We start from the raw sequence: 144,179 nt of genomic DNA, 5'->3' as shown, positions 1-144,179 counted from the left end.
TTGCTTTCACGGAGGGAGGGATGTGGGGAAGGAGGGGGGCCTGACGACATGTACCCAAAACCACCCGCACTGGGAGTTTAACCCAGAATTCCAATGGGCAGCGGAGATTGCATGAACTGTGGGATAGCTACCCACAATGCACCGCTCTGTAAATCGATGCTAGCCTCGGTAGGAGGACGCACTCCGCCGACTTAATGCGCTTTGTGTGGACATACGCAATCGACTATATAAAATCGACTTCTATAAAATTGACCTAATTTCATAGTGTAGACATACCCTGAGATTGTAGGCTCTTTGGGACAGGACCCATCTTTCATTCTCTGTTGTAGAGTGACTAGCACAAAGGGGTCCAAGTCTATGACTAGGGCTACTGAGTGTTACAGTAATACAAAATAATACACAATTATTACACATCAATTATACACTCTAAAAAAGGGGGGCTGGGGACAAGACACATTAAATACCAAAACATTATATTAAATCAGAATTGAGGTTGAGATTTTAAGCAACAAAAAATAAGACATTTAAACTTTGTTCCCCCTAGTAACTTTACTCAAGCAATTCGCGCCAGAAAGGAAATGTCTTATTTAAAAAGATACACAATTTTTAACCTGAGAGCATCCTCATAACCCGGTAAGCTGTTTGGGGAGACCATTTATATAAAGTACAAGAGGTAAAGAATTGATAAAGAAAAAGTAGTTTGTTTCACAGTCAACCATATTAACATGGAAAGTCATAACATTTGCACCTGTAAATAGAACCCTGAAACTAGGTCTTCCCTTTGTAAGTGAAATTGTGAGAGCTACAGTTTGTAAATTACCCTAGGTGGTAGTTACCCATCAGAATTTCAGATCCTGAGTCGTCCTTCACTGCCCCAACACACAGTGGAGAGCTACAGCTTAACTCCTTGTACTTTAGCAAGCTAGAACAAATACTGAAAACAAAATGCTCTCTTTTTAAACTCAGAAGGATACACTAATTCCTAGACTACAGGCAGAAATACTGCATGAATACGTATCTCTCTCTTGGGGAAAGGCACCATTATTTAGAACTTCACTCATCAAAATATGATACACATCAATTATAGTTTCAAAGGCCATTTATTGAATTGCAAAAGAAATTCACTCCTAGTCCAATCCTTTGTTTCTTTACCATAAAAATGCTTATCGTGGCACATACAAACTCAAGCCACCCAGAACACCCAAATTACAATGTGTTGGGGTGTTTTTTTTGCGCTACAGATAATTGAACAACAGAAATATTCCATAGTTTTATAAACTGACTACTACTCTAACAGGTTAGTTAAAGGTCAAACCTTAATTCAAGTGCCATTACTCACATTTAAAAATGTTTTATAGGAGCATCTGGAAATTTGTCAGTTTTCAGAAGTTCCCCATCAACATGTTCATCTTTTTGTTGTGAAGCTACAATATAAGTCAGAGCCTGGAAGTCAATTATTTTGTGTCAAGGTCCAAATTTCTTGGTCAAAATATAGTCAAGGTCCAAACTCCAGAGAAAATAAAAATGATTTCAGGTTCCATTCAAAAGCATCTGGCAGTCCAGATTTGGCCTGTGGTTTATCTATTGACTATCCGTGATATAAGTGAATCGGAAGGATGAGTGGAAAAAACAGAATCAGACTAAGTGTAACTGATGTTTCAAATAGCAATAGGCATTTTTTAAAATATGTCTAATTTACAGTTTTAATTTCACTCTCTAAAGAGAAAGATATTCAAGAAATGTGATCCTACTACAGTTACTGGATTAACTAGTAGCCCGTCTGGCCTACTTTTGAATGCAAATTATTTAAAATAAGTGGTATGCATCTTTATAAAGTAACAATTTTTTTAAAAAATCATTCGTAAGTCCAGAATTGCACAGCTTACATGTTTGTTTATTTTTCTGTAGAGGCAAATGTTTCGAGAATTTGAACAGACTACTGAACACACGGTTTCCAAATAGTTAGTCCTTTAAAAATTTAACAAGTACTGAGATTATATAGATAAAATAGAATATCACAATGAAATGTCCATAGTTTCTACTGCTTACCAAACTCAAACTTACTAAAATCCAAATCAAACACAAATCTGGCACTTAACCACAATGTTTTTGTTCATAGTAAATATTGCTGGATATATATGTTGAAAGCAAAAGTATAAAAATTGTCTTTTTCGGTGCACAGCACCACTGAATAAAGAATAGGCACAGAAATTTTAAGTTGTTCACTAGTGTGACTTTGTACTGATGCACTTATCTGGTAGAAAGGCAATACCTTGAAATAGATCTCAGCATGCAAGATAAATTCAGTCGGGTACTGCAAATTTTACAATCTATTTATCATTGCTCAGGACAGGTTTGGCATTGTACAGAGATTTGTCCAATTTAAGGAATGGCAAAAGCATTAAAGTTTATCCATTATATCAGAAGAGCCTAGCACAGGGAATCCTTCATTGAACCTGGATGGAGATAAGAGAACAATGATGTTGAGAGGGGCGGCTGAGGCTAAATTATATCAAGGAACTTGTGTACTACTTGAACTTTTGACCCCAAGTGCTAAAATAAAGATCATGAACTGCTGATTAAAACAAGGGAATATAACTGATTTGCATAGTTATTAAAAACACAGTTGAAAAATGTATAAACTTGAGGGGAAACTAAGTAGAAAAAGAACGGGTCAACAACAAAGAGAACCGTGGGCTAGCTTAATATCAACCTCACTCACAATTCAGGATCAGCCCCATTCCAGCTGCCTTTCCTCGCACGTACTGAGTCTCACATTTCCCACACACAAATTTTGGCCTTATCTACACTGGGATTGTTGACCCAGAATTTCCTACCCTTGCTACTCGTAGTGAGCGTCACTGGCAGGAGAAACAACGAGTGTACCTGGAGGAAAGAAAGAGCCACCAAAGACTGCCAGCTTTTCAAGAACCACGTCATGCAGACCTGCTCCGTGTAGGGCTTGACGACGCCGTGTTCAAAACACCAGTGGTGCCTGCTTGGAGACTCGGCTATTTTAGTGCCCCGAGCGTATGGAGAGGGGAGCTTGCAGAGTCTGGCAAGCGGGAGCCAAGGCACCAGGCACCTGCCCCGAGCGCGGGTGGGGGGCCGGTTAGGGGGCTGCCCCGACGCCGGCGAGCCCCGCAGCACTTACCCAGGCACTTGATGCGGAAGCCGGCGGGCGGCTTGAGGGAGCGGCGCGTCCAGCCCTCCCGCAGCACCTCCAGGTGCTCCTCCTTGCCCTGGATCAGCAGCACCTGCTCGTCCAGCCAGCCCAGGAAGAAGGTCTCGGCCACGGCCGCCGTCACGCGCGGGTTCCAGAAGTGCTGCATGTTCTCCTGCTTGAAGTCCGCGAAGATCTCGTAGCCGATGCGGTGGCGCCCGAGCTGGGGCGGCTCCTCGCCCGGCGGCGGCGGCGGCGGCCGCTCTCCGTCCTGCCGCCCCTCCTCCGCCTCCAGCGCGGCCCCAGGGCTCAGGACGATGGCCAGGGAGTGCGGGGCGATCTGCAGAAACTTCTCCGCCTTCCGAGGCATCGCTGCGGCGGCTACGGGGCGCCGCAGCCTCTGCACGAAAGAGACACCCCCGAGCCCCCATCAAGGCAGGGCGGAGCTGGGCGCAGCTTCCCCCCACACGCACACCCACCGGGCGGGCTGCCCCTCTCCCCAGCACAGGCCTAGGCTGCCTCCTGTTCCCCCCCAGCTGCACGCGTGCGCCCAGCCCGCCTGCCGCCCCGGGAGGTGCAAAGCGGTGCTGGGCGCCGGCTCCTCCTGCACAACCTGCCGCCCCCTCCCCACCTAGCCTCGTGCTCTGCAGCCAGCCAGCTCCCGGGGGGCGGGTTGGGCTGCGGAGCTCTGCAGACGCACGTTACCTCCTGTTCCCGGCTCCTCTCCCGGCTCGGGGCATGCTCTACCCTGTCTCCAGACAGGGCATCTCGGGGCGCCGAGCTCCCTGCTCCGGTATCCCGGTGAGGGGCAGGTAGCGGGGTCCCGGCTGGGGGAGGAGCTGCAAAGCGGCTGGAGCTAACCCGGGGAAATTAACCCTCCCTAGGAGGAGACACCAAGGGGCGGGGGATCGTGCCTGAACTAAACGGCGACCGCTTGGGCAGGGCTGCCCTGAGGTTTGCTAAGGGAGGAGGGATAAAAGTGCAGCCACCAGAGCCTGCCTCCCTGGGCGTCTCTGTTCCTGATCTCTGCTCCTCCTCCCTCCCCTTAGCTCTGCTTCTCCTCCTGTGCCCAAGGGCCCATGAAACTCTGCTCTCTCTTTCTTGGTATGACAAGCTGTACAAGTGTTCCCAAAGCTACAAAGGCGGTGTTAAAAACTAAACTCCTTACCTCAGGGGTGGGCAAACTTGGGGGGAGGGGCGCACATCCCGCCCTTGAGCTCCCGCCGGGGAGCAGGGTCCCCGGCTTGCCCCACTCCACGCGACTCCCGGAAGCAGCGGCATGTCCCTCTCTGGCTCCTACACTTCGGGGCAGCCAGGGAGCTCCGCACACTGCCCGCGCCGCCCCCGCAGCTCCCATTAGCTGGGAACCTCATTTCTGGCCTCACCCCCTCCCGCACCAATTTCATGAGCATTAATGGCCAGCCAAACAATTTCCATACCCAGATATGGTCCTTGGGCCAAAAAGTTTGCCCACCCCTGCCTTACCTCCCTTGGAAGTGGCACCTCAGATTATTACAAAGGAAAAACTTGTGTTTGTTTTCATACCCAGCCAGCCGCAACCCCATGGCACTTTATGGACAGGTGAAAGACATTGCTCCTGGTCCAAAAAGTTTGCATAAAACTCTCATTGACTTTTTACCATTTATTCTATTTTTGTACTTTTGCATTTCTTTCAGCTTGGACAATAAAAACCCAATGAGTTAGTTTCACTTAGGTTCTCATGCACTATTATATTTCGCATTTCTCTATCACCTTCCATTTGGGGATCTCAAATCACTTTACAAACATTAATGAATCAATCCTCACCATCCTCACAAGTGTTGTATTCCCCTTTTCAAAGATGGAGAAACTGAGGCACAGAAAAATTAAAGGCCTGATATTCAGAGTGCTCAGCACCCTCAATCCCTACTAAATTCAATGCACAGCACCTCTGAAGATCAGGCCCTAACTGACTTGCCACAGGTTGCCCATTGGAGAGCTCAAATTTCCTAACTTTGGGTATGTCTGCAGTGGCATAGGTATGGCACTGCAGCTGTGCCACTGTAGTGTCATAGTGTAGACATTTGCTACAGTGACAGAAAAGGGTTTCTTGTCAATGTAGTTCATCCACCTCTCCGAGAGGTGGTAGTGTTGGTTGGTGGAAAAATTCTTCTATTGACAGAGCCACCTCTACACCAGGGGTTTGGTCAACCTAGCTGTGGCGCTCAGTGCATGAAGTTTTTCACAGCCCTGAGTGATGTAGCTAGGTGGATTTAATTTTTGAGCGTAGACCAGGCCTTCTAATTGAGAGCTTTTATCACAAAGCCATCTTTCCTACAAGTTCTTCATTACCCTAACACTGTAGTTGAAAACGCTACAAGGGGAAGTTTGTTTTGTTAAAAAAATTCCATTTAAAAAAAGAATTATGAAAACATTAGTTTCCTATCGCTCTTCAGATCTGTAACAGCATATTGTCACCTTCCCAGATGAAAGAGGGAGAAGGTTGTGCCCAAATCCAAGGCCCACCAAATTCATCCTAATGCGTCTAAAATTAATTGTAAGCATCCTTTTTCAAATAGTTATATCAGGTCTACACTGGCCAAGTGTATTTAAACTACATTAGTATGAACTGGGTTGAAGCCTGTCCAGCTATCATGTCTTCTGAATCCTGAATTAATTTGTGTCCATGGGTTTTGGAGATGGCTCCATAAGAATTTGTTGTCATCTATTTAATTTCCATCAATTAAAGTGCAAACTTCTTTTCTATTTGCAGTAGCTCTTTCCCAATGGCTTAATATTTTATCTGATATCAGTGTTTCCAAGTTGAAGGGGCTCCCTCAGGGGTGCCAAACTATTTCAGGGGGGATAGGCAACAGAAGAGACCATCAATATGCTTACATAAACGGAAGGACCCAGATCTATCCCTGCATATGCTGCTAGGCAGATGCGCTAGATAGCTCCTTAAAAGTCACCCACTTCCCTTGTTCACCTAATAAGACTGCAAGCAAAATTTTCAAATGTGCAAAGTGACTTAGTAGCCTTTGTGAAAATACCTTTGAGGTTCTGGGCCTTAGGAGCTTAAATCCTATTGACTTTCAATGAGACAAATAGTCTCCAAAGTGCCTAACTCACTTTTGAAAACAGCACTTTAACTCCTAGGTCAGTTAGGTGCTTTTGAAATTTTTATCCTACATCTTGCCCCCATTGTGGCCCCAGTGTTGATGTCTGAGAGAGCAACTAACATAATACAAGGTGGGGGCCAGGTATCAATTTACCAGCCCACCCAAGATTCACATCTCTGCTCCCATGGCACTCAGGTTATCCTTGGGTGCAACAAATGGATGGCCCCTACCCCAGCAGCCCATAGCCTTTTGGAGAACAGGGGAATGAAGTGTGTGGGTGGGGGGGGGGGACACTGGAGCTATTATCAAGTGATCTATCCCTTGTCACCCATTCTGAGCTTCTGGCAAACAGAGGCTAGGGACCCTTCAAAGCATGGTTTTGCATTCCTGCCCATCCTTGCTAATAACCATTGAGGGACCTATCCTCCATGAACTTATCTAGATCTTTTTTGAACCCGCTTATAGTCTTGGTATTCACAACATCCTCTGGCAAAGAGATCCACAGGTTGACTGTGCAGTGTGTGAAGAAATACTTCCTTTTGTTTGTTTTAAACCTGTTGCCTATTAATTTCATTTGGGGACCTCTAGTTCTTGTTTTATAAGGAGTAAATAACACTACCTCATTTACTTTCTCCACACCAGTCATGATTTTATACCTCTGACATATAGTCACTTAGTCATCTCTTTTCCAAGCTGAAAAGTCCCAGTCTTATTAATCTTTCCTCATATGGAAGCTGTTCCATACCCCTAATCATTTAACTTTTTCCAATTCCAGTACATCTTTTTTGAGATGGGGCAACCAAATCTGCATGCAGCATTCAAGGTGTGGGCCTACCATGGATTTATATAGAGGCAATATAATATTTTCTGTCTTGTCTCTCTTTTCTAATGATTCCCAACATTTTGTTAGCTTTGACTGCTGCTGCACATTGGGTGAATGTTTTCAGAGAAACATCCACAATGACTCCAAGGTCTTTCTTGAGTGGTAACAGCTAATTTACACCCCATCATTTTATATGTATAGTTGGGATTATGTTTTCCAATGTGCATTAATCAACATTGAATTTCATCTGCCATTTTGTTGCCCTGTCACCCAGTTTTGTGAGATCCCTTTGTAACAGTTTGCTGTCTGCTTTGGACTGAACTATCTTGAGTAGTTTTGTATCATCTGCAAATTTTGCCACCTCACTGTTTACCCCTTCTTCCAGATCATTTATGAATATGTTTAACAGTACTGATCCCAGTACAGAATGCTGGGGGATACCTCTATTTACCTCTCTCCATTCTGAAAACTGACCATTTATTCCTAACCTTTGTTTCCTATCTTTTAACCAGTTACTAATCCACGAGAGGCCCTTTCCTGTTATCCCATGAAAGCTTACTGTCCTTCTAACTCTTCTCAGGAAGGGTTGGTGTCCTGCTTGAACAGAAGGTCCTGTTCATTTGCTAGATCAAAAAGGCAGCCCTGAATCAGTTTAAACTCAGACTATTGTCAATTGGTCTCTGGAGAATCCAATCTGAACTAGTTTATGCAAGTCCCTCCAGGTGGTGGCACTTCTCTGGAGGTGTTACAACCTGAGGAAGTTGGCTTTTATCACCACTCACTTTTCTCAATTAGCTGTGGTCACCCTCCCTGTGAAATTACAAACAGTCCCTGGACCACAATGATACAAATTTAATACAGTAAGATTTCCCACTGATATTGCAGAAAATTGCCAGACCTGTCACAGCAGGCAATAACACTGGGATGTTACACTCCATATTCTTTATGAAAATATGCTTATGATATGGATATGACATAACTGAGATATGTTTTATGCAAGATGGGTCATATGAAATATCATTGAAAAGGTTATGATTTACTGAATGTGATTATCCAATTTGTATGCATGTATCATTTCTGTATCTAAAGTTAAGAATATGGACTATGTAACAATTACAACTGGGTGTATATTTGGAAGACACCCACCAGACAACAGGCCATCAGATTTGCTGGGCCATTAGGAAGAAACAACAAGACTGTGAAGATACTAATTTGTCTACTTCCTGGGAGGCATCCTGAGAGGGAACTGTGACACTGCTAGATCAGGTGGTCTTGTCACCTGATACTAAACATTATCTTGGACTTCTTGTAACTTTCCACTAAAAGGAGGGGGCGGGGTCAAGTTTGGGAAACAAAAGATTCCCACCTTATGTAAATCTTATTTAAGAGTGGGGAGGAAGGCAAACAGGACACTCCTTCATTGCCTACCCAAGAAAAGGACTGCTGAAAGAACCTGAAGGGACAAAGGAACTCACCTGAAGGGAAAGGCAGGGGTGAGTCAAGACTGAGACAAGGGTCCAGTCTGTAAGAAGAAATAACTGGAACTCTGAGCTACGTAAACTCTGCATCCTGCCTAATTCAGTATTTAGGGTGAGATATTACATTTTGTAACCTGTTTCTTTAGTGAATCAAGCTTAGTTTGCATGTTTTGTTTTATTTGCTTAGTAATCTGCTTTGTTCTGTTTGCTATCTTTTTAACCCACTTAAAATCTGCCTTTTATAGTTAATACAATTTTTTTGTTTTCTATTAAACCCAGTTTATGTAATTTCTAACAGGGGGGAGAGTAAGAAGTCGTGCATCTCTCTCTTCACATTGAGGAAGAGGGCGAAATTTTATGAGTTTGCACTGTGCAGATTTTTCTATACAGTGCAAAACAATATGCCTTTGGGTCTGCACTCCCAGGCAGGTGGGCACCTGAGTGCTGGGGCAAGTCCCTTAAGCTGAGTCTTCCCAGAGCTGATCTCAATATCTGTGTCTTTGTGCAGCTGGGTGTGGCCCTGCCTCTGTGTGTGCTAGAGGAGACTTAAGAACCTGGCTCAGCAAGACAGGGTAAAAGGAAGCCCAGGCTGGCAGAACAGGCAGGCTCAGCAGTATCCCCGTATATCAGGTGGCATCTTAAAGGGGCAACCTGTCACAAACACCTGTTATTCCGTGTTGTACAGCACGATGAGTACTATGTTTATGGTAATAAATAGTATTCAGAATGGTGACACAAAAGTTAGATACTTTGCACAATCAGACCTTGTTTTTTATCCATACAACATATTTGAAAAAAAAACAAACCCCACTTTCTGTATTTACAGTCCCCTCTGTATCTGTTTATTGCTCACTAATGGGATAGAAAAGATATGATAGGTACTGATGATTACTAAGACCTGTTTAAACTGGTTTAATGCATTTATACACATACGTAAGAGAAAAATGTAACAAGGCAAATGAAAAGATAATTGTTTGTAATTGGTGTAAAGGGATAATCTGGTTGAGTGTAGTAACTCTGGCATGGGTTGAAGTATATCATCCTTTCAGGATCAGATCCAATTCACATTAAAGTCATCTCAAAGACTCACATTTACCTCACTGTGAATTGAATTAGACTCTTTGGTCCTGATTCAGAGCATATTAAAGTCACTTGAAAAATTCCAGTTGACTTCAAGAACTTTTGATCAGGACCTTGGAATTTTAAATTAAATACATTGTTTATCATTTGGTCCCTTCTTTTTTTCCTCCTCTTATCACGGATTGATTCCCCCCTCCCTTGCTCATTTTGTTTTATTTTCACTTTATTGTTCTCTTCTGCTAGTAAAAACAGTATCTCCTTTCCTCACCTTCACCATTTAACTCACTTCAGTGGACTGCTATCAAATGCACAAGATCTGTAGAAATTTAAGTGAAATTTCTAAATATCTCTGAAGTATTTAGGAGGAGTGAAGGTTTTCCTTGCTACTGGGGTGAAACCGCTCAAGATTTAGACACGTCTCTTTGAAATGAGCCTGCAGCATATTGTATTTATTTCTTGTAGCTCAGAGCAGAAACCCAAACAAACCCAATAGAGCTTTATTCATATGCTGTTCCTGTTTGATCCAGAGCTTAGGTGTGTCAGGTCTGTCTGGGGACAAACAACTTAATTAGTTTTAAGAGTGAATTCATCTGATGGGGTTGCTTGTGATGGTAAGGGGCAGGATTCAGCAGCCCTGGGGTTCACTTCCAGTTTATATTTTATGTTCTTAAAAGCTCATGCTTCAGGGTTTCAGCCAGCCACCTGCAGGGGAGGGAGGAGGTAGGGGACTGGTCTCCTTATTCTGAAGCTTCAGAGATGCCCAGATGGGACACGGGACAGGGCTCTGAGGTCACACTGAGCATCCTCTCACTGAGATGCATGGCTGGCTGGTTCTTGCTCATATATTCAGGGTCTAACTGATCACCATATATGGTGTCAGGAAGGAATTTTCCAACAGGCCAGATTTGGTAGTTACCTTGTAGGTTTTTGCCTTCCTCTGCAGCATGGAGTGCAGTCACTTGCCAGGGTTATCTCATTTAATCAACTCCTGCCAACTGCATGGGCTCTGGGCACTGGTGTACCTTGGTTCCTCCCATCTTTCACTGTTGCACACAATAGTCTAGTCTCCTGTGGGCTGTAATACTTTGGTCTCATTTTTATTGTTGGGTTAAGTGTGCAAGTACTGGGTGGTGTTGCTGGGCTCTGATATCCAGGAGGTCAGACTAGATGATCCAGTGGGCTTTTTTTCCTGGGCTTTAATTCTGTGATATAAATGTATTTTTCCTTTTAATGGACTGGCTGGAATGGATTATCCCACTAAAATCAAGCACTGCCTCATGATGGCAAATAAGGACTGAAGAGAATTTTTTTTTAAAAAACACATGCATCCTTTATTGGGCAAATATTCAAGTATATTTGTACATGGTGAGGCAGGTCAGCTGCATTAGCAACCAAAAAAGCCAGTCAATAAGTAACTTAAGAGTTTATTCCTGAAGCTTTTTAAAAGTCTATTTCTTAGAAGATTTTTTAAAAAACTTAAAACAGTTGTATGCAAGCAGAAACAAAGCCAGAGTCCCCCATCCAGACAGGGTTACCATTACACTTGTGTACCAATCAACAAAGGAGTTTGGCTTCCTCTTGTCTAGCAGGTAGCTGGTTTTATAGAGTTAAATGGAGTCTCTGGGTTTCTGAGGGCAGTGACAGCGATAAGGTAGCCAGAGATGGAACTGGTCAAGAGAAGGATTCTGGAGACATCTTTTTCTAGCTATTTTCAACATTAATCCAGTTTCAGTTGAGAGACAGCTTTGAACAGGAGACATTCTGATGGGGTTCACTCACCACAGCAGTGCCTCCTGCTCTCTGTCATAGGGATTAGCTCCATCCATCAGCGCACCCTCTCCAGGTGATGCCTCTCCCATCACTGTTTCCATCTACAGACCAGCCTCAGTCCAAAACTGCAGTATTCTCTTTGCGACTCAGCCCTCCAGAAACTGCTCTGTCCAAAGTGCTACCCTTCCTACAGCCCACTAGGAACACAATGCACACTCCTGGGGCTCCCTGCCCTAACTGAATGGCTCTGGCCCTACAGCTCCTTTTATGTGAACCCACCAGGTCCTGATTGGCTGCTCTGTGTAGCCTCTCTCTGATTGGCTCCCCCTGCACAGCCTCTGGAGGCTGCTTTTAACCCCTTCCTTGCTGGTGTGAGGTGAACACCCCATCACAGAAGTGTATAGCTGAGGGTTCTCCGTAATTTGTGCTACTCAAACAGCCATTTCAGAGTTAAACCCAGCAGCCAATACAACAACAACAACCAGAATTGCTGAAGCTTGGAGAACTTTGGGACCTTAATCAGGTCCCACCACCCTTAGACAGATACCCTTGGCAAATCATTCTCATTTCAATTTAATAGAAGAAATAAAAATAAATATTGGGCAAAGTTTTCCCGTCCAACACCCCAACGACATATAGGGGTCCATTACAGGCTGGGACAGAATTCCCCTGATGCAGGAATACTGTAGGGTCACTGTAAATGGATTTATGCTGTATCTTACCTTGCAGACCCCAATGCAGTGGACATGTTGAGAGAAGGTCCAGGAGGGGCATACTGGTAGCACTCAGTGCTACAGAGATTCTGAGCTGTATGGTAGCACATAAGCAGCTGACACAAGGCTGCCATCAGTTAGAGGTTCCACTGGGACTGCTCTAATTTATGATGGAGGCCATTCCAGCCCCGACAGCTGACCAAAATCCAAGTGGTGCAAAGATTGTGTAAGACTACCCTTCCCCGCACCTCTAACTCAGGGGTGATGCCTTCTAAGCTGCATTTCTCAGGAGAGATGACAGAGAATCTAACCCATTGTCTTCTTCATTTGATCTCAACGGGCAGGGGCAGACTTCTGGCCTGGGCAGGGGCCTTTCACATCCAGTGAGAACATTTTAATGCACAGACATACAAATTTAATGTTGGAAACATCAAGTGGCAGCACTGGCATGAACATGCTATAAGAAGTAGATCCATATTATGTAGTATACAGCCAATTAGTTGCTGTGCATTGCCTCACTCTTGGAGGCTTCTATTTGGGTGCTGAATTTCTGTGTAGAATGTGTGTAAACACTTAAGATGTGGTTCTCTTCTCACTTACAATGGTATAAATCAGAAACAACATCACCAAAGTCCATGGAGTTCCATTGATGTAAAAATAGTGTAAATGACCAACAGAAACAGACCCATATACTCTTTATCTAAGAGGACTAAGGTCAGGAAGGAGAAATTCCAGTGCCTATTCTCTAAATCCATTTCTCAGATTTGTAGTGGGTTGCATGGCTAGATGTCACTGCATGTTTCCATAGTTTGGCTTTTCTCTTTTTTGCATATAGTGCAAACAGAGCATTGGTTTAAAGGATACATCAACATTTACCAAATGCATAAAACAGTTCTTCAGATGCAGCTAGTTTTCTTTCCTCCCTTTGTTTTGGGGACATGTTTGCCATTTGACAACCAGTAGATTATATTAGGAGTCAGGTATTGCTGGATTCAGTCCTAGACTCATAGAATATCCGGGTTGGAGGGGACCTCGGGAGGTCATCTAGTCCAACCCCCTGCTCAAAGCAGGACCGATCCCCAATTAAATCATCCCAGCCAGGGCTTTGTCAAGCCTGACCTTAAAAACTTCTAAGGAAGGAGCTTCCACCACCTCCCTAGGTAACGCATTCCAGTGTTTCACCACCCTCCTTGTGAAAGTTTTTCCTAATATCCAGCCTAAATCTCCCTCACTGCAACTTGAGACCATTACTCCTTGTCCTGTCATCTGCTACCACGGAGAACAGTCTAGAGCCATCCTCTTTGGAACCCCCTTTCAGGTAGTTGAAAGCAGCTATCAAATCCCCCCTCATTCTTCTCTTCCGTAGACTAAACATCCCCAGTTCCCTCAGCCTCTCCTCATAAGTCATGTGTTCCAGCCCCCTAATCATTTCTGTTGCCCTCCGCTGGACTCTTTCCAATTTTTCCACATCCTTCTTGAAGTGTGGGGCCCCAAACTGGACACAGTACTCCAGATGTGGCCCCACCCAATGTCGAATAGAGGGGAACGACCACGTCCCTTGATCTGCTAGCAATGCCCCTACTTATACAGTGCAAAATGCCATTGGCGTTCTTGGCAACAAGGGCACACTGTTGACTCATATCTAGCTTCTCGTCCACTGTAACCCCAGGTCCTTTTCTGCAGAACTGCTGCTGAGCCATTTGGTCCCTAGTCTGTAGCGGTGCATGGGATTCTTCCGTCCTAAGTGCAGGACTCTGCATTTGTCCTTGTTGAACCTCATCAGATTTCTTTCGGCCCAGTCCTCCAATTTATCTAGGTCCCTCTGTATCCTATCCCTACCCTCCAGCGTATCTATCTCTCCTCCCAGTTTAGTGTCATCTGCAAACTTGCTGAGGGTGCAATCCACACCATCCTCCAGATCATTGATGAAGATATTGAACAAAACCGGCCCCAGGACCGACCCTTGGGGCACTCCACTTGATGCCGCTGCCAACTAGACATGGAGCCATTGATCACTACCCTTTCAGCCCAACAATCTAGCCAGCCTTCTATCCACCTTACAGTCCATTCATCCAGCCCATACTTCTTTAACTTGCTGGCAAGAATACTGTGGGAGACAATGTCAAAAGCTTTGCTAAAGTCAAGGAACAACACATCCACTTCTTTCCCTTCATCCACAGAACCAGTACCTGCCTGGGCTTCTTCAAAGAGACCTGATCAGAACTCTTAACTCAGGTACAGCCCCCAATTAAATCAGTGGGAGTTTTCCCTGAGTAAGAAGCAATGAAGTGGTTCCAAATTAAATAACAAAGTAATAAAGAGCCCAAGCACAGGGAATAGCTGACTCTGCACTTTCACCTGACTCATACTTCCTGGCATCAGGAAGAATCCTGGCGGCAAGGAATAAAGCAGGACACACCAAAGAGGAGGGAGGTTACTTGTTACAGTGGGTGTGCCTGTGTTCCTTTGGAGACAAAACATTGGCACCACAATACTGAGTTTTTGCAATGAGATTAATTCTGTTTAGATGGCTTGGAGTTTGGAGTCATACAGCTGTCTTAATGCCTGAGGCACTTTAGAATTAGTTGGAAACTGGTACACCACTGACTAAGGAAATGTGACATCCACAATAAACTCAGCAACAGCCCACGTGCAAGATTGGCCATAAGAACCTGTTTCATTGGGCGAGGGCGTGTTGTCTCGAACATCAGAGTTATCCGTTACTGACAGTCCTGGAGAGTGATGTTTTCTGTTCGCTGAACAGGTATATGAGACGTGAGACCATTATATTCAAACTTGGGTGCCTGCATTTACACACATAAATCAATGGCACTCACATCCCTGACTTGGAGGGCCCTTTATTTACGTATGAAATTCCAAGAAGGACATGGAAGAAAGGGTAGAGACATGAAAAGGTCTTGAAGCTGTAGGGTGATGTAAACTGAGCATAATATTTTTAAATTATAATGCAAACAGCTGAGGCTACAAATGGATTCACTGGCTGGGTAGTTACTGACTGTTTAGAGTCAGCAAAAAAGATGGTTTAGAATTTCCCTATCTTTCCACCATAGAAATAATTTGTGAGGACAAAAAAATGTCCATGTCCATTCAAACCATGTCCTATCTTCTAAAGATGCCAACTAGCATGCCACTGTGTGCCTAGTGTAATGGTTGTTTTTGAACTGTCCGCTAGGAACTGGGCTGAGACCAGCAATTCCTTTCACATAGGCTATGTCTACACCTGGAGCTGGGGTGTGATTCCCAGCTCAAGCAGACATACTTGTGCTAGCTCTCATTGAGCTAGTGCACCAAAAATAGTAGTGTAGACATGGTAACACAGGCAGTGGCATCACCGGGTAGCTGTCCTGAGTACAAACCTGCCCAGATCTCCATGGCCCCAGTTCCAAGTGTAGATGTAGCCATAGATAGGATTTTGTTTTAAACTATGCAGCTCTATTCCATTAAAAAGGACTCTATACTTGAGTACTGTATTATTTTAAAATAAACATACTGAATTATGTAAGTGACACACCAATTCGCCTAAAGTATGTGCTTGTTACAATTCGCTTGCAAGAGCCTTTGAACACACCTTGAAGCAGATCATGTGCTGATCATGTGCCGAAATCAACTGTATTTTTTATGAAAGCACCACTAGCAATGACAAGACATTGTAAACGAAATGGGGGTATTCTGGCCATTAATTTTTACGATCACAAGCAAAGAAAGAGCAATAAAATCTTCTCTTCTTTATCTCCTTATTTCCTTTTGTGGCTTGTGGGCCAGAGGCATTAGCATGTGGGCTTCTCTCATCTATCGGCTCAGCCAAGCAAGGGCATGTGCCCTATACCTGAGGGCACTCACATGGTTGAGCTGAAGACTCAGAAGTACACGTAGGTGAGATCAGAGGTTCTTTCAGGAACTTTGTCATTTAAGCTGGATTTTTTTTTCTTTTCCTTTAGATTCTCTTTCCGTCTGCTGCCCCACCTCAACCATTGCAGCAGCTGCTGCACCACAGCCGAGGGGCTCTGCCTCCTACTGAACTGCAGAGACATTCTGTCTCTGCTAGGGCTTTGAAGGGGAAGTCCTGAAAATAAATGCTGTGTGCAATGGTAGCATTATCGTCAACTCATTGCCCCAACCAGGAAAATTAAATCACAGTAAAATCCAAGTATCTTCTTTAGATTCACTTTCCCACTGCTGCCCATTCACATGATTATTTATGATCTGGATTACAGCAGTACCTCACGCGCTGCCATATTCCAAACCATAAATACTAATATTAGTGGTACACAGAATGGCCAGCAATGGAGTTACGCCAGTGTAAACTGGGAACAACATAGTGATGAATCAGGCCTACAATGTGGTAAGTGCTTTCTAAATATAAGAGAGTCCCAGGCCCAACCAGTTCACAATTTAAGAAATCAAGCACAACTATCAATTTCCCCCACTAGCGCTAAATCTAACCAATAATTGTTGGGAATTTCTTGTAGACATCAAAGTAGAAATGAGTCTTGAGGAGGGATTTGAAGGAGGAGAGGGTCATGGCCTTACAGATTAGTTCAGGGAGGATGTTCCATACATAAGGGAAGACATGGAAGAAAGGGCAGAGCTGTACCTGAGCAGCAATTCTATCTTTCAGCTGAAGGATCCAAGCAGTGGCTGCCATTGCACTGCCTTGGACTTAAGAACATATTCCTGCAAAGTAACTGCAGAAGGATTCAAGAACGGACATCCACCTTTTACAGAATGATGTAGTAGCTTCAGCAGAGATCGGCTCTATATTTGAAAACAATGCTGTTAATTCATGAGTGCAGGAGCACTGCACAACTAAGAAAAGCTATGGTGCTTCTCCGAAAAGGTTAACCAAGAGCTACAATGACTTTGTGCAGAGCTGGACAAATGCTGCAAAAGTACCTGTTTGTTTGACTCAAAACCATAAATTCACTGCTGTGGTATTTGTGACCTACTCCACTCCCTTTCCACTAACATTTACATGAGCCCGTTTGTTTGCAAGAATGTTCGCAGTAAATGAATGTGTCACACAAGTATTTGTGCAGCTGTTTTGCAAGTTACTTGTGCAATTGGGCATCATCCAATCACAGGATGTAAAAAAAAATACCATGTGACTTAGCTGATTTTTCATGAATAGCAAATACTCAGAAGTGGGTTTAGTGCACGGATGCTGGGTGGTGTTTGTAGCCTGTGATATATAGGAGGTCACAGTAGATGCTCTACTGGCTTCTTCTGGCCTTAATCTCTATGACTGTAGCAGCAACAGAGTATATTTTGCAAGAAATCCATAGGTTAGCGTATAAAGAAAAGGAGTACTTGTGGCACCTTAGAGACTAACCAATTTATTTGAGCACAAGCTTTCATGAGCTACAGCTCACTTCATCGGATGCATACTGTGGAAAGTATAGAAGATCTTTTTATACACACAAAGCATGAAAAAAATGGGTGTTTACCACTACAAAAGGTTTTCTCTCCCCCCACCCCACTCTCCTGCTGGTAATAGCTTATCTAAAGTGACCACTCTCCTTACAATGTGTATGATAATCAAGGTGGGCCATTTCCAGCACAAATCCAGGTTTTCTCCCCCCCAACCTCCGCCACCACTATTACCAGCAGGAGAGTGGGGTGGGGGGAGAGAAAACCTTTTGTAGTGGTAAACACCCATTTTTTCGTGCTTTGTGTGTATAGAAAGATCTTCTATACTTTCCACAGTATGCATCCGATGAAGTGAGCTGTAGCTCATGAAAGCTTGTGCTCAAATAAATGGGTTAGTTTTTAAGGTGCCACAAGTACTCCTTTTCTTTTTGCAAATACAGACTAACACGGCTGTTACTCTGAAACCTGCCATAGGTTAGAGTATGTTTGCATTTGCCATTCATTTGAACAACATATTTATGAGTTTCTAAGCATGTTTGTCAGTAAAGTACAGACAGGATGGGGGCTAAATTCAATGAGGGTGAAATGCACCCTTGTGCAGCAGGCCAGCACTAGGCCTATCCACCACTTAAGGCCCACTCATCTTCTATCCTGAGGACTTAAATTGTTTGCTGTGGATAATTCACTGCACTCTAGCTATTGTATATGCATCTGCCTTTGGAACCTGAAGGCCCAGTTTCCAAAGGAAGATGCACATATGGACCAACAGCTTCCTGAGGAAGGCGGGCAGGGGGACCTGCTAAGTCTTCTCCACACCAGCTGAGGCTAAACAGGACTCAGTTGGAGTTGAGGGTGCTCACCATCTCCCAGGCGGTACTGACACTTGGAAGATCAGACCCTAAAAGTGTCAAAGATCTCACTTTCTGTCGAGAAACCAAGGTAATACGTGCCTTAGAAATACCTACGAGAGAGCCAGATGTTGAAAATCCCTTAAAAGATAATTACACTGTTTTTAAAAAATCCCAATACTGGTTGCAACATGATACTACCCATCTCCCATTGTCACACTTTTAAAATGGTGATTGACGCTGGAATATCTAAGTGAATACTCATTTGCTCAATTTCAGAAATAATTTGCTGGCTTCACAAAGCAATGTTGATTGAAGTTATTCCAGTATTGTTTTTTTACATGTTGGGTGACTTCCAAGTATTCACTAACATTAGGATTACCTTGTTTGCCAGAAATTCTTTAATTTTCACACTCCTATGTTATCTGGTCACTCAAAACAAAGCATCAAGTGTAAAAAAAAAAAAAGGGGGGGGTGTCTGATTCTTCTTTACAAGTTCCCTTTGCACCATTGTGGTAGTATAGAAGGGTGTTAAAATGGGTATACATATAATTTAGTCCCACTTTAATACCCTTTTTGTACTGCCAGAGCCAATAAAGGGAGCTTAGTGTAAATGAGAATCGGGTCCCTTGTCTTCTCTACACTGTCTTGCTGCACTAGGATTTATAATATTAATCATTTTAGATTTAATTACACTTTTATTTTATGGAGTGAGGCTATAATTAGATGGCATGAATGGTTCTCATGAATGGCAGCAAAGGATTTAATTCACTTTATTTAAAAGGCTACTTTTAAAGACTGAATATGATGTGGGACTCATTGCAAGGATCCACACATTATTTAGCTGGCTTCTTTTTTAGCAGTAACTGAGCTCCATCTTGGTTATCTTCACCAGTGATCCTGCTTCTTTCTTATCTTCTTCCTTTGCCTCAGCTTGCCAGGATTATATAGTTATGCTGATGACCCTGGTTGTCATCACTCCCAATATTGAATCAGCTGAGATAATACAGACAATTCCACACTATGTGGTGACAGCCCATTTAAGAAGTGTTTATGAAACCTGGAGACTGACAAGCCTATTCTCCACCTAATATTCCCTGGCAGGTATGGACACACCCAATGATAACTTTCTTGTCATCATGACAAGAAGGTCAGGCGTCTACATTTGACAGAGAACTGTCTTTAGCACTTTGACATTAAAATGAAAATGGAGTATCGAAAATTAAAATCTCTGCAAACCAGCTCTGCCAGATCTATGTTTTCCCAGATTTAATTATCATTGCACTTAAAGAAGAATCAGGAAGGCAAATGTTGCTTTTGGAAGACTCAAAAACATCTGGCAACTCAAAAACATCTCTCTCAAGACAAAACTGAACATGTACAAAGCAATTGTTTTCTCCATCACAACATATAGCAGTGAGACATGGCAACTTACTAAGAAAGATATGCAAAAGCTGGATGCATTTCATCACAAATGTCTGAGAAGAATATTGGGAATAACATATAAAGATAGGAAGATGAATGAAGAAGTCAGAAAAATAACTAGACAAGGCACCCTCTCACAAATAATCAACAAAAGAAGACATCAGTGGCTGGGTCATGCACTTTGAATGGAAAAAGAACACTTACCAAATACCACCCTTGAATGGAAGCCAGAAAACGCAAAAAGAAAGAGGAAGATGCGAATAACATGGAAACGAACAGTTCTGAACGACATCAAGCACCTCAACATGAAATGGGAAGATTTGGAGAGAAGAGCAGTTGACAGGCAAGGATGGCAAATGTGGGTAGCCCAATGTGCAGCAAAGCACGGGATGGACTAAGGTCTAAGGTTTGTAGCTTCTCTAAAGATTAGCCATAGACCAAACACTGTGCTACACCAGAAAGTTCAGCTTTTGTTCTTTGAACAAACATTAACATATTGTTGTTTTACAAATTTCAGATATGGGAAGTCGTTGCTATTAATGATGTGTCAAATGCCATAACGAAGATAGTGCTTTACAGAGTTTCCCCTTCAGAGAGCTTACTGCTTGAGGGGTAATGAGGACAGTCATCCTTTGGTGGTATTTCCCTAGAGGATGAGCCCTTGCTCAAAGCAGTTTATGTATCTTCTTGAAACACTGTATGTTTAGTACAACCTCTCAAACATGCTTCCAGTGTTTCCTATTGGTCACCATGACAAATCTATAGGATCACATGAATATAGTATATACATCACAAAGAAATGATAACATTAAATACATGCCCTGCTTTTACATGAAGACCATTAATATTATTGACTGGGGTATTTTCCAAATGTTTTTCATGGTTGGTCTTCTAGCATTTATCTCTTACGTGCACTCAGTTGTATACCTAAGCTAAAGAAGAATAACATTTTGACTCGAGTGTCCTAATAGAGACATTGTGCTACTTATACATATAAACATTTATTCATCTAAAACAAAAAGTGTAACCAATTTGTTGAATAAGATCTGGCGAATAAAAATCTTTACAGGACTAGTTCTGTAACAAGGCAAATTATTGTAACAGAATGTAGCATTTCTCAGTTTATTCCTTTAAGGGTTATTTGCTTTGGCATAGTTTATTCCATTTTGGCATAGTTTCATCATAATGAAACATAGTCTTCCGGTTTCCTACAGAGGTAATTTAATCTTTCAACAGATTTAGTTCTTTATCAAGTATCAAAGAATATTCTGTTTTTGCTTTACAGTAATCAAATTCTTTCCTCCAGATGAAAAGAGGTATGACTATTTTATCTGATCTCCAGTTCAAAGCTACTCTATAAATTACTCAGATTTAAGACCAAGATCCTCTGATATCCTTATCACAGAGCACAACAATTTCCTCACATAATTCCCATGAAAATATGCCTATTTGGCATAAATCAGTTCTATTTCTTTATCACAGGAACTTTTCACCTCTTTTAAAGCCCTAGACTTTCTTGCTGTCATAACTGGGCTCAAACAACAATTACCAAGCATAGAGCTTTATAACTGGTGTAGTTAATATTTCTTACCCAACCATGACCCTGCATTATAAAATAGTATTTCCTAAAGAATCATTCCTTGGAGAAGGATCATGGAATTGAACAGAAAAACAAGACACTAATTAATTTGTCTGGAATACTGGTTTAAATGGCAGAAGCAACTAGCCAAGTTTGACTGGAATGGACAGTTTAACAAAAGCTGTTTTAGGAGATAAAACAAATGGATGTAAAATGAGATGTCAATGATTGTGAAACTGAGCTGTAAAATGCCCTTCAAGAATCCCATCTGATTGGTTAGAGTCTTCATTTTGCAGCCCACACAGAAATAATCCCCTTGGCAGTCTACTGACTTCAATGGGACACCTCACACGAGTAAGAGAGCTGCAGGCCTGGGCCTAGCATTTCACCTTTCAGCCCTTGATGAAATCCTGGCATAACCCTATAGCTAGAAAACTATTGTACAGTAGTTGTTATGGCAGTGAGCAAATGCCTAGTAGTTTATCAAATTACTGGCCTGGGCACAGTCTCATTTAGTTCACATGCTAAATTTCCTAATTTTTTTTTACTCAGATTGAGGCTTGAAAGCCACAAGTGGCTCTTTAATGTCTCCCCTGTGGCTCTTTGCAGCACATAGTATTAAAACTAGGACTGTCGATTCATCGCAGTTAGCTCACGCAATTAACTCAAAAAAAATTAATCACAATTAATTGCACTGTTAAACAATAACAATTGAAATTTATTAAATTGTGGATGTTTTTCTACATTTTCAAATATATCGATTTTAATTATAACACAGAATACAAAATGTACAGTGCTCACTTTATACTATTTTTGATTACAAATAAACAAGATATTTGCACAAATAAACAAAAGAAATAGTATTTTTCAATTCACCTCATACAAGTAAGTGCAATCTCTTTATCATGAAAGTGCAACTTACATATGTTGTTTTTTTGTTACAAAACTGCACTCCAAAACAGAACAACGTAAAACTTTAGAGCTTACAAGTCCACTCAGTCCTACTTCTTGTTCAGCCAATCATGTTTGTTTATATTTATGGGAGATAATGCTGCCCACTTCTTAATTACAATGTCACCTGAAAGTAAGTGTGTTCGCATGGCACTGTTGTACCTGGCGGCACAAGATATTTGTGCCAGATGCGCTAAAGATTCATATGCATCTTCATGCTTTGGCCATTATTCCAGAGGACGTGCTTCCATGCTGATGACACTTGTTAAAAAATATAATGCATTAATTAAATTTGAGACTGAACTCCTTGGGGGAGAATTGTATATCTCCTGTTCTGTTTTACTCACATTTTGCCATATATTTCATGTTATAGCAGTCTCGGATGATGACTCAGCACATGCTGTTCATTTTAAGAACACTTTCACTGCAAATCTGACAACATGCAAAGAAAATACCAATGTGAAATTTCTAAAGACAGCTACAGCGCTCGACACAAGATTTAAGAATCTGAAGTGCCTTCCAAAATCTGACAGGGATGAGGTGTGGAACATGCTTTCAGAAATCTTAAAAGAGCAACACTGATGTGGAAACTACAGAACACGAACCACCAAAAAAACCAAACAAAAACACAACCTTCTGCTGGTGGTATCTGACTCAGATGATGAAAATGAACATGTGTCGGTACACACTGCTTTGGATCGATATCGAGCAAAACCTGTCATCAGCATGGATGCATGTCCTTTGGAATGGTGGTTCAAGCATCAAGGGATATATGGAGTCTTTAGCGCATCTGGCATGTAAATATCTTGCAACGCCGGCTACAATAGTGTCATGAAAATGCCTGTTCTCACTTTCAGGTGACATTGTAAACAAGAAGCAGGCAGCATTATCTTCTGCAAATGTAAGCAAACTTGTTTGTCTGAGCAATTGGCTGAACAAGAAGTAGGACTGAGTGGACTTGTAGGCACTAAAGTTTTACATTGTTTTGTTTTTGAATGCAGGTTTTTTGGTACACAATTCTGCATTTGTAAGTTCAGCTTTCATGATAAAGAAATTGCACTACAGTATTTGTATTAGGTGAATTGAAAAATACTATTTCTTTTGTTTTTTACAGTGCAAATATTCGTAATAAAAAATATAGCGAGCACTGTACACTTTGTATTCTGTGTTGTAATTGAAATCAATATATTTGAAAATATAGAACACATCCCCAAATATTTAAATAAATGGTATTCTATAGTTGTTTAAAAGCGTGATTAATTGTGCTAATTTTTTTAGATCACTTGACAGCCCTAATTAAAACACTGATTTAATTATTAACCTTTGTCACCTAAAAAGAATGGCTTGGGTATTGGTATCTCCCTCACATTCTCTGTAGAGAAGACCAATTAGCTTCTCTACAATGGCCCTGTCTTACTTGAACATCAGATATCACTGAGATGGTTCTCTGGATACCTAGGACTGTTTGTACCCTACTACCCTCCTGCCTCCAGAGTGAGGGAGACTTGCTTGTGCTTAATGGAGAGTCAGCTCCCTGACACCACCAGCCTGTTAGTCACTCAAGCACTCTCTTCTGGGGTATGGCAGCCTTTACCTTGCCTCACAGATGAATAGGTCAACCCCAGTCCCCAAGACTCTTTGAAACACTCCCCCTGTAGTGTCCAGCCCCTTCACCACTAAAAACTCACAGAAATACCAGGTCTGCTGTCCCTAAGGGAACAATATACGCACCAGCTTGCATCATTCACCTCAGGATCACCTCCTATCTTAACACATCATTGAGATATTTATATATTTAACGGGCTCAAGAGAAGCCAGTTGAAACAGTAGGGATTTTGTAGGACTAGACTGGTAATTGTTGGTGGTTCTGTCTGAGAAAGCTTGCACAGATCCTATCTACACTACACTGTTATTCCCTCACTTTCACGAGCACTACATTTTACTCACTATTTATTTTTAAAGTTTAAAAACATGAGGCATAGATGGTTATGCAGACTTTGCAAGTAAAGTGTTAGGACTGGCACTATCTGAGTTGGTGAGATATAAAGATGTATTCAGAACAAGATCTCTGGATAAAATTATTTTTTTTAAATTTAAAATTTGGGATCTGTGAAGAGAACCCAGAGCCAGAATGGTTATTGCCTCAGATACCCTTAGAAGATAGAAAGAAGGAAACAAGTCCCAAGATGAAAAACAAACTAAATGCCTCCCACTTCACTCTAAAGTATACTAGAACAGTGTTTCTCAAACTGGGAATTGTTTAAAATCAATTTTTATCTATTTAAATTTTAAGTTGCAGGGAATTATGGTGGGGAGGTCAGATAATTATTTAATGGCAGTAGATACTGAGATTCAAAAATCTAAAGCTCTATAACTGTTAAAATATCAACTGTCAACATATGTCAAAATATATAAATTAAGTATCCGTAAATCTAACTCTTAAGTTCTCAAGCAGCATTTTCTTACTTTGCTTAAATGAAATTTTGATTGATGGAAATATTTTTGGTTGGTGTGTGTGAGTACAGTGAAATGGATATTCACTGATAAAAATCTAATCCTTCCAAGCTTCCAGTCTGAATCCACCTAAGCATGTGAGTAGCCTCATAGGGCTTCAATGGATTAGTGATTGCCAGAACATGAGGAGCTTCTGCCACTACTTTTTCTACTGCTGCCAATTGCCAGCATGTTTTTTTATGTTGCCAGGGTCAGGTGCAGGTAGGATAGAACCAGATACATTGACTATACACCACAAGAAAATCCTAGAACTGGAAGGGACCTCGAGAGGTCTTCTGATCCAGTCCCCTGCACTCAAGGCAGGACAAAGTATTATCGAGATCATCCCTGACAGGTGTTTGCCTAATCTGCTCTTAAATGTCTCCAATGGTGGAGATTCCACAACCTCCCCAGGCAGTTTTTCAGTGCTTTACCACCCTCACAGTTAGGAAGTTGTGATGGATTCCCAAGGGTGGAGCCTGGGACTGAACTCTCTCCAGCCTGGGCTGTCTCTCACAATGCCTTGCTAGAGACCAGCAGCAAACCCTTCCAGGTGCTGTTATCACACAGCAAAATGGCATGTGGAGCCCCACACCCAGCTATATTGCATGAATGCTTCTAGAGGCACTTTTGAAACGCACAGGGAAAGGCACCAGCCCAATCCCTCCAGCTTCCAGCCTTGCATCTCAAGAATATACTATCTTGCACTGCTCAAGGTGAGCAATGCTGATTTATTAATTGGTTCACCACTTCATCAATGGAAAGTGGATATACACCAGCATTTGCAAAACCTAAGCAGATTTGCCACACACTTCATACAAACTCATTGGTAAGGATAAACAGTAACACAAATTTATTGACTACAAAAGATAGATTAAGTGACTATAAGTGTTATGCAAAAAGTCAGAGTGGTTACCAAAAGAAATAAAATGTAAGCACGCAGTCTAGACTCTCAACCCTATTAGATTGGGCAACAACTAGACTAAGCAGTTTTTCTCGCCCCATTGGATATTGCAGTTCATAGTACACAGATTTCACCCTTGAAATTGGGGCCAGTCCCCTCAGTTGGAGTCTTCAGAGTGTCCTTGTTGGTTTCAGTGTAGGTGGGTGAAGGAGAAAGGCCAAGCATGGGCCCCCTGTGTTTGGTTTTATACCCTCAGTCCATGTGCTTGGAAAACACAAGTCCAAGCGTGTCTGGTTGGGCATTGCCGAGTCTCCTGGCAAGGTCGAGCAATTCCCCTGATCTGGCCTCATGTAGGTGAGTCATTGCATTGTAGCTCCCTTGCTTGACAATGGTTGTTAATGGGTTGTTTGACACCCTGTTTGGGTGTTGATTACTTTCCTTGCTGTTGCTTCTGGGGAAATATCATCTGGCCGATTCCCCAACTTACAGCATACAACTCAATTCTGATAACTTCTTATACATTAAATGATATACATATATTGATAGAGAAATGACTTTCAGCAGATCATAACCTTTCTGCGATACACATAAAGCATGCCTTGTAAGGTAAGATCACAATTGTATAAAAATGAGAAATATGGGGTTTCCAGGATGCTCCCTCAAAGTATAGAACGTCACAGAAGTTTTTCCTAATGTCCAACCTAAACCACCCTTGCTGCATTTAAGCCCATAGGTTCTTGTCCTATCTCCAGAGATCAAAGAGAACAATTTTGCTCCCTCCTCCTTGTAACAACCTGTTATGTACTTGAAAAAAAACTTATGTCCCCTCTCAGTCTTCTCTTCTCTGGGCTAAACAAACCCAATTTTTTCAATCTTCCCTCACAGGTCATGTTTTCTAGACCTTTCATCATTTTTGTTGCTCCAAGTTGTCCACATTTATCCTGAAATGTGGAGCCCAGAACTGGACACAATACTCTAGTTGAGGCCTAATCAGCACAGAGTAGAGTGGAAGAATTACTTCTTGTATCTTGCTTGCAACATTCCTGCTAATAGATCCTAGAATTCTTACAACTACAATACCCACCTGCTGAAGTGAAGAAACAGATTGACAGAGCCAGAAGAGTACTCAGAAGTTACCTACTACAGGACAGGCGCAACAAAGAAAATAATAGAACGCCACTAGCCATCACCTTCAGCCCCCAACACATCATCAAGGATCTACAACCTATCCTGAAGGATGACCCATCACTCTCACAGATCTTGGGAGATAGGCCAGTCCTTGGTTACAGTCAGCCCCCAACCTGAAGCAAATACTCACCAGCAACCACACACCACACAACAAAAACACTTACCCAGGAACCTATTCTTGCAACAAAGTCCATTGCCAACTGTGTCCACATATCTATTCAGGGGACATCATCATAGGGCCTAATCACATCAGCCACACCATTAGGGGCTCTTTCCCCTGCACATCTACTAATGTGACATATGCCATCATGTGCCAGCAATGCCCCTCTGCCATGTACATTGGCCAAACTGGACAATCTCTACGTAAAAGAATAAATGGACACAAATCAGACATCAAGAATTACAACATTCAAAAACCAGTCGGAGAACACTTCAAATCTCTTTGGTCACTCGCTTACAGACCTAAAAGTGGCAATTTTTCAACAAAAAAACTTCAAAAACAGACTCCAACGAGAGACTGCTGAATTGGAATTAATTTGCAAACTGGATACAATTAACTTAGGCTTGAATAAAGACTGGGAGTGGATGGGTCATTACACAAAGTAAAACGATTTCCCCTTGTTTATTTCCCCTCCTACTGTTCTTGTAAAGTGCTGGAAATGGCCCACCTTGATCATCACTACAGAAGGTTCCTCCTCCCCCCCCCGCTCTCCTGCTGGTAATAGCTCACCTTTCCTGATCACTCTTGTTACAGTCTGTATGGTAACACCCATTGTTTGGTGTTCTCTATGTATATAAAAACTCCTCACTATATTTTCCACTGTATGCATCTGATGAAGTGAGCTGTAGTTCACGAAAGCTTATGCTCTAATAAATTTATTAGTCTCTAAGGTGCCACAAGTACTCCTTTTCTTTTTACGGATACAGACTAACACGGCTGCTACTCTGAAAACTAGAATTATATCTGACTCCCACTGAGAATCTGGCCATTATGTAATGAAAAAAAAAGTGTGTCAACTGAAATTAAAGCATGACTTTCTGTGGAACCTGCGTATCTGGAATATAACAAATACAATTCCTTTCTTACTACCTAAAAAACTCATTCACTGAATTCAATCAATCATTCTTATCAGCATTCCTTTAGCTCCTGTGCAATAAACATTTGAACTAAAAAAACTTCCCAAGTCGAATTCCACCATCAAGATAATACATTAAGGTAAGTAACCGTGATCCTGTCCTCATGACTTTCATGTTTAACATTGTGTCAGCTTTAACAGTGGGAGACTTTTTGTTTGTTTTTTTAAAAAGGCAACATTCTGTTGACTTGGTTCAATGGATCCTCTGAACCAGATGTTATTGAATCAGGTACCAAAAATGCAGAGTTCAAAGCAGGTTTTTGTGGCTGATATGGATAATGAAGATAAATTATACAGTCTTGTTATAAAGACAGAGGTAGGTCAAAAATTGTATTAAAATACATGCCTTTACCCATTTTGCTCTTAGAAACTTAGGCCCACAGTCTGCAAATGTGCATAGGTTTTTCCTGACTTACATTAGTAACATATTTGAAATCAGAGTCTTTCTTTTGTAGCATAATATACTAGGGTTCAATAAATCAACTTTACAAGAGATTTTCATTGATTTATTTGAGGGAAAGACATTTGCATACATAGCATTTTCATTCATTCCAGGGAAGAATAGTTAATTCACTTTTATTAAAAAAAAAGAAACACCTGAAACAGAGCAGACAGTATGTTGTAAGATCTTGAGTCATTAAATGGCATTTCAGAATATAATATCGTACCAAAACAAAATGAGCATATGCAATTACCACTTTAAGTGTTCTTTACTAAGTGGGTTATTAAGGTTAGATACGGCAAGCATCCTGCACTTTCTGTACAGTAGGGCTGTAAAGCACATTTCTGCAAATTTTATGCAACGTTTGGTTAGGCTATAAAGCATGAATGAGCAATAACTTTTAAAACCCATTTAAGAGCATATAGTTGCCATGTTTAATTTCAGAATGGAAGGCTGTTAAAAAACGCTGATTCATTCAGGGCACTAATTCCCCCCCCCCCCCCGAAGAAAAAGAAAAAGGGGGTGGGGGAAAGAAAAAAGTAAAAATTGACCAACAGACCTGAGCTTTCAGTTTCTGGCCTTTAGCTCCTGCTCTACCTGGAATCCACTCTACCGTTCCTGCTCTACCTGAATCCACCTCTTTTGGCCAATGCAATATCATCTTGTGACAAAGCAAGGACAGCTAAGTGACTGGGAAGCAACTCCTCTTGAAAGCCGTAACAACCACTAAAACATGTAATTCATCTCCTAAATGGGTATCAACTTTGATCTGCATAAAGGAGTTTTAACACGTAGCCAAACTAGACCTTGTGCAAACGTACACAATGTTATGCTTACGACTGCATGTGGAAAGTTACATTGATAAAAGTGCCTTTTAAAAAGTAGCTTATTTCCCTTTGTTACATGCAACTTATAGCAGGTTCCAATTTAAAAAATATATTCAGGTGAGTCTAAAGTTTGAGGCCTCATTCCAGAAGAAATCATAAAAGCTGATTTTGGTAAACTGGGCAAACAAACAATATGGGGTTTAATATGGGTAATGCTCTTATTTTTGTAGCACAACAGGCATGCCTAGTGCCATACGGGCAAATAAAACAAGATCCTTGCTCTGCGGTGTTTAGTCTGAGTAGAATCAAACAAACCAAAGTGATAACTTTGGAGCGGGAGGGGAAGAAGGGGAAGAGGAAAAAGGGGGAAGGGAAAAAAGAGAAAAATATGAACAATGGGTAGGGAAATACAATCCTTGGGTAGCTTTTCCTACACAGTGTATATTACAAGTTCACATTTCTGGTTAGTTTATTACTGTTAACTATATAATGTTAATTATAAATTTAACTTCTGATCTTCAATATACCCTTCCTATAATTTTGCCTAATTTATTTGATTTTATAAGAGATGGTAATCTGCACTGTTCCTAGACATATTTCAAGTTGTTGGAATTGAGAGAAGGTGTTTAAATACCCATGCACATACCCTGTACCCTTTCGAAAGGATATAGGGTGTCATCATAATTTACTATTAGAATGTTACATAAGAAAGGTATCTCAGTTCTCTATTCTATAGCTGTCTAAACACTTTCAGAAAAGGTAGCATAGCATAGAAGCCTCAGCGAAGTTTCTTTCAGCCTGAACAGCAGTTTGAACAAAAAATTTTGTTGGAAACCAAGGACAATCCAAGAGGGCAAAATATGTTTCACTTCTATTTAAAAAAAAAAAAAAAAAAGGGTTGAAAGGTGCACTTCTGGACGCAAATGCTGGACACCAGCCACCTGAAAATGCATTTTAACTCTTTATTTGACTACAGGATAAAACGCAACTGAAAGCATCAGGGAGAGAAGAGTGAAAAAGACCAATAGGATTTGCAGCCCTCTTCTCCTTCATGCCAATAACCAACAACCTCCCTCCAGCCTCATATGTACACCACAGAAATGCTATATTCAGCTCTGAGAAGTGGATGGTATACAACTGCCTTCAATCTCCTACTGCCATTCTAAAAATCAGCCATCTAGGGCTTGACCCTGAAGTTCTTACAAGCAAAAACTTTTACTGGCTTCACTATAGTTTGTGTCTGAATGTTAAGGGTTGGTCCCCAAAAGCAGGGGTTCCCAAACTGTGCTACTCATACCCCTGGGGGTACACGAGACATCTTGGGGGGGAAGGGTGGTACACAGGAGAAATTGTGTAACGGTGGCTTTTATTTATGCATTACTTTCTGTATCGCATTTTCATAATAGTCTACTCAGATGAGCTTTACCACTGTGTGGGAACTCGTTATCTAAAATATGGTAGTTAATTTACTTCAAGACATAGCAAGGAGAACACTGAAACAGAGCACTGACGTACAGAGCCCTCACCTCCAATCATTGTACAGTGCGGGTTCAGTTGCTCAGCAACAGTCAAGCCTAATCGAACTCAGAACTCTTTTAGGGGGTGGTTTTTTTTCGGTTGTATAGGTCACACAATAACTATATCTGTACATAACGGTGAAATATGGACAGATGGCTAAAGACAGGTAGTGTTAAGAAGAACACACAATATCAGTGATGAAAAGGATAGGGATATGTGGGCAGCTGGTAGATCTGGAAGGAGGTATGCAATAAGAAAAGTTTGGGAATCTCTGTCCTAAAGGATACTGAAGGCAGACATAAAAGAAAATCAAGTCCAGAATCTTATCCACTAAGCCACTGGACCACACTAGACAGTTATCCATTACATACAAATCAATATAACTGGGAAATGAACACATTCAGCTCAGTTTCACAAATATTCAGTTACAATAAGTCGTTTAATATAACTTCACTTGGACAATAAATACGATAATTTCCAGGAGATCAAAATTCACTTCTTTAATTTAACTATTTAGAAAGTTAAACAATGGAAGATTTCACAACATAATTTTTATTTACATGATTTACTGTGAATATTTTAAATACCAGCTTGTGAAGCTACACAAGGATGTACCTCTAAACTGACACAGCAGAATACTGTCAAAACGTTTCTTTAACCTGGAAGCAATGCATTTTTAACAATTCAAACCATTTCAAGTTAATGTTGGATAGTACAACTGTACTTAATGAAGCTGCTCACAAAGACTCCATATTTTACTGACTAGTCACTGCTGAGTGAAACATTTTGAAGTACAGTTCTCCTGGTAAAAAGAGAGCCTTTTAAATTAATGACTCTGCTTGAGCATTAGGAAGCCACTCAATGCCAACAGTTCCATCTGTAGTAGTAAGTCATTTATAGATCTGAGAGTCCAGGCTGCTGCACACTGTTCTAGCCTCTGAATATAAATGGCAAAAAAATAAGTTTATCAGATACGATGACTTTCAATGCTGTAAATCCTGATAACAAAAAGCACAGACATTGCACCTCAAGCCATCATTAAAGAAGAAAGTGGCACTTCTCTTTTTTGGGCAAGTGAACTTGGTTTTCTTCATTTTCATTCTCAAGACATTCCATATAATATTACTACTTAAAAGCATTTAACATTCATGAAATTAACTTCAAGAGAAAGAATGTTCACGTTAAACAGAGCACCAACTTATTCCATATATTTATTCATTAGTGAAATTTTATGAAAAACTAAGTGTTTAAACATTAGTTCTGCTAATAGCGGTCATAATTGTAATTTAAAAATAAAAGTTTAATTTGTAAAGTTTGATCAAAGCTATGGTTCAAAGAGCAAAATTTTATACATTCTGTGCAACATCCCATTTCCTTCTAGTGCATAAGTCCATGTTTGCAGTTATGCAGCTGCGATAGAAGTATCATCAGCTTGGCGACCTTGTGGCTTTAAAGAAAAAGAAGAGTCAGTATAAAGATTATATATGGTTATGAAATTCATCTAGCAACATCATCATAAATGAACAGGATGCTACAATGTATAATCAGTGCTGTATCTTTCTTAACTTCGAAGTATTTCTAATGGCAGCAAAAAATATTGTGATGTTATCTACATTCAAGTCTTCTAACTCTCCCAGCTGCCTCTATAAGCTTTTCAGGGCATCCGATGAAGTGAGCTGTAGCTCACGAAAGCTTATGCTCAAATAAATTGGTTAGTCTCTAAGGTGCCACTAGTACTCTGTATCTTTATATATGTCTTATAGCACCTAGCATAGGGCCTGACCCTGACTGGACTCTCTGGATACTGCTGCAATACAAAAGTTATGTTGATAATGATGCTGATGGTAAATACATGCATGAAACAGGAACAGCCCCAGAAGGTTCTAGGATAAGTTTGAAGCAGGGTCCCTGGTGAAAAGGAGTATTTTAAGAGGAAAAGCATAGCTGTGCACAGGAGCACACAAGAACGTTGGGATTCGGATGACCCAGAAGAAGAGAAGAAAGGAATTAAAAACCTAGGGAGGTTCTCTTGTAAATGCTCAGAACTCCTTTCCCTGGAGGGAGCAGACCTTTGTGTTGACCTAACAGCAAGTCTTGATGACTGATCTAGGAGACACATTGACTGACAGTGTGTATAAATAATAAATTCCACCCAGTCCTCTTAGCTGCAGTAAAATTGGAGGAATGCAAAGCCTGTTTTCAGGGAACAGAGAGAGGATTATAGATGTTCGAACAAGCCTTTCTCAAAGACACAAAGGAACACTTCAGGCCTCTCACCCCCTGCTTATGCTCCAATAGGAAAGGTTAACACAAGATCCTGTAAAGGAAAGACACAAGGCTAGCTAGCTAGCATTGTTTTGGGTAAAAAGTTTTAAAATAAGTGGGAAAGGGCCAGAAAGATTGCATAAAACCCGTTTGGCATGATATGATTGAAAATTGCGTTTCATCCCAAGGTATTCATAATATCTGAGTAGCTGCAACATTGTAGAAAAAATCTATCACCATAAATTTCATGTGCGCTTAGATCTTCTATCTCTAATAGTAAATTAGGTTCAGAAATATTCTGGAACCCCACAAAACCCTAAAACCCATCACATGATGAACACCCACACTTCACTCTTTGCAATCAATTCTCACTTGAGTAATATAAATATAAGATGGGTGGCAGATAATAAATGAAAACTTGGAAATATTCTAACCAAATGCAGCTCCACCAATACTCAAATGCAGACAGAATTTTAATTGCATGACTATTATCCTTCTAGTCACAAGATATTATCCAAATGTTCTGCGAAATGGATAACATCCTGTGACCAGGAAGATAACAGTAATTCTGGATGGTTTTAAGAGCAAAGTGCCTGTTGCTCATATAGAGCCCAGTCCAGCACTGTGTCGTGCCTGAGCAGATTGCTGCACCCACACACAGCTCCAGGGAAGTCCACGGTCTCCATGTACACACAGCATTGTGTCTGTGCATCTTAAAGCAAGACAAGCCTGCTCTCTAGTTAACTGTCCATTCAGTTAATCGGCTAAGCGTAGAGCTGGGGTTGCAGTTCTCAAACGCAAAATAAATCCCAAGTAAGTTCTGAAAGAATTCATTCATTATAAAGGAGCCAAAAGCCTCCATTAGAACCGTACCTTTACAAAAATGTGCGTTGGTATGAATCGTCTGAGCAACTGATTAGTGAAGTTTGGGATCCGCAGCAAGATATTAAGAGATGGTAACTGCTGATATCCAGCCATGAGAGGGTAGAAGTTATATAACATTTCCTGCTGTGTGCCAGGAAGGATTCGCAATCGTATCTAAAATCATAAATAATTCCAGGAAAGAAAACTGTTTACATATATTAAACATTTGCACACTCCAAAGTTAAAAATAATTCTTTCAAATATTCACTTTAATCGGTTTGACTAAAAAACACATTATTCAAAATATTACAACAACTTTCTTTTCTACCCAACTGCACACACTGTATCATATGATCAATATGAATGTTCTTAACCTATCCAGAAAGGCATAACTAGACACTCCTAAGATGACTTATTTTCAGTCCTCCTAAGATTAAAAAAAAGCTTTGGACGTGCATGTTCCTCCAGATGTATTGCTCATTCTTCAGTTCACCAGGTCTTAAGGATGAGTATTTACTAAATAACTCTAGGGCAATTTGATCTATAGCAGAGTTGATAGTAAGCTAATAGGCTATCAACAGGTAACAGTTGAAAGTCTACCATTCACTTAGGGTTGCCCATATTTGTTACATAGTGTACTGTGTTTCTTTCTAAGTCACTTGATGTAAATTTCACAAGCCTTGTTTTGGTAGACAGAAATTTAACAGAGCTGGGAGACAGATTTGTTCTGAATACAGTTACAATTAATTTGTTTTTAATATTTATTTTCCGGTTTTACAGTAAAGTTGCATTAAAAACATTTAATTTTTAAATACAATTTATATAATCTAAAGCAGTGGTTTTCAACCTGTGGTTGGCAGACTGTGGGAGCTCTGCAGACTATATCTAAAGGGTCTGCAAAAGGTTGTTGTTACCATAGAAGAGTGGTTTCCAAAACTTGGGGTCCAAAGACTATGTCTAAGATTTCCAGAGGGATACACACTTCCATTAGAAATTTTTTTTAGGGGTTCACAAATGAAAAAAAGGTTGAAAATCACTAATCTAAAGAGTATGTTGAAATCTATTAGAATAGGTTAACAGTGGTGTGAAAAGTATCATCATGCAGTAGTGACAAAGAGGACAATTTGTACCTGTTTAAGACCTGAAAACATGAAGGCATCGCTTGGCTCCACTGATATTTCCACATCCTGGACTAAACTGGTCTTGTTTTGCAAGTGATATCTGACAGGCAAGGATTCTCTGACTCGACCAAATGATGGCAGATCTTTGGAGACAAAGGGAATGAATATAAAGGTTACATAATCTGATATGTAAATAAACGTCTTGGTTTCACATACAAAAACCAAATCTGACTCAATAAAAGTAGAAAGGTCTGCAAAAAGTGGCTATTATCTATAGTACATCTGATCAAATGTTTCAGGAACAAATCATTAAAAATTTTATAAGTTTTCAAATACAACAGAATCAGCTCTAACATTAGAAAGCAATGAAAGATATCAGAAATTACTGTTACAAGACTAAAAGGAGTACTTGTGGCACCTTAGAGACTAACCAATTTATTAGAGCATAAGCTTTCGTGAGCTACAGCTCACTTCATCAGATGCATATCGTGGAAACTGCAGCAGACTTTATATATACACAGAGAATATGAACCAATACCTCCTCCCACCCCACTGTCCTGCTGGTAATAGCTTATCTAAAGTGATCATCAGGTGGGCTGGAAATGGCCCACCTGATGATCACTTTAGATAAGCTATTACCAGCAGGACAGTGGGGTGGGAGGAGGTATTGGTTCATATTCTCTGTGTATATATAAAGTCTGCTGCAGTTTCCACGATATGCATCTGATGAAGTGAGCTGTAGCTCACGAAAGCTTATGCTCTAATAAATTGGTTAGTCTCTAAGGTGCCACAAGTACTCCTTTTCTTTTTGCGAATACAGACTAACACGGCTGTTACTCTGAAACCTGTCACAAGACTAGTTCTATGCATCACAATATCACTAATTTGCACTAATTGAGGGGGCGAAGAAGGAGTACAAGTATGGATTAGAATAACTAGAGAAAGGGCAGGTACTGCATGGGCAGGGCTTTCCCTTCCAGCCCTGATCTTACAGGAGAAATATGGTCATCCCAAGTCTGTGGCAATGAAGGACAAACGTGTGCCTATGTACCAAATTCTGCTCTGAGACGTACTTATGAGGTTTCACAGCCTTGAGTGAACACTCCATGCATGCAGCCCAGGGTTAAATATTTCATGCATGTGTTAATATTACCTGCATTAACATGGAGTGGGATGCTCTCTACAATCACATGTGGTAGAGTGATCACAGTACAAACCACAGGTACACTTTCCACAGCTGAACTCCTATCAAAGAAAACAACACATGTAGACTCCACTTATATTCTTGACATTAAGTCACTAAGCCAACAGAATACTGGGATCAAGCAGCAAACAAGCAATAGTTACAGCAATCCCAACAGTTCAAAAAGGTGAAAAGTGTTAGCTGAATGTTTTTATTACAATAATCTTGTAAAAAGATGTTAAAATCTAAAGACAGATGTACCTTACAATATCTGCTCTAAAAACAAACCCACATATTGACTGAGGTGGGAAAAATTAGGGTCATTTATTTTTTCCGTTTGACCATTTAAAACTACTTTTTATACAGCTGAAGTGTTCTTTAACTTGTCTTTCTTCCTCCCCTCCCCACATGTGAAGTACTCATTGGCTTTAGAAAACTGAAGAACTAGTTTCATACAATTGAAAACTTAATACAAATTTAAATATCACCATTTAGATGCAATTTCACTAGTACGCATTTTTAAAAATGGCTCTTACCGCTTTCACCCAAGATGATGCCACTGTGAGGATCAGTAAGGGAAGAAGAAAAAGCAAAATATATCCTCCCTACCACTCCCACCCTACGAAAAGTCATGAACTGCTTTAAAAATAACCAGACAAGGAATCCCTACCTTTTCCAGGAGATTACATAACGTCCGGTAGCCACTCCACTTTGACCATTAGTAACTGGTGGACACCGAAGGCAAAAGCATTCACTAGCACTCTCGCCTGTCTGCAAAACAACTATCAGCAATATTCTGTTTAATTTTAAAGTAAAAGACACTGAAAATTAGCACAGAAACCATCCAGATCTGAAAAACTAAAATTAGTAATACATACAGATTTTATATATAAATTTTAGGAATAAAGGTGTTGTATATATTGCATATATACAATCTGAGGGACCCCCAACTAATTCACAAACTGTACATGAAAACATTAGAGATAATAAGGTGCTCAGACAGCACAGAATTGGGGCCTGCAACATGGTATGTGGTCCCTGTGAGTAGAGCTAGGCCCAGTGCCCATGTAGAGCAAGTGAGCCCAATCCAGCCAATTAAAAGAGGCTGGGCTACACCTGGACCTATAAAGGCAGGAAATGAGATGGGGAGGAAGAGTGACCAAGACAGGTTGTGCCTGGAGAAGGGAAGCCACAGTGGAGTGGAGGTAACTCCGGTGGTGGGTCCCTGGTGCAAGAGGCCAGTTGCTCTGGGAAGCTCCAGAAAGGGAGCAGAGCTAACTAAAGCCTGGTCTACGCTACAAAGTTAGGGTGAGGCAAGGTGCCTTGTGCATGTGTCTACACTTAAATGGGTCTCCCACTGACGTAAGTGGCCTCTTATGCTGACATAGTAACACCACTTCCCCGAGCAGCATTGTGCCAAGTTTAATATACAGAGGTCAACACGGCACACAGACACTGCAGTACAGTAACTCCTCACTTAAAGTCGTCCTGGTTAACGTTGTTTTGTTGCTGATCAATCAGGGAACATGCTCGTTTAAAGTTGTGCAATGCTCCCTTATAACGTTGTTTGGCAGCCACCTGCTTTGTCCACGGCTTGCAGGAAGAGCAGCCCGTTGCAGCTAGCTGGTGGGGGCTTGGAACCAGGGTGGACCAGCAGTCCTGTTATCAGTTCCCCGCTCCCCTAAGTTCCCTGTGCAGCAGCTGTCCAGCAGGCTACCAACTTCCAGAAGTTCAGCTGTCCCTCCCCCCACTGCCATGTGGTGCTCCTGCCCTCTGCCTTGGAGTTGCTCCCGTGAACCTCCTGCTTGCTGTGCTGGGGAAGTGGGGGACTAATGTCAGGGTGTCCCCCTCCCTCCTGCTCCTGCCCCCCCGCTTACCCCTTCGCCATATAGAAGCAGGAGACACACAAGAGGGCTCAGGGCGGAGAGAGCTGGCCGCAGCTGCTATTTCAACTTCCTGATCTTTTTAAAGGCAATGTACTTAGAGTGTAGTGTCGGCGTACTTAAAGGAGCAATGCGCATCTCTTGCTCTCTCTCTCACACATGCACACACACGCACACACACACACACACAGGGTGTGTCTCCATCTGCCATGCTGTCTCCCCTCCCTCCATTCGCGCTGCCTTGTAGAGTGTGAGGCTACATTAACAACGTGTTAACCCTGGACGGCTCAGCCAAGTGCTAGTTCATCATTTAGCAGTAAGGCGTTCCCTGGGAAATATCCCACCCTCTTCCACCTTCTGACTCCACCAACTCAACCAAGCTTCACAATCATTGTTGCTGTGTACAGTATTAAATTGTTTAAAACTTAAGAGAGAAAATATATATTATAGTTTTTTGTCTGGTGAAAAAAATTTCCCTGGAACCTAACCCCGCCCATTTACATTAATTCTTATGGGGAAATTGGATTTGCTTAACATTGATCCTGAAAAATGTGATTTTAAGCAAAACAAACTACAACATTAAGCGGAGGAGTTCCTGTACCTATGTCGACCCTAACAGTCCTCCAGCAGCTTTCCCACCATGCCCCAGACTGACTGTTTCGTTGCCATTGTGAACTCTACTGCCCAAGAATCTCAGAGGCCTCCAACCCAGTGGAAAGGTTTCCCCCTTGGCTTCACAAATATTATGCAGGACAGAGCAGGCAGCTATTACCATTGGGATATTTTTCTCACTGAAGTCCAATCTTGTGCATAAAGAATGCCAGCATCCCGTCAATCGACCAAACCAACATTCAGCAGTCATACTGCACCTGCTGAGCTGGTAGCTGAACTGTTCCCTTGGTGCTGTCAAGGTGGCTGGTGTATGGCTTTATAAGCCCGGCAAGCAACAGGTAGACTGCAGATTACTGTTGGGAATGTTGAAATGCCAATAGTCATCCTGGCATTTCAACATTCCCAACAGTAATTGGCCAGTTGAGAAACAGTTCCTCCTTGCAGCTTTCTGAACAGTCCTGTGTTCTTAAAGATGTAAGCCTTATGCACCTTCCCTGGCCAGCCCACACGGACACTGGTCAAGCGTCCCTGGTGATCCACCAATGCTTGCATAACCATAGAAAAGTATCCCTTTATATTGATGTACTCTTTTGCAAGGTAATTTTGTGCCAAAATAGGGATACGAATGCCATCTATTGCTCCACCGTAGTTCGTGAACCCCACTGCTGCAAATCTCTCCACTATGTCCTTTACATTGCTGAGAATCACAGTCCTGTGCAGCAGGAGGCAATTACTGGCCCTGCACACTTGCATGACAGTGGCTCCCACGGTGGATTTCCCAACTCCAGACTGTTAGTGGTCAGTTTGGAATCAATCTGGTGTTTCAAGTTTCCACACTGCAATCACCACTCGCTTATCCACTGTCAGCACAGCTCTTATTTTCGGTCCCTGCACTGGAGAGCTGGGGCAAGCTCAGCCCACAGATCCAGGAATGTTGCCTTGTGCATCTGAAAAGTTCTGCAGCCAAGTTCTGCAGTCATCCCAAGCCTGAATGACAACACAATCCCACTAGTCAGTGCTGGTTTCCGAGGCCCAGAAGTGGCGTTTCATCATCCGCAGCTTCTCTGTGAATGCCACCAACAACCTTGAGTTGGTTCTTGCTATGTCCTACAGCAATCTGTCCTACAAGAAATTATTATGTTCCCCACTTATTCAGTTCTTCTTGCAGCTCTGAAAATACTGCAGGATCACATGCCCTGTGTTTCAATGCTCAGGACAATAGTGCAGAGCTGTGCAAGCTCCATGCTTCTGTTGGAGATAGAGAGCGAGGAGGGCCCCACGGATTTGTGGGATTTTGAAAAAAGGCATGAAAATTATGGGATACAGATGACGTTAGGGGGATAGATACAATATCAAACTGGAAATTTGACCTCACGCTCCCAGTCACCCCAGTGCAACTCCTTTCAGCCCCACCATGCATTGAGAATACTTCCCAAAGACCATATGCTAGATGGTCGCAGGTTGTATACTGGGATACCTATCCATGATGCACTACACTGTGCATTAATACAAGAACACCTGGTGAGTACACACACCGCTGACACAATGAGCCAACCATACATACACACAAGCAACGCACTAACTGCAGCAGCTTTATGCCGACATAACTTGTGTCAATGTAAGTTTGAAGTATGGACATGGCCTAAGATTGAGAAGCTGCCAAGAGCACCAGAGGTCTCTGGCATGAGTGACGCTGAAGTCCGAGGCAAAGGAGTGAGTTAAAAGACTCTTTTGTTTGTTTTAAAAAAAGAAACCTTCTTAAAAGGAGACTGGGCAGTATGTGCTTGGAAGCTGGGGAGAAGCCCTGCTCTGTGACAGGGCCACAGAAATATGATGATTTGATGGATGATAGAGAACCTTCTGAACCGAACCATGGAATCTCTAATATCTACACAGAGCATACAGAATCTCAAAGTCACATTCAAAAGAGTAAACTGCACAGTACAGCTGATTAAGACTCAGGAATCCCTTTCTGCTGTAAATGCAAAAAATTTGAAATGTTTTTGTTCGGTTTCAGAACCTAAAGTAGAAATTTTGACATTTGCTGCAGAAGGTAAATTGTTTTTTGTTTTTTTTGAGGGGAGGCGGGGTGGGACGGGACACAAACTGGTTTGTTTTGGAAGTTTCTAACCAAAATTTTAAAAAGGGCTTTTTCATATTTTATCTTATTTTTAAACTGTTTTCTTTTTTAAATTAGTTCAGTTTTATTTTTAAAATTATTAACTGCTGCTATTTAGAGCGCTTATTGTATTTTCTTGTTCAAAGTAAGACATGCATTCAGGGTACTAAAAAACAGCAGCTACTTAAAAGTATATAATTTAAAAATAAAATAAAAAGCCACAGGAGCCAGGGCTGCTAGGCTTCCAGGGAAGGTAGCTTCCTTAATTACCTTGGGAGCCAGACAGGGAGTCCTGGCTGAGCTGTGAACCATGGAAGCCACTGCTCTCCAGCAGCCAGCCAAGTGGGCTGTGAGGGGAGCTGGGGAAACCGGTTGTCAATAAGGTATTAAAATGTATTTCTTCCCAATTCCCACTCCATCCTTCTCAAAAAAATCTTATTTAAGAAGAAAGAATAATCTAAATTCTCACCATTCTCCACAAAAGATTCCAGTTGGTCTACTGGTACCATGGAAGCCGAAAGTTGTAGCTGGCTATTTATAATAGTGAGAGCCCAAGGTGAAGCACTCAGAATGTCTGTCATCAGTAAAAAGGGTATGTCTGCAAAGACTCTGTCTAAATGTTCAAACTACCAAGAGAAGAGAAAGAATGTGTCACTATTTTAGTGGTCAAATTTGGTTTACTCAGATTATGATTCTAAGATACGTCGATCAATTTTCTAAACACATACCTTTGAAGAAACAAATTTAACAGCAACATCAAAGGGAAATACAGTTTCTATAGTTACAGTTTCATCCTGCATGGAGGGGGAAAAGATTGTATTAAATTTCAAATCTAGATATTGACATCAGATTACAGGTAAGAAGTTATTACAGGGAACTGCATTCATCACCACCTGCCCCAGCCCTCTCCAGGACATCTGCTTTGCCTCTCCCCTAAACGATGGGCAGACAAAGCAACTATGGCTATTGGGGACTGCAGAAGTCAATGCTTTTCCTTTCTTGGATATACTTGTGAAGATGCTCATTCAATGCCTGGGCATTTTATTCCCTTATAAGCTATACAGTTATAAGAAAAAATTATGCTGATTATTAATTCATTAAATAGGTCATGTTTGAAACGGAATTAAATAAAGTGTAAAATAAAATGTTGATACCATACCTATTCTCAATAAAATTCCCTACAATAAATTTAAACACTAAGGGTCACTGTCAACTTAAACAAAAGCAAAACACCGCACTTTGGTCCAAACATTCCTCCCTCTCCCACAGTAATTATGGCAATCTGTTACAAGGAACATCTAAGAGATGAGAGAAACTAATTTATTTTATTTGTACAGTTTTACTCTGAGTACTTAAGACATCAACATGGGAGGAAAAAAAACTTTTCAGAAGTAGGAAAAACTGTATTTGAAAACAAATTGGCAGGTGACTATGGAATAAGAAGCTACTTTTCGCTTTTCCCTGGATTAAAAAAAATTTCAGTTCGACAGTGTCCCTCTAAGGTTCAGTGATAGTTCCATGTACTGGTGCTATTCCAGATATACAACTCTGCTGGTACAACATTAAGTTTAAGGAATAACACATGATTTTATATTCCTCTACACTTGCCAGAAGTTGGATCACCTCAAAAATATTGCTTCTTGTGTCCATTTATTCTTCTTTATCCCTCCAATCCTGCCCCTTAAGCCTTTCCTCTTTCAATGTCAAAAAAGCAACATTTCCGCAAGATGGCCCACGTAGACTCCTGGCTTTGTATTGGGAATTATCTGTCAAGGCAACATGGTGTATCCTTCTCTTTACTCAGAAAGCAACCATATCACCCCTGGGCTAAGCATTTCTCCTAGGGCAGAAGCTAAATTATGGGTTTCTCTTTTACACAATCTCATATGACAGCCCTGTGTGCTGCATTTCCACCTTATGTTGGATATGATGTACATTTTAGGAGTATGAAAGTGAATACATTTTAAATATGTTTGGCAACATTATCTAAATTAATCCATTTAGTACTATTCTACAAAGGGTACCATTGAAATTAGGCTTGCTCTTAAAATCACACACAAGTAATCTGAATCCCTTAATCATTTCATATATTAACTAACATGAAATGAAGAGTCATTCCAAAGTGCTGAACTCAATAGATCATACCCTGTGGCACTTGCAGATTATCTCTTTTTCCTCAACTGTAGCACTGATTAAATAGGAAACATAGACCAGAAACATCCTGGTACCAACTGTTCCACAACGAATGTATACTGCTTTTTCCAGCTGTGAAATATAAAGATGAAATTAGTTAAATAGTACTCAAAATGCAACCAGCAGGTCCAGAGCTGCCCTTTCATTCATTTCGCGTACCTCAGCTAACACAGACTAGGGGAACCACAATGGACAACAATTGCTTGTCTTCAGCACTGGCTACTGGCAGCATAAAGTGCGACACCAATACAAGAGTAGCACTGCTCTGGCCATTCCACTACTCATGTTCTCCTGCTATTTACAGTAGTAGGCTGGAGCCATTACTAAGCATCATTTGCCATAACAAGCCTATGATTTACTAGCTATTAGTTCAAACTAGGGCTGTCGATTAATCACAGATAACTCACGCGATTAACAAAAAAATTAATCGCCATTAAAAAAAGTGAATTGTTACTAATCGCAGTTTTAATCTTACTCTTAAGCAATAGAATACCAATTGAAATTTATTAAATATTTGGGATGTTTTTCTACATTTTCATATATACTATATTCTGTGTTATAATTGAAATCAAAGCATACATTATTTTTGATTACAAATATTTGCACTGTAAAAATGATAAAAGAAATAGTATTTTTCAATTCACCTCATACAAGTACTGTAGTGCAACCTCTTTGTCCTGAAAGTGCAACTTACAAATGTAGTGTTTTTTCTGGTTACATAATTGCCCTCAAAAACAAAGCAAAGTTCATTCAGTCCTACTTCTTGTTCAGCCAGTCGCTAAGACAAAAAAGTTTGTTTACATGGAAATAATGCTTCCCTCTTCTTATTTACAATGTCACCAGAAAGTAAGAACAGGCATTTGTATGGCACTTTTGTAGCGGCATTGCAAGGAATTTACGTGTCAGATATGCTAAACATTCATATGCTTCTTCATGCTTTGGCCACCATTCCAGAGGACATGCTTCCATGCTGATAACACTTGTTAAAAAAATAATTCTCCTCCAGGGAGAATTGTATGTCCCCTGCTCTGTTTTACTCGCATTCTGCCATATATTTTATGTTCTAGCAGTCTCAGCTGATGACCCAGCACATGTTCGTTTTAAAAACATTTTCACTGCAGATTTGACAAAACACAAAGAAGGTACCAATGTAAGATTTCTAAAAATTGCCACAGCACTCGACCCAAGGTTTAAGAATCTGAAGTGCCTTCCAAAATCTGAGAGGGATGAGGTGTGGAGCATGCTTTAAGAAGTCTTAAAAGAGCAACACTCCAATGCAGAAACTACAGAACCCGAACCACCAAAAAAGAAAATCAACCTTCTGCTGGTGGCAGATGATGAAAATGAACATGCATCGGTCCGCACTACTTCGGATTGTTATCGAGCAGAATCCGTCATCAGTATGGAAGCATGTCCCCTGAAATGGTGGTGAAGCATGAAGGGACATATGAATCTTTAGCGCATCGGGCACGTAAATATGTTGCAACGCCGGCTACAACAGTGCCAAGAGAATGCCTGTTCTCACTTTCAGATGACACAGTAAACAAGAAGTGGGCAGCCTTATCTCCTGCAAATGTAAACAAACTTGTTTGTCTGAGCGATTGGATGAACAAAAAGTAGGACTGAGTGGACTTGCAGGCTTAAAATTTTACATTGTTTTATTTCTGAATGCAGTTGGTTTTTTGCCCATAATTCTACATTTGTAAGTTCAACTTTCATGATAAAGAGACTGCACTACAGTACTTGTATTAGGTGAATTGAAAAATACAATTTCTTTTTTCTTTTTAAAGTGCAAATACTTGCAATCAAAAATAAATAAAAAGTGAGCACTGTACACTTTGTATTCTGTAGTGTAATTGAAATCAATATATTTGAAAATGTAGAAAACATCCAAAAATACTTAAATAAATGGTATTCTATTATTGTTTAACAGTGCGATTAATCGCAATTAATTTTTTTAATCGCTTGACAGCCCTAGTTCAAACCACATGAGTTTTAATGTATTGCTGTGTGGAGAAGATGTAGGAAGACAATTACTCTCAGTAGCAGACATCAGCTGCTCTCCGTTTCATGAGCCCAATCCTTCTCTCTTCCTACTACCACCAAAAAATCAGTACGTGTCACTCAACTCTGCATCCTTATGAGATTTAGCACTCAGGCTCCTAACAAATTATCAGTACAGTCTACAGCGCTTGCAGTGTGCATTTACAGAAGATAGAGTGACTCTATATTTGCAATCAAAGTCCACCCAAAACCAGAAGAACTAGCGCATCCTGAATTCATTCTCCTCTTTCAAAGTGCAGAATGAAAATTGAACATTTCCTTTATCCTGTTCCTTCTCTTTAGCTTTATATTACAATATGAAATCCCTCTAATGTCCACTGTCTGCCAACAACCTTAACAATTCTGTGAGACTCTTCAGCATGCTCAGGTACTTAAATACGCAGCTGAGATAACATTAATAAAAAAAATTTCTGTCTGTCAAAATTAAGTTTGTGTTAAAGGATTCACAGTTGAGATCTAATTAATATAATCCAATGAGGCTGATCTGTTCACCCTCAAACCCACTCCATTGAACTAGCCCATAGAACTAAAATGTAAGGAGGAAGTCAAAGGCTCATCCCTTGAATAAAACGACTGCTGCATTAGATAGAAGCCCAGATACTAGGCATCATCACATCTGAAACTAAAAATTCTGGTCCTTCTGACATCTGTATGAAAAAGTCTTCTTACTAGCTAATGCTCATTTTCAGTTAGCTATTAAACATTTTCTTAATTGGAGTGGGGGTAGCAATTAGATTCACCTTTTCTCCTGGCTGTAAATCTCCTACAGGGATATCAGGAAGCAATGCAGGATAAGAATCATCACAGATTTCTGTTCCATTAAGGGTCACATGAGTTTTCTGAGTCAGATTGGCATCTTGCCCTAGGATACAAACATTCTGTTTTTATACCCACAAAGTTATTCTGTTAATTTATATGTTGTTTATCACTGTGGCAAACAGGCACTATTTATGAATATTAAAGTATGCATCAAAGAAAACAATCACCACTGCTACCAGACATATCTCAACCAAATGAGCAACAACCAGAGACAAAACTACAACATGAATGCATCACAGAAGAAATTTTTTTTTTTTGTAGTACACAGACTGATGGCCTTTCAGCAACCTATGCCAGTGGGTAAACAGGGTTGGTGGGAAATGTACAATTCATAGTCATCGGGGTCAAATTACGAACAAGATATCCTTTATTTTGCAATACAATAATTTTAAAAGAACAAGTCTTCCATATTTTAAAACAGTGAACATATGTAAGACCAAATTTGTAAAAAATGCGTGGGAATTTTGTTCAGTTATGGGTTGACTGGGTTTACAAAGACTTATGAAAAAATCTTAGAAGTCACATCCTGTCACATATCATGGATGCCTTGTCACATGGAAAACAGTCTTTCCTATAACAGAAGTATTAAATTTTGATAGTTCTTTTTAAGTAATCAGCAAACCCATAATGACTTTGTGTCTCAAATTTTGACACTCGAGTGCGGAGGGGGTGGAACACTGATATGTTGTCAGACACCCCATTATGAATCTGATCGAAAAACCACAGTGAAGCTGATCAGTGGGAAGGCTCGCACTTCTATGGTCTTTGGATTAGACTCTGCATGAGCTTGTATTAAAATATATAGGCAAATGCATTTTAGCAGTTATCCGTACAAAGCAAAGTGTATTTCTCAACCACTACTGTCATCAATAGGTATAACATCAAGAATTCAAAATCCAAACTAACAGCGTGTAACTATGTGAAGCTACCTGGAATATAACTGTTACCCCATGAGGAACACCAGCCACAATCCTGCGGCCACAATCCTGCTCCCATAATTTCAAATGGGACAAGATTGGTCCCATGTTGTCCAGCAGAAAAATACATTAGATTTAAATGTAATTCTGTCATTAGAACTTGCTGCAGCTCAGCTGGAAAAATCTACAATCTGTTTGTTGTCAAAAGTAACTTGACAGTATTGTTAGATCACTAGAAAATTCTTTTAAATCCCTCCTTAAAACCTGGACTTTTTTGTTGAAGCCTACAAAACATTACTGTCTAATATTGGTTAAGCTGGCAACCACCTGCAAATGAGACCTTTGTTACTGCATATTTCTTCATACACATCCACTATAGTCCTGTCCACCTCTTAACCCCCATCCTATTTAGCTGTTAACTGACCTATTATGATTTGTGTAAATCCTAGATTTAGATTGTGTGCTCTCTGTAGCTCTGTGTTAACTCTTTGTACAATAACTAGGACAATAAGACCCTTAAGATGCTACCATGACAGAAATAAATACCTGGTTTTAAACCTGCTGTGAGCTTCACATCTTTGGCAACTGTCTTCTCATGTGACTGGACTGTCACTATCAAACAATACATTTCATTAGTCAGGGCAGGAGGTTCATGCTGGAGTTGAACAGAAATATTTGGCACTCTAGAAATGATCCTTTAATCAAAGAAAAAAAAGAAAAAAATAGAAAAGGTTAGTTACTCCACATTTCTTGGATGGCTCAATTTTTAGTCCATTTTAATTAGGGTTAAAGTTGCCTGTTGCTCAAGTGAGAACTCCAGAGAAGGTAGACTAGTGAAACAGGATATCTGAAATGCCTGAAAATCAGTGGCACAGAACCCTGGCACAGATCCTATTAAAAATGACTGGGGACCCACTAAGAGTTGGGAGCTCACATTTGTGTAACCAGAGATGCAGAATCCCACATTAAACAGCAAATGTTGTGAAAGTGAAAATTTAATTCTTCCGAAAATGTCCAGTTAGTATTAAAGTTAGTAAATAAACTAAAAATTATATCCTTGTATAGCATTTTCAGGACTCTTTGTGTATTTATATACGGCTGTAAATAACTCGTTTGTTTTACCTGGAAAAAAAATGGGACAGGATGAATAGAAGGGTACTAAAGCCTGTTTGGTCTATCTTTGGGCCATGACAAATGAGATACTGAGATCAACCTCTTTTGTAAGCTCTAGCTCTGTTCTTTAAAAATAAAATAAATAACAACAATGAAGATTGCTGACTGGGGGGCGGGCAGTAGGTATGTCAGAAAATAAATCCTTAAGAGCTACTTATTTTTGTTCAAAAATTTACATTTTAGTTTTTATTTATTTTACAAAGATCCAGTACATATGGGAAATATTTTTGATATGCACCATTATGCATTTTAAACTATTACTTACATAGTGTTTGCCTGAATAGTCAGGCTGTCCCAGTGAACCTCATTATCTGGAAGTTTAGGTTGCCGTTTGAAGGAGCGAGCTGCCTGCAATGCTTCTTGAGATGAAGCAGCATCTCCTCCTCCTCCACGCCAATTCAGAATCACACATCTGCCAGTATCGGTGCCCAGGATTAAATCCACAGAGGTGATCTGAAACATGTTTATTCAGATAAAGTTTTTTCCCCCCACCATCCTCCAGTCATTTTGCAGAACACACGCACGCAAGTGCACACACACACCATATCCCTAAAACTGCTTGCAGCACAGGAGATTAAAATCTCAACATACTGGCTCTGCAGTCCAGGCAGTTTCACCTAAGCAACTGTGGCAGTATGGGGATGCATATGTGCAGATATATATTTCTGTACGCACACACACTCTCCTTCAGTATGAAGCTCTTGGCATTTTTCACTCCCTCCTGTCTCTATCTAATCAGTTTTTTGAAGTGGGTGCCAAGAAATCTAAGTTTTTGTGATTTGCTTTGTAGAAACAGTTTTATAAAAAAATACTTCAATTGTTAAATACCAAAAGCAAGCAATGCAATCTTACTCTCAACCTTGTAATGCTATTTACAAAACAAGTTACATTTAAATATACACAATACTGTGACATTACGACTGGTAAAGAATTGCAGTCACCCGTGCAATTTTGAGCTTTAAGAGCCAAACCTGTGACTCTAGATAACTAACCTCAATCTTCTTTCCCACATCTTCACTTTTTGCAACAAATCTGAAAGTGAATTTTCTTGTTTTACCAGGGACTAGGCACACCGGTCCCTGGGATGAATATTCCAGAATATCACTTTTCTGATATGCTTCTTCTACTACACAGTACTGATTGTATTCCTATAGCAAGTGAGAAAAATTAAGTTATCTATATAATAAATGTTGACAATCTGTGTTACTGGACTAAAGTTTCAGAGTAGCAGCTGTGTTAGTCTGTATCCGCAAAAAGAAAGGAGTACTTGTGGCACCTTAGAGACTAAAAAAATTTATTTCAGCATAAGCATCCGATGAAATGAGCTGTAACTAAATGTGATAGTCTCTAAGGTGCCATAAGTACACCTTTTCTTTTTGCGGATACAGACTAACACGGCTGCTACTCTGAAACCTGTCATTATGCAAGGCACTGAATTTAGCCATACGGAGTGGAAATCTATCAAACTTCATGAAGGAATGCATCCGATGAAGTGAGCTGTAGATCACGAAAGCTTATGCTCAAATAAATTGGTTAGTCTCTAAGGTGCCACAAGTCCTCCTTTTCTTTTTGTGGACTAAAGTTGAAATCCTGTTAGAGCTCTCTGCTTGTCATACTAGTGTCATAAACCTAATGCATTTAGGCAACTGATAGATAAAAGTTTATTTAGGATAAAAAATTTCCTCTAACAAGTAGTCTCAATAGTAGTGCATAATTTTACTTTGCAGTAATTAAAGTGCAATTCTCCTAGTTAATGTAACATAGAGAAAGTCTTATTTGTAATTCTAGACGATTTTAAATGTGTTTAATTTCAAAAGTGTTGTTTTACAAGTACCAAGGAGAGAAAAAGATGTATTGTCGTCTCTACTAAATCACGGATGTTTTTATTAAATCAGTACAGTCCTCAGTAGAAGAGTGACAGAGAAGAGGACACTTTAACAGAAAAATAAAAGGTAAAAGTGGTCCTTTTTCAGTAAACTGGAAAAAGTATAATGAAGCTGCAAGGTTATACTAAGACTCATTACGAGACATTAACTTTCCCCTAACAGATGATCACCACATATGAAACATAGTTACCTGGTTATTGAAGCCGACACATAGTTTAGAAAACCTGATTGGATGAGGACAATCAGCTTTCAAGTAAATATCGAACTCAACAGGAACATCAACATGAAAACTTGGAGCAAGAAACTTTGCTTTGCATTGCACTAGAATTTAAAACAAAAAGATATTTGTTAAGTTGATAAGACTGTGAAGCTGGAAAACTGAACTCCACCATAAACTCCTACTTCCTGGGTACACCCTGTACATGACACATCTACACAGAACAATCTTTTAGTCCCATCTATTCATAAATATACCAAGGTTAAAATACTGCCCTCCTACATGAAGCTACGTAATACTGGGGACCTACACAGGGCTTTGTGAGACAAGGGGACAGAAGTTCAGCAGAACACAGCACACTTTCACTGCAATTATGCAGCTGCTAATGCCTCCTGCACATTCCCCTGTATTTGTGGGGTTTGAGCTAGTACATATCCTTGTTCCTGTCCCTGGGGAGTTCTGTTTCAGAGGTACAGCATCCCCTCTCAGCAGAACTCTCTCTCTTCCACTGTTTGTTAGGCCTTCAATGGGCCAGTTGCAGCTCAGAGGATTCTTCCTCAGACAGGGCTCCCAAACTGTTTTTGTCCCAATTACATTTATCCACATCACATCTGGGAGAAGGAGAAAGGGAAAAAATATAATTTGGATTTTCTCACCATCCTCCCACCCCAGTGATGTAGATAAAGAATCAATGGATTTGTTGCCACAAGCTCTAAATGCTGGCAGTTAGAACATGTTTTGCATATTTATTCCTCCTCAGTGGTGTCTACAGCAAATGAGTGCAATTTACAACACCAAAGTATAATTTATTGGGACATAACCATGTTTTAGAAGCTTTGTTACTTACCAAATGGTACAAAATCTTGAACTTCTATTGTAAAAATATTGCTGCCTGCTAGGGAAACGCGGTCAGTCCACAGCTTCTGTGACGTTTTCACAGCAGAAGCATCACAATCAGGTTCAGGATCTGGGCTCTCATTCTATACCCAGACAAAAGATTATAAAATTAATCAGATAATGAAAAATCTTTTGAGCACATTTCAAGCAAGCTAAATTCTACTTGCTTACCATAAGAACTTTAATCAGGTTCTTTTCTATCCGAGACTTCTGGTCCTCTTTTAAAGTGGATGCTAATGAACAAAATTAAGGAAAGCAAACTAAACTACAAAACCAGTAGAATCCCAATCTTTCTTTTTCTATTAAAAGAAAGTTAGTCCCTGAACTAAGACACCTAAAGCATTAATCTTCAGAAATCTACAACTTTCATGCAACACTTTCCATGAGAACTTTGGTATTTCCAAATACAAATTCCATTACTTAATACTTTCTATCCATTTTAACTCTTCACTCTTATTCTCACCTCAGCCAATAGGAAGACACTCAATTGTGACAAAATAAATGGTCTCCAAATTCTGGCTACGTGAAGTATTTTAGAGCTTACAAGAAGGAAAAATTCCAAAGAGAATAACGTAATATTCTATGAAGGGAGCAATTTGTTCTCCAAGCATTGCCAATGGTTTCATGTAGTTTCTGCTTATAAGTACAAACAGAATGGTTTGGAGTAGTGGAAGCAACAGGCTCTGATAAGACTGAAAATGGCAGCTGAAAGAGATAGAAAACAAGTGTATTGACAGCAGAAGGACATTGTCCCTTGAAGTAGAGAAAAAGATAGGGAACAGTTAATGAGATCAAGTTAATATGAAGCAGAAAAACTGGAGACAAAACAAAAACAAAAATGATCCAAGAGACTAAAACTACACAACAGAGTTCGGATTATTCCAGTGTAGCCACCATGTAGTAGTTGGCTAGGAGTTAAAAAGTGACATTTATATACTTTGTTATGGATACTCTTTATTTAAATATTAAAGTTCTCACTTACCCCTTCTGGAAGAGGTTGTGTTGTCTTGTTTTTGTGCGGTCAGAGTAAGCCAGGTAAGTGATCTTAGCTAGGCTATCACAAAGAGAATAAGCCTCTCTCTATGGTTATGTTTTACTACGTTTTTTTCCAACTGTTTAACATCGGATATTGTATTCTATACACTATTTTAGTTATGGAGTTTTTGGCCTCATCTTAAAAATGTTATATGCATTACATCTTCTCCAACCCCCAGTCACTCCCAAACTTTACAGCGCATTAAACTGAAGAGCAAGATGTGCAAGTTTCTATGTTAGAGATAAGGAACCAAATTCAGCTCTGGCATAAGATGTTTCAACTCCAAAGTCGATGGAATTGCACCCCTTACACTGGCATGCATTTGACCTAATGTAAGGTATATGACTGGCACAATGATTTGTGACAAGGTTGAAGACTCAAATACTATAATAACTAGTAGGCATGAGATACATTTCTTTAAAGGATACCTCTACCCAACAGCTCTAGAGAATAAGTAATGTAATCTTTTAATTGTGCCATAAGGTAAGAACATTTGAGAGCTGTGGTCAATATGGAAGTAAGGAGAGTCCACCATCCTTCACTACGGTATTCACACATGACGTAATCCAACAGCCTGGAAGAGGAAAAAAGTGGGACAAGTGTACAATTCAGTAAAATTATGGGTTATGTACTTGATATCCTCTTATATTGTGAAGAATACTGAAGCCAACTCAAACCTATCTTCCCCTCCCGCCTGAAACTCCCCCCAAAAAGCGTAATCAATTACAGATTTACCAATAGAGAGACTCAGACAAAGCTTTATTCCCCCCCCCCTTTCTTTTTATTATAGCTGATCAAGAACCTTCTATAAAATAGATGCAACATATCCATTGGACAGCGAGCACCATTTTAAAAAAAGGATGTTTATTTCACTGAATTTACCTTTGCATAGACACAAAATAGTAAACGTTATGGTAAATGTAATACTTGCAGGTAACATTGTTTCGGTTTTTTAATTGGCACTTACTGCACAAACATAAATCAATAGAGAAATATGTACGTCTTGCTAAAATGAACAAAACACTTTGAACAAGAGATTCTCCAATCTCAGTTATCAGGAAGGAAACCAAATCAACAGTAAAAGTTCTCAAATTGCCTCCCTTAACATTAAGTACAGAATTAAAAACAACAGCTGGAAAGAAATTAATTACATCAGTATGACTTGTAAAAACTTTCTTGTGTAGACAAGATCTTCCAGAAAATTGTTTCCAGCCAAGCAGCAGCAGTAAAGACAGGACAAGCTCACTCCTACCCAACCCATACTCCCTTGAAAGATCACATTCTGTTGTATTGACAACTTTAACTGGGAGTATTAAAATACTTAACGTTAAGTAGCACAAGCATTAACCCCTCCCACTTAGAAACACAAAATTAAGAAGCTGAATGCACAACACTGATTTCACGCAAGATTAAAGTTATATATTTAACTTTAGCACACCTGGAACTCCTAAACTTCCAACAGCTTTCGTTTTTCCTGGATTTTAAATGGTTACCTGCGTAACCTTAAACTTTGCCTTAACAGGGTTTGTTATTTTTAATACATAAAAAACAGCATTTTTTACCTTTTAATATTAAATAGTAGGGCTGTCGATTAAATCGCAGTTAACTCACATGATTAACTCAAAAAAATTAATCGCGAATTAATCGCACTGTTAAACAACAGAATACCAATTGAAATGTATTAAATATTTTGGATGTTTTTCTACATTTTCAAATATATTGATTTCTATTGCAATACAGAATACAAAGTGTACAGTACTCACTTTATATTATTTTTTTACAAATATTTGCACTGTAAAACATAAGAAACAGTATTTTTCAATTCACCTCATACAAGGTCTGTAGTGCAATCTCTTTATCGTGAAAGGTTTCAGAGTAACAGCCGTGTTAGTCTGTATTCGCAAAAAGAAAAGGAGTACTTGTGGCACCTTAGAGACTAACCAATTTATTTGAGCATGAGCTTTCGTGAGCTACAGCTCACTTCATCTGTAGCTCACGAAAGCTCATGCTCAAATAAATTAGTTAGTCTCTAACGTGCCACAAGTACTCCTTTTCTTTTATTGTGAAAGTGTAACTTGCATAACTGCACTCAAAAAAAACAAAACAATGTAAAACTTTAGAGCCTACAAATCCACTCAGTCCTACTTCTTGTTCAGCCTATCGCTAAGCCAAACAAGTTTGTTTACATTTACGGGAGATACTGCTGCCTGCTTCTTATTTACAACGTCACCTGAAAGTAAGAACATGGTTTTCACATAGCACTTTCAAGTGCACTTTCATGTTATAGGAGTCTCGGATGATGACCCAGCACATGTTCTTTTTAAGAATGCTTTCACAGCAGATCTGATAAAATGTACAGAAAGTACCAGTGTGAGATTTCTAAGGATAAATACAGCACTCGACCCGAGATTTAAGAATCTGAAGTGCCTTCCAAATTCTGAGAAGGACGAGGTGCGGAGCATACTTTCAGAAGCCTTAAAAGGGCAACACTGACGCAGAAACTATGGAACCCAAACCACCAAAAAAGAAAACCAACCTTCTGCTGGTGGGATTTGACTCAGATGATGAAAATGATCATGCATCGGTCGGCTCTGCTTTAGATCGTTATCAAGCAGAACCTGCCATCAGCATGGATGTATGTCCTCTGGAATGGTGGTTGTAGCATGAAGGGACATATGAATCTTTAGCGCATCCGGCCCTTAAATATCTTGCGAGGCCGGCTACAACAGTGCCATGCGAACACCTGTTCTCACTTTCAGGTGACATTGTAAACAAAAAGAGGGCAGCATTATCTCCTGCAAATAGTAATCTAACTAGTTTGTTTGTCTGAGCGATTGGCTGAAATAGGACTGAGTGGACTCTAAAGTTTTAGATTATTTTATTTTTGAATGTAGTTTTTTTTGTACATAATTCTACATTTGTAAGTTGATAAAGAGATTGCACTACAAATACTTGTATTAAGTGAATTGAAGAATACTGTTTATTTTGTTTTTTTACAGTGCAAATATTTGTAATAAAAAATATAAAGTGAGCACTGCACACTTTTTATTCTGTGTTGTAACTGAAATCAATTTGAAAAATATAGAAAACATCCAAAAATATTTAAATAAAATAGAATTCTATTATTGTTTAAATAGGGTGATTAATCACGATTAATTTTTTTAATAGCTTGACAGCCCTATTAAATAGAAATAACTACCTTCCCTAATTATTTAAGTAAGTATAGACAAAACATTCTGAAATTTTCTTTTAAGCTTTAGATTTAAACTATATTTTTCTTATGTCTTGAATGCTAAACATCTGAGAGGAGTACAAGTAATTAAATTCTCTGTGCAACTATCAGACAGTATATTCCAATTTGTAGGTGTCTCTTAGTTGTCCCACTGGGTAATTGTTTACTTGTGGACGATTGGCTGAGATTCTCTCTCTTTCTCTCTTTCTTTGTAACTTCTGAAGTGGACCATGCAGTGGGTCAGTAAGCGGGAATCAGCAATCTCAAATTCACTCACATCAAGGTAACAGAAGTCTGAAATTAATTTCCAAACCATCTCACAATTGATAAGATCTATGTTCCAGATGAGAAAAATAATGCACTAAGGAATCATTCAAATAATACTTACTTCAGAGCTTTGGTGTAATCTTTAGCATAATAATATTCTTCACCCATCTGAACCACTGAAAAGAACAAAGTCATATGTCTACAATCCAATACTTAAAATATTGTTGCAAAGATTTTCAAAAAGATTTGTTAGGTAATTGATACTTACTTAAGTGACTCTTCATCCTTGGACATTTGTATTTCTTGAACTGTGCTACAGCATTACTCAGCAAAGTGATTATTAGCTCCTAACAGATAAATTAGCAGTAGTGATATAGCAATATTTATACTTCAAAATAGTGTTAGAAAAATATAGAAATTTCTAAGATAAACTTACAGAGTGAGGAACAATTTTCTCTTTTAGTTGCAGGGCTAGAATTCCCACCTTTTCTTTTTCTGGATCAGAAAGATCAAAGCCTGCAAATGATAATGAAAAGTCCATTGAATTGGAATTTTGTCCAGTCCCAAAGGGAATTACTGTTTTTTCACAACAACAAGATAAGTGTACGTAAAGCAAGTTCAAACTCAGGCATATTTAGATTCTTCACATTGTCATCTCTTAGGAGAAAGAATGTTTAAGTTTGGAGAACTCTGCTGTATTCTCTGTTCTATAAAGATAATTTTGGAACAAACATTCTTTCAAACCAGCACATTATTAATAATTTAAAAGGGAACTTAGATGTTTTTAAAACAGAGTTTTCAAAGATGCCCAGATCATTGGATAGAATAGAATATATTTGTAAGAGTTTAGTATGAGACAAACTATTTGCTAGCTTCTAAGTAATGACTTCACAGTTGTGTTTCTCTACCAATAGTTGGCAACATCAACTCTTAAAGGAATGCTGCTCCGTTTTTTTTAAAATGCATTTATAAGACTGTCAATTGTTGCAGGAAGACAGAACCCTTAGTAGGAAACAAAGTTTTATTCACTTTTAAACTCCACTGATATTTATAATTTTGATTCAAGACTCAACGTTTTAAATCACACACACAGTTAACCAACCAATTATATTCTCAAAATGGCACCACTGTATCATGACTGGTAACACCAGAAGGAGAACGTTTTAAGGACATCAAAAGTTGCTATGCCTAAAGGTGCATCCAGGTGATCAATGAGAGAAAAACGTTGGATTCGACAGTATGAGCATTTCAAAGGCAAAGTGCATAAACTCAATGCGCAGCTGCTGGTGAAAATAGAACATATAGCCTTTCCAACTTCATATCTAGTGATTCAGCTTTTCCCTCTAAATCTATTTTGATAACTCAAAAGGTGTTGCTGACAGTTCTTGTCTGCCACAGTCAGGTACTATTTACAATGGGATGAGTTTGCAAGCCTGATTCTCATTTATATTAAGGCCTCTATGATACTGTGGCCCCTCTGTCTTTCTTGTGTCTCTCTCTCTGCCCCCAGTTTTTGGTTCTTACTCTCTTGTCTAACTTCTTCTTGATTCTTACTTTTAGTCCAAGAGAATTTTTGGGGACATTATGGGGACTTCACACTCTCACTTCTAGCTAGGCCCATCATACTTGCCACAGTTTTAGAAAAGACAATATTAACAAAACAAAAAACCATCAACACATATGCATAATCACAACCCAGAGGAATAAAATGTAAAACTGGTATCACTATTTTGTGTACTATTTATTTTGTATTACACCAGTAACTAGTTTAAACACCTCTCTAGTTAGGTACAAGGTATATAGTCATCTACAAAGGAGAAAACTTACAGAAATAAGATTCTAGATGTACACCTTTCTGAATTACACTTCAGATTTACACTGCCAAGTTAAAAGGACAAATGAAGGACCTCGTCCTGTAATTGGTTCTGCAGGGCAGATCACTGCACTACTCAGTCTCACTGAAATCAGTTGACTGTACACAGGTGCAGAGAGTCTGCCAATCCAGAGCTAATTACAGGATCAGGACCTCAATCCCTTTGCCTGACCTCTGTAGGAATTAAAAACAGAAAATGTATTTACTTAGTATTCCCTGACGCCATGATCTCTGTCCATAGAAGTCAAGCACTCCAGTTTGAGTTTCCAGTGGATCCGGATTGGGATAGCTGATAGAAGACTGTAAATTCAGCAAATATAGCCTTTAGAAAGGGTTCATATTTCAAAAGTATGAAAGATAACACTGTTGAAGTACATAAGCAAAAACGTACACATTTAAAGAGCAAAAAGAGTATAAAGTTCTTAATGTATTTAACTTTTTCAACCATTTGTGTAAAATATTTACTTACCAGGAAACCACATAAGCAACTGAGAAGTGTAATACTGGAATATGGAATTGAAAAGGTCATAGAGGAGTTTTTAAAGTAAAGGATACGGGAAAGCTGACAGGTATGGAGTAGCACATGGTTTGAACAGAGACATCCTTTGGGGAGGATTTAATAAAGGGGTTTCTCTAGATCCTAGCAAACAGAAGAGGATAGAAGTTGACAAAGTACAGGTAGAAACTAAGGAGAAACAGTCAAATGAAAAGGAGTCCCATTCAATTACATCACATGAAGGCATACAACTAAATATTGACACATTTAGTAAGTGGTTGTATTCAAATGCTAGAAGGCTAAATACTATGATGCGTGAACTTGAGTGTCTGGTATTAAATGAGGATACTGATATAATAGGCACCATAGAAACTTGTTAGAACAATGATAATCAATAGGCCATGGTAATACCAGGGTGCAAAATTTATAGGAATGACAGAGTAGATCATACTGGTGGGGGAGTGGCACTATATATGAAAGTAAGTATAGAGTCAAATATAGTAAAAATCTTAAATGACTCAAACTGTATCATAGAATCTCTATGGATAGAAATTCCATGCTTGAATAATGAGTGTAGCAGTAGGAATAGACTACCAACCACATGACCAGGATGGCAATTGTGACAGTGAAATGCTCAGAAAGATAGAAAGGCTACAAAAAAGAGAAAACCCAATAATAATGGGGGATTTCAACTACCCCCTCCCCCCCCATATACTGACTGGGTACATGTCACCTCAGAATGGGATGCAGAGATAAAATTTCTGGACACGAATAATGACTGCTTCTTGGAGCAGCTAGTCCTGGAACCCACAAGGGCAGAGGCAATTCTTGATTTAGTCCTAAGTGGCACACAGGATCTGGACGAAGAGGTGAATATAGCTGAACCACTAAGTGATAGCAACCATAATGTAATTAAATTTAATATCCTTGTAGAGAGGAAAATACCAAAGAAACCCCTTTTTAAATGCTACTGTGGTGGGAATGACACAAAAATGAGGAAGGTAGTTAAACAGAAATTAAAAGGAACAGTCACAAGAGTGAAATGAAATGCCTGCAAGCAGCAAAACATCATAATAGAGGCTCAAACTAAATGTATATTCCAAATTAAAAAAAAAAAACACAAACAGTAATGACCAACAACAAGAAAATGCCACTATGGCTAAACAGAGTAAAAGAGATGGTTAGAGCCAAAAAGGCATCTTTATAAATTGGAAGTCAAATCCCACTGAGGAAAACAGAAGCATAAACTCTGGCAAGTCAACCGTAAAAGTATAATTAGGTAGGCCACAACAAGAATTTGAAGAGCAACAAGACAAAAACTAACAACAATTTTTTTTTCAGTACATCAAAAGCAGGCAGGCTGTCAAACAATCAGTGGGGCCACTGGACAACCCAACTTGAGTGCTAAAGGAGCACTCAAGGAAGACAAGGCCATAGCAGAGAAGCTAAATGAATTATCTGCGTCAATCTTCACTGCAGACGATGTGAAAGAGATTCCTGCACCTGTGCCATTATTTTTAGGTGATAAATCTAAGGAACTGTCTCACATTGAGGTATAAATAGAGAAGGTTTTGGAAAAAATTAATAATTTGAACAGTAGTAAGTCACCAGGAGCAGATGGTAGTCACCTATGAGTTCTGAAGGAACTATTGCAGAACTATTAACTGTGGTATGAAACCTATTGCTTAAATCAGCCTCTGCACCAGAAGATTGGAGAATAACTAATGTAATACAAATTTTTAAAAAAAAAAAAAAAGGCTCCAGAGGCAAATCTTGCCAATTACAGGTCAGTAAGCCTAACTTCAGTAACGTGCAAACTGGTTGAAACTGTAGTAAAGAACAGAATTACCAAACACACAGATGAACACAATATGTTGGGGAAGAGTCAACACTGCTTTTGTAAAGGGAATTATGTCTCACCAATCTATTAGAATTCTCTGAGGGTGTCATAAAGCAGGTGGACAAAGGTGATCCAGTTGATATAGCGTACTGGACTCTCGGAAAGTCTTTGACAAGGTTACTCAAAGGATCTTGAGCAAACTAAGCAGTCATGGGATAAGAGAGAAGGTCCTATCATGGATCAGTACCTGGTTAAAAGGTATGAAAGGGTAGGAATAAATGGTCAGTTTTCACAATGGAAAGACTTAAATAATAAGGTCCTGCAAGGATCTGCACTGGAACCAGAGCTGTTCGACATATTCATAAATGATCTGGAAAAAGGGGTGAATGGTGAGGGACAAAGATGGCAGACAATACGATACAAAATTACTCAAGATAGTTAAGTCCAAAACAGACTGAAGAGTTACAAAGGATTTCACAAAACTGGGTGACTGGGCAACAAAAGTCAGATAAAATTCAATACTGGTATAAGTAAAAAAAATGCACATTGAAAAACATAATCCCAGCTATACATATAAATTGATGGGATCTAAATTAGCCGTTACCACTCAAGAAAGAGATCTTGGAGTCATTGTGGATAGAACTCTGAAAACATCTGCTCAATGTGCAGTGGCAGTAAAAATAGCTAACAGAATGTTAGGAACCATTAGAAAAGGGATAGATAATAATAATGTCGCTATATAAATCCATGGCACACCCACAACTTCAATGCTGCATGCAGTTCTCATCACCCCATCTCAAAAAAGATATATTAGAATTGGAAAAGGTACAGAGAACAACAAAAACGACTGGTATGGAACAGCTTTTATATGAGGAGAGATTAAAATGACTGGAACTGTTTAGTTTAGAAAAGAGATGATTAAGGGAGAGAGATGACACCATAAAATCATGAATGGTATGGAGAAAGTGAATAAGGAAGTGTTATTTACCCCTTCCCATAATACAAGAAGGAGGGGTCACTCAATGACATTAATAGGCGGCAGGTTTAAAACAAATATAAAGAAGTACTTCTTCATACAATACACAGTCAACCTGTGGAACTCATTGCCAGGGGTTGTTGTGAAGGTGAAAAGTATAAATGGGTTCAAAAAAGAATTAGATAGGAGAATAGGAAAATAGGTCCATCAAGGCTAGCAGCCAATATGGTCAGGGATGCAACCACGTGCTCTGGGTGTACCTAAGCCTCTGACTGCCAGATGCTGGGACTGGATGATGGGATGGCATTGCCCTGTTGTGTTCATTCCCCCTGAAGCATCTGGCACTAGTCACGGTCAGAAGTCAGGATACCGGGCTAGATGCACCATTGGCTGTAGTGGGTCAGACCATTCTTACGTTCTCAATTCAGTCTAACACCACAGCCTATTTGCTTTCATTTGTTTTTAGCATAACTTGCAATTGGTGTAAACTAATTACTTTTCCTTTTAAAGTCTGCACAGTCATAGGCAGTTTTGTATATCCTTTTTAACTGGTGCTTACCTAGATTACCCAGCATGTGACAGGTAAGTAGCATCAGTAGGAATTCAGCATCATATTTTAAATGATTGACACAGGTCAGTGTGAAAGTATACTTAGGTATAATTACACATAAGTGTTCATAGCGAAGTACAAATTGGGCTCCTCTTTCAGACTTTTTCTGCCAGATAAGTGCTGAAAAATTTATAAAACATTTAGAAAATATTTTACTTAAAATCTGCTACATAACTAAAAATTGTTGTTTTTTTGTTTGTTTTTTTTACAGTTGAGGTCATTTGGGATAAAGTGATGATTATTTATTCACTCATGGTCAATCCTTCCAAATACCGTACTGGGTATTTCTGTTCCTAGATTTGCTAATAAAGGCATATTGTTGGATTTGGCTTCATCTATACTACAGTGAAACTTTAATAAATAAAGTTTTAGAACAAAAAGTTAGCTGATTGGCAAACAGTATGCAACTTACGTCATGGTTACAGAGTATGTTTGCTAGTTGCTTCCGCTCCTGTGCGTAGTATGCCGCTTGCTGGTAATAGAAACCTGGATTCTGAGTCTGAATTGCTGTCAAGCCTAGTTTAATAGCCTCATCAAACAAGTCTCCAAAGGCCTGAAATCTTTAAAAACAACAACATTTTTTACCTTAATATTTACTATAAAATGTAAGATTAAGCTTTAACTGTATGATATATGTGGCTATGGTTAAGTACAATACACAACAGATTTGAACTAAAGTGTCACTGTAAATTAAATTAAAGCTCCAGTTCATCCAAGGCTTTCATAGGTTTTTGAATCTCAATGACCCATTCCTACAACTGCATTCATGTGGGTGCAGAACTGCTAGGGTCAGGGCATAGCTATTTTGAAATATTTGTTATATGTTTTGTAAAATGTGTTGGGTTTTAATTTCCACATGCATTCAGTGCTCATGAGCGATGCTGCCCTGGATACTGAAGTCCTCCCTTTACATGCAGAACAAATAAAGACTGGGCAATGACAATGAATGCCTCCTAACTCCTCCTCACTAACTTGGGGCAATCCCAACATGCAGAACCCTCCCCCACGCCACTCCCTTCCCCCCCAGAGGAGAGCAATATTTATAGCTATGGCCTGCATTATACCCAGTATAATGTTATGATAATATGATGTCTTTGTGAGCTTGGCATACATTATGAAGTTTTAGATTAAATTCCCGCTGAAATCAGTTAGACAAAGCTTCTAATAACAACTGTAGGACCAGACTCAATCTCACAGTAGGTACCACATGTTGATTCCCACCAGTTATGAATTACTATCCGTTATTAATGCAGAGCACACTGACACAGAACAATTAAACTAATAAATGCATAACTATGATATATCATATCTTTTAATATCTATTACATCTCTTTCATGAAGGAAAATTCAGAATTTCATGCTTCTCTAGACATAAAAAATTAACTTTGTGAAATACTTATACATGAGCTACAATGGAAGTATTACTTAGTAAAAACATACTGTTTAGACATCCAGGCAGCATGCTCAAAAGCCAACTCTGCACTGCCTATTTTTTTCTTGCACAAGTCAATGTGCTTCCTGAACTGAGCAATTGCATCCAATGGGGTGTTATGCTGAAAACAGAGGCGACAAATCTACAAGAATCAAAATAAAAGAAAGACTTGAAAATCTTTATCAGTCTAATCAAAGTTCAAATTTCTAAAAGTAAATCTAACATTAGAAACGTAGTAGGTAAATGATAAGATCCCAAACAATTTAGAAGTAAAAACAATATAAAAATGAAGGTTAGATATAACACCTTATAGCATTTTATATGAAGCAAGCAGGGTTCTGTGCCACATATTATCCCCATGGCCCTCCATATAAATTATGGCAAGAACTGAATGATGAGTTCTCTCCAGAAAAAAAAAAAAAGATCAAAGGCACAGACCAAACCTCACCTCAGAAGAGAGTGACCACCACACACACTCCCAAATCCAGCATAGAATTGCTGAGCTACTTGGGAGAGGAGGGATGGACAGTGCCAGAAACGCTTTGGAGATCTTCCCCACAGAGGCTATGAAGTCTGCAGTAATCCAAACCTGCTGGATGTCCTTTTCAAGGGCCTGGTTGAGGACCAGCTCCAACAACATTTTTTTTTTTTTTTTTTAAATTGGTAGGTAGGAAGACACTTTGCTGACCCAAGGACCTCTAAAATCTGTTCTTCCAAAGGAAGAGCCATTCTTTCCTCAGGATTACTTTTCCTTCTCCACCTTTAAAAACGGGGGGGGGATCAATAATCTATAGGCTACATGAACTTGTTTCTGTAAAGTGCTGTTTATTCCCACTGACTTCAATTGGGAATTGAGGGGGTGCTAAGCTCTTCATGGGATTGAGCCCCATGTAAGGTCTAGCCCCTTAAAAAAATAAAATCACAGTTTTAAACACCTGAACTCAACTTCTACTGAGAAGGTATTTTCTCCTTGGAATTTGAAGTAACCTCCACAAGCTGGAATTTAGGGGGCCTGCAGTCGGGTAGTAATTTAGAGCTAGATAATGCTCTAAAAGCAGTAATATAGGAGATGTATTTTTAAAATTAAATCTTTACAGATTGAGTCCTTCAGCTACCTTCATTTTTTAAAATTTACAGGTTTGCTAAAGGTTACACCACATTTGTTACCTTGTAGTTTATAAATCCTGCCATGGTCTTGATTTCCAACATGTTCGTTTCATGCGCCCTCAATTCATGTACAAGATTATATGCAGTTCTGTAATTTCTAAATATGAATGTTTAGAAGTTAGGTGTGTTGGCAGTACCAAAACAATTATTCATGAATGACTATTGAAAAAGAAAATCTGCATTCAATGAAAATATTTTTTTTGGTGAAAAGCTCATTGATAACAGTAACACATACAACTGACTCTGCATTCACAACATCCTCAAGCAAACTTTCTATTTATTGGTCATGACAAAACTTTCCTGCCTTTTTCCAATCAGCAGTTTAAGGGTGATTTAAAAAGAAAAAACCCCCTCAAACTCTGTGCTTTTTTGCTTCATTGATCTCTACAAACAGGCAGACTGAACACAAACTGCAATAGTCAAAAGAACACTGGGGTTACATGTTCCCAAAAGAATGTTAAAGACATTTCTGAAATACTAGTACATCTTCAGATTTCATAAATAGTAGCACATATTCAAGGATGTAGCACAGAAGTCAGAAGCTGACTTTTTTTTGTTAAGCAACAAAAAAGTAAATGAGGATATTGTGAAGTTTGGATTGAGTTACAGCTTTTGGTTTCAGAGATACATATAAAAATATCCAAAAGTGAAATTCAGAAATCTTGGCAGAAAGTATCCATGAAATGCTTTTCCTTGGCAAGATACGCTAAGTAATACCACCTCAGGGTCAGCTCTAAGCATGCAACTGACTATGAAGTCTATCCAACAAAAGCAATTAAGCACACGCTCAACTTTAAACATGAGTAAGAAACCGGTCAACTGGTGGACTCTTTTTTTTTATTAAGAAGATACTGACAAATAATAGTAAAGATTAGGAGCTTACCTTTCCTATATTCCATTCATCTTAATAGAAATGTGACCTTTAGAGCCCAATTGAGACCATTTAAATGCTGACATTAAGAATAGGCAAATACATGCCTCTCCAAATTTTCATTAAAGAAAGTAAATAAACATGGAATTAGATGCAAAAGTCATTTTAAAGCAACATTAAGATTGCACAGCTGCACATCATTAAGGAAATGCAACCGTTAAGGCTCCAAGAGCAATTGTGGGGGGGGAAGAAAGGGGCGTGTGAGTGCGTATGTGTCTAGAGTATTTTCTATGCCCTTTGTCTTAAAGGTAGAGTTTAATTCATTGCTATTTAGGTCTTAATGTACAACACATCCGTTAGAGTTGAAGTTGGAACCTTAACCTTTGTACTTCTAAAAGTTATTTTATATCAGTGTAATTTCAGAAACATATTTGAAGTATGAAGAAGTTGAACACAAACTCAAGAAGATTCTTTGTATCAACATTTACTCTGAACAAAACAGACTAACAAAAACACAAGTTGTTACACTGTAGAATAAGCTCAAAAATATTGACTGCTTGATTTGTTACAATTGCCCAAATATAAATTTAAGTTTTACATTTCACTAACCTTGAAGCTATCATAATAGTAAGAGAAGTCACTGTGAAAAAAGAAAGTTTACTTACTTTAGAGCATTCTGTGTATCCTGTTTCAGCTCACTGAAGAATGCTATTTTGAACTGATGTCTCACAAATAAAAGCTGAGAAACACAATCAATATTTTAATGGTCCCAATAATCTAAACGGAGTACATTTACAAAATTGGAATATAATTAATACTCAGAGAAATCACAGATAACTTAGTTGGAAGTATGCAGAATTATAAGAAAGTGTATTGATATCACAGAAAACAATTATGAGTAGTTGTTTAATAGCATGACACACAGAGCTCTTTTGCTGAATCTAATTTATTGCTCCCACCCCAAAAGAAAGAGGGACAGCCTTGTACCATCCATCAATGATCTTGAATAGACACCTTAAGGACACATCTTGTGGCTCTACAGGCAACCTTGTCCTGTTGGAGGATAGTTGGGTGGTTGCAACACAAGTTCGTGTGCCAAAACCAGTATTTGGTGAATTGAAAAGAAACAAATGAGAACCAAGTTAAGCCCGGAAGTCTGTAGTAAGTGCCCTCTACTGCCTGAGTTAGAGCACTGCACAGAAAAACACTAAAGCTTCCTTATAATTTCTCCCCACTTGCAAAGTTTTAAAAATCTGCTTAACACTTCCCGTTTCAGAGAGGATATCCCAAAATACATCAATCCATGACATCGCAAACAGCAGAGATTGCAGCAAGACACCTGGAATTTGGTGTGTTATTTTCTGGAATACCTTAAGTCAGCCTGAAGTATCAAAAGGATTTCAGCACAGAAATTCTATTTTCAAAAAGTGAGTTGAAAACTCGTTTCTATTCTGAAAAACACTACTACTACAAGTCTGAGAAGTGGGAGTTCTCAGTATGTAACTCTGGATTTAATTCCACTGTCATTTTTTATTTAAAGTTTCACCTTTTAAAGGTGATTTCATTTTAGTTGATGTAAGGTAAGAAAAGGACCATATCTAGGATAAAAGTGAAAAAGAAAAAAAAGTGTGAAAATAATTGTGTTTTGTTTTAACATTCTGATATTTAAAAAAATATATGTATATCCTGTGTATCATATATAGGATACGTCAACTATATTTTTAGAATTATTTTATTTAAAAAGGAGTAGCATTACCTGATGTGTTGTTTTATTCAAGAATTCTTTATGAGATTTTACCCTTCTTATTTCTGTATAGTAGTAGGTCTGTGCATGCTCATAAAAAGCATTCTCTAATCTGTAAGAGAGAATTGCTCATCACTTTGTAAGCAAATAAAGAAGTTCTTTTAGTATATAGAGAATCTAAAGTACTTTAAATTAGTCTATTTAACACTATTCCGTCTACAATCACTGTAAGCCGACAAAAAAAAAAAAAAAAAAAGAGACACACAACCCCAAAACATACAAACTTAAGTTTTTGGTACCAACAGGAAATCACTAAATTAGACGTTCTTGTGATATTTGTTTTAACCTACCTTATCTGCCTAGAATATTTTTGAGACAAGGTGGGTGAGGTCATATCTTTTATTGGATCAACTTCTGTTGATGAGAGATACACTTTTGAGCTACAAAGAGCGCTTCAGGTTGGAAAAGCTACTCAGGCTTGGTTTACACCAGGGGTTGGCAACCTTTCAGAAGGTGTGCGCCAAGTCTTCATTTATTTACTCTAATTTAAGGTTTGGCTTGCCCGTAATACATTTTAACGTTTTTAGAAGGTTTCTTTCTATAAATCTATAATATATAACTAACCTACTGTTGTATGTTGTAAAGTAAATAAGGTTTTTAAAATGTTTAAGAAGCTTCCTTTAAAATTGAATTAAAACCCAGGTAGTGTTAGTGCCACTGAAAATCAGCTCTTGTGCCGCCTTTGGCACACGTGCCATAGGTTGCCTACCCCGGTTTACACCAACAAGTTAGATCGACATAAGGCAGTTTGTGTCAGCCTAATTATGTCAGTGTCTACACTAGAATGCTGCTGCTGACAAAGTAAGTGGCCTGTTACACCGACATAACAACTCCACCTCCACGAGAGATTTATATTGGTGTAGTTAGGGCGACAGTGTCTGTTTAGACACGGTTACTGACATCAACAGTTGGCTATCATTCTTGTCAGAGCAGCAGCATGGGGCTCACAGCTGAAGCCATGAAACAGACAAGAACATCAATTTCACTGCTGGTACTCTGTCTGGTATGAAACTGAGCCCAGGCTGGCCTCACAACTCAGGCTGTCATCCCGGGTGGGTGGGGGGCTCCCACCGTGAGCCCCGCACAGCTCTCAGTGCCCCACTTCAGACAGTGCAAGTGCTCCTGGGGAGGACACACCACAGGCAGAGGGAGTGTAGCCTGGCCACCAAGAACCAATTGACTTACTTCAGTGGCTGTAGGTCGACCTACATTAGTTAACCAACATTTTTCACTTACCAGCACCCCCGATTCCCCCAACATGCCGGATAAAACAGCTTGTATTGTACTTGGTGTATACAGAAAAAGTAAGACCCCTAATGAAGGCAGACAAGGAAAAAGCAAACACATGCCAAGGTCTAGACAAGATCTCTATCTTAACATTATGGTAAAATAGGTCAGAAAAAACCTAGCAGTAGCTTCAATCTCCCTTAACCAATAGGCCTAGACATACTATACAAGTGTCTAAAAAGACCCAGAGTGAACCAAAGGCAGTCTTTGGGTTTCCTGCCAATATCTCCCAGAAGTCCATGTAGTAGCAAGTTTTATGGCCTACTCAGAGGGAAGGTGCCAATCATAACATGACCTTATGGAAAAAGGACAACGGTTAAAAAAATCCCATTGGATTCATCAGGACTCAGCATGATGTGGAGTGTTTCAACGACGGACTAAAATATGAGTAATGTAAGTTTGCAATTGCTCTACAGCTGATGTAGGGGAGAATTGATATCTGCATATCATATGTTCCTTAATAGACTGGAAAAAATGCGTTGTAGGAAAAGTCTTTTACCAATTCACTTACCTTATAATATAACCAACCAGATGATCAGTGTGTGGCAGCACAAACAAGGATTTTCCAGAGAGGTCACAAGCATTACATAAAGCTGCTGCTCTTTCTGAAGCAATAACATCTTCCCCTAATTAAATCAAAAGAGCATGCAAACAAGCAGAGCAGTGTCAAATACACTCTTTTCAAAGCTGGACTATCACAAGCTATGGAAAAGGTGATACACCGAAAAATATAGGACTTTCTCTCAGGTCATCTGAAACACCAAGGCTCTGATTAGCAGAATACCGTTGTGGCTGAATAATCCCCAGAAGACCTGAGGAACAGGCTGGGTACTCACAAAACACTTTACAGATGAATTTATGGTACTAGTCATGTGATTTAAAAAAATCCAAAAAACAGCCACTGACAGAAAAAAAACTCACACTTCTGTAGCTCTGCACCAGTGACTTTTAAAGGTGTAAAAAGTAAAAACAAACAAGCTCCATGATTTCATGTAATTACAGCTTGGGATAGATTGATTTAGGATGCAACCCCTTCAAATTTCTTTCCTCAATGACTGACATTCAGTCAGACAGTGACGAATTTATCCCTTGCCAAAGTTTGGCAAGAGAGTAAAAATGTACAGTGTACACTTCATAACAAACACCTCTCACCCCCATTCAAAATATGGCTCCCATAACAGTTTGAGTGAGCAGAAATAAGTATGGAGAATGGTGAAATGCAAGGGCTTAATGAAGAACCTGAAGCATCGTACCTGCTCCAATCTGACATTTTAATAAGGGAAATATTCATCATGACAACTGAATATTCTTACACTTAAAAGCTGCACTGAAGCTGCAGCATTTTAATCAGCTGCAATTAGAGTTTATTTTTAACTGATCCCAGGTAAGCATTAAGTGACAACTGCTTTGTAGGATAGGATACAGTCATATTTGCACTAGGCTTGATACACAGTATCAGAAGCTGGACATAAAAAAAAAAAGAGTCATAGTTCTGAGAAACTTAAATTGGTTAAAAAAGGTAATGAAAAAGCACCTGGACTTTTAGGGCCAATTTTTCAGAGCAAAGCATCCATTGTGTACGTGCATGTAATGGGGAGTGAATTTTTGTGCACACAAATCATTGTGCATGAGAACTGCATGCAAAGTGCACAAATGACGACCAGGATAAAAAGTCCCTTTGAAAATGTGGTCCTCATATTTGCATACACTGCAGTTTGATTAGCCTTTTAGTACCTGGAGGTAAGGGTGTTTTCTTTTGAATCAAAACCACAGCAACTTTTGTGTTTCTTCCCTGCAAACTTTGCCTGAAATAGAAGAGTTGCAATGACAAGCTCATATTTCATGTTTATACAATGACTTTCAGTCTACTTTTAAAGTCATTAAAAATTGTGTATAAAAGGCACATCACCACCCACGAGATACATATTCTCTCTCCTTTTCTCGGATAGATCGTAACAACTGCATTTAATCTCACCGATTTTAGAAAACAGGAAATAAGGGCGGATCCAAAGCAACTTTGCCAATTTACATTCTAAAATAAGACATCTTTAGATCCTCTTAAATATATATTAAATATTCAAAAATAAATTTCAAAAATAAAATCAATCAAGAGCCCCATCAGCCTAGCACAAAATTATGTTTTTAAAACAAAAAAGATGAAATTGCTTTACGGTACGTACAAGTATTTTGAAACCTACACTTAATACAAATACAAGTTAATACTTATAACCTAACAAACAACTGTACCTGACAATTTCAACTCTAGTAGCACATTCTGACTGTTTTTCTTTCCACTGTGGCTCATCCCAGTCCAGTTCATAGAACACCACAACAAGAGCTGGCACCAGATTCAGATGTTTGTTCATCCAGCCAGTCTTTAATATCCCTTTTGGAATGTACCACTCATAGGATGTTCTCTGAAAATATTAATTTAAACTTATTAAAACGAGCTACCAACCATGTTTATTTTTGCTGTATCACGTGCATGGGGAATTCCATGTGTCCATGATCAGTCCTGAGGACTTGATCTTTCCTCTATCAATCTTGCTCTCAAGTGTCTGCTTCCTAATGGAGAAGGTGTGGTGGGATTTTTTTTTTTTAAACCATCCTTCCCCCATCATTGGCTCAAGAACCAGATGTATGCCACTGAAACATTATCAAAAATAGATTTCCATAGGTGAGAGGGGAGGGGGTGTTGGAAGGAGGAGAGATTCTGACAGTAAAGAAAAGTCAACTTCAGGAAAAATAAAATACTTTGAACTTCCATAGTACCTGTCATCCAATGATCACAACATGCTTTATAAAGTTAAGTAAGTATTACCCGCATTTTACAGAGCGGGAAACTGACAAAAGATGCAAGTTACTTGCCCTAAATCACAGACAATTAAACGCAAAATTAGGGAATAGAATCCAGGTTTCTGTATTTCCAACTCTCCACTGTAATAAGTAACCACTGGACTATGCTGCTTATCAAGTGTCACACTAGTTTACATCGGCTCAGTTTCACTGTAGAGATTCAAGTAGACTGCATATACTGTATTTTGCTCTGTCTCACCCGAACAGCAGTTTTAAAAAAATTCCGGAACATCTAAAAAATGGATATTTGAAATGAAAATGAAACTGTTCAAATTTTTGATTTAAGACTGATAGTGCTCCCTTATCATGCAATGTTTCCAGATTTCAATTAACTTTCTAATAGTTAATTTATTCTGACTGAATATTTACACAGAATAATCACAAACAGCAAACACTTTACAGTAAGTCATTTTATAGTTTGCATAATATGTTAAATGTATTTTAAGTCTTCACAAGAAAACCCCACAGACTATATACCTTTGTTCTGCATTTTGGATATTCATGGTCACCAGGAAGAACTTTGAAAGAAATTGGTACTCGGTCAGCTCTCCTGTTTGCACAAAAGGCATCCCAAACTGCACGATGAACAGCATTATATACTACATCCAAGCCAGTGAGGGTTACAAAGGCCATAGGTCGACAACATAGTTCCACAGGGAAGTCCCACTGTGTTGGGCTCATCTTGAAGTTTTACAGAATGCCTGAAAAACAAGAATACTCCCTATTTCAAATCCCCTTTCAAACATGCAATTTCTGATTAGACACAAAAGATATCTTTTTGAGAAAAATGCACTAAACTAGTCTTTTCACTTAAGATTCAAGTTAAATCCAGCCTGCTCACTCACCTTAAAACTTATTTGGGCAAAGGTATACAGGCAATTTTAAGATACAGGGATTTAAAAAAAACCCAAAAAACAAAAAAACACACTCCAATAAGAATCAGCCAATAGTGTTTTTTGGAGGGTAGGGAAGAACCAGAAAGGGGAAAAAAACCCACCCAGTGCATCTCAAGCAAGATCAAACTTTTCTGTTTTTATTCATACTGCTCAGACACTGGCACTATTAGCGAAGTTGTGAGCCAAAGGGCCACTAACTATAGGCATACAGATAAGCTCATCAAGTACCCTCCTACCCCAGATGCGGATGGGGCTGCAACTGGAAGTTGAGGAGGTAAGTTGGGGCTGGTTTGAGAACTCTGATGGTCCCAGTCCTGCAGTTGTATCTGCATAAACAAACCCATTAGCTTGCAGAGCCCAGGTTCTACTCAGGCAGAGTCAATTACAGGCTAGGGCTTATATCTGTTATTACTAGAAAAAGCAGCCTGCTTAAATAAGGTTTGCATCAGCCACGTACTGCATACAGCAAGAAGCATGTTCTTCCTCACTGTGGCATTGTCATTTTTAGCACCCTCATGTTTGATGCAAAAACAACAAGGAGTCCTTGTGGCACCTTAGAGACTAACAAATTTTTTTGGACACAAGCTTTCGTGGGCTAAAACTCACTTCACCAGATGAATGGAGTGGAAAATATAATAGGATTACATATATACACACAAAGATGGTCCCTGCTCTGAAAAGCATGATGTCTATAGACATGGTGCATTGGGAGAAATAGGAATAGAACAACAGTACGGATTGTTGTTTAATTTATATAAATTATATTAAGGAATCATGTTTTCACTGAAGGAAAAGTGGGGTTTTTGGGCAGTGGAGCTTGACCCCAGGCATAGCCCAACCTGCCAGTAACAGACATACGCGGGGGCGGGGAGGGACAAAGCGTTTCTTGAAACCTAGCATTATGTGCCAAAAGCTCAGAGAGCGAGTGATGAGCAGGACAGCCAGGAGCAGCTCCCGGCGGGAGAGGCACCACGACCTATCTCCCCCCCCGCCCCCCCGCCTAAAGACCAGGCTCAGCCCCTACCGCTAGACCCCCGCCCCCACCCAGCCCCAGCCCCAACCCAGTTCCCATGGGCAGCCCCTCCACCGCCTCTGACCCACCGCCAGCGCCACGGCGACCCGCCTCAACCCTCTTCCCCTGCCCGCCCCGGACCCTGCCCCGCCGGCCGGGCAGCCACACAGTGAACAGCCGCCGGCGCGGCCAGCAGCGGCTCCGTCCTACCACCTCCAGGGAGCGAGCTCTCCGCAGGCCCCGACCCAACGGCGCCGCCCGCAGCAGAGGCCGGCAACCAACTACTGAGCGGCAACAGAAATTGAGATTCGCCTCCGGAAGCAAGAGCTTGAGGATAGGAGTGACAGTCCATTCCACCAATCAGCGTTGCCTGCTCAACGACAACGTCAAATATTGGGTCTCGAGAACTGTCGTAGGAGCCAATGAGAGAAAGAGAAAAGAGGCTCGGCCACAAGATTTAGCCAATTGATGAGCGGGAGTGATGACGCTATGGAAGAGAGCCCAATCATAGCGCAAGATAGGTAGTCAACACAGCAGCCCCGGCGTGGCTAGGGCAGTCAGTGAGGGTCGTGGTGACGGTCCCCTGCGCGTGCGCGCTGTGTTCGCGTGCGGTTTCTGGGTCGGGTCGCGGTTGCTGCACTCTGTGAGAATCCCTGGGCTGAGGCCGAGGCGGGGGCTGCCGGCCCGGGGCCATGGCGGCGAACGAGGACCAGGAGGTGAGACACCGACCCGGCTTCTCCGCGGCGGCAGCTGCCGCTCAGCCTCACCGCGCTCTGGCTGGGGGTTGGGGGGGTGTCTCTGGGGCTGTTGCCCGCCCTGCCTGGCCCGGGAACGCGGGGGCGGTTGCGGGACGGAGGCTGCCCCCTCGCTCCGCGATCCAGGGCTCCGAGGGCTCCGGCCCGCCCTGCTCGGCCCATCGCGGCGCTGACCGCTCCTCCCGGGCTAGTTTTTAAAACCTAACTTGGAAAGATGGTGCAAAAATAAATCAGTAACGTTAGCAGAAACCACACCTGTCTCCTGCCAGAGTTTTAGCTAACACGCTCCAAGAAGAGTCAGCCGACGGCGTCCTCTACTCGTAACCTAAAGCGTTCTGGCGCGCACTTTTTCCTTACTCTTTTTTATACGAAGAGTCTGTCTGGGAGACTTCAGGTCAGCTTCAGAGCATTTGCACTTTTAACTGAATGCTACATCAATCCAATTGTTTCTTGGGTGGCATAGTCCTAGATAGTTATCTTTGTACTTGGTAAATTCTTAAAAATATTTTAATACATTGATCATATGCAATGTACATATCATATGTGATCGTATTAATTCGGCCAACAGCATGTTATATTTTGTTAATGGCAAATACCCCGTAGAAAGTCATTCTGTGATAAGAAAAGGGAGTACTGTAGCTCACGAAAGCTTATGCTCAAATAAATTGGTTAGTCTCTAAGGTGCCACTAGTACTCCTTTTCTTTTTGCAAATACAGACTAACACTGAAACCTGTCATTCTGTGATAATTACTTGGGGGTTAATAGATATTCTGGGCCCTTCTCACTTATAAAATCCCTTTCTTGTAGTTTTGTAGAAAGTAATATGGGGAGGATGGAAACATTCTTGAAACAGATGTTTGGTATTTTCTTGGGGAAGTTAATAAAGTTTTGGTTTTTTTTAAAAAGCAGGCTTCTAGAGTTCAGTAAAATGTGCCAAGATGGGGAATGGGTTTGTAGAAAGTAAATTGAATTCAGACTAGCATGCCAGGTTTGCTGAACTCACATTCCACTAACCTAAAATAGGATTATTGAACTATCAGACAAGATATCTAGACCAATTATTGCCTAAATTTTAATTTGTTTATTTTTTTAATGAAAAACAAAATGTGGATTTCTGTATATTTTGCTGACACTCATCTGTTTATACAAAGTTCAGTATCGGATTGAAATTGCTAACCTTTTTCTCCATCTGTTCTTTTCAGATGGAGCTAGAAGCATTACGTTCTATTTATGAAGGAGATGAGTGTTTCAAAGAACTTAGTCCTGTTTCCTTTCAGTATAGGGTAAGACCACATGAAGCTTTAATTAGGTGTAATACATCATTCATTTAAAGTTATTCTGCACATTGTCATTACAAAGCATTTTCTTGAGACAGATGGTATTTCTTGAAACTACTTAGCAATAAAGGCACTAAGTACCTTTTTACATAATTTCAAAATAACTTGCCCTGAGAAACTTAAATGTAATGATAGTTACCTTTTTGAACAGAAGCAAACATCACAATAGTAATCATCAGTAGTAATAGAGGAATAAGTAAAGTATAATTTGTCATGAAAAAACCTGAACAACTGTAATTGAACTTGTAGGGAACTAATACAGATGGAGTAAGTAAATAACTTGTGCTCCAGTCCTGCAAACACAGATTTCTTTCATTTTACTCACATGAATAGTCCTGCTGACTTTTCTCACAAGAGTATAGTTAAGTAAGTATTTGCAGGTTTGGGTCTTTCACTAATTATTATGACACACAAGGTATATTGAAAATAGATCATGACATTTAAAAAAAAAATCTTGTGTAACTTTCAAAACTGCAAGTATCAAGTGAATGCAATAATGTTGCTGAATCTTTACTGAAAGGCAAAGAAAACCAATCCATTATAATAGAAAGAATAATCTGACAGCATCAGATCTGGCTATACTTTTCATTAGGTAGAAAGTCAGTGGAATAGAGTTGAAAGGATTAGTCTGCTGTTCTCTTGAACATAGTTAGTGTACTGCCCAGCACATAGATTAGTTAAATTATAAAATAAGACCAAAAGAAGACATGACAAAGATTTCTCAAATAGTGGCAACATGCAACACATCACTCCCGAAAAGCTTACTATGAAGAAATTTGAAACTGAGTCAATGTAAATATAAACTATATTTAATATTGAGTATATTAGGTTCCTATTGCTCACAATCCTCTTTACATAATCTTTTCTGTCCCTTCTCTTGCTCCTTCCACGTAGATCCAACAAAGCCAGAGTTAGCCTTGCAGCATGCCTGAGTTAGCCTTGCAGCATGCCCTGAAAAGAATAGGCCTTGTCCACAAGAAAAAAAAAAAATTCACACTTTTACTTGGTGCTTTTAAAATCACTATAGTTAGGCCAGCGAAAACCCCGGTGGGAGCATGTATAGGAATACACTACAGAAACTGAAATAAGTGGCCACAGAAGGATTTATGCAGGTTTAATTAAATCTGTTTTAAATGACACCTTTAGTTAAAGTAATGCACGCTTTAAATGTGGACAAGGCTTTCCCTTAGGAGTTGCCTGAGTATGATGGGCTTAGATGAACAATTTTTATTAGCTGTCTTGTTAGTTTGTCTTTATTGCCTCCCATCCCTAGAGACAATTATTGCAATTTAATAAGTCTTAAAAATCTTACCCATTACTTATGACATCAAAGGTCACTAAAACATATGTCTTTTCCCCATCATTATGCTGCTTGGTTTTTATTTAGATTAGACAGTGAAGAGAAAGCAGGTTTCATTTTCTGGTTCTCATGTAGAATGCTAAAATATTTGGATTGCAAACACTGACAGAAAATGTTTAAATTTGCACAAGACTTTTTATAGAAATTTTAAACATCTATTGAGTTCTGTCAAAAGTTTGAGGAGTACAGGTTATACTATTGTATATCTAAATTTAAAATGACTATCAGTAATGTTTTTTCAAGCATAGTTTGATGGTTGGTTACTGTGAATAGCCATAGCCTTAAAAATAACCTGGGTAAACAAAGTCAAATGAAAGATTCACATACTAAACGACACTAAGGTTTGATGCAGTGTTTTTGTATCTGTGTTGGTCCCAGGATATTAGAGAGACAAGGTAGGTGAGGTAATATCTTTTATTGCACCAACTTCTGTTGATGAGAGAGACAAGCTTTTGACCTACACAGAAGCTCTTTTTAAGTTCTGAGAGGAAGAGCTGTGTCAGTTGGAAAGCTTGTCTCTCTCAACAGAAGTTGGTGCAATAAAAAGACATTACCTCACCCACCTTGTCTCTAAGGTTTGATAACAGACTGAGGCTTCCCATTTTAAAGTGTTTTACCTCCTTTCAGATAGGTGAAAATGGCGATCCCAAAGCCTTCCTAATAGAAATTTCATGGCCAGAAACATACCCACAGACAGCTCCAAACATATCCATGAATGCTTTCTTCAACAACACTATGTAAGTATTTTAGTTACTTCCTCTTTCGTTTTACATGTGGTCTTTCTCTTACAAAATTCTTGAATTCTTTGGGCCTGTAATTTGATTTTATGATCTCTTTTAGATCTTTATCTATAAAACAAAGTATATTGGATAAATTAATGGAAGAAGTTGAAGTTAATCTTGGAACTGCCATGACATACACACTTTTTGAATATGCCAAAGATAATAAAGAATTGTTCATGGAAAATCAACCTGTTCATATTGTGGTAAGTCTATAACTTGTGTTTTGATCTATTTTAGTTTTATAAATAGTTTCTATAAATATGAACTTTTTTTTAATACAACAAAGAGAATAGAATGTTTAATTACTATATATTTAAACACCTCACATCGCTACTGGAAAACTTCCGGAGCATGTCTGTGAGGTGCAAGCCAGTATGCTATGTCACCAAGATAGTGGCTAGAAAAAAGTAGATGAAAGGAAGTGTAGCACAGCTCTGTGGCTGTAACCTGGAAGTTTATTTGGTGTTCAGCCACCTTACCAAAAAGTTTCTGGAAGAGAAATGAGAGAGAAGCAGTGATTAGAAACAACTTCCTAATCTAACACAGCCAGTTTGTATCCAATGGTGACTACAGAACTAGTTCAAGACACAGTTAATGAGAGCCAATGTGGGTTTTGACTTGCAGCATGAAGAAAGTCTCTAGAATGGATAAGCTATGCTTGTGCTCTGAACAATTAAATATTTGAGTGAGGGAAGGAATAGCAGACACAACCAATCAATGAAATTATTTAGTGATGGAAATAAAAATATTAAATTTTGTTAAATGACACTTCTTGATTCTACTTTAAATGGCTCAGTAGTTTAGAACATGAAGCACATGCCAAGCACATTAACTCTGCTCAAAGTGATTCCATCAAGCTGGCTTGAGTGGGGACCTTCACTTTTAACCCGATCTGTTAAAGCAGCATTTCACCTGGAGTGAGAAACTTGATGAAAGTGTTTCTAGAAAGCACTTATGCACCATTTTTTATCTGCTTCATCTATAATTTTTGTTCAGAACTACATTAGAATTATCCTGTCATAGATGTTCTGACTCCTGAGAGCTTCCACTTGAACCAGAAAAATATCCTTCATATTATTCAGCCTCCTATTCAAATTTTCCATGCTCGCTGTTATTCTCTTTTGTATTAGAGAAGCCTCTAGTTTTGGGCCCCCATTGATGTAGTTTTTTCTCTGTAGAGGGCCTGGGAAAGCAAGAAGCTAAATGTAGGTAGGAAAGGTTTGAGACTGGGACAAGTGGCTAATGGTATTCGTTATAAGATATTGAACCTTAACTGCTAGATGACTAGATTTAAATCCACATACTTTAGTAGTGGCCAGAATATAGTGAATTGGTGGTCTCGTGATGGTTCCTTTTGGACAAGTGTCAATATTGGAAATACAACTACCACCTTCTGGAAGTAATTCAGATCTTTTATCCACCTTACTGAAGAGGCCAAGGATCAAATGGGCATGAGAACTAAATGGTACTTTTGTCCTGTACTGTACCTGAGGGTTTTTTTGTGTGTGTTAATAAGAGTTTTCACACTCCATGACTGTCAATCTGTTCTCTTTTTGATGAGCAGTAAATGTACTCTTTTTTGAAAACAAACAAAGGGCCTTTGTTTTTAGGCATCCCAAGAGCCTTGAATTTAACAGAGTTCAAACTCTAAGGTCTACACTACAGACTAAGGGCTGGTCTATACTACGGGGATGGGGATCGATCTAAGTTAAGCAACTTCAGCTATGTGAATAATGTAGTGGAAGGAGACATACTTAGATCTACTTACCACGGTGTCTTCACTGTGGTGTGTCTCCTGTCGATTCCCCTTGCCCTTCTCGTTGAGGCGTAGTACTGCAGTCTATGCTAGAGCGAGCGGCAATTGATTTATCACGTCTATACTAGACATGATAAATCAACCCCCTGCTGGATCAGTTGCTGTCCATCGATCTGGCCAGTAGGGTAGACAAGCCCTTATGCTATGTTTACACTGCTCAACTTACAACGGCGCGGCTCTGCCACTGTAAGGTGCATTGTGTAGTCACCGACAAAATAAAACCACCTCTAACAAGGGGTGGTAGCTTCATTGCCTAGAGTGTGGCTCCCACCAATGAAGTGCTGTCCACACCGGAGCTTTCAGTCATTAAAACTTTTGCCATTCAGTGGGGTGCCAGTGTAGACGGAACCTTACATTGGTATAACTAAGTCACTCAAGGGTATGAAAAATCCACACTTCAAGTGACACAGTTATACCGACTTAACTTCCGGGATAGACAGTGCTGTGTCAGAGAAAGAGCTTCTCCCATCAACATTGCTATCACGTCTCGGGAAGGTGGATTACTATGCAAATGGAAGAGCTCTCTCCCATCAGGATAGAGCATCTTCATTAAAGTGTTGCATCAGTGTAGCTGTGCCGATGCAGTGTTAAGTGTAGACCTGCCCTCGGTTTGAAAATAAACTGACCAAGTTAGTTGAAAAAGTTAGTTTTTGCAGAGTTAGTTCATGTTTGACTTTGAAACTGGAATTTTAGCTCTACTTAAAGTGACAGTGTTTTGCTCAAACACATTACTGAAACCTTCCTTGGAAATGATTGTACAATCATACTGTCTTTCAATGCTAGAATCACACAGGTTCCTTCTGTAGACTCACTCTCTGCCTTTCCATATTGGCTCTACTATACACGTAGCATTATAAATAGCCCTTGTGGCATTGTATATTTGTGCTGTGAATAAAGAATTGTATGAGCATGCAGGGAGTCCGATCCACACTTCTAACTCATTTCACTGAGCTTTTAAACTGGTGAGTGGTACTGGCAACACCAACAGGGAACCACTTCTATCCCCACTAAGCAGTAGTCAGGACATATGCAGTTGCAGGGGTTATGGAAGTAATCAGTCTAGCTACCACAGTAAGCACATAAGAAATATTAGTACTACTTTTAAATTATTGCTGAGAACTATGATCATGGTTGTTGTGTGATAAAGCACAGGTATCTTTCAGTACTAATGTAATTTAAAACATTTGGGAGGTCTCAATAAGAAATCAAACATTTGGAATTTACCCATCAGGGTGACACCTAGATATCAACTGCCAGCTCAGTCACTGTTGGAGAGGCATTTAAATTATACTTTTTATATTTCTCAGACATCTGTAGGCAATAACATCTCAATTAGAACTCATGAAGTAGCTCCATCAAGTAAGAAAAGTCACAAAAAGGAGCAGTTGTCCAAAACCCAGAAACGAAAGCTAGCAGACAAAACAGGTTTGTGCAATATAGTCTTGAAAATGGTACAGTGTGTTCGGGATAGTTTTGTACCTTCAAAGACAGGTTCAGATACAACTTGGGTCACGAGTGAGAATGAATTGGGTCTCACCCCAGTTTTCACTTGCTCAACTCATAAAGCTACCAAACAATTTTTCACCAGTGACAGCAGCCTGAAGCAGAAACTGTCTGGCATAGCAGTGATATGGCAGTTAGCTCTGCTTATTCACCTCAATTCCTGACTGGGGAAGTTTGCACAGAGTTGCACACTACACCTGCCTCAAGTTAGGACTGCGAGTTCCTTGCTTTCCATGCATTCTCTTGTTGGATATTGTGTTGGCCAGACCAGTAATATGAGAGTTCAGCTTTTAAAGATATGACATCTTGCTAGAGTCTAGCTGTTGTAGTCTCAGAGCTGAAAATAAACACTGCTTCTTCTATAGATCACAAAGGGGAGCTTCCTCGAGGATGGAACTGGGTGGATGTAATTAAGGTAACATGACTGTTACAACTGTGAAATTATTGCATCAGAACATTGGTTTTTCTGCAGATGTAATGATAAATTATATTTAATCTGTCTTTTTGCTTTTCTTCCTAACAACATTTGGATTTGACTGTGGTCTCTGATTTTCTGTATACATCCAGCATGTAAGTATTTTCAAGTTTTAGAAATCGTTTTTAAAAAAAATCTGCAAGAATTAGTGATTATGGTTACCCATTTCTCTATAGAGCCTAAGGATAATCCCTTATAAGGACTTTAAAAATACATATTTCTTCTGAAACTTAAGATGTATCCCATGTGAAAGCATTAACTGTCTTACATTCCTCCTTTAAACTCAGGGTTTATCTTTTGACCATTTCAAATGAAGTTTTTGAGGTGAGAACTTTCAGTATGTAATTTAGCTGTGAATTCCAGAATGCGCTGAATGTGCTGACTTCACATGGGCAACTAATAGGGATGCAGCCAGGATTTTCAGGGACCTGGATAAATAGAAGCAAGGAGCCACTTCAGCAATTGCGTTTCTCCTAAGCAGTAGCCCCACATTGTCTCCTGCATGCCTGCACCTTCTGCCTTCCTCTCCCCACAAAGAACTTTTCCCCGGCCTAATCAATATCAATTATTGATTTGTACTACTGGAGCACCTAGGATCAGGATCCCACTGTGCTAGGGGATGTACTAACAGAACAAAAAAAAGATAGATTATAAGCTCTTTGGGGCAGGGACTAACTGGAAGACAAGAGACAGATGGATATAGGCAGAATGGGGAGTACAAAGAAACAGACAGTATTGGTCTGTTAGTTCCTCCATTGGCCATTTCCACCATTCTTCTGCTGGAATATAAATTAACATTGCTATTTTTAACAAGTTCTACTTTATAACAAAACATATTTGATTGAACACTGGTATGACCTATTGTCAGCGTACCTCAGAGCATAGTGTTGAAACTACAGCAAAGGGGCCCTATCAAGGTTTTTAAACTCTAAATAATCCACTCATGACAATTTGTTGCAGAAATGTGTGGAACTGAATCTGTTTGACTTTCGAAAATGTGTTTGTGGACTGGTATCAGCCTTTTCTTATTAAATGGAAACGTTCATAACTTCAGCTAATGTCTTTAATGAAGCTTAAACTCGCTCTAAGATTAACTACACTGATTCTAAGATTAACTGTAGAATATACTGTTTTGGATGTAAAATAGTTCATAAAAATGGGAAAGCAGAGTCTTAAATTCAGATGACAATGAGTCAAATGTATAAAAGCTATAAACGATTAGTTTTGAGTCATTTGAACTTTTTGATGCATTAGGTTGATGAGTTTGTGCTAACTGAATAGGCCTGTATGTAGTGTAAAAAAGAAATATAGTTCCTAATTCCTAATAAATGCAATGTGTCTGAACATTTTTTCTTTGTCTTTTATAGTTAAGCAAAACGGGTTCTAAAGATGATGAATAATGGACTTTGATACAAGGAAACTTCACCTTTTAATACAGTGCAATTTGGGTCAACATCTTTCTCTTAATAGCTTTTTCCTCTTGTCAGAGTGGAACATTTTATGAAAGGACAATTTTCTAACTATTAAACCTGAGCACAGATGTTTATCCAGAGATTATTCTGGTATTACATTTTTCTTCACAAACAAAAACTTGCCTTAAAGGGAAGATAAGTGCGCCTTTTCTATATTGAACTTTTAGAAAGCCTATTTGGTTTCTAACTGTCGAATGCTGAAAAGAATAGTGAAATATGCAGTGTTAATTTATATTGTTTTACTCTGCAGTAAGAATATAGTAAAATTCTGTTAGTGAATCCTCTGATATTGTGACCATTTCCTGAAGTTCATTCCAATGGAATAAAAATATTAAAAGTGGTTAATCACTTGACAGCATAGTTCATTTAAAATAAACTCCCTTTAAATAAAGCCTTCTTGATGTGTTCCTCTACAAATGCAGAAAGGGAACATAACACAATTATATCAAAGGATTTGTCTAGACCTAGGCCATGTCTACATTGCACACCTCACAACAGTAGGGTTGTGCTGCTGCAGCCGCGCTGTTGTAAGGTAAGCAGTGTAGCTGCTCTTTGTCGCCAGGAGAGAGCTATGTCTACACTACTGACCTTATAGCTGCACAGCTGTACCACTGCTGCTGCACTGCTGTAAGAGCATAGCCACTCTATGAGGATGGGAGAGAGCTCTCCCGCTGGCATAATTAACTCACCCCCAACAAGCGGCGGTAGCTATGTTGGCAGGAGAGTGTCCCACAGACATAGCTCTGTCCACACTGGTGCTTTTGTTGGTAAAACTTATGTTGGTCAGAGGTTTGGGTTTTATTCCACGTCCCTGACCAACAAAAGTTTTACCAGCAGAAGTGCTAGTGGAGACAAAGCCTGAAGCTTTTGGTCCTGCTTTAACTCGAGTTAAACAGCCTGCACGTGGTGGTGATGCAGCTGAGTTTCTATAGGCTTGCTAGTAACACTATTACCTAAAATCAGAGTAAGTTTCTGGCTCTGTGATTTTGACTAACTAGCTCCAAGTTAAGGGTAGAGAAGGTAGCAACACGTGACGCTTGTAAATGCTAGTGCAAAAAGGACCACACACCTAGTCTAGACAAATTCAAATTGAAAGAACAAGTGGTTACAATACCAGTATGTGTTCTCAGTTCAGCCCAGTGTGCATCTGTTGTAGTCCTCCTCGTGTATATCTTTACAGGAGATCAGGGTGGAGCTGTCCTACTGATAGTGACTTTCTGAATGTTATGACTTGTTGGGTTTTTTCCATTGGATAATCAGTAGTTTACCATGTGGATTTTATTGTATGAATTACGGGACATTGGGGGAAAAAAACAAGCCACTCTCCCATGTTGGAAAACATTTTTTGTACAGGTTTGTTGTCTTGTATCAAAGAAAAAAATCCTCTTTACTGTACTATAAATGGTAACTGAATACTAAATGCCTTAATGTCATTTAATATTTGAGACTTTGATCTTAATAAATGCTATTTATCTGCCATGGTGTGAGGCTTTTCTTGCATAATGCCTGTTATGCATATAGTTGTATATTTAGGTTTGCATCAAATTCCTCTCATTATGAAGAAAGATTCTTAAAGTTGTCAAGAGAATTCCTTTTTCTTCAGTAGGTGCACTGTATACTTTTCAGGATAATTGTTGCAGCTCCCTTCTTTAGGACTCGGTCTGTCACGCTTTTGGGTGTGCAGCAATTAGATACACATTTGCTGAGGTGCACGTCATGCTCAAAGTATGCATGCAGCAACCAAAGTTCATTTAAAAAGTGTACCCTGTTGCATGTAATAATCACAGCATTTAGTGTTAAGGATGCAGACTGGGTGCCTCTAGAAGACTTGGACTGAGTCATGCGTCTGAGCAGCCAAGTACTAGAGAGGTCCCCTGTAAAGACAGTAGCATAAATTAACTTTACATTTTCAGCCAATGGGCTTGTTTGATTATTGGAAGGTATAGGTTATTGATATGCCACTAGAGGGCTTATAAACTGCAAACATGATTGCAGTTGCAAATTCCAACAAACTACTTACACTCACGCATGCTCTCCAGGAGGGTGGAATAAATTCACTTAAAATTACAGCTGTAGTTTCTTCTGAAAAAGCAGTGGTATGAAACACCATTAAGTCTGCAGAAGAAAAGTCTGCTGGAAGTCATTGCTCTCTGCTTACAAGCTCTTCTGAAGAGAGGGAGGTCCAGGAGACCTATAAAAGAGTGGGATCTGACAAGTCCCTGTTCAAATAATGATTTAAGGTGTTGTACTTTGTATTGGAATGATATATAGGTCAGTGCAAACCAAAAGTGAACAGGATTTGAATGTGCAGGGTCTTTTAATAAAGGAACCACCAACCATTAGTTCTGATGGAATTTTAATCATCAGAAAATGTGGTTTTTCAGTTTTGAACCACAGTTATCAAAAATTTAAATAGACTAGATAAGATTATATCATCTGAAGAAAACTAAGTGTTTGCAGCCATAAGTATTTAGTTTGTCAAATATATTGGTTGGCTTCTTAAACTAATAATACTTTTGTATAAGAAATCAAGCTAAGAACACCAGGAAGGCAATAACACCTTAGGAGAAGGTCCCTTAGGTGGGCTGGTATATTTCAGAGGAGGAAAAAAAACACTGCAACTTAAGTCTCTCCCAGGCTCAGATGGGATTTGGCTTTTTTATTCAAAAGCTCCCTGAGCATGCTGTTCGTTTCCTTGGTGTATGAATTTAGTAACCATGACAATTTATCTGAATAGATCAGTTGTGGGGAGGCAGGGGGACAAACAGGAACCACCTCCTGCCTCTTCCTTTCCTATTGCTGCACAGAAAGGCAAGCAAGTGTAGTAGAGCATGTGGCTCTGAACTGCTTGATCATCAGCTGCCTGGGCTGGCTTCTAGGGTGTGGGCTGTTCTGAAGTTATCCCAGCACTTCATACCCCAAGGAGATCTGCGACTGCAAAACAACTTATCTTCCAGCTCTATTCTTTCTACTAATTTAATAGATGTAGCAAGCCTGTCTCCAAGACAATAGTCTGGATAAGCAACAATTCAGCCCTGTACACTTGCTGGTTTCTTGGGGGAGCTGGAAAGGTAATGTTGTTTGTGCTAATAGAAAATGGTTTATCATGGGGCTTGGAGGGAGGGGGAAGGAAAATGAATTATACAAGAGCTAAACTTTTATAACAGAAAAAGAAGCTCTGGTACCTCCTGCTGGAAAGATAGTCACTGAAAATAAGGGATCTCTGCTACTGGCAGCTGAACTAAAACCTTGTTGAAGGAAGAGTACCTTTTAAGACACTTGGTAAACCAGTAGCATTACTGGCAGTAGGAATAGGGTGGTCATGCAACCCAAGAATTTGCTGGGGTAATGGTTTCTTGAGTGTAGGGCCATAATATCTGGTAAAGTTGGAGTGGTTTTTTTGCACTGGAGTGAAAGAGGAGGATAAGTGAGGAATGCCAGAGAAAAGAAGTTGCAATATCCAATGTGCAGAATGATCAAAAGCTCTAGTTAGGGTTTTATCAGATAGAATGAAGAGGAAAGAGTGGATTTATGTAGTTTTGTGACATACAGAGCACAGTTGAAAGCAATATTAATATTTTACTAAGTTGTAAAGACTTTTTAACTATAAACAGCAGTTACTTGGATTCTCATACATATTTTTTTATCAGTACTCTTTCCTTAATAGAAACTATGCATGATAGTAGTTTTTACTCTTTTAGGCAAGATACGTATTGCCACAACCACACCTTAAACCAAATTCTGATTCCTCCTCTTAATTTTATAATGCTTTGAAGAGCAGAAATTTGATAGATTCATTCTCTTGGGTGGAAGGGTTGGGGTTGGTTTTTGTTTTTGTCTTTTTTTTTTTTTTAGTACCATATTTGTGTGTTAGAGAAAAAATACTTCACATGAAAATTGTTTTCTGAACACTAACATGCATCCCTATTCTAGTAGCTTGCTTGGTGAGCCACCCTTTGTCCATGATAAATGGAATTATTCTGAAAGTTTATCCCCTAGTACTAGGTGAAGTTATTTTAGCTGATGCACACTAAAATTGGAACAGAGTTTTATACATTAAAACTTACTGCATTTTCTATCTAGAAAAATAAGCAAAACATCTCAGCATCAGGTCACATTTTTTTCCCTTCTCTGCTATGTCCCTTTCCCTTCATCCCTTGCCATGTTGCTAGGTGCACTTCCCAGCCCCTCCATGGCAGCAGGCAGCTACACAGCTCATGTATATCCTTTGCTTTGGGATGACTGTGTCTCGACAAACCCAGAACATCCACTTTGTCAGGATCTGTCTGGATGTTCCTGTCAGTTATACATGTTTTGTCCTGGATTTTTGTGAACTGTACAGCCAGATTACCTGCACGAGCTGCCAAGAAGCAGAATTACTGTAGGTTAGTCCAATTCAGAGCCTTACTCTGATTTCAGGAAGTAATAGTGTTGCTGGGAAGCCTGTAGGAACTCAACTGCATCAGCACCACATTCAGGCAGTGATTGTGCCCTGCTGCTCACATTAGCATTTGGAGAGACACAGGAGGATGGGAAACAATAGAAAGCCTGGTCACTAGGTCAACAGAACCATTCTTTTCTCAACCGAGCTGTGTCTACAGCGGGAGTTAGTTTGGCATAGCTACAGCACTAAGGCATGGGAGATTTGTACACCTCTGAGCCATGTAACTACGTCAATCTAAATTTCAAGCGTAAACCAGCCCTAAAACCGAACGAGAGGGTGAATAGGGGCAGCGGAGAGAGTGAGGAGGAAATGTTTGTACAGCATGTAAAGTGTATAAAGTATAAAGGTTAAGTAACTAAATATTAGAAATGTGAGAATTAGGGATGGAAGAAGGGAGCATTAGAGGAGATTAGAGTAGAAAATGAGCAAAAGACAAATGCACAGAATATAGCACAAAAAACTCAGAAGGAATGAGGACAATAAATCTGCATTGCTCCAGAATCTTAAAATAAAAGCTGGGCCTCCCGCTACGGAGCTGAAACTTCAGTGATGATGTTGGGATGGGACAAAAGATTGAAGCGTAGATATTGTTTCCTATCGTTCTAACATACTCCTTTTCTATAGTTCTTGGCTCCAGATTTATTTTGAAAGGGGGGGGGAGGGATTTGTGGTGAAGGGAGATCTGGGTGTTACATGGCTGCAGGGGGACGAGTGGGCACCCTTTACACTGTTCTTCCCCTGTGTTATAAATGCTCCTGTGCTGGCCTCCCTGACTGCACCAAAATAGATATCCTAGCTGTCAGTTTTTCAGTTTGAAAATCTAGAGTCTCACATTCATCAACATGCTCCTTAAGCCTCATAAGAACAGCTAGAGGGAGTATTTATTTTGGCTGAGGCACTGGTAAGCATGTTGAGATTTAATGAAGATGACAGAAACAACAAACTGCATCCACTGTGTACCAGTGCCCAAAACAGGTCACATGACAGTCTAAATCTAAACACTGATTGGCTCAGAAGGTCTTTGTAAAACTCAAAGGGCTTCCTACAACTCCCATATACCTTAGAGCAGGGGTCTCAAACATGCAGCCTGCATAGTTATTTCCTGTGGCCCACCACAGGCGCTGACTCTACTGGCAGCCAAACTCCCTTCACCCCCAGGGCTCCGTGTCCCCACTCCTCTGCCTACATCCCAGCGCTTCCCACTGCCAAACAGCTGTTTGGCGGTGCTTAGGACTTTCCAGGAAGGAGGGGGGATGAGCAGGGACATGGTGCGCTTGGGAGGAGGCAGAGAAGGGGCGGGAATTTGGGGAAGGGGTTGGAATAGGGGCAGGGAGGGGGCAGAGTTGGGGTGGGGACTTTGGGGGAAGGGGTTGGAATTTGGGCAGAGAAGGGGTGGGAAGAGGCGGGGCGGGGTCTCATGGAAGGGGTCAGGCAGGGCGGGACAGAGGTGTGGGGAGCTTTTATATTGTATGAAAAGGTTTCAGTGATGTGGCCTTCAGGCCAATGTACTAGTCCTCATGTGGCCCTCATGATGATTTGAGTTTGAGATCCCTGCCTTAGAGGTTATACGCTGGTGCTGCACATCACCATAGTATAAGAGCACCCATGTTGGCAGCATGTGTGATGTCAAGTGCTTGATACACAAATTTGTCCAAGTCCCCAAATTTCTGACAGATTTGGATTTCTCTCTCATCTGAGTGTGGATCCTATGCTGCCTGGGTTGTGAGAGCTGATAAGGTCACAGCATTAGAAGGTATGGCAGAGACAGCAGGCCAAATTATAACTGCATCACCTTACTGGAGACTAAGAGGGTTGTGCAGGTGTCTGAGGGCATAATTTTGTCTGCAGCCTCTATTACTGGTAATAATCAGTGACAGAGTTCAACATGACTTTCACGGTGAGTTTGCAGAGTATCATTCAGAATAGATCATCTTTTTCTCATAAGCCAAGAATCTGTTAGGGCGTCATTGAGACAAACCCTATGATACATCTTGTGTAGACTCACTTTTAAGAGTAGACTTTTAGTTTAAATGGAATAAGTATCTGTGTCAATAATACATTTTATGATTTCCTGCAAGGAAAATAAGAATGTGAAAAATATTTTTATCTAGTGAGATACAATCTCCAGCATAGGTTTCAGAGTAGCAGCCATGTTAGTCTGTATTCGCAAAAAGAAAAGGAGGACTTGTGGCACCTTAGAGACTAACCCATTTATTTGAAAAAAGAAAAGGAGGACTTGTGGCTCCTTTTCTTTTTGCGAATACAGACTAACACGGCTGTTACTCTGAAACCAATTTATTTGAGCATAAGCTTCTCAAATAAATGGGTTAGTCTCTAAGGTGCCACAAGTCCTCCTTTTCTTTTTGCGAATCTCCAGTATAGGGAGCTGTTTAGTCTCTACTAATTGGAAGATTGTTGGTCCCTTGACCTCGAAGAGGTGTTATAACGGCAAAGGGGAACATACCAGATTTTCATCAGTGGGCTAAGTACACGGACTCCATAGCTGCCTCACAAGAGGATGTAGTATTAGTTTTATTTTTTTCTCCAATGAATATTGGCACAAGAGTACTACAAGTTTTCAGCTAAACTACTGATCTACACCATGGTTTTGTTTGCATCTTTCCCCCACGTCCTATATCTTTTCCTTATAACATCCCATATAATCTCACATACAAAAAAAAATCTAGTGCTAAGGTTGCAAAGTCAATCACTCAAAAGTGAGGAAATGCCAGAATGAAGGTTGCCCTCTTTTGCACGAACACTGTGATAGTATGTGATCATGTAATTAGAGACTATTTCCCCTACCCCATGAGGATTCCTGCCTCATGCAGGGCTTGGGATGGATGGTGCTAGGCAAATGAACTAAGGTCATGTAGAGAATGAGGTTGTTTTCCGGATTGGGTTAAATATAGTTCCTCAGGGCAAATACTACATTGAGTAAGCAAGTTAACACATTTTACAAATACAAAATTCACTTTTTTAAAAATATTTTTCCAAAAGAGTTCAGATTTTTTAAGAACAAACACACACTGCAAGTTGTCACATATATCTCAGTACACATGACTGTTTGTAATTAATGTGCATGTTTTGTAAATATTGGCACAGATTCTAATAGATTAATGAACTCATGTGACCTCTTTACTTCTCATTGAAAGATACTGGCTGAAGGACAATTCAGCATATGGAGCCTATTCCGAGAATCTATACAGCAGACTTCTCTGGAAGGAGAGAAATCAAAACACATGTTTTTCAAAAGTGCTGGAATGGCCTGATTAGCAGAAATTACAAATGGTCTGGAAGAGTTAAAAAGGTATTGTTTTAAAATCAGAAACATTGTGTTTGTGTTTCTTATACTTCTGTACATTTTTGTTTGTTGGCAGTTCCAGGATCATATTTTCTTTATTTTAATGTTTAAAAATATTCAGTGTTAAGGTGAGCTGCTTGTGATATGAGGAGACAAATATCTAATTACCTTATTTATGTATATGCTTGTGTAAATGCTCAATTAGGCCAGTTTAAGAGCTTAATTTGGGAGACGTCTTCTCAGTTGATAAGGTATACAACATCTTGGGATGGGTTTTTGGAACAAGTAGAAAAGGTACTGTTCCCAGTTAGTCTGTGTCCTAATATAGGACTATCTTTTACCCTGAGCTCAGTTCATGCTGGAACGGAAGTCTGCCCAGTGCTATGAGGATACTCAAGCAATACAGTCACAAGTGATGCTTGTAGTTATGTACTTCAATATAGAGTCTCAGCATGCTGGTTTAACAAGCTCCCAGTAACGAGGGACATTGCTTTTCACTTTAGATTTAGAGAAGTGGCAGGCAGGCTGGGGGCCTTGGTGGAAGGGGCGAGGGGGTCCTTAATGGACGGGGCGGAGAGGCATGAGCAGTGAGTGGGTGGGGGTACTCGGGGGAGAGGGCAGAGCGGCATGAGTGGCGGGCCTTGGGGGAGGAGGCCAAACGGGGCCTGGGGCGGAGTGGGGGTAGACCATGGGCAGAGTCTTAGGATAGAGGGTGGGGCCATGATCTGGGTGCCGATTCCTCTTCCCACCCACCCCCCTTCTAGGGAGCTTCCAGCACTCATGTCCAGCCTCCCCAAATGCAGAAGTCATGTGCTGCTCATGGTCATAAGGCTAAATTCTGGCTCACATCACTGTTCCTCTCAGAGCAGACTAATGTCCGCAGATACAGAGCTCATTTAGGGCCATGGAACCTTTGCTGACTAGTGGCCTGAGGCGACTTTGTACTGTACTCTAAAAGTTGGAGTAAAAACAAAAGCTCTGCCTCTTTTTACATTTTAATTATGCTTCTGTGAAACAATTGCACAAAACATTTGTAGCTGTTTTGATGCTGAGATACTGAGGTGATCGGCCCCTTATATGTACCTAGTAGAGACAGAGACAGATTGTCCTAAAAAAAAGTAGACGTTTTATCAGAAAAACAAAAACCAAAAAAATCTGTCTCACAAAGGGAAAGGGGACTTGTGGAATTGAGTAGTACAATAAAATATTAGTCTTCTAATGCCTCTCCCCTTCTGGAGAAGTAAATCAGAAGTTTTTTTCTTGTTGAGCTGTTGAATGGTTTGTTATGAATCCTGGCAGCAGTAATGTTTGCATATGAGCTGAGAGTGTATTGAAAGCGTGGATATAATTAGAAGAGAAACTCCTTGTGTGTGGAAGGCACAAACCACCCAAACAGGTAGAACAAGAGGACGTTGCTATGGACTAGAGCTACTTAGGAGCTAGTAAACTCAACCTCCTAAAGGGTCAGAAGGACTTGAGGGGAAATGGATGAATATTTTCTCTTTGCTGCATGAGGAGAATCTATGAGAGGGCAACACCATCTCCCCATTTCATGGGCACTTTGGAAATAAGTGCTGCTGCTCTTGTTTTCTGGGCAAAATTCAGAAAGGTGGAACACTGAAAGGCTGCAATACTCTGACATTCATTCATTTAAATGAGAGGACCTTGAATGTGTTTTGTCAGCTTCCTTTACTATTACCCTGTAACTAATTTTATTTTCTTGAAGGGTGTTTAAGAAGCTGCTCAGAAGAGAGTTTTGCCTAAAACTGCAAAGTTTCCTAGTTGAAAATAGCTAGTGAAACTGGCAATACACAAAGAAGTGGAACATCATCCCCTTTTTCATAATTTCGTCAGGTTAATGTATTTAAAAATCTGCAAAAACAGCATGTCGTCAGCTTATGCAAAGGAGATTTTTCCTCAGAAACCTCAGCACAGAGTAAGTAATATTTGAGCAGCTTTCATATGAATACTTGATCACTTATATTTTAATTATGTTTTCAGCTTATGCTTCTTAAATCTAACATGCGGAAACCTTCATATTTATATCAGTCATTGAGTGGAGGGGCCTTAGCTAAGGACTTTCTTTTCACTGCCACAATGTAATGGTTTTATTTTATATATGTGTTGATATTTATGCTAAAAGTCTAAAGTAGGTGAGCCCATTATTGCACAAAAGTTAAGAAAAGAACAAAGTCTATCAGTGTGGTTAAATCAGGCTTGTTAAAAGGACATGAATGTTTTCCAAACCAGGCACAAAATCTGCTTGCCCAGCTGTACCACAGTGATGAGAAAAAAAGAGTTTACTTGCCTCAGGTGAATATGACGTTGCAAGGTTGGGATATAACATTTTAGATTGTACTGTTTTCCTTCAGGGATATAAAGAAACAACTGCTTTCCCTTCAATTTCCAAGAAGTCCCTGGAAAACACAAAAAGTGTAAGCATTTGAATAATGTATTTGTCAGGCTCCCTTCAAAAGCAGTTTGTGATGCTCCTACAAGGGCTATAAACCAGAACATAATCTTATGCATAGGTACTAAAGCCTACTAAAATTAACACAAAGAAAAAGTTGTCTGACTCTTTGAACCAAGCTTTGCTTTGGTACATTCTCGGATGGCTTCAGCTGATTTGAAAGGGAGCTGTGTGTTAGGATATAGATATTCAGGCCTGTCTGCAAAGGCCTGTACTTTAAGAATTTAGGTGTATTCTTATCACTTGGCTAGTTAGAGGTATAAAAGAAAGAATCAAAATCGCTGTCTGCCAGTGTACGGTCCTTCTCTTACTGTGACAGTCTGAGGCCCTGTTCTTAGGCTAAGGCCTTTGGCTAAGCAGCAAAGGCAGCCATAAGCTGGGAAGTGACCGGTCACATTCCAAACTAGTCACATTGAAAGAAGGTGCTATTGGGCTGTTAAGAATACAGTCCTGTCCTGATAGTGCCTATCACCTCCAGAGAAAGGGAAGTGCCTAGAAGATGTAAAAGGAAATTTAGGTTGATAGTTTTCTGTCTGGTAAGGTATAGGTATAGGTATAGGTATTGTTTCATATTCTCTGTGTATATATAAAGCCTGCTGCAGTTTCCACGATATGCATCTGAGGAAGTGAGCTGTAGCTCACAAAAGCTTATGCTCTAATAAATTGGTTAGTCTCTAAGGTGCCACAAGTCCTCCTTTTCTTTTTGCGAATACAGACTAACACGGCTGTTACTCTGAAACCTGTCTGGTAAGAACTCACTTATCAATAGACACAGCTGGGAAACCCTTATGTCTTTATAGATGTAGTTGTGAAATCCTCACTTCTGTATTGTTTTGTCATTATAGTTCCCACTTTGCTATTGTTTATTGGCATGGTCTCTGTCTGGCTCTGTGATTGTTTCTGTCTGCTGTATAATTAATTTTTCTGGGTGTAAACTAATTAAGGTGGTGGGATATAATTGGTTAGCTAATCATGTTACAATATGTTAGGATTGGTTAGTTAAATTTCAGTAGAATGATTGGTTAAGGTATAGCTAAGAATATTACTATATAAATTAGGGGCAAACAGGAAGTAAGTTGGGATTCGAAAATAAGGAAAAAGGAACTTGGATTTAAGCTTGCTGGAAGTTCACCCCAATAAACATTGAATTGTTTGCACCTTTGGACTTCAGGTATTGTCGCTCTCTGTTCATGCGAGGACCAGGGAAGTGGGAGAGTGAAGGAATAAGCTCTCTAACATCTTGGTGCCGTGACTTGGATACATCGCACTGGATAGGTGAGTGGCAGCCTGTAAGTCCCCCTCCCTAACAGTCCACGCAGCAGCTTGGAGGGGGTATGGCGAACTCTCGTGATGGTAGTTGCGGGTTCTGGCAAGCTGGGGTAACGGATTTTTTGAACAAATGGATAAGGAAGAATCAGGGCCCATACCAGGTGCAGGGGTTCACCTGGGATGAGATTGAGAAGGAGATGGGAGAGGTTTTGGGAGACCCCAAGGGAAAGGAGTGTAGGAAAAAGGGAATGGTATTACAAGGTTTGTGTGCTGGCATGGCATACTGGGTAAAAAGGGAAGCTGATCTCCTCCAACACATTAAGGATTTGGAGGGGATTGTGAATCAGCAACAGATTTTAACAGAAAAATCTGTGTTAGCAGTAGAGGTAGCGGATTTGAAGGCACGGGATGCTGCACGGACAGAGGAGTCTTGTGAGGCAATCCGGAGAGAGAGGGACGAACTGCTGGGGAGAGTAGGAGACTTAGAGGAGGAATTGTATCATTGTAAACATGGGGGCAATGGACTTGGGGACCCCAAACCATCCGCCCCACTAATGGAACTGAAGGAGACACCTCCACCACCCTACCCTGAAAAAACACTGTACCCACCACTGCCGGTGGATGTTGTAAGCTGGCGATCCACAGTTACAGCCCCTGCGAGAGAGGCTACCCGGGAAGAACTGCAGGAGGCAGGAATAGTGGCCCGGTTGCGGGGTGGGGGGGACCATGCCCCACCAATAGTAGAATAGGCAGAAATCCGCCCCTTGTCCCTGAAGGACCGGGAGGCAGTACTGGGCCGCTTGGGAAAGGTACCCCGGAATGATTGGGATCAGTTTGTGCTGTGGCTAGTGGAGGTGGGCAGGGAGATGGAGGGTCTAACTCGTGAGGACCAGGTGATCTTATGAGGTAGTCTTTTGGGACGAGGTACCTTGGGAATCGATGTGGCAGGAGTGGCACACCCATTTCTAATTCCCGGACAGGTGGCAAAACAGTTGTTTGGGGTTTGGGGTGTACTCTCGTACTGCGGGGATGAATAAGGTGAAGCGAATCCCTGGGGAAACAGGGCGGGATACACTTAATCGCATACAGGCCTGGGCACGGTGCTGGGTGGATCCCCTGGACGGTCCATGGGTGATGCCCCAGGCAGGGGCACTGGGACCTGGTGGGGATGTGGAGCTGGGTAGGGGTGTAGAATTGCTGGAGAAATGGTTGGAGCTGAGCGATCCGCAGTTCGTGGGGCATTTAAGGTTGCAGCACCCTGAACTTGCTCCCAATCAGCTACCCCAGGTTCTGGAACAGGCAGATGTGTGGAGGCAGATGCATCAGGGGGAAGAGCCAGTCCATGCTATTCCTGCGGGGGATCAATACAAGGTGGAAAGGGGTGGGTCAGCCTGGAGAGGAGGAGGTAGAGGGAGAGTTCCTGGCTTTGGTGGGGGTAGCCAGGGACGAGCCGGCAGCTATAGAGCAACAGATCTAGAGACTGCAGGCTAAACTGACTACCCAGGATCTTACCAGATCAGGGGAAAGTGGCCCCGGAGGCCAAGGGACTGGGACTGCCTGAAATGCCAGACACACAATTTTGCGTGGAGACAGGAATGTGTTCGGTGGACCCCCGGTCCCCCTGTGAACCAGTGGGGGAGACAGAGGTGGGTGCTGCAACTTAGGGGTGCCCTGGGAGGCGTCCTGTCCATGTTCACAGTTTAGGACGGGATGCATCTGTTCACCCCACACTCCAGGGGGCAATCGAAGGGAGTCCCATGAGGGATTTTTTGATAGACACTGGAGCAGCCATCAGTTTAACCACATGGGGGCAGGGGAGACCCTCAGAAGGGACTGTGACAATTGTAGGGGCAATGGGAGGGGAGACACAATTAACCCTGAGGCGGAGACAAACCAAAGGAATCTGGGGGGAAGGTGAGATTATGTGGGGTTGTAATGATATGCTTAATCTGTTGGGGGCAGGAGATTTACACAAACTGGGACTTGTACTGGATTTAGCCAATTGGGTGTGTTTACTGGGGCAAACACAGGACGGTCAGGGCTATACCATTCCCATGGGAATAGCCACTATGACCATTAAAGCGGCACATGCCCTCCCACCACCCCCATCCCCGGCTGGGTGGGAACACATCCATGTGTGGGCGAAGGATAACCTGGATTGTGGTAGGGGCAGCATGGAGGTACTGATGGAGGGAGGGGACCCTCCCCCACAGAAACAGTACCCTATCCAGATGTTAGAGAGCTTATTCCTTCACTTTCCCACTTCCCTGGTCCTTCTCCCATGAACAGAGAGCAACAATACTTGAAGTCCGAAGGTGCAAACAATTCAATGTTTATTGGGGTGAACTTCCAGCAAGCTTAAATCCAAGTTCCTTTTTCCTTATTTTCGAATCCCAACTTACTTCCTGTTTGCCCCTAATTTATATAGTAATATTCTTAGCTATACCTTAACCAATCATTCTACTGAAATTTAACTAACCAATCCTAACATACTGTAACATGATTAGCTAACCAATTATATCCCACCACCTTAATTAGTTTACACTCAGAAAAATTAATTATACAGCAGACAGAAACAATCACAGAGCCAGACAGAGACCATGCCAATAAACAATAGCAAAGTGGGAACTATAATGACAAAACAATACAGAAGTGAGGATTTCACAGCTACATCTATAAAGACATAAGGGTTTCCCAGCTGTGTCTATTGATAAGTGAGTTCTTACCAGACAGAAAACTATCAACCTAAATTTCCTTTTACATCTTCTAGGCACTTCCCTTTCTCTGGAGGTGATAGGCACTATCAGGACAGGACTGTATTCCTAACAGCCCAATAGCACCTTCTTTCAATGTGACTAGTTTGGAATGTGACCGGTCACTTCCCAGCTTATGGCTGCCTCTGCTGCTTAGCCAAAGGCCTTAGCCTAAGAACAGGGCCTCAGACTGTTACAGTAAGAGAAGGACCGTACACTGGCAGACAGTGATTTTGATTCTTTCTTTTATATCTCTAACTAGCCAAGTGATAAGAATACACCTAAATTCTTAAAGTACAGGCCTTTGCAGACAGGCCTGAATATCTATATCCTAACACTGTGTATTTGCCTTGAGTAAGGAATTTGGCTCATTCAGTTAAAATCGGTCATTGGTACTTATGTCCCCTGTTACCATAGTCTCTGAGTGCTTCACAGACAGTCTTTAATGCATTTATCATCATGATGTCCCTGTGAGGTAAGGAAGTACTGTTAGCCTCATTTTTCAAATGGAGAACTGAGGCACTGAGAGGTTAAGTGACTAGCCCATACAAGCAATCTGTGGGGGAGCAAGAATTGAACCCAAGGTCACACAAATTCCAGAGTAGCAGCCTAAACACTGGCCCAGATCACTGAAAGATCAGCTCTTTTGAGTGTAAAATGTGACTTACCAGCTGATATGCCCTCTTGTGGCTGGGCAGGCATAATAAGCTCACCTCCATTGGTGCCCGCTGTGGTGGTCTGGTTTTTCTTGTGCCTCACTGGCCAGGTCACTTTGGGTATGTATACACTGCCACTGGGAGTGAGCGTCCCAGCGCAGGTAGACAAACTCGTACTAGTGTAGATGTGGCTCAAGCTTATGTGCTAAAAATAGCACTGTGGCCATTGCAGCTTGGGCAGTCAAGCCCACCAACCCCCTAGGCTAGAGGGGCCAATCCAGAATGTCCACGCTGCTATTTTTGGTGCATTAATTTGCCCCACACATGCTACCATGGGCCTGCTGACCTGGGCTGGGAAGCTCGGGCCCAGCTGTAATGTAAACATACCCATATGATCCCACCCCTTCCTCACCTTTGGGTTCTGGTCCAGGGACCGTTGATTAGGCAGTCAAGGTTTGTCTGTACAGACCCATTGCTGCCTCCCTGGACCACTATATTGCCTAGGCTCACAGCAGAGCTCCTTGGCACATTGAGCCATTCATTTCTCTCACAGGGCAGTCCCTGAACCTGCAGAATTCTTCCTGCTCCCTGAAGGCCTCTCTGCCAGCATAGAGAACCCTGGGCAGACGCTCCCCAGCTTTGTTTCACAACTGTGTGGTGCTCCCCATTGCAGGTTTACCTTTCCTTCAGGGAGATTCTGTCTGCTAGCCATCCAGCTCAGCTCCCTGACTCCAGCCAGGTGTCTCTCACAGAGAGAGAGAGAGAGCACCAGCCATCTGCTCTCCTTCCTGACTAGCCCCCAGCTGAGCCCTATTCAGCCCTTTTAATTCCTCCCTCCAAGCTTGACACCCCCCCTCCCCTCCCCGCAGGTATAGCTGGTTCATCACACAGGCTGTCATTAATCCCCTTCTGGGCCTTGTGGGAGTTTGTACACCACATCATATATGTCAGGGGTGGCCAAACTGCAGTTTGCGAACCGCTAGTGGCTCTTCTACAGTTAAAGTGCAGCTCTCGGAGCCCCCTCTCATTTTCTACCCACCAGTCTGGGGGTGGGGACCTCAGGGCTTTTGCCCTGTGGCAGGGTGATGGGGTTAGGGGCTTCTGCCTTGCGGGGAGGGGGGTCTTGGGCCTTCAGCCCTGCGGGAGGCACCTGCTGGGGCTCGGGGCTTCAGCAGGAGCAGGGCTGAAACCCCAATCCCCAGCAAGTGTGCCCTGCAGGGCTGAAGCCCCGAGCCCCAGCAGGTGGACCCAGCTCTTGAACTTCTGAAGATTATCGTATGCAGCTCGGAGGGTCAGTAAGTTTGGCCATCCCTGATGTATGTAATCAGACATTACAAAGCTGCTTTCCTCTACAAATAAATGAGAGAGATGATATACCAATCACTCAATTTAAACAATCACTTTTCAACTTGTTTCATTGTGGTGTCACACTGTAGTATCTCTGGTAGGTAGAGTTTGGTTGTAGACAGAGCTTTGAAGAGAACCTCTACTTTTTCTCCATCAGTTTAACCCCTGCCTGCTGTTCGTAAATGCATGTTGCTTTGGTATATACCTCACATTTGGTACTCTACAAACTGTAAAGACAAATTGTGTTATACTCTGAAATTATTACTTTATTAGAAGGTCCATAATAACAGTTTATTCAAACTCAGTGAACCAAATCGTGTCCCTAAAATTTAAGTCTGGAGAAAAATTTTAAATTTTTAATAAAAAGTTTCTCTGTATTTTCAGCAGCACAGTAATTTAAACAGCCAGACATCATCCAAAACCCTTCAGGAATTGTTCTTCTCTCCACAGATTTCATGTTCCCAGCAATCTCTGTACAAAGCTGTCAGCTCTAAGTGCGCTGGGGTGAGTTAACTTCTTGAGTTATGGAAACAAATCTAAAGTATTTCCAAAAAATATTGAATAAAGACAATGAAAACATTTTAACTGCAGGAATGTGTTTTCTTCCTTGCTCAGTTTAAAATCGTAGAATTTCAAGAAATGTACCAACTAATAACACAATTAAGCAATAGAAAGTAGAGTAAAGCAAGCAAGACTGGGCCCTAACTAATGTAAATATTTCCATTACTGTAGATCAAGAGCTCTCAGTCTGGGGATTGTGAGCCCCAGAGGAAGTGTGAACCATACTGTAGTTCACTTATTCATGCTAGTCTTTATATTGATGTCAGTGGAACTATTCATGTAAGTAAGGCAATCAGGATTTGGCCCTTAATATGTGTTAGGTATCTAGCAGTCCTGTATATTCTTATCTGAGAAATGGGTTTCTCAGGAATGGCTCAATTATCATCATTTTAAGATCATTTGTCAAAGCTGATACCTTATTACAAATCTTCAGAAATTACCTTTACATTGTGACTCTTCAGAAGGAGGCTTGAACTAGCGTTTGAATTTAACTCATTGACTTTTTTTGGTTTTAGCTATGGATATACCCTCTCAAGTTTTTTCTTAAAAAACAACAACAGAACTTTCTGGATTAAGTGTAAATGTACAGTTAAGGAACCTCTTAATTTTTGTTTGTGATATCTAGAGACAATATTGGCATTGGCATGTACCCAGTACAAAAATAAGTGGAGAAACGGACATACAAGTGAAGTCCCATTTAAAGGTATGTATTAACTTCTCTTGTTTTCAGATTGCTTGGAATAGCTGAAAATTAAAGTTTGCTATTTCATCTCTTATGCATGTTTCTAGCATCATTTGGAGCATCGCCTTGCTTGAAGGCTAAAGCAGTCTGTTGGACGTCAGGCAGCACTTGAGGATGAAAGTCGAGCTGCCTTGGGAAATACAGAGGCTTTTACTCTGAGGGTAAGAATCAGTGAAAAACATCAAACCAATTGTCCAATAGACTTACATCAAACATCAAACATCAAACCAATTGTCCAATAGACTTACAAATAGAGCTGTACTTTAAATGTGTGTCAGTAAGGTTTCAAATGAAGACATGCTGCATCTGATTCTGTTGGGGAATGATGGAAGCCCAAAAAGTATATGTAGGGAATGAGGTCATCAGCTGCGGCTCTTTTGATCTCCCCCATCCCATGTAGTGAAGGGAGTTTTCCAACAGGTCCTTGGGCAGGGCATTTTCTCAGTATCTTTTTCTTCCCTCCCATGCTTTGTGGGCAAATTATTGATATAATTGCATTCTTCCATACAAGGAGGGATTAACAGGATTAATACCAGTGAGTATGGAAAAGAGATGTGGAAGAGGAGAAAGCACAAAATAATCAAAAATAATATGTAAAGTAAGCACTCTACACTTTGTATTCTGTGTTGTAATTGAAATCAATATATTTGAAAATGTAGAAAAGCATCCAAAAATATTTATAATAAATTTAAATTGGTATTCTATTCTTGTTTAATAGTGCGATTAAAACTGTGATTAATCATGATTAATTATTTTAATTGTTTGACAGCCCTAATCCTGACATTTGAGAGTTCTCTCACAAGATCATGAGTCAGACTTAATTTTACTTAGAAATCGTGTCTTTCATGATCAATTTGCGAGAGTTGGCATGTCTGCCAGGCTCTAGCTGTGGCACGTAATGGTTCAGTCTCCTGTGGACTGTAACACTTTGGTCTAATGTCAGTTGCTGGGTTTAACATGCAGGTGCTGGGAGATATTGGTGGCCTCTGATATAAAGGAGGTTACAAAGGAGGCCTTCTAGTCTTAAACTCTATGACTCTAAGAGGAGAGAAAGGCAAGCTGATTGGGGAAAAGTGTAGGAAATGACATGGGAAGCAGAAGGAAATGAAAACAACTATTCTGGTGCGGGGAAGATTATGTAGAAGCCTGCAGATGAGGAACAGGAGCTTACATTTGTTGTAGTAAGAGACAATAAGTAAAATGGGAGAGTCTAGAGGGTTTTCCATTTAGCAACACAAGGCCCTCCCTTTGGCACATAGGTTTGATGTGCTGTCTGCGCCACTCCCACAAGAGACGAACACTCAAATTTAGGTCTTTCACATGACAATGCTGAACTCTACCACTGGGCCACTAGTTCACCCCCTGCAGTCCATACAGATATGTAACTCCCACTGAAGTTGGTGACAATTGTGTGTGAATTTGTGTTGCAGTATTTGGCCCTAATCTGTACATATTTTGACATGGTGCTGCAGTAAGGTTTCTTATGTGAAAATTTTATTTCTCTTCAGTCCAAAGAAAAAACTGCAGATGCATGCAAATTCCAGTGCACTTTCAGATGGATTTCCACAGATGGATAAAACCTGTTTATCAGAAGAGGAGTTATTCTTCAAAAGGCACATGACGGCAATAAAGAGAAGGGTAAATGTAAATATTTGGGTCCTACCAACACTGAGAACAGATGAAATACCTTGCTTGAAGAGCCCTAAGATTAGTGATGACAAGGGAGACAACAGAGCGATGACAGACTCATTGAAGAGTGCTTTGTTAGAAACTGTTGCTTTAGCTGAAAATGAGCATTCCAGTCAGGATAATGGAGGAGACAGACTTGTCGACAGTGAATCCTCATCACAAAGTACAGTTCAGTTGAGCCCCCGTCTGCGAGCAGGGCTGAAAAAACAAAGTCTTCTACTCCTTTAAAAAAAGAAAAGGAGTACTAGTGGCACCTTAGAGACTAACCAATTTATTTGAGCATAAGCTTTTGTGATGCCATCCGATGAAGTGAGCTGTAGCTCACGAAAGCTTATGCTCAAATAAATTGGTTAGTCTCTAAGGTGCCACAAGTACTCCTTTTCTTTTTGAGAATACAGAGTAACATGGCTGCTACTCTGAAACCTTCTACTCCTTTGTTACTGAGGAGCTGGGAGGTGCCTGCTAATCTGGGAGAAGATAAACAACGGGACCCTCCTGATAGTGACACAGACAGGACTATGTTTAGGGGACACATCAATATACCATATTCAGCTGGAAAGAAAGTCTTTATGGTCTACATTTCTAGAGGTTATCAAGGTAGAGCGATTAGAAACCAGCCCCATTCCCACCACAGACACTCCCACACCCTGAGATTCCTGGACCATCATGTATCACATCTGGGCTAATTATTATTATTCACTATTTATATAGTGCCCACAATTTTGCTAGGAAATCTAGTTTGGGGGAAAGAGCATAAGACTGGGAGTCAGGAGGTTGTTCTAAATCTGACTGCCTTTGACTCACTGTTTGGCCTACAGCAAGTTGCTGCATTTATTGTCTCCGTTTCCCCATCTGTAAAGTAAGAATAATAATATGTACCTACCTGTCTACCTCCTGGGTTAATGTGTTATTGTTTGTACAGTGCTCTGAACGTATGAAGTGCTATGCACATGTAAAATGGGATGGCACGTGGGAAGACAGACAGGTACCTGCCCTGAAAGACTTGCCATCCAAATAGACATCATTTAGGCAAAAAAACAAAAACAAAAACAAACAAACAAAAACGGTGTTTGTTAGTGGAAATGTCAGTCATCACTAGACTTCTTTTACATTTAAATACGAGTTCCAGGGCCCTAGCATGTGAAACGTCAAATGAGTATGAACAAGTCAGTCTATTAAAAAAGAAACACACATTAAAATTTTCACATGATGTCAGCACGAAAATACTCCCAATCTGCCGTGCCCAACCCAACCCTTCAGAAGAAGTCTGGTTACATTTCTTTTTTCCTAACAGTGGTGTGGAGGTTCCAGTAACTGTGCATTTGGGCTGTCTATATAAAGGGTGTGAATTCTCCCATGTCCCTTTAAAAATACAGCTGTCAAGCATTCTGCATTTTGGTATTTATACCTATATGTTTAAAAGATGACAAAAGAGTTTTTAGAAGATGCTAATAATAAAATGCATGTAAAGATGGGAGGGGAAACCACCCTACAAAGGTTGCACACAGGAACAAATCTGCAGTGAGGTTTGTGTACTTCAGGCAAGTGCAGTTCCCAGCATGTAAAGAGATGGTGATCAAAATTTGCCTTCAACTTTTCATCCTAACATTCAGGGGTGCTAAAGTCTTGGGGTTTGGCAGTCCGATTTTAGAGAAAGGAGCTACTTACAAAATTTGTGAACATCCAGAGGGTTGGGAGTGTTTAAATCTTTAGTTACAGTGTACAACACCCTATGAGCAAAACAGCTAGAATGTGATTGGGAAGATGTGTGCAGATGGTGACTGTATTATATGTAGTACCATCTGGTCATGAATGAAAAAGCATATCAAACCATGAAATAATCTCTAAACATCTCTTTTATTTGGGAAATATTTATCCCATTAACGCATTTAAATCTTTGTGGTAGCATGAAATGCTGCAAAGCTGTATTTTATACCAATATAACCATTTAGCCTCAGTATGCTTGTTTTTTGAGCCAGATTCAAAGGCAGAAAGAAATGCATGAATGGAAAAGTCATACCCTCGTCTGTACAATTACTGTAAAGAAAGAGGGTTACAACTTTCGGATTCTGGACCTAAGATGGGGGCTAAAAGATGGTGTCAGCAATGATCACCACATGGTTTTACCTCACTTGAAAATGCTGAAGTGCCAGGAGTTGGGACACCAAATGTTTTTTATAAGTTTGGGTTTAATTGGGTATGATTAATTTCTAGTATATTTTCTAGGGATTGTTTGTTTATTTTACTTTCTGAATAATGCACATCTCACAGATCTAGTGTATTGAGGTAACTGGTAAATACTACACTGCGTTACACCCTGTGGAATCTTAATGCCTTGATTTTTGCACAAAGTGTATACCAGGGCTGTATTGTGTCCCCTTTATATGGCTGTTTGTTCTGTTTTCAGGTTTTCATTGGATAAAAGCATGACAATCCTGTCATCCCAGAAATCATATCAAAGGAAAACTTAGACGCAATTAAAGACACAATTGAAAGTATAAAACTGGTTGAAATAAAGCCAAAGCAGAATATGCTGAGTGGTGTACTACATGGTGGATCAAAAGAGGCAGCTCTGACTGAGAGAATAGAACAGGTAGAGGATCATCAGGCTGGTGTTACACAAAATTTTCTGGGAACTGACAAGTCATCAAAAGAAAAGACAGTTGAGACCCACCTCAATAAAGAACCAGAATCAAATATTTCAGATGAGCAGGATTTGGCTCATGCATCTCTACTCATACAACATAAACCTGCAGTTGAAATATGAGAAAGAACTGCAGCTTCTTAACCAATGGTACAAACTGTATGAAAATTATGACCCAAGAGTTTAGAGGCTTCTACCCATCAGGTTCATATTTTGTCAATTCTCTTTGGAAGTCCTTTGGTTAAAGAATATAAATGTTTTTCATTCCAAACCAGCAGACTAAATTCAGTGATGAATCCTGGTCACATGCCACCTGAGGCTCGTTGTGCATACGCTAAGAAGAAGATTCCAAACCATTTAAGAGATTCATTTGTTCTCCATTCATTTTAAATGGAATCAATGGGGAAAAAAAATCAATGGAAAGATCCATTTCTAAACAGCTATATGGAAGAAACATTTCAGCCTGTAGAGTTGCAGAGGGGGTGAGACTCAGTGTTGAATGGAACTGCCTGGATCACTATCATCTATGAACTAAAGTTATCACTGTTTAAATGAACAGCGCTTCTCCCTTTATAGGGAGAATGCACCAGCAGAAGGTATTGCTTAATAATGATGCTAATAGTTCTGACATCTGCAGATCTTGAAGGCAGATAGGTATTTTGTTATCCCCTGTTCCAGACGTGGGGTAACTGAGGCTTAATGAGACCCAGTCAGGAAGTCAATGGCAGAGTCAGGATTAGAATTAATGTCTGACTCCTAGCAGCATGCTCAATTCACTAGGCTCCTGAAGTTAACTTGCTTGTTTCTCTAATCACATTTGGAGCTTAGAGCAGCTTCTTAGTTTTCACACATCTTCTCTTCTCTTTCACGCGTCTGTGGGGTCTCTCATTCTTCCACACAGCACCTTTTACCAGGATATTTTCAGTAAGGATCCTGTACACAAACAACATGCTAAGAGCAAATGGCTGAGCTCTTTCCAGAAACTGTGTGAGATATTTCAGGAACATGCTCCAGTTGCTCTCGGCCAAGAGACTGCCACTGCACTACTTAAAACAGGTGAGACTGGAATCCAGAAGTAGAAAATGTGTCAGTTAGAGTGATCAATACACTGTTTTTAGGAGAAACAAATTAAACAGATTGTTCTAGTCAGTAGGGATGGACAAATCGCTTGTGGGAGCTGCAGACATCTACATGCCTAGTATGGTTCAGAAGCCTGTAAGTGCCTGGATATTTATGATTATTAGAGCACCATAAATACTTAAGAGATTAAATTACTTTCCCTCAATAACCCTAAGTGCCTGTCTCAGTTCAATGTATGGTCGGATTGGTGCATATGGTTGGATTAGCATATGTAATGCCGTCTGCAGGCTTATTATTTGGGCTTTACTAGAAGAGCAAGCAGCCTGGGTTTTGGACAGGCAAAATAAAATATGCACTGTGAAATACTGTTAATAACACTCAGTGCAAAGTACAGAGTGATGATCTGACTTTTGCTGCAGGATTAGTGTAAAAATAATTTAGCACTAATACAGCACTTTTCATTGGTAAGTCAAAAAGTTGTTTTCAAGGGAGGAAAATGATGGGTATCCCTATTTTTCAGATGGAGAAACAAGGAGGTTAAATGACTTCCCCCATGCTCAGAATATACCCCAACACTTTAATTCTCAGTCTGGCAGCCTCTCCACAAAATAGCATGTTCATGAACAGTTGACTCACTTAGAATATAATGTAGTTAGAACACAATCCAGCGAAGAGAGTGAGGCCCTGACACTTAAGAAAATAGAGATCTCATCCTATGACTGGTATTTTTTCTTCTGACTAGGGAAGTTAGTGTCTCATGAGTCTTTCTTGAAGATTTTCTGTCTTCATACAACACTGGACTTATAAAATAAAAGGGTAACAGTTAAAATCTCTGGTGTGTAGGTGCTTCCTTGATTTAAATAAACCCTAAAGTTAAGAGGCTATAATAGAAGTTATCCACAGGCATAAGTGTGTTTTGGGAGGAATTATACCTTACTTACCATCACCAAAGCCCTGGCAAGAGCATTGTTACTTGCCATCACAGGTCAGGAAGTTTTCCCTTATATTCAGCCTAAATGTTCACCATCTTGATACTTGCTCTTAATTATTCCCCATTTACCACACTGAAATCCTCTAAACCTTTGGCATTAATATCCTTTGATATATTTGTAGACTGTTATCATTTCTCCTGTAGGTTATTGTTTAGACAAGTTGTATGCACTAAGTTCTTCCGCATTCCTCCTAGGTCAATCCTTCCAGTCCCCCATTCTGTTTTGATACTCTCCTCTGAACTCCCTCCTGTTTGTCAATACCTTTCTGTTAAGGTTCTAGAATTGGTTGCGGTATTCCAGGTGTGACCACACCTGGAACCAAATGGAGCCAGGCTATTACTGCCTTGCTCCATAAGAAGAACCCTTTGAGCTTGCAACCCAAAATTGCACAGGCCTTTTATTACATCCATATCACTTTGCAAATTCTGGGATGACTTGCTGTCCACTATCATTTCTAGGTCTTTTTCATAGTGTTATTGTCTTCTAGATTTCTCCCTGCCATTTGCTATGTTAACCATGCAATTTATAGAAAATTCATAAAATCAAACAAACAATTATGTTTAATTCAGCACAGTTTACTAGATCTCATTAGAATCTACAGGGTTTGTGATGCTGATAAAACACAATGCTCATATCTTTATTGCTGTCCTAGTAGCTATCATATTCTCTAAGCCATTCTTCCAGCATGCCATTTATTTTTGTAAGCGTTCTAAGATTAAGTTTAAAAAAATGCATTAAGAATCAGAACATATTTCCCCTTTGTAAGTTTTGCAGCAAGAGGTTAATCAAGGATTCCAGGTCCAGGGCTCTCCAGAAGATCACTGTCATTGCTTCAAGAGAAACATCAGTGACATACAATACTACCTGTCAAGCAAACAGGCTTCAAAATATACTGATATCCACCAACTGAGACCGGTGGTCAATGCAAGACTGTATGAAGCACACCAGAACTTCATAGACAGCATCCATGCCAGAGTATGCTAATAGTCCTTTTCCATTATTTTGGTTCTTATCACCACCATGTCAAAGGATCTCTTTACATCATGCATTAGTCCAGTGGCCAGGGAAAGACGACGAAAACCATAGAGCTTTTTCATCTTCACTTTCCCTCACCATTTGTGCTTTTTTATACTGCTCCTTACATCTGCAACAACATCCCTGTTCCTGAAAGCCAAGTGTCCTCCTCTTCCTTCAAATCCCTTCTCCAAAGCCACTTCTTTCATCTTGCTTATCCCCTAGTGACCTTCATTCCTGTGTTATTTACTTCTTTCTTACCCCAGCTCAGTCTTCTAAGATTCACTCACTATCTAATATTACTCCCATTTATTTTAACCTTTATCCCTCTTTTCCCTAACCCCTTGTTTTGTCTGTTCTCTTTATGTTCAGTATTCCTGGCAGGCTCTCTGAGAGAGGCCATATCTTTTTATAGTCCTTAAAGTGCAAAATTATGATGCTATATAAATCTCAAATTATACCACCCTTAATTCACCTTGATTTCACCTATTCCATAAGTAGTCCTATTGAAATCAATGGGCCTAATCATGGAGTAATATGCTGCTCATTGTGAGCTGCGAATTTGAACCTGAATGTTTAATACTAGTAGTAACAGTAAATATTTAATTAACAATATATGGTCATTTACTGTTATCCATTTCTTGTACCAGAAGCACTTAAAGCATGCCATGAGGGCCAAAAAAGCAGCCCATGAAGTATTAAAATCTGGCCTATGGTTACCCATCTTTCTATAACTGTAGCATAAGAACTTAGTTGACTAATTCTAATTTATTTTTGTTTGGGGGCCAGTTAACTCTCAGACCAAGCAATTTGTATTCATCTGTCAAAAAATAAAATGCAAACACAAACATTACATGCACATAATTATTTTTGGCTTCTCTTTACCTTTTGTTTTCTTCTTAAGCCCTTTTTCCAGCTTTCTCCTGCTCTGCATCCATCTCTGCACAGGATTGTGCAAGTTTTAAAAACAAAATTAACATCAAACAAGAACATGCTGTCTATGTTCTTCCCTTCTCCACTACTAGCTCTCTGCCCCCACTCCTTCATTTCAGTCTGACTTTATCTGTCTAATCTTTCAACTCTTCCCCTTGATGATTTCTCTTCTTCCACCTTCTGGCATCTTCTTTCCCATTTCCCTGATCTTTAGGCTCTCTTTCATTTGTCTCATTTCTCTCTACAAGCCTAAAACTGTAACATAAAAACATTAAAGTACAAATTATCTTACAGGGTTGTTATAACTTAAACCTTGCAATATCTTGTGGCAAAAAGTCACACCCAATGACAATGTTATTGCACATTTTATAACCCAGAAATGATTTTATTATGAGAACAGTCATCCTGGGATCCTTTCCAAGATTTGTTAAGTAAGCTGCTATAGCTCTGTTCTTTCTTTACAGCTTCGTCACACTAATATCTATGAAACGAGTGTTAGCTAAGGAAAAGGATAGAATCAACCCCATCAGCAACAGATCCCATGCCTGCTACCTTGAACGCCTGTGCAATGACTTTCAGAAAATTGTCATCACCCACTTCAACAGGTCAGTTACATAGTGATGTCTATGAAGATGACCCCATAAGAGGGGAAGAAATAAGTAGCATAGAGAGTAAGAGTTACTGCCATTATGCTGGGCTCCAGCTGTATTGAAAAGTTATAGTGAAGAATCCTCTTGTGTTGGGGTTAGTCGCAAACCAGGCTTTTCCTTAACAAAAGCTGGAGCAAATTGGGATAAAGGAGATGATGAGTTTTTGGTCAGTTGACAGATTACTTTTGTTCAAAGTTTGCTCATTACTTAGCATGTCAGAGCTGCAAATACATCCAGTTCTTTGATGCATTAGTACATTTTCTGATCTAAAAGAATTCCAAAAGAATGTGGAAATAATGCAGTTCAACAGAATACAAGATTTTGAGGATACAAGGACTTCAGGTTAAATTCTGCCTTCAGTGATAATTCTGCAATCCCACTGTCTTCATGTGACGGGTGTAAAAATCTTATCCTGCACTGTTAAATATACATACCAAATGGAGTCCAGGTTAAATGTAGTGTTAGGGACTTAAGCATATAAAAGTGCACACACAAAAGCATAGAGTTTTTTTTTAGAAGTGCCACTGAGTTGGGTAATTCAAACTGAAGATCATTCTAAGTTTTGCACACCCTCATGAAGGCCTGCCTCGTCTATTTCTCAAAATATGCAGATCACTCAGCTATGTCTAGGAGTACAATTTTCACTTAAAAAAATAGACAAATAGAATAGTTCACCTGATTTAAATGTTGCCGAGGTTTTTCCTTTCAAGTGTGGGTATTGCCTTATAGTCTCCCCAGCCACATAAAGGGTTTCTACAGTAACACCAAGCTAGGCTGCTTCTTTTTTAAAGATAGTTTACAAGTAAAATTTTAGATCAAATTCTCATTCCCTTCCCTATCCCCACCTGTCTCCATTTTCCAGATGAGGCAGAGCATACCAGGGCACTGTTTAGATGAACTGAAAGGCCTGTTAGAGGCGCTCCCAGGCTACAAATTCTGGGACTTACTGTGGCTAAGGTTTACCTTTGCCTTTCTCCTTCTCAAGGTCTAGTATAGGGGAGCATCATCTTCTGGGAGCTGGGGTGAGTCACCGGAGATCAGCCATTTGTGGGGGATGTGATGGAGGAGGAGAAAAAGCTCTGCAGCTGGTAAGTCAGGGCCAGGTCTTTTCTGAAGTATGATAATGTGCATTATGATCCAGTGTAAATTCATGATCATGCATTAACTTAGATACACATTAGTATCAAGGGTCTCAGGAGAAACTCTAGTCTGTGGTATCATTTAATTATTCCAGAAATAACACATGATCAAGTAACGAAAGAGTGGGTTATAATAAATGCTCACAAGCAGCTAGAGTTATGGTTGCAATAGTATGTGAATAAACTGAGAAAGAGGTTCATATTTCAACCAGTAGGACTGCAGTATAAAAATTAATTGAGAAGAGGAACAAGATAGGAAGAGTGTTGACTTATCTCCGCCACAGGGTCTCTATAACCGGCAATGCACTATTCATTAGGTAGCAGAACCTTAGTATGAGAAGGGATGTGGGCACAACTGTATCTCTGATAGCACAGTCCTAGCAAACTCAGAATCTTTCATGGGTTCCATCAAAGTGGATGCCAGAATGTTTGTCAAAAATGAGTTTCTGTGGAAATTAAATGAAACCACAGCACATTTCCATATGTGTCCTCTACATATTCACCCTCCATGCAACCACCTGAATGTGCTCCCTCACGCTCAATAAATGGAAAGCGTATTAGAGCTTGCAACAGTTCTTCATTGGATTTGTCCAGATAGGCAACCTAGAGGCTTGTAGGTGAAGTCTCACTTCCTCTATCCTCTGTTTCCTCAATGGAATATCCATCAGTGAGCAAGTAGGTTAGTTTGATCTGGTAGCGTCAGTTCAGAAATAATGTGGCATTGAGATATTTCATAAGCTAATTGTATAACAGATAGTTACATGATGACACAGCAGCCTAGAAAAGTTTCCCTTGTACTTAGCATAAGGGCAGACACCTTCATGCAAAAAGATGAATTCATGGAAAAAACAGTACATATAAAAATGAAGTTACAACCAAGAAAGGGTGTAAAAGGGGATTTTAGGGAGGGATTACTTTAGCATGGGAAAGTTGTGTCTTTGATTTACCATAGAAAACATGGTGAGAGTTTTGTCTGATTATACATCTGGGTGTGGTGAGAAACTGAACTCTTGTTTATGACAGAGAACTAGTGTCAGGATGGTAGATTATCTTGACTTTCTTCTCCAAACTTTTATCAGTGCCCCTGTTCCTCTCCCTGTTGTCTCCCCCGATATAGGGTTACCTGTGTTGTAGGAAGAGAAACTTGTGTGACCTGAAGAATCAGATTCTGTCTTTCAGCAGAAGACTGCTTATAGTACATGGTGAGGCTGGATGTGGAAAAAGCGTCAGCATCTTTAGCTTCTAACTGGATACCAGGGTGAGGATCGCTCAGATTCATTAAGGAGAGAGAATTTATACAGCTACAGGGGACAGACGTTCTCTCTGTCCCTGAGTCACCACCAGCAATAGCTAGTGCCATCTAATGGACACTACTAACATCACTAAAGCCTCTTTCTCAGGTTTGCTGCTTTGTCCACTTTAAATGTTTAAGGTTCCAGTTGAATTAATTTTGCTGTTGAAGCCTTATTTTTGGTATTTTCTGACTTTTTAATTTGGCTATGTAATCTTAATGTTTAATTAGCTTAGGGATTTCTGCATTCAAATAAATGATATACTATTATATACTGTATAATGTTAATTAATATGAGAGAAATATGTGGAAGTGTGGAACAAGCACAGAGGTTGAAACGAGAAGTGGGGGGGAGAAGGAACAAAATAATTTTAGAGGAACTTTGTGGGATATTTTTGGAATTCCAAGGAAGAAAAACTGGAAGTCAGTGAAAAATTCTGCATATGGAGGGCTTGCAGATGTTCATTAAGATTGGATAAAGATTTCACTACTAGGAGAAACATTAATTTAAGAGAAGTGCCTTTTGTAAATTAGACAGATTCTTTCAAAAGAAAAATAGAGGTGCAAGACATATATTGTTGCAATTTAACCTTCTTGAAGGGGTTTGTCTTTGCAGTTATATTGCTGATATCATAAGCCATTTGACAAATGAAAAAATTACAAACCTGGTTCAATGGGCACTATGTGAGAAAAATGTGGAATGCATCAACTTAAGAACTTCAGTTTACAGACATTAATGGAATGCCATTAATGAAATACTATCTAGAAATTATCACTATTTTGGAAAGAGACGGTTGTCATTCTGCCAACAAACCAATTACCAGCTCCTACTTGAGATCAAGTAAGCTTCTGAGCAAAAAAAGTATTTCAATTATTTCTTTTATCACAGGGACCTCAGAGCTATTATTCAATTTGTTGGCATCACTGGTGAAAGCAGAAATATCCGATTGGCTCTCTTAAGCCTTTGCTACCAGATTGCTTATATTTACAATGTCTCCATCAATTTATCTGAGGTAACAAAAATACATCTCATTTCTCCTTTTTCAGTTCAGGGATCAATTATCTTGATATAATATTAGATTATAACTATCTATATGGTGACCTCACACTATCACCACCAAATCACATAGGCACTGCACTAATAAAGTGTGACACATGACTGTGTACAATATCATTCCTGTGGGAGCAATGGATTTTTATGATAAAGCAGCTGAATATAAAGCACTCTTTAATTTTCACAGTCTTCTTTTTATGGACAATCCTGTATAGATGTGCATCTTTGTAGTCCATTGGGGGGGGAGTGGCCAATTCTCCCCACTATGTCTCTGGGGGTCACTGACATGGGGAATCAGTGGGGTGATGGGAGATATGAGCTCGGGCCTGTGATTAGGGCTGAACAAACACAGTTACGGAGCCCAAGCCCCTGGTCGGGACGGGGCAGCAAAGAGTCTCTGGCTTAGGCCTATTCTCAGGCTGGGCAGCAAACAGACTTCCTAGCTCTGGTGGAGGGCTGACAAGTGCAGGCTTCTTGCCTAAGAGAGGGGGAGACTGCCAGCCATAGATTGGGGTGGCGGGGGAGATGCAGTGCCCACCCACTCCACTGTGTCACGGCCCAGGGCACTAGCAGCGGCAGAGTGGTCTGCCACTGGGTCAGCGGGGATCCTGACCTAAACATGCTGACTCACTCACTGTCAGCATTGCAGCCAAACAGGGGTTGGCTATCCCTGGGCAACATCCCAACTCCCCCTCGGGGCATACTTGGCTCTGTAGAGGGTTGTGTTGGTCATCAGGGAAGAAGGCCTCTGTCAGCACTTGCAGCTCCTCCGTGCTCAGGTCTGCACATGGCTCTGGCTAGTCCTCAGCTCCCTCAGTATTCTTGTCAGCAAGTTAAGGAAGTATGGGCTGGATGAATGCACTATAAGGTGGATAGAAAGCTGGCTAGATTGTCGGGCTCAACGGGTAGTGATCAATGGCTCCATGTCTAGTTGGCAGCCGGTATCAAGTGGAGTGCCCCAAGGGTCGGTCCTGGGGCCGGTTTTGTTCAATATCTTCATAAATGATCTGGAGGATGGTGTGGATTGCACTCTCAGCAAATTTGCGGATGATACTAAACTGGGAGGAGTGGTAGATACGCTGGAGGGGAGGGATAGGATACAGAAGGACCTAGACAAATTGGAGGATTGGGCCAAAAGAAATCTGATGAGGTTCAATAAGGATAAGTGCAGGGTACTGCACTTAGGATCGAAGAATCCAATGCACCGCTACAGACTAGGGACCGAATGGCTAGGCAGCAGTTCTGCGGAAAAGGACCTAGGGGTGACAGTGGACGAGAAGCTGGATATGAGTCAGCAGTGTGCCCTTGTTGCCAAAAAGGCCAATGGCATTTTGGGATGTATAAGTAGGGGCATAGCGAGCAGATCGAGGGACGTGATCGTTCCCCTCTATTCGACATTGGTAAGGCCTCATCTGGAGTACTGTGTCCAGTTTTGGGCCCCACACTACAAGAAGGATGTGGATAAATTGGAGAGAGTCCAGCGAAGGGCAACAAAAATGATTAGGGGACTGGAACACATGACTTATGAGGAGAGGCTGAGGGAGCTGGGATTGTTTAGCCTGCAGAAGAGAAGAATGAGGAGGGATTTGATAGCTGCTTTCAACTACCTGAAAGGGGGTTCCAAAGAGGATGGCTCTAGACTGTTCTCAATGGTAGCAGATGACAGAACGAGGAGTAATGGTCTCAAGTTGCAGTGGGGGAGGTTTAGATTGGATATTAGGAAAAACTTTTTCACTAAGAGGGTGGTGAAACACTGGAATGTGTTACCTAGGGAGGTGGTAGAATCTCCTTCCTTAGAGGTTTTTAAGGTCAGGCTTGACAAAGCCCTGGCTGGGATGATTTAACTGGGAATTGGTCCTGCTTCGAGCAGGGGGTTGGACTAGATGACCTTCAGGGGTCCCTTCCAACCCTGATATTCTATGATTCTATGATTCCCTTGGGGTCTGCAGTAGCTTCCCAGCTCAGGAACTCATAGGAGACATCTCGCTCCTCCAGCAGCCAATGCCAAGTGCTGTAAATAGGGATGAGCTTGAACCAAAAGCCCAGCTCTGAATACCCACTCCTGAATTTTGGGGGAGTTCAGACCTGCACCCAAATGGTGCAGCTTAGGCCCATCCTTACTTTTTAAAGGGTCTCTGTCAAAAAGTTTGAGAAAAATTTGATCAAAATTAGAATTCCTACATTCTGAGAATAGTTTCTGAATTTTAGGTATGTACTTCTTAAAAAAAAAAACCGGCTCAATATTTTTTTAAAGACACCTGATTAGTACCTGTTGTTTTCTGTGGTGTCCTGCTGTGTAACCAGCAGAGGAAGCTGAAATCAAGTACTAAACAAATGGGCTAACCCTGCAAGTCCACCACATGCAGAACTCCTATTGACTTCAATGGGAACTGTGCACATGAGTACTCCTGGGGGAATTCTGCGCCACTGCACATGCGCAGAATTTATGTCCCCTGCAGATTTTGTTACTTCCCCACAGAAAAACAACTTTCTGACAGGAAAGCAGAGGGAAGCCACAAGAGCAGTCACACAACCCTCCCCAGCAGTATGTTTTGTGTGCTCAGAGCAGCTGGCAGAGTGGTAAATCACTGTGAGGCATGGGGCGGGACTGGAGAAGTCCTGGCTGGTGGCCCCTACCCTGCGCCAGGCTCAGCTGCTAGTCCCAGCTGGGCTGGGGAGGACGGGACTTCCTCTTCCCCTTCACGGCATATGGGGCTGGGTCAGACCCACCCCCAGATTTTCCCCCTGCTGCAGGAAGCTCTGCAAACTTCCCCCTGCCCTCGCTTCCCATGCCCATCATTTCTCAGCTGCAGGGGGAGGTATCCCTGTAATGGGGAGGTGCTCCCGCATCCACCCAACCCCTGTGCATCCAGATCCCCTCATACCCAGACCCTCCCGCTGAGCCTCACCCCCACCGCACTCAGAACCCCCCCCATGAGTCCCACTCCCCGTGCGCCTGGACCACCCCGTAGAGCCACCCACACCCCAGTCCCCACCCCACCAAGCCCCAATCAACTGCACCTGGATTCCCACCCCACTGAGCCCCACTTTTCCAGCATCTGGACCACCCACTAAGCCCCCCACAGCCAGACCCCCTGCTGAGCTCTATCCCCTCCCACACTCAGACCCCCTCCCCCAAGCGCAACCACCTTCACCTGGACCCCCCCCGCAGAGTCCCATCACCATTACACCGACCCCCGCAACAAGCCGCAGTGCACCCAGATCCCCCCCACACACACACCTGGATCCCCTACTAGCCACCCACACCCAGATTGCTCCACACAGATCCCTCTCAACCCACACCTGGATCCCCCCCACACTAAGCCTCTCCACTCTTGGATCCTGCCTTGCTGAGCTCACACCTGGTGCACCTGGCATGGAGGGGCAGGGCCCTGGCGTGTTTCTGGGGCAGGCCCGGTCCTTGAGCAGTGTCAGCATTGGGTGCAGCCTCACTGCTGAGTCCATGTCCTGGGTGGGAGCTGCACAGTGATCTCCCACTTCTGTGCAGCCAGTGGCCTGTGCTCCCCAGTGCCATCCTGAAGCTTCCACATTTATTTGACAAATAAAATTTGCAGAATTTTGCAGAATCTTAAAATATTGTGCCACAATTTAATTTTTTGGTGCAGAATGCCCTCAGGAGTAACATGACGGACTTTCTGGGTGTCTCTTTTGTACTTAATAGTCAATCCCTGCATGTTCTGCTGCAGAACTCCTATTGGCTTATGTGTTTGGATAGCTTGCAGGACAGAACCCAAAGAGTCTTTTCGGGTGGTGATGGTAGCACATAAATAAGGATTCATAAAGTCTAAGACCAGAAGGGATCACTGTGATCATGTACATAAACCTAAATTGATGTCAATTTCATGCTCAGTTAGAAACGGGGAAAGAGAAATCAATATTTCTCCAATAGCAAACGCCAAAACTGGGAAGGAAAAAAAACCATTACTTTTTAAAAAACAGGAATATTTGTGGCACCTTAGAGACTAACAAATTTATTTGAGCATAAGCTTTCGTGGGAGGCTGCATGCCTCTGATGAAGTGAGCTGTAGCCCACGAAAGCTTATGCTCAAATAAATTTGTTAGTCTCTAAGGTGCCACAAGTACTGTTCTTTTTGTGGATACAGACTAACATGGCTTCTACTCTGAAACCTGTCATTACTTTTTAAATCACTCTCCAAATGATGGAAATGTAAAAGAAAAACTGCCTTTAAACAAGTTCTGGACAGGTTTCAGAGTAGCAACCGTGTTAGTCTGTATTCGCAAAAAGAAAAGGAGGACTTGTGGCACCTTAGAGACTAACCAATTTATTTGAGCATGAGCTTTCGTGAGCTACAGCTCACTTCATCGGATGCATACTGTGGAAACTGCAGAAGACATTATATACACAGACAATCTACATACCACACAGACTATGCTGACAGCTTGTGCCACACGCTCTCAAAGAAACTGCAGAATCACCTGATCAACATCCTCTGCAGCAAACAGGGAAAGATTAAGAATGAGCTCTCAAAAATGGATACTCTCATAAAAAACCAACCTTCCACACAAACTTCCTCTTGGCTGGATTTTACTAAAACTAGACAAGCCATTTACAACGCACACTTTGCTTCTCTACAAAAGAAAAAGGACACTAAACTTTCTAAACTACTACATGCTACAAGGGGCCACAGCAATGGTTCCCTCAACCCACCCAGCAATATTGTTAACCTATCCAACTATACTCTCAGCCCAGCAGAAGCAGCAGTCTTATCTTGGGGCCTCTCCTTCTGCCCCTCCACCCCCACGAACATGATACAGTTCTGTGGTGACCTAGAATCCTATTTTCGACGTCTCTGACTCAAGGAATATTTCCAAAATACCTCTGAACAACATACTAATCTATAGAGGCCTCCCTACCAACATTACAAAAAGAAGGATTCTAGGTGGACTCCTCCTGAAGGTCGAAACAGCAGACTGGACTTCTACATAGAGTGCTTCCACCGATGTGCACGGGCTGAAATTGTGGAAAAGGAGCATCACTTGCCCCATAACCTCAGCCGTGCAGAACACAATGCCATCCACAGCCTCAGAAACAACTCTGACATCATAATCAAAAAGGCTGACAAAGGAGGTGCTGTTGTCATCATGAATAGGTCGGAATATGAACAAGAGGCTGCTCGGCAGCTCTCCAACACGAGTTTCTACAAGCCATTATCCTCTGATCCCACTGAGAGTTACCAAAAGCAACTACAGCATTTGCTCAAGAAACTTCCTGAAAAAGCACAAGATCAAATCTGCACAGACACACCCCTGGAACCCCGACCTGGGATATTCTATCTACTACCCAAGATCCATAAACCTGGAAATCCTGGGTGCCCCATCATCCTGGGTGCCCCATCATCTCAGGCATTGGCACCCTAACAGCAGGATTGTCTGGCTATGTAGACTCCCTCCTCAGACCCTACGCTACCAGCACTCCCAGCTACCTTCGAGACACCACTGACTTCCTGAGGAAACTACAATCCATCGGTGATCTTCCTGATAACACCATCCTGGCCACTATGGATGTAGAAGCCCTCTACACCAACATTCCACACAAAGATGGACTACAAGCCGTCAAGAACACTATCCCCGATAATGTCACGGCTAACCTGGTGGCTGAACTTTGTGACTTTGTCCTTACCCATAACTATTTTACATTTGGGGACAATGTATACCTTCAGATCAGCGGCACTGCTATGGGTACCCGCATGGCCCCACAGTATGCCAACATTTTTATGGCTGACTTAGAACAACGCTTCCTCAGCTCTCGTCCCCTAACGCCCCTACTCGCGCTATATTGATGACATCTTCATCATCTGGACCTATGGAAAAGAAGCCCTTGAGGAATTCCACCATGATTTCAACAATTTCCATCCCACCATCAACCTCAGCCTGGTCCAGTCCACACAAGAGATCCACTTCCTGGACACTACAGTGCTAATAAACAATGGTCACATAAACACCACCCTATACCGGAAACCTACTGACCGCTATTCCTACCTACATGCCTCCAGCTTTCACCCTGACCACACCACACGATCCATCGTCTACAGCCAAGCTCTGTGATACAACCGCATTTGCTCCAACCCCTCAGACAGAGATAAACACCTACAAGATCTCTATCAAGCATTCTTACAATACCCACCTGTGGAAGTGAAGAAACAGATTGATAGAGCCAGAAGAGTTCCCAGAAGTCACCTACTACAGGACAGGCCTAACAAAGAAAATAACAGAACGCCACTAGCTGTCACCTTCAGCCCCCAACTAAAACCCCTCCAACGCATTATTAAGGATCTACAACCTATCCTGAAGGATGACCCAACACTCTCACAAATCTTGGGAGACAGGCCAGTCCTTGCCTACAGACAGCCCCCCAACCTGAAGCAAATACTCACCAACAACCACATACCACACAACAGAACCAATAACCCAGGAACCTATCCTTGCAACAAAGCCCGTTGCCAACTGTGCCCACATATCTATTCAGGGGACACCATCAAAGGGGCTAATAACATCAGCCACACTATCAGAGGCTCGTTCACCTGCACATCCACCAATGTGATATATGCCATCATGTGCCAGCAATGCCCCTCTGCCATGTACATTGGTCAAACTGGACAATCTCTACGTAAAAGAATAAATGGACACAAATCAGATGTCAAGAATTATAACAGTCAAAAACCAGTCGGAGAACACTTCAATCTCTCTGGTCACGCAATCACAGACATGAAGGTCACTATCTTAAAACAAAAAAAACTTCAAATCCAGACTCCAGCGAGAAACTGCTGAATTGGAATTCATTTGCAAATTGGATACTATTAATTTAGACTTAAATAGAGACTGGGAGTGGCTAAGTCATTATGCAAGGTAGCCTATTTCCCCTTGTTTTTTTCTACTCCCTCCCCCTTCACCTTTCTCCTCCCTGAGTAACTGAGTTCTGAACATAATCCAACCACTTCTTTCAGTACTTGTTTAAGTTTGCAGTATAACTGAGTGCAGGTCTTGTGTCAGAACAAGCTCTGGGACTGCCAATATATTTTGAAAGCAGAACCAAACCCTACCAGGAGTATAACACTGAAGTTTTAACAAGTGTCTGAATGTACCAGGCTGCCTTGCACTAACCAGTACAGTATTTGTCTAGCAGACACCTGTGTAGGATTTGCATTCTTCTTCGTGCTTTGGATCTCTCCCCATCAGGTCCCAAAACCTCCCATGGGAACCAGAGTCTTTCAGTTGTGGTTACTTATTCTGGTGTTCTCCGTAAGAACCTTACCTGGCTTTCCCTGTTTCCGCTGAATCACTTTCCCTAAACAAACTCTTATTCTTTACCTTTATATTATATTAATAAATAATGCATTATAAATAACTACAAAATACAACAAATAGATTATGTCAAACTATTTTCATGTGGCTAAAATTACTCTTTTTTTAAAATAAGGATTTTGACGCACTGGTTAAGGAGTATGCCTCATTGCTGGAATTCGCTACAGAGGATAAAGCACTGTTGATAAGTCTGGATAGTGTAGATGAGTTGTCAGAGGAATATGGATCCGACTTTTCCTGGATACATGCTGAGCTACCTGAAAATGTCTGTTTTATTGTTTCTACATGTACAGAATCAAATTGCTCATCCTTAAAAACACTGAAAGTAATGTACCTAATAATGAGTGTAATGATAATATTTAGCATGTAATATGACTTGTTTTTACCTCTTTGTTTAAGTATCTTTTTATTTATTAAGGGAATAATGGGATGTGGTTAGAAAAGTTTCAAACAAAACAAAAAAAAATCAAAAAAAAAAAAAAAGGAAAAAGATACTATACTAACTTTCTAGAACACAAGCAAGAACCATTTCTATTCTGATCCCCACACCACTAAAGAAATAATTCCAATTATTTGAACAACATTGTGCTTGAAAATTAGGGCTGGATCCTGTAGCCCTTCCTCATGTGAGTAATCTTTACTCACAAGCCTAGTTCCATTGGCTTCAATGGAATTAGGCTTGTAAACATGGGCTTCCCCTGGGGAAGGCTAGCACCCTGTCCCATTTCTTCTACCCACAGCCCTGCCCACACTCCACCCCCCCCCCGCTCCCACTCAGCCTCCTCCCTGCTCAGACCCCCGCCACCGCTCGCTGCATTCCTCCTCTCCTCTCCCCCTCCCCTGTGAGGCCCCCACTGCCCGCAGGGACGTGCTGAGCTGCAAGCAGCAGGCGGGAATGGCCTCACAGGGGAGGAGGGTGGAGGAGAGGAGGAACGCGGAGAGTGGTGGGGAACTCCAGGCAGTAGGGGTGCAGTGGAGGAGAGGAGGGACTCACCTGGAAGCAGTGGGAGCCTTGGGGAATGGGCAGAGCAGGGAGGGGAAGAGGTGGAACACAGGCAGGGCCACCACAGCCCAGGTGTCCAGCAGGGGGTGGCGGTGGCTACCGCCTGTGCTTGTAAACGAGGTTTTGCTGGATCATGTCCTTAATCTGTAAAGATCCAATCCTGCAATGACCTGAGAGTCCTCAACTCCTATTGATTTAGGCCCCAGTACTGGAGTCAGATCCATGGGATCAGACCCCCCTGCATTGTTCAGAGCTCCACTGGAGTTAGTGGAGATGTATGGGACCCACAGGCCTGCCAGAAAAGACCTGTTGCAGGATTGAAACAACAGGCATTAGCGTTGTCACAACTGTAGCAGGAGAAACCCAGAATTGTGGTGGCCTCAATTCTCAACTGGTAGGTGAAAGAGAATGATTTTGAACAGATTTTTAAAAAAATATATCTGATTTGTAATTTTTAACCACACACACAATTCTGTTAAAAAAAATGAGGACGACTTGTGGCACCTTAGAGACTAACACATTTATTTGGACATAAGCTTTCGTGGGCTAAATCCCACTTCCTACTGTATTTTCCACTGCATGCGTCCGATGAAGAGATATATACACAGAGAACATGAAAAAATGGGTGTTGCCACACCAACTAAGGTGCCACAAATACTCGGGTTTTTTTGCTGATACAGACTAACACGGCTACCACTCTGAAATATTCTGTTAGTTATCTAGATTGTTAAACAGGTAATACCAATTTATGACCATTACAAACCAATTTTAACAGGCATTTTTGTGGAATTTTAGGTTTTGGACATATTAGAAATAGATGTAATATTAAAATGCAATGCAGATTTTTATGATTATGTTCTATAAACATGTTCAATGTGTATCAGTGAACAAATCACAACAATAACTAGAATAAATTTAGTGTATGTCTATTGTATGCCATGACAGAGCTGCAATGCAGATGTTGCAAATCAAGTTCATCTTTGGTATCTTGGTTATCCCAGTTTACAGAACATATCCAGAATGTCACATCACAAATACCAGTAGTCTTACTAATTATACAGAAGTTTTAGTAATTAATTGAAACCACAATATGTGGTTTCAATTAATTACTAAAACTTCTGTAATATTGTCAGTGAAGCTAAAAATACCAAAAGGATTAATGCAGGGTTAGTTGAAATTTGTTTTGGTGCTGAATTCTCTTTCAATTTGGTGGGGACATTCAGTACATAAATTTGGGCTAGATTATCGTGCTAGCCACAGCACTGTGTAAGGGATGGCAATTAAGAAAGAGTGAAACCACCTAATTAGGGTCAGTTTTTGGAGAGGACATCACCACTGAAATCTCTCACACAACCTGTTTTGTTTTAATTAATTAAGAATTATTTCATTTCTGCAGAAAATTACAGTGGAACAAAATGTTCTACAAATACCTCATCTCACACCTACAGAGATAAATTAAATGATCACTTACTGGTTGGAAAGGGACCATCGAAGACTCTCAAGTTACCAACAGCAACTTTTAGTGAAGGCTTGTGCAGCCTGCCCATTGCCACTCTGTGTGTTTTGTGCCTATAAAGAGTCATATTTGTAGGCATCCTTCACCCCAGAGACAGAGGTGTATCTCCCGCCAAACCTTTCTAAAATGTACTCACGGTTACTGGACAGAATGGAAAAAAAAACATGGGGAGCAAGTCCTCAAAAGAATGGCAGCTTACATCACCCTGTCAAGAAACGGTATAGCACTGGAAGAACTTTGTCTCTGGATGATGCAGTAATTCAGGAAATAACAAAATACCAAAAGGTGTCCATTTCAGTGTTCCCGCTAGTGTTATGGATGAAACTTCAGGATGATCTTGGAGAACATCTGACAGAAGAAAGGACTGATAACACTTATGTTTTCAACTGGGCTCATTCATCTTTGAAGCATATCTGTATGGAGAGATATCTGAAAGCGTATGATTCACAGCTGTCTTTTTATGCTGCCTTTGCAGATTACTACCTAGGGTGCAGGCTTCCTCATGGTCTTGGGAAGCATGGTGAAGTGATCAAAACCCAGGCCAGAGGCTGGGAAGTGAAGAAAGAATTCAAAGTCAATTATGTTTTCAATCTTCGTAAACTTTTTGGAACTTCATATCACCTGATCAGATCTAACAATAGCTCCTTGCTAATAACAGAATGTCTGTTTAATTATGAATTTCTCTTGCATAAAGCATGGGCTTCATCAGTTATCAGTATAGAAGAGGATTTAAAAGCAGCTATCAGTGCTGGGAGGTGAATTCACAGTAATACCTAATAAAAGCAATAATAATGGATCTGGAAAACTAGTGAATCCTGAGCCTCCTTTCTCCTCCATCCCCATCCATGATTCCAGCATCACATATAGTAGATCTGTACAACAATATGACACGTTAGCATGGACCAGTCTATTTCACTTTAACAAATTCATTTTTTATCACTATAACTAGACTTTCACAATCGGAAATTCTGGTAACACACTAAGTATTCCAGTAGTTCTGGATTTGTTGTACAACCTACTTTTCCAGTTAGCCGTTTTTTTAAATATGTATAGGTAATAATTAATAGTTATTTAGCACCTGTCATCTCAAAATGTTTCAGAAACTGTGTCTAGGGGAGACAACCAGCAGCTGCAGAGCAACACTGTACATCACAGGGGAAGAGATATTTTGGCCAATGACACTTATCTCTTACTTAACACAATGGATCTCCACTGTCTTCACACAGCAGGCAGTTTGTAAGAGATCTCATGATTCAGATAGTTTCATATCTGTACTCTGGTTATTTATAAAAAGAGGGGTTATTTGAGTATGTAATGCTACAAGTGGGATGAATAAAAATTGTGCCATACTGTATGCCGGCCCTGACATTTTTCATGAAAAATTGCTTATCTCTGGCTCAAAAATCTACTTGACCACTTTTGCCATGGTGATTGATGGTAATGAAAAATAATGATATCTTACTCACCCATAAAAAAATTATTTGTCATGGGTGAGTAGACTTAGCAAGGCTGCTGCCTGCATAATGTACTTTCGAAATCTATTGTACAGAAAAGCTAAAGCCAAGAAAGAAAGCTATCATGGTACTAGGAGACTAGACTGATAGGGATCCTCCCCCTCCCCCCATCACACTGGAATTCAGAACTAGAAAGCTAAAAGGAACAAAAAAAAAATTCAGATAAAGCCATTTCTTCTGACATCTAGTTTCAAAATACCCAAAAATGAAATGTCTCTCTGAATCTACCTGGTTTGAAGGAATTGTGCAAATGCACAGCCTAAAATAAAGGAGGTAGGCTGGAAATGTTATTGTGTTAAACACATTGTTCCAGTGAAAAGTGAAAGCGATTTGCTGGATTATGTTTTTATTAGGCTTTTTAACCCCTTTAACTTCCAGACCAGCAGGTAAATGCTAGAGAACATTGTGTTACACTCTTTAGTTACTGAGTTACAGCAAAAAGGATAAGGTGCACTCATCTGGGTTAACCTTAGGTACCAGTATTACCTACAACCACATACACCTCACTCTTCATTTCTGTGAAAGTGGGGCTTATAATGGCTATAATTTTCATGATCTTCAAGATAGTTTGAGGTCCCTAGTTCAGTTTATTATGGGGACCCATACAATTTTAAATAAGTAGGAATGATTGAAAATTTTCCGTCAAGATTGCTTTTCTATGCAAAATTGTCATTTTGACAATTTTTTTTAAAAGTGTCTGCTTTTTGCTGAAAGTTTCAACTTTTCATTCAAAACAACAACCACCAAACCCTAAAACCAAAATGTCTGTTCAAACACCAAAACGTTTTGATTTAGAAATGGCACCACAGGGCTTTGCTGTAGTTTGTGTGCCTTGTGCCCTGCTTTCATCTATAGGTTGAGTTCTCCAGCTGTATCACATCTCCCATGATGCACTGCAGTGACTCAGCAAAAGAGAGAGTGTGGTGAATCATGGAAGATATAATCCCAAGGAGCCTGGCCCATCGGGGAGAATAGGGACATGAAGTACCAAAACAACTCCTTTGAGCAAATACAGTGGCATTTCTGAACTGAAATTTTCAGTTTTCAGTCAACAGTTGCCACTTTTATTTTTAAGTTGGCTTTATTTAATAATAAAATAATTCTGACCAGCTCTACAAGTAAGCCATCACTCACATAGTTGTAGTTAATACATAATAAAGGCCAGATTCTGATACCTTATGCTGAGTAGTACCTTACCTCTTGGGTAAACCCACTGAAATCAATATCTAGCTCTAAGGGCTAGACTGTCATATCCTCACTCATATTAAGAGGCACCTTACTCCCTGAGTGGTCCCATTGATTCCAGTGGGGCTGTTTGTGAAGTAAGGCAGATGGCAGTACTCAGTGTGAGCAAGGCTATCACAGTCTGGCTTTGTGTGCATTAGTTACTGTGCCTTATGATTTTAGCATAAACTTTATTTGAAAGCATCTTCAATATAAATGTTCTCTGATTTGGTTGTAGGTTTTTTTAAAGTTGTGTGTATTCATTATTTAATAAATAATCATGATCCCTGTTGGGTACTTGGTTAGATAGCAAAAATAATTATTCATCCCATTTGCAGTTAAAGTAGTGTTGGCCTCTTTTCTTACGATTTTGTCAAAAGAACTGCAAAGCTGAGTGCAGCTTTGACACCCTAAGAATGGGTCTTTCAGCCTCAGTCCAACTTTATTCCCAGCAAACAGCAAGAATGGAAAACAATGAAAACTGACCTCTTTAAATGAAACACTAGAAGTGCCCAGGCCCTGTACTGACTTTATATATAAAAGCAATATGGTATTTGATAGGTTTTTCATCCACAGGACAATATTTGATTTGAATCTATTAGGTGAAGCTCTCAAGTTATCCAAGAAAGTTTTACTGAAGGATCCTTGTCAGCTGGCTTCACAGCTTATAGGCCGTCTACATCAAATTGTAGCTGCAGATAAACCAGTGGCACCAGGTAGCATATATATTATTATTTTTCAGTTTAACTTTCATGACTATTGAATCTGAATCTGGTATTCTCTGCTGAGGAAGTGGATTTTAAACTGCTTATACTTTAAAAACAGGTTTAAAAATAATGAATTTAAAAAAAACAAACATCAAAGTAACTGAGTCAATAAAGACATTTTTGTTCAAACTGAGATTCAGTGTATAACAATATACAATGTTGCTAAATATTATCTTGCATAACCACTTATCTGAAGTTTTAGAGGTGGTGAAAAAAAGTTGTTATAACAGAACCAGTGAGCTACTGGTTATTGTCTCACTGAAAGTATACTATTGAAAGATGTTAGGAAACCCAGTATACTAGAAGACTTGACTCATTCTCAGCAATATCGCTTCTAATAGACATTGCAGCATGATAAATGCAGACATTGATATTTCCATTGTTTTTAATGGTATGCAATATAAAACTGTGCTCTATAGAAACAATCTTTTATGTTAATTAAGGTGATCCTAAAAAATACCTTCACCTGCCAGTCCTGCTATCCCAGTGCCAAGAGTCTTCCATCCCTGTTCTTTTGCCTTCAACATCTTGTCTTCTAGCCCCTGGTGGCCTTCTCTGTGACCTTCTGTCAGGTAGGAGGGAACTACGTTTGTAAACAACTTTGTAAAGACTTTAGGGCTAAAATCCATAGTCCTTACTCAATGGCCTGACTTCAGTAAGAGTAAAAGCTGTAGGATTGGGACCTTTGTCAGCAATCTGAGGTTCTGAAAATGGCTACAGGCTGTGCATTCCCACACATAACATCACTAAAAATGTTATAGTTTAAAATAATCTAACCTGAAATCTTTCCCCACCAGCCCCCCTTTCTCAATTTAGCAAAAGAATCCTGTTGCTCAAAGTGAGGACTATGAACAAAGACGTGGCACTTTTAGACTGACTTTTTACAAAAAAAGTTTCATTTTTGTTTGCTGTTTGATAAAAGATATCAAATCCAACAGGACAAGTTTTTACTTTGGATATTCATGAATTACCTCTATGCTATCAACATCAACAATTTCCTTTTTCACGTTATGTGTTGAGATCAAAAGAAATACATTTGCCAATAGTTCCGTTTTACTGGGTAGTAATAAAATAAAATGACCATCTCTGCCTGTTGAGCCTTCACAGGCAAACAGCTTACAGACGGTGAGGCAAGCAGGGTCAAAAAAGCTTAGGGAAGATGAAAAAGAGAAGCTAGAAAACAGCCACTGGATAGTGGGTATCATCTCTCTCAACCTGTCCAAGGCCCAAAGGTTGGGACAAAAATCTAAAATGAGACTAACAAAAAATATTTACACAGGAAACTTAACACACTCTTGGAATCATTCCAAATAACTCTTTCTATAATCTCAGTTTCACAATTCTGTGTTTCTGTTGTAAATAATTTTTAACTTTTAAAATTTAACTGTAAAAGTGAGGGGACACTAGAATTGTGTAGAAGGTAGGTGAATTTGGGACTAAGACGTGTGATGTTCCTAGAAAAAAAACCCACCAAGGGACAGAAAATAGGAAGAGAGGGTAGTCTATCCTGCTTTCCTCATATTAGAGGATACACACTAAAGGTTATTTCTGTTACACCTTTAGAACAGATTTTTTTTATTGAGCACTACAAGCTAATCAGGAAATTTTTTTTATGGAAAATACAGTTCCTGCAAAATAGAAATTTTGATCCAGTTCACTACATCAAAACGAAATGTTTGGATTTGGGAATGTTCAAACAAAATGGTTTTGACATATCTAAATCTAAGGCAAAATGATATTTTGATTTTTTGGTGCCAATTTGGGATGAAAACAAATGTTGAAATACCAGAATTTCTTGCAGGATGTAAATTCCAATTTTCACTCAGCTCTGCTTATTACAATTATGTTAGGGTTTTTATGTTTTCAGGTAGGATCATGAGCCCTTTTTGAACTAATCAACAAAAGGCTGTTAAAGCTCAAGCTATTTTTTGAATTATTTGGAACAAAATACAGAAAGCTTTAAAACTGTAATTTTCCATGCTAGATTGAGTTGGCTAAGAGCCTGAGAAGTCCCATTAATAAACAGTTCTGTTTAATTACTGAAGTATAAAGGGGTCTAATTCTCCAATGGATGCATGGAGGATTTATGCATTAGCTCCCATTAGCACTATTACTCTCGTACATTTTTTTCCACATGAATGAGAAAATAGGTCCCAAAAGGTATAAAGCTTGCAAGCATACTTTAATGGCCCTACTAAGCAATCAATCAATGTTGAACTGAATGATGTGAGCGATGAATAAGTAAAATGAAACTTTAACAGAGGAACCTCTAGAGCAGATGAAAGGGAGTTCATATATTGAGCAGAGCTAATGGGTTTTCTTTGCTGTTTCCATAAGCCCTGACGTCAGACCAATAATTAATTGTATTTTGTAAGCTAAAGTGATGGACCCTTTTTTGCTCCAAAGTATACTGGGGTAAATCTGCCTATTAACTATGGATTTTCTCCAGTATAAGTGTCTTGACCATGATTAAAATATCTAAGTTGTATAAAAACTTATATTCTGATCTTTTTTCAGTTGCTCATAACTTTAAGTTTCTTTTGGGTTGAAATTTGCTGTGCTTGGTTGCAGACCAGAGATGATTTCTTTTCAAAAGTTAGAGCAAAATCATTGATCCAATTCAGTGTTGTGAACATTAGGTTGCGGGGAAGAGGGTGAGGGAAGGGTACACTTTGCGTTACAGTCAGATTCCATACTGCTGAAGCGAGAAAGTTCGTATCACATCATTATTTTGTGCCTCTTCTTGAATGCTAAGTAATGAGCCTGGTTTGAGGAAAGTTGTTTGAGTAGTTTTGAAGTTAGGATTGTTTCAATTTTAAAATTTGAGGAGTAATAGTAGAATTTTGCTCTCTGATTTTTGATTAAGCAGGAATTTGAGGCAGTCCATAGTTTGAAGTTAACTAGTTTTTTTCAATCTGTAACTTACTATATGCATGGCTGGATCAGTCTTTCCAGTTTGTATTACTCATTTTATGTATTTATGGTATTAGTTGACAAATACATAATCCTCCTTCTAGATGATGTCATGGTAGCCTCTTGCACTGAGGATACGCCTCCAGGGGAGTGGATCCCTGTGATGTTGCACTCTATATGATTTTATGAAAATATGCTAATGAGTGTGAATATAATGTAACTGAAATATGCTTCATGCAAAAGGTCTCTTGTAAGGTATCATTACAAAATTTGTAATCTACTGAGTGTGATCATCCTATTTGTACAAATGTATCACTCTTGTATCTGAAAGAAGAAATATGAAATATAACTCTGAGGTCCTACTGTAATTATGCAAAGTGTGGGCCATTGATGGTGGTTTGGAATCTTGATGGCTCCCATCAACTAGAAAAGGAGTACTTGTGGCACCTTAGAGACTAACCAATTTATTTGAGCATGAGCTTTCGCTCAAATAAATTGGTTAGTCTCTAAGGTGCCACAAGTACTCCTTTTCTTTTTGCGAATACAGACTAACACGGCTGTTACTCTGAAACCCATCAACTAGGACAATTGACTGTAGATGGCTCTGTTTACTTGTAAGTCTTCCTGTATGCCTGTGTGCTGGCAAGTGGGTAATGAAATCTTACAGTGATATGTGATCATGTCACCTGAACTGGAATCCATCTTTAACCTGGTGCTTTTCCATTTAGAAGGAGAGGTGGGAATCCACAGGGGGACAAAGGATTCCCACCTTGTGCAAAAGATATATAAGGGGGTGGAACAGAACAAGGGGGGTGGCAGTCATGAGAAATCCCCTAGCTACCACCTGAGCTGGAACAGGGGAAAGGATTGTGCCCGGACTAGGAAGGTGTCCGGTCTGTGATAGAAGCTTATTGAAACATCTGAGGGTGAGACTTTATCTGTATTCAGTTTTCTTACTGTATTAGGGTTAGACTTGCATGTTTTGTTTTATTTTGCTTGGCAATTTACTTTGTTCTGTCTATTACCAGGAACCACTTAAATCCTACTTTTTGTATTTAATAAAATCACTTTTTACTTATTAAATTAACCCAGAGGACGTATTAATACCTGGGGGGGGCAAACAGCTGTGCATCTCTCTCTATCAGTGTTAGAGAGGGTGAACAATTTATTCATTTACCCTGTATAAGCTTTATACAGGGTAAAATGGATTTATTTGGGGTTTGGACCCCATTGGGAGTTGGGTATCTGAGTGCTGGAGACAGGAGCACTTCTTAAGATGTTTTCAGTTAAGCCTGCAGCTTTCTGGGGGAGGTTGTTTAAACCTGGGGTCTGTGTTTTTACCAGGCTAGTGTGTCTGGCACAACCAGGCAGGTCACTGAAGTCCCAAGCTGGCAGGGAAAACAGGCTCAGAGGTAGTCTCAGCACATCAGGTGGCAGTCCCAATGGGGGTTTCTGTGATCCAACCCATCACAACGCCATTTATTAGAAAGAGACAGGTAATAGTAATGGGGGATTAGATTACCAGAGATCTAGGTAGTTTGGTTTGTTGAGTTGGTGAGTTGCCTATCGGGTGCGAAGGTTGCAGATATCTCAAGATATCTAGATAGATTTATGTGCAGTCCTAGGGAGGTGCCAGTGATTGTGGTTCCAGTGACATAGGGAAAGATAGGAGAGAGATCCTGGAGGATAAATTTAGGCTGCTAAGTAAGAGATTAAACTCCAGGACCTCCATGGTAGCATTCTCTGAAATGCTTCCAGTTCCACACGCATTGCCAGTTAAACAGGAAGAACTGCAGGGTCTCAATTCATGGCTGAGATGATGGTGTTTGGCGGAGGGATTTAGTTATATTAGAAACTGGGGAAATGTTTGGGAAAGGAGGAGCCTGTACAGAAAGGATAGGCTCCACCTAAACCAAAATGGAGCCAGACTGCTGGCATGTAAGATTAAACAGGTCATAGAGGATTTTTTAAACAAAACGACTGGGGAAAGCCAACATGCATCTTTGTATTTAGACTTTTAGCATTTGAATACAACCACTTATAAAATGTGTCACTATTTAGATGCATGAAGTTGAATGCCTGGTATTAAATGAGGATATTGATAGAATAGGCATCACAGAAACTTGGTAGAATGATTATAATCAATGGGACGTGGTAATACCACATGAAAGTATATAGAGGTGACCGAGTAGGTTGTGCTACTGGAGTTGTGGCATATGTGAAAGAAAGCATAGAGTTAACTATAGTAAAAATCTTAAATGAATCACACTGTACCATAGAATTTCTAAGGATAGAAATTCCATGCTTGAATAATAAGAGTGTAGCAGTAGGAATATACTACCGACCACCTGACTAGGATGCTGACAGTAATTGTGAAATGCTGAGGGAAATTAGAGAGAGAGAGAGACTACAAAAAACAGGAAATTCAATAATAATGGGGGATTTCAACTACCCCCATATTGCCTGAATATGTCACCTCAGGATGGGATGCACAGATAAAATTTCTCAGCACCATTAATGACTGTTTCTTTTAGAAGTTAATCGTGGACCCCACAAGGGGAGAGGCAATTCTTGATTTAGTCCTAAGTAGCACACAGGATCTGGTCCAAGAGGTGAATATAGCTGAACTTCTCAGTAACAGCAACCAGAATGTAATTAAATTTAACATTCTTGGGGGGGGGGGAGAAGAATACCAAAGAAACACACCACAATAGCATTTAACTTCCAAAAGGGGAACTACAGAAAAATGAAGAATCTAGTTAAATGGAATTAAATAGGAACAGTCACAAGAATGAAATGCCTGCAAGCTGCATGGAAAAACTTTATAAAAACACCATAATAAAGTGTGTACCCCAAATAAAAAAAAAAAAAGCAGTGAGAGGACCAAAAAATGCCACCATAGCTAAACAACAGAGGAATGGTAGTTAGAGACAAAAAGGCATCCTTTAAAAATTGGAAGTCAAATCCTACTGAGGAAAACAGAATGGAGCATAAACTCTGGCAAGTCAAGTATAATTAGGCAGGCCAAAAAAGAATTAAGAGCAACAGCAACAAAATTTTTCAGCACCTAAGAAGCAGAAAGTCTTCCAAACAATCAGTGGGGCCACTGGAAAATTGAGATGCTAAAGGAGCACTCAAAGAAAACAAGGCCATTGTGGAGAAGCTAAATTAATTCTTTGCATTGGTCTTCACTATTGAGGATTTGAGGAAGTTCCCACACCATTTTTTTTAGGTGACAGATCTGAGGGACTTTCCCAGATTGAGATGTCAAAAGAGGAGGTTTTAGAATAAATTTAACAGTAATAAGTCACCAGGACCAGATGGTATTCACACAAGAGTTCTGCAATTTCATACCTGAGTTCCTTCAGAAGTACTGACTGTGGTATGTAACTTATTGCTTAAATCAGCCTCTGCACCAGATGAGTGGAGGCTCGCCAATAAAACACTAATTTTTAAAAAGGGACAAGAAGGAATCCTGGCAATTAAAGGCTAGTAAGCCGAGCTTCATTTGCAGGCAAAATTTGATATTAAAGTAAAAAACAGAATTATCAGATTCATAGATGAACAAAATATGTTGGGGGAAGTCAACATGGCTTTCCTAAAGGAAAAATCGTTCCTTACCAACCTATAAGAATTCTTTGAGGGTGTCAAGCATGTGAACAAGGGTGATCCAGTTGATATAGTGAATTTGGACTTTCAGAAAGCCTTTAATAAGGTCCCTTACCAAAGGCTCTTAAGAAAAGTACGCTGTCATGGGATAAGAGGAAAGGTCCTCTCATGGATCAGTAACTGGTTTAAAGATAGGAAACAAAGGTTAGGAATAAATGGTTAGTTTTCACAGCGGGGAGAGGTAAATAGTGAGGTCCCCCAAGGATCTATACTGGGACTGGTGCTGTTTAACATATTCATAAATGATCCGGAGAAAGGGGAAACAGTGAGGTGGCAAAGTGTGCAGACAATACAAAATTATTCAAGATAGTTAATGCAGTGTTGTAGGCATGTTGATGTCAGGATATTGAGACAAGGTGGGTGAGGTAACATTTATTGGATCAACTTCTGTTGGTGAGAGAGACTTATATAGTTTGGACAGTTAAGTCCAAAGTAGACACTGAAGGGTTACAAAGGAATCTCACAAAACTGCGTGACTTGGCAACAAAATGGCAGATGAAATTCAGCGTAGATAAACGCAAGGTAAAGCAGCACACTGGAAAACGTAATCCCAACTATACATACAAAATGATGGCAATTAAATTAGCTGTTACTACTCAAGAAAGATCTTGGAGTCATTGTGGTGAATAATTCTCTGAAAACATCTGCTCAATGTGCAGCGGCAGTCAAAAAAGCTAGCAAAATGTTAGGAACCATTAGAAAAGGGATAAATAATAAGACAGAAAATAACTTAATGCCACAATATAAATCCATGGAATGCCCACATCTTGACTACTGCATGCAGTTCTGGTCACCCCATTTAAAAAAAAAAAAAAAGATATTAGAACTGGAAAACGTAAAGGGAAGGGGAAGAAAATGTATTAGGGGGCATGGAACCACTTCCAGATAAGGAGAGATTATAAAGACAGGGACAGTTCAGCTTTGAAAAAAAGACAGCTAAGGGGCATATGATCGAGGTCTATAAAAGCATGATTGGTGTGGAGAAAGTGAATAAGGAAGTGTAATTTACCCCCAACCATAACACAAGAACCAGGGTTCACTGGCACTAGCCACTGTCAGAAGACAGGATACTGGGCTAGATGGATCATTGGTCTGACTCAGTATGGCTGTTCTTATTGAACTTTTCAGACTTAACTCTGAATTTCCTGAATTCTGAGCAGTTGATTTCTCAATCCCAATGTTGAATTGATGGTAGTTTTTTGCTGAGAATATTCATATATTTGAGTAGAAATCCATGAGGGAACACAAACATAGTTAATAATAGGAACCTCATCATGACCTAATGTGCTGCAAATACAAAATGAGCTATAGTTATTAATAAATTAATAGTTTTGACATATTGGAATGTATACTACTAATCATTTTGAACCTCTCACTGCTATGAGCTTCTAGGTCACATGGACAAAAATCACTGCAGTTGCAGAAACACAGAAGGATCTCACAATTGTGACAACGTCTCAGGATGGTACTTTGAAATTCTGGGATTTTGGTGCTGGCAAAGCCACCTTTACTCTGCATGGTGTTGGGAAAAATATTGACTCAATTGTTGTATGCCTGGAGAATAGGCTGGTGGCAGTGACTGAAAACGAGTCCTTTACAGACTGGGACCTTTCCTTGGAAAAAGTGATCCATACAGCTGGTGGTTTTCTGGACACACCAATACTGACATCTACAATGAATGGACAATTCCTTTTAATTTTTTTTGATGGCAGCCAGTTAGTCAAGGTGAGATTTTTTTTTTAAATGTTCTTTGAATGAAAGATAAGGACAGCTTGTATTTCAGGAACACTTAACAAGCATTCCCTAGGCATTTTACAGAAAGTATTTGTTCAGGCAGTAACAAAGAACATTAACATTTTTAAATAACATGCCAATGGTTTTCCAGCTGTTGTCTGTGGACCACAAGTCATCTAGATGATCCTTTCCTGGTAGTCCAGAGAATAAAACATTTTGAGAGTGATGAAAGATTGGCATGTCTGCAAGTGGTATGAGCATGGGACCATCTTTTTCTTATTAAGTGGCCCACAGAATGAAAAATCTGAATGCCTGTAATGGATGAACTATAGTTTTTTAAAAAAAGAAAAGCTAAAAATATGTATACCAAACTTTCAGCTTGATATTGCTCTTTGTATTCAAGAAAGTGAGAGCTCCTTGAAATGATTTAGAAGGCATTTTGGAGATCCTCTTGAAAACTTGTAGGCATTCAGAGAAGCTACAATATTTATTCAGAACTGACAAGTCAATGGAAAGTGTGAATGAGTTGATGACAGAGTGTACATATTTTTAGAATTTAGACTCTCCTGTAAGTGTTGGGATGCTTATCAACAATAGTTAAAAGTAAATTTGAATAAAATAGACATATAGCACATGGACTGGAAGATGGATGGACAGTTAGATAATCTTAATGGAAAGAAACTGTAAGCCACTGTAATTCAGACAAAATGTAAATTTGAGAGGTGCAGGAGTCTGTGCTGACAGGTTCTCTGAGGTAGCCCTTGACAGGCATAGGTAAATGTTGGCATGACAGTATAATACCTCATCACTATTATGGCACTGTTCATCTTCAATACACCTTAAATTATTAGCTAAATTAATCTTCTTAATATTCCTATCAAGTGGAGGAAAGTTGAGGTGGAGAAGTTAATGACTTGCCCAGACAGAACCTACATATACTTGCTACAGTAACCCTGATCATAGGAAAAGAACTATCTGAACAAACCTGCAACATTTATAATAGAATTCAAAATCCCTACATGAGAACATAAAAATGGCCATACTGGGTCAGCCCAATGGTCCAACTAGCCCAGTATCCGGTCTTCAAACAGTGGCCAGTCCCAGATGCATCAGAGGGAATGACAGAACAGGGTAATTTGTCAAGTGATCCATCCCCTGTCATCCAGTCCCAGCTTCTGGCAATCAGAGGCTTAGGGATACCCAAAGCATGGTGTTGTATCTCTGACCATCTTGGCTAATAGCCATTGATGGACCTATTTTCCATGAACTTATCTACTTCTCTTTTTTACCCAGTTATACTTCTGGCCTTCACAACATCCCCTGACAACAAGTTCTACGGTTGACTGTGTGTTGCATGAAGTGGTATTTCCTTTTGTGTGTTTTAAACCTGCTGCCTATTAATTTCCTTGTGTGACCCCAGGTTGTTGGATTTTTTTTGTGGGAAGGGATGAACAACAGTCCCTTATTCACTTTCTTTACACCATTCATGATTTTTTGATCATATCCCACTTTGGCTGTCTCTTTACTAAGATCAACAGTCTGTCTTTTTAATTTCCCCTCATATAGAGGCTGTTCCATACCCATAATCATTTTTGTTCTCTTTGTCTGTACTTTTTCCAATTCTAATATATCTTTTTTTTTAGATGGGGAAACCAGAACTGCATGCAGTATTCAGGGTGTGGGCGTACTAAGGATTTATATAATGGCCTTATGATATTTTCTGTCTTACTATCTATCCCTTTCCTACTGGTTCCTAACATTCTGTTAGCTTTTTTGACTGCTGCTGCACATTGAGCAGCTGTTTTTAGAGAACTATCCGTGATGACTCAAAGATCTCTTTCTTGAGTGGTTACAGCTAATTGAGACCCTGTCATTTTGTATGTATAATTGGGATTAGGCTTTCCAGCGTGCATTACCTTGCATTTATCAACATTGAATTTCATCTGCCATTTTGTTGGCCAGTCACTCAGTTTTGCAAGATCCCTTTGTAACTCTTCGTAGTCAGCTTTAGGCTTAACTATCTTGAGTAATTTTGTATTGTCTGCAACCATTGCCACCCCACTGTTTACCCCGATTTCCAGATCATTTATGAAATATGTTGAACAGCACTGGTCCCATTGCAGGTCCTTGGGGACACCACTATTTACCTCTGTCCACTGTGAAAACTGACTATTTAGTCCTGTCCTTTGTTTCCTATTTTTTAACCAGTTACTGATCCATGAGAGGACCTTCCCTCTTGACTGCTTATTTTGCTTAAGAGTCTTTGGTGAGGGAGCTTGTCAAAGGCTTTCTGAAAGCCCGAGTACACTAGGTCAGCTGGAACACACCTGTCCACATGTTTGTTGACTCCCTGCACATGAGAACACAGTCATTGCCATAGTTTATGAACAGGAGTATATGATGGGGTTGCCTGGACTCAGTGATCCAGGAGGACCTTTTCAATCCTATGTTCCAGACCAGAGACCAATCTAATCCAGTATCATCTCTCTGACAGCAGCTGGTGCCAGATGCTTCAGAGGAAGGGGCAGAAATCCCCATAATGGAATAACTTGCTCATAGGTGAAGTTCCTTCCTAACCCCATCAGTTAGTAGATGTCTTTTGTTCTGAAGCATAAGGTTTTAATATACCTTATAAAAATGTTTTATCCCATCTAATGGAATCCTATGGATGTTCTCAGTATCAATATTTCAAAATTTTAGGGAGGAAGATTTATTTCTAAATTTAATTTATCAATCAAGTTAACAGCCCCAGTTAAGTAAAGGGGCAGTGAATAGTCAGTAGAACTTGTCAATGTTTTTTTCCTTGTGGACCTTTTTCAGCAAAAAAGTGTTTAAATGGAAAGTGGTCTACCAGCTGTAGTGGTAAGAAAGAGAAACGTACAAAATGCAGAAAGATTGGTGGGGGAGGAAGCCTTATTTAGAATTGTTTTTAAAAATACCCACAATCAAAAAGCTTACAATAGCACTTAGCAACCAGTTGGTGTTAAATAAATAATAATAGCTATGTTGCCATGTTCTGAACAATTTCTGTAATGTACGGTAGTATTGTTTAATAAAGAGAAATGAAACAAGGAGAAAAAGTGGATCACAGTTTTTTGAAATGGGAATTAGATTATATTTGAATTTCTCTTACCTACCAGTTAACTAACAAAACTATGAGACCATCTCTTTCACTATGAAATACTTTTTTCTCCCTTCCTAATTATTTCAGCCAGTTTCTCATTTCTGTTCTGGCTGTTGATTTCTTCTCCATTTTCATTTCAATCTCTTTCTGCCCCCTTTTTTTCCCTGCAGTTTCTTTCTATTTATTGTTTGAAGTTCCTTCTCCCCTCTCACTTTTTGGGGTCCTTCTGCAGGGTTTCTATTTTTCTCCTTTTACATCCTCCCAACTCCCTCAGAACTTCAGTTGTTTTATGTTCTGAGGATGGGAAGAGGAAAGGAGTATAGCAGGATGCTAGGGAGATGTGTTCATTTGTGTGTTTGACTATACATGTGTCATATTATTTCAGGTTTTTGATCTGACTGACTCATGCCAGCGGCTCCATCAAGTGCACATTTCTTCAGAGGATATTCCTATCCACAAGGATCACTCCATTTTGGTATCAAATAATTCAGTGAAAGATTATGTTCTTTTTGCTTATAGGTGAGTAGAAAGTATCTTAGCACATGAACATGACTGACTGAAATTCCTCCTCAGAATTCAGTGCTCTTGCCTGCCTTCTGTCACTACATTTCTGTTTCAGTCCTCTCTGCTCTGGCTCTCTTTATACTTGTTTTTATTGTCAGTAAATAGTTTGAATTATATTGGGAATTAAACAAACAGGAGCCTTTTGTAGGTATGGCCTCCCATCTGCACACGATCCTCCCCAATGATTTGAAGTGTATATTCCTCCACTAAGCAGATGTTGTAAGGATCCCCTCAAAAAAAAAAAAAACCCAACAAAACAAAACAAAAAAAACCCACTACCTTGAAGTGCTTCAGTATGTGAGGATGCTCTTCCTTTGGTTTCAGTATCCCAGTATAGCATGCAGCTTCTTACAGATGCCTGGGTCAGCTAGACTGCCAAGCTGAAAACCTGGAGTAGAGCTCATACATATGAGAGCAGGATTTGTGCTAAAGCTGGATGAAAACTTTCTTGCCAATTAGAAGATGCATAACAAATGTTCCATGTAAATAGTGTACTCATTTATTTGATGTATTCGCTGAAAAATGATAGGTTTCCCCAAGCATGCTTCAGTGCCCTTCTCAAAACATATACCCATATTAAAACTCAAATGAGACAGCACAGACTCATGCAGGGAAAGCCATACTTGTCAAAGAATGCCCTCAGATTAGCTAATAGTGTAGTCATGAAGTATAGGAGAAAGCCAGTGAATGCCACCTACTTAGATTTTTAAACAGCATTGAAAAATATTCTACATCAAAAGACTTAAGGCTAAAAGGTACAGTCATACAACGTGGGGTAAAATAAGGTGTTGAGCAGAAGACTGGTTTAAGACTAGGGGATACAGTAAATCCTCGCTGGACATTGTAGTTACATTCTTGAAAAATGTGATTTTAAGCAAAACGATGTTAAGCTAATCCAATTTTGCCATAAGAATTAATGTATATGGGTGGGGGTGGGGGGGTGGGCTGAGGTTCCAGGAAAATATTTTTTGCCAAACACACACACACAGTATAAGTTTTAAACAAGTTCTAATCAGAGAATTGTCTCAGGACCTGCTCATGAGCTCCCTGAGCTTCTCCTAAAGCAACTATGTTGATATCAGGTGGGATATTTCCCAGGGAACGCCTTGCTGCTAAATGATGAACTAGCGCTCGGCTGAGCCCTCCAGGGTTAACACGTTGTTGTTAATGTCGCCTCACACTCTACAAGGCAGCATGGATGGAGGCAGGAGGGAGGAGACACAATAGACGCATGGCAGTGGCTGCAAACACTTCCCTGCGGAAACTGAACGTGATGATGAACCCACGCTATCCTGCTGCAGTGCGCCACTCCCTCCGCCAGTCGGCACATGCACAGTGGCACAGGCGCCAACTTTCCAAAGTGCCAGGGGGTGCTCAACCCCCAGCCTGCCCCCACTCCACCCCTTCCCCCAAGGCCCGACCCCACCTCTTTCTGCCCCCCGCTCCACCCCCAAGCGTTCTGCCCCCAAGAATATCCTAGAGGGCAATTTGAGTTTGAGGACCTGAATTAGCCAAATAACTGATAAAAAATTATGACTGAGGGTGTTAAAAAGCAAGATGTGCAGATGGTAATGATATTGGAAGCACAACAAACAGCAAAGTGCAATGCAACCAGATTCAAAGAATTCAGCTGCATTAGGAGATAGTGGCAATAGTATTTCAATGCAAGCAAAAGTAAAGCACAGTAAAACCTTAATAGCCTGCATGTCAGTCATTTTCAAGCCCAAAAATGTGGGCTGGATGTTTGATCTGCACATTTCTGATAGCTCTGTCAGTTATATACCCCAGGATTGCCATCAGCTGATCCTCCTCAGGGTGGTGAAAAGGCGTTTTTCAGCAGCAATATTGCCTTCCTCGCCCCTTTCTCCCAATACATGCTTCCTAGCATAATTAGTACCTTTCTGTACCTTTTCATCTAGTTCAGTGATACTCAGACTGAGGCTTGCAAGCCACAAGTGGCTCTTTAATGTGTCTCTTGTGGCTCTTTGCAGCACATGATATTAAAACACTCTGTGATTTAATTAACAACCAATCGGGATGCTTTCACTATGTTCCTAACCAATTGTAGTTGATAAAATACTTGATCAGTCATTTTGCTGTGAGGATAATATAAACTAAATATTAACATATAATACTATAGTAAATGAAACAATGAATTCACACTTCTGTGTCTCTTTTGGGTAATGTTGATCACTAATTTGGTTCCTGAACCTCTGAGGTCTGAGTATCACTGATCTAGTTGGTTCTCAAAGTATGGGCCCAATTCTTCTCTCATATATCCATGTGCACCTCCCACTGAGTTGCATATGTACATCTGTGGACAGAATTTGCTCCTATGTGAGCACTGCCTTTGTGAGCTTTGCTTTATGGTATGACAGCGAGGCTGCTGACATAACTTCTCTAGTTTCATTTCTTCTTTTCTTTTACAGGAATGGAAAAGAAGCCCTGGTGTTCAGTGCCAGAAAGGGAGAGGCTGTTGCTAAACTGACAAGTCAAGAGCCAGTAGCTGCGATTCAAGGAGTAGCTGTAACTAAGGAATATTTCCTTGTGATCTTCAGGTAGAGAATATTTAGAAAAATCAAACTATATTCCAGAGAAGGAACTCAGGGCCAGCTTTTTAAAGATATTTAGGTGTCTAAATAGGTAGATAGGTGCTTTCAAAAATCCCACTAGGAGCCTACTTACACTTTTAGGCACCTAAATAGCTTTACAAATCTGAGCTTCTGTCCCTATCCCTTCACCCAGATGGTTCCCTCCTTCTGACCCATTTCATTTCAGTGGAGGAAAGACTGAAAATTCTTGCTTAGCCTTTCAAACTCAGATTGTACATACTCCTATGTCTAATGACAGTTTGAGGGCCTAATTCAGCCCTACATTAACCCAACCCCATTCGAGTTGCACCTGTTTTACACTAGGATGAATTTGGACCCCAACTTTTTTCGGAGAGTCACACTATTTTTTTCATTTACATATTGTGATTTTATTTAATTTTTTTGTTTTAAAAAACAACTTTTCTGAGCGTAGGACTCAGGGCATATTTTTCAGTATTTGTTATACATCACATTGTCTGCGCAACTCCTCCATTTACTGTAGGTGTCCCTTCATGAGACAGCGGGATATTCTGCATATAAAGCTCTTCAGTGTTTGTACCTTCACCTACACACACACTCTGAAGGTTTGCTGCAATGACTTTATTTCCACCTTCTTCATTCATCATCTGGCCTCTCATCTTGTGGCATTCAGCCCCATTCCCAGCACCAACACCACTGAGATAATACTGTGGAATCTGGGGACCATAAACACCTGGCCAAACTATCTTCAGTCCCTGTTGGAGGTGAGTGGCTCCATATCTACTGAGGTTTCTTTTAAAGGTTTCTTTTTATTATATTCTTCTAAATATAATAAAATAATATTATTTTATTGTTAGACTGTGTTACACAGAAATTGTGTACAGCAGAAGCCTCAGATTGTCACTGTCATCCTTGCTCCTTATTACCACACTAAGCTATTGTAGCTGCTAGATGAGTACAGTCTGCTTTTTGTTAGAAACCCCCATGATGTGTCATGTGGCTGGATATTACTTAGAACAGATGTAACAAAGACTACCCTACAAAACTTTACAGCCTATAGTAGAAGGATGACGGAGGGCTGTGAAATAAAAATATTCCCTTTTGTTGCATGATTTAAATGCTGTGCAAATGCTTCCCCTCCCTGTCAAAAATATAGAGGGGCATGAACCAAAAGCTCCGGTGGAACACTCCCAAACTTGGTGGAAATTTAGAATGAGATGCAAATTGAATGACTGGCCGTTGGTCTCTAAAATGTTCTAACACAATCCCAAATCCAAACTCAGAATTTCAAATTGTGTGCATTTATTTTGTACTAAATTCAGGCTTGCTATAGCTTCCACTTTGCCAGTAAAATTATTGTTAATGAAGATCTAGTTTTGAGTTTTCTTAACTAGAGTGTTTACAATCTGACATTAAAACAGCTGTCTGTCTCCTGCTCACATTAGCTTCCCTGAAAGACAAGAGACAGCAGCCAATATAATATGTCAGGGCCCTCAGTTAGTAGAGTGAACAAAAAGGATAAATGTGAATTTTTGTTGTATATGAGGCCAGCATGGGGTTCCAACATACGTTTGATGGGATCAGAGTCAAGGGCCAGGGCCTTTTACCAAGAATGTCTAGTCCCCAAATCCCATCAACCTTACCATAGAGACAGAAAGTCAAAGTATTCCTTCTGAGCTCAGTTGTCATGATAAGCAGGCAGAGAGAGAGAGAGAGAGAGCGCTAGTTTCCTAAGTATCCATGGCACAAAACATTTAGGACTTTATAAATGGTAATCAGCACCTTGCATTTCACCTAGAAGATGAACTGACAGCCAGTGCAGAGCAGAACAAGGTGTAATATGTTGTATTTGACCAGTTTTCACTAAAATGTGGGCAACTAAATTCAGCTAGACCATCTAAGTGGCCTTCAAGATTAGCCCCATGTATACCGCAGCTGACACCCTATATAACCTACATCATAATTTATTCCCAAGCTACAAACATTTTTTTTCAATTTAATCTTAAATGTGTAGGCGTTTGCTCTGACCTTCGCTATTGCTTAGCATTTTGCAATGGAGAGAACTACCTTCGATCATGGAACTTGGCTTCCAAGATCAATGACCAATCTTTGACTGCTACTGCAAACAAAGGAAAGAAAACAAAACAAATGGAATTCAGGAGATTGTGACTATGCAAAACTATCCCAGGCAAGTGCAAATAAGACAGTTCTTTGATTTAAAGCACTCTTTGCTGTTTTAGATCAGGCAGCATTTAAAGTAGGGTGCTAGATTTGGCAAGCCACTGGTAAAGCATTTTAAAAAGAGATTCCACCCCTCTCTATGCCCTCAACATCTTTGTGCTACTTTGAGGTTGAACCTATGTATCATTTGTGTCCGAGTTGCATTGTCTGATTTAGATCATACACTGCTTGGGGCAGTATAATTTATATTTGTACCTTGCTGAGCATCCTCAGGTTTTTAATGAAAAAAAGCATGTCAGTCAATACACAACTGTTTTCTCACTGAAGACTTCCACAAATGTGCCTTGAGCTCACAATAACTTTAGGTAGCATAACTTTTTGTTCTCATAATAGGCTTGTCAGTCCAAATCGGTTACTGTATATTCTCATCTGACAACTGGTTTGTGCCCTAAGTGAAATAAATTGCTGGTCCCAATCTAGTTCCCACTGTTAGTGACACTTAGATAAATTGTGGGCATGAAAACTATCTTCTTCCCTCTAGAGGTGATGCCTCCAGTTCAGGTCTGGAACATACTGGCAGAGCAGTGTGGAGCTTTCACTCCTGCCATCCATGCGATCGCTGTTCTGTGAGTAAACAGAGAACTTGATTCTCTGAGGCTGAATCCAGTTTCTTTCATAAGCAGTACAGTAAACTCTCTTTATTTAAGAAGGTTGTAACCCGAAGTCTCTTTAACAAATCTTCCAGCCTTTAATATCTTCTCTCCAGAAAGAATGCAGGATCAACCCCAGAACCGGCAGTCTGGACGGGCGGGGAGGGTCCCCTTTATGTACAAAGGAGAGCTCTTTTAGGATTCCTGTTTAATATTGTCTCTACCAAAAGTGGAGCTACTAACTGATCTCATTTTTTTATGTTCTCCTAACTAGTCCACCAAAAGAGACTGAATATTGCAATTACTTACATTTTCATTGACTGCCCAGATCTCCACCTGAATTCTCATTTGGTCCCTATACAGGCTTTGTGTGCAAAGACTGCCAACCATTCTAAATTACTGTTATTTATGTCACAGCTCATCATGCAAGATCACATGAAGCAACATAATGAGCCACAACTCTGTGCAAACCAAGTTGCACTGAGTAATGCACCAAAAACAGGGGAAGAAGAAAAGATGAAATATTTCAAAACCTGTAATCAAAGCATCTTCTAGGGTGAGATCCTGGGTCCCACTGAAGACAATGCCAAAAGTCCCACTTGAGTTCAGTGGGGCCAGGAATGCCCTGCTGAATATCTGCTAGGTTGAATGGTTGAAGGCTCTGTAGGTTGAGGTTTATGAACCACACATTTATTTTTAATGTTTTAATGTTGTTTTAAAGGTATGTTGTATGCAGAAGTCTAAGTTCTTGAGTCATTACAGTGTGGAACATAGTGAAATCAAAGTGCAAAGGCAACACTGTAACAGTGGAGAGAGGACTGGTGGAGAACACAGACATTGTGCTGGTTAGAGACATGAAACTCTTTGTCCTTACCAACAGAGGGATGGCCTCCTTTACAGAGGCTTCAAGACCAATTTTTCCAGGTACTAAATGCAGATTTATTCAGAAAGAACAACATGTGAACAGGGTTCACTCACCACTCCAACGCCTCCTCCAGCAAATACGGGAATATAACTCTAGCAGCCAGTGCATCCTGCTCTGGTCGTGCTCCACCCATCACCTCTTCTGCTCCTGGACCCACCTCTCTCCAAGGACCACGGTGTCCTCTTCAGTGACACAGCCCTCCAATTATGCCACACTCTGTGTTCCCCCTTTCTGGGGGGCATCTCTGCAATCC

At 40.3% G+C, this 144,179-nt stretch overlaps 4 protein-coding genes across 6 annotated transcripts; 2 read left to right on the top strand and 2 right to left on the bottom strand.

Annotated features, from left to right (window-relative positions):
• Window positions 1-1,063: 1,063 nt before the first annotated feature.
• On the bottom strand, window positions 1,064-4,157 carry LOC311519388 (storkhead-box protein 1-like). 2 transcript variants are annotated; one of them, XM_084625831.1, is made up of 3 exons: window positions 3,869-4,152; window positions 3,155-3,563; window positions 1,065-2,456 (listed from the first exon to the last, which is right to left on the bottom strand). In XM_084625831.1, the coding sequence occupies exons 2-3, from the start codon at window positions 3,531-3,533 to the stop codon at window positions 2,431-2,433; spliced, it is 405 nt and encodes a 134-aa protein (XP_084481957.1). In that variant the 5' UTR covers window positions 3,534-3,563; window positions 3,869-4,152; the 3' UTR covers window positions 1,065-2,430. The 2 variants fall into 2 exon arrangements, with proteins under 2 accessions (XP_084481956.1, XP_084481957.1); XM_084625830.1 differs by having other exon boundaries at window positions 1,064-3,563; window positions 3,869-4,157.
• Window positions 4,158-31,247: 27,090 nt separating this feature from the next.
• On the bottom strand, window positions 31,248-73,016 carry TRAPPC11 (trafficking protein particle complex subunit 11). 2 transcript variants are annotated; one of them, XM_084625401.1, is made up of 30 exons: window positions 72,909-73,016; window positions 71,265-71,488; window positions 70,179-70,348; window positions 69,666-69,736; window positions 68,443-68,557; window positions 66,597-66,696; window positions 65,506-65,579; window positions 63,970-64,066; window positions 62,811-62,944; window positions 61,783-61,930; window positions 57,655-57,748; window positions 56,012-56,091; window positions 55,844-55,922; window positions 55,697-55,751; window positions 52,505-52,650; window positions 51,212-51,273; window positions 50,991-51,123; window positions 50,117-50,247; window positions 49,033-49,188; window positions 48,306-48,493; window positions 47,414-47,562; window positions 45,872-45,993; window positions 43,020-43,139; window positions 41,603-41,668; window positions 41,344-41,500; window positions 36,931-37,042; window positions 36,231-36,322; window positions 35,087-35,220; window positions 33,966-34,130; window positions 31,248-32,274 (listed from the first exon to the last, which is right to left on the bottom strand). In XM_084625401.1, the coding sequence occupies exons 2-30, from the start codon at window positions 71,466-71,468 to the stop codon at window positions 32,230-32,232; spliced, it is 3,399 nt and encodes a 1,132-aa protein (XP_084481527.1). In that variant the 5' UTR covers window positions 71,469-71,488; window positions 72,909-73,016; the 3' UTR covers window positions 31,248-32,229. The 2 variants fall into 2 exon arrangements, with proteins under 2 accessions (XP_084481527.1, XP_084481528.1); XM_084625402.1 differs by having other exon boundaries at window positions 72,906-73,003.
• Window positions 73,017-73,227: 211 nt separating this feature from the next.
• RWDD4 (RWD domain containing 4) lies at window positions 73,228-83,675 on the top strand. Its single transcript, XM_084626729.1, has 7 exons — window positions 73,228-73,411; window positions 74,654-74,734; window positions 76,776-76,885; window positions 76,989-77,133; window positions 80,054-80,171; window positions 80,615-80,819; window positions 82,092-83,675. Exons 1-6 carry the CDS (start codon window positions 73,388-73,390, stop codon window positions 80,671-80,673), a joined length of 537 nt encoding a protein of 178 aa, XP_084482855.1. The 5' UTR covers window positions 73,228-73,387; the 3' UTR covers window positions 80,674-80,819; window positions 82,092-83,675.
• An 8,647-nt stretch (window positions 83,676-92,322) lies between these two features.
• LOC311520090 (uncharacterized protein) lies at window positions 92,323-112,124 on the top strand. Its single transcript, XM_084627335.1, has 13 exons — window positions 92,323-92,379; window positions 93,586-93,689; window positions 98,890-98,943; window positions 99,626-99,703; window positions 99,790-99,903; window positions 101,251-101,380; window positions 103,839-104,671; window positions 104,977-105,131; window positions 106,914-107,122; window positions 108,559-108,699; window positions 109,730-109,832; window positions 111,001-111,141; window positions 112,064-112,124. The coding sequence occupies exons 9-12, from the start codon at window positions 107,115-107,117 to the stop codon at window positions 111,127-111,129; spliced, it is 381 nt and encodes a 126-aa protein (XP_084483461.1). The 5' UTR covers window positions 92,323-92,379; window positions 93,586-93,689; window positions 98,890-98,943; window positions 99,626-99,703; window positions 99,790-99,903; window positions 101,251-101,380; window positions 103,839-104,671; window positions 104,977-105,131; window positions 106,914-107,114; the 3' UTR covers window positions 111,130-111,141; window positions 112,064-112,124.
• Window positions 112,125-144,179: the final 32,055 nt, after the last annotated feature.

This window comes from Lepidochelys olivacea (assembly GCF_965140295.1).
Source record: "Lepidochelys olivacea isolate rLepOli2 genome assembly, chromosome: 4".
In the NCBI taxonomy this organism is placed as follows: Eukaryota; Metazoa; Chordata; order Testudines; family Cheloniidae; genus Lepidochelys; species Lepidochelys olivacea.
Note: the sequence above shows the minus strand (reverse complement) of the source record. Positions and strands in the feature narration are given on the sequence as shown.

What these genes read in the sequence shown, in the direction of transcription:
- RWDD4 (XM_084626729.1), top strand. Translation starts at nt 73,388, where the DNA reads ATGGCGGCGAACGAGGACCAGGAG. An exon ending in CGGCGAACGAGGACCAGGAG is followed by an intron (nt 73,412 to 74,653) that starts GTGAGACACCGA and finishes TGTTCTTTTCAG; the next exon opens with ATGGAGCTAGAAGCATTACG. An exon ending in GCTTTCTTCAACAACACTAT is followed by an intron (nt 76,886 to 76,988) that starts GTAAGTATTTTA and finishes GATCTCTTTTAG; the next exon opens with ATCTTTATCTATAAAACAAA.
- TRAPPC11 (XM_084625401.1), bottom strand. Translation starts at nt 71,468, where the DNA reads ATGAGCCCAACACAGTGGGACTTCCCTGTGGAACTATGTTGTCGACCT. An exon ending in TGAATAAAACAACACATCAG is followed by an intron (nt 65,580 to 66,596) that starts GTAATGCTACTC and finishes TGTGTTTCTCAG; the next exon opens with CTTTTATTTGTGAGACATCA. An exon ending in GGAATCTTTTGTGGAGAATG is followed by an intron (nt 37,043 to 41,343) that starts GTGAGAATTTAG and finishes TATTGCTGATAG; the next exon opens with TTGTTTTGCAGACAGGCGAG.
- LOC311519388 (XM_084625830.1), bottom strand. Translation starts at nt 3,533, where the DNA reads ATGCCTCGGAAGGCGGAGAAGTTTCTGCAGATCGCCCCGCACTCCCTG.
- LOC311520090 (XM_084627335.1), top strand. An exon ending in GTCATCACCCACTTCAACAG is followed by an intron (nt 108,700 to 109,729) that starts GTCAGTTACATA and finishes CTCCTTCTCAAG; the next exon opens with GTCTAGTATAGGGGAGCATC. An exon ending in GAGAAAAAGCTCTGCAGCTG is followed by an intron (nt 109,833 to 111,000) that starts GTAAGTCAGGGC and finishes CCCCCGATATAG; the next exon opens with GGTTACCTGTGTTGTAGGAA.